The sequence below is a fragment of the Pseudonaja textilis genome, chromosome 1, assembly GCF_049901715.1.
Source record: "Pseudonaja textilis isolate UNSWEBS1 chromosome 1, rPseTex1.2, whole genome shotgun sequence".
Taxonomy (NCBI): Eukaryota; Metazoa; Chordata; class Lepidosauria; order Squamata; family Elapidae; genus Pseudonaja; species Pseudonaja textilis.
The window spans coordinates 21,803,229-21,947,407 of NC_141990.1; the positions used below are offsets into that span (position 1 = coordinate 21,803,229).

The 144,179-nt window shown below is 41.2% G+C and overlaps 2 protein-coding genes across 16 annotated transcripts; one reads left to right on the forward strand and one right to left on the reverse strand.

Annotated features, from left to right (window-relative positions):
* Nucleotides 1-5,050: 5,050 nt before the first annotated feature.
* Nucleotides 5,051-57,668, forward strand: LIMK1 (LIM domain kinase 1). 2 transcript variants are annotated; one of them, XM_087928089.1, is made up of 16 exons: nt 5,051-5,302; nt 7,254-7,350; nt 27,030-27,168; nt 31,985-32,094; nt 32,526-32,717; nt 34,163-34,268; nt 34,584-34,750; nt 37,309-37,492; nt 39,521-39,607; nt 40,050-40,181; nt 41,453-41,512; nt 42,396-42,461; nt 48,055-48,202; nt 48,752-48,807; nt 50,569-50,726; nt 53,392-57,668. In XM_087928089.1, exons 1-16 carry the CDS (start codon nt 5,245-5,247, stop codon nt 53,552-53,554), a joined length of 1,923 nt encoding a protein of 640 aa, XP_087784215.1. In that variant the 5' UTR covers nt 5,051-5,244; the 3' UTR covers nt 53,555-57,668. The 2 variants fall into 2 exon arrangements, with proteins under 2 accessions (XP_087784215.1, XP_026564222.1); XM_026708437.2 differs by lacking the exons at nt 5,051-5,302; nt 7,254-7,350 and adding an exon at nt 11,869-12,255.
* Nucleotides 57,669-59,490: 1,822 nt separating this feature from the next.
* Nucleotides 59,491-112,184, reverse strand: SEPTIN4 (septin 4). Of its 14 annotated transcripts, XM_087928114.1 has the most exons (14): nt 112,010-112,184; nt 94,067-94,204; nt 90,409-90,567; nt 89,481-89,804; nt 88,288-88,381; nt 87,717-87,803; nt 84,741-84,864; nt 77,520-77,654; nt 76,135-76,252; nt 74,084-74,191; nt 73,033-73,129; nt 70,333-70,495; nt 64,796-64,895; nt 59,491-63,179 (listed from the first exon to the last, which is right to left on the reverse strand). In XM_087928114.1, the coding sequence occupies exons 3-14, from the start codon at nt 90,517-90,519 to the stop codon at nt 63,120-63,122; spliced, it is 1,521 nt and encodes a 506-aa protein (XP_087784240.1). In that variant the 5' UTR covers nt 90,520-90,567; nt 94,067-94,204; nt 112,010-112,184; the 3' UTR covers nt 59,491-63,119. The 14 variants fall into 14 exon arrangements, with proteins under 14 accessions (XP_087784240.1, XP_087784256.1, XP_087784250.1 ...); XM_087928130.1 differs by lacking the exon at nt 94,067-94,204 and having other exon boundaries at nt 90,409-90,561; XM_087928124.1 differs by lacking the exon at nt 94,067-94,204.
* Between the last annotated feature and the right edge of the window lie 31,995 nt (nt 112,185-144,179).

Below are 144,179 nucleotides of genomic sequence, written 5' to 3' on the forward strand. Positions count from 1 at the left end.
CCAGCTGCCTACAATTTGGCAGTTCAAATCCCACCAGGCTCAAGGTTGACTCAGCCTTCCATCCTTCTGAAGTGGGTAAAATGAGGACCCGGGTTGTTGGGGGAAATAGGCTGACTCTGTAAACCGCTTAGAGAGGGCTGGAAAGCACTGGAAAGCAGTATATAAGCCTAAGTGCTATTGCTATTACACAAGTCACCCCAATCCACGTTGTACAACTGAGCAACCAGCATACTTTCAACTTACCACAATTTGATTAGCAACCATTCAAAGTGACGCAGGCACTGAAAAATGTGATTTGTACATGGTTCTTGCACTTATGACCACTGTAGTATCCCCACAGTCCCATGATCAAAATTTGGTAACCGGCATTTATTTTTGACAGCTGCAGAATTTACAACCTCCCCAGCCACGCTTCTGACGTGTAAAGTCAATGGGGGAAAGCCAGATTTACTTAATGACTACATAATACACCCGGCAACTGCAGAGGTTCACTTAACAACCATGGCCAAAAAAAAAAGGTCACAAAATTGGGTGCCACTCACATAACAAGAACCTTGCTTAACAACAGGTTCCAATTGTAGCCATAAGTTGAGTACTACCTGTACACAAGAAGGAAGAATCCATGCCACATCGGGTACAGAAAAGAATGTTTTTTTCTATTCCCAGATAAAGGAATTGTGAGTTGCTATATCGAGTATCGATTTCATTCTTCAGGGTTGTTTGACCTCAGAGGGCCGGGGGCATGGCCGGAAGAGGGGTGTGGCCATGGTGGGCATGACATGGGACTCATGTCGGGGGCACCTGTGGTGGCCAAGTGCTCAGGCAGGACCTCCCTGAGACCCTCACTCACTCTCATTTTCCTTCCTTCCTTCCTTCCCTTCCTTCCCACCACTTCCGAGGGCAAGCTGTTCCCTTGGTCGATTGTTCTCACTGTCAGAAAGTTTCTCCTTATTTCCAGGTTAAATCTCTCCTTGTTCAGTTTCCATCCATTATTCCTTGTGTTCTGTCTTTAATTACTGACTGAATATAAAGACAGGCCAAACTCTACAAAGGCTTCCATACAAAGTTTCTTTATTGGGTCACAAGGCCTTCTCAAGGTATAACTCACAGTTATGTTGAGATTCATCTTAATGTCCAAATCTTTGCATAGCTGACTTCATAGTGTAAAAGCATAGTGATGTTTCATCCCATAACAATGGAGCAAAGGGGTGAGACACCAGCACGCTGCTGGGGTCCAAGCAGGAGTAAAGGAAACTCCCCCAATCCAACCAAGGGTCAATTCAGTGACCAATCAGGATTACAGATGTGACCACATGACATGAACTACATTTCCCATGATGCATTAACTACATTTACCATGAGGCATTTCCTTAATGGGACAGCTCCCAATTCTAACTTAACTATCTCAATTCCCAATTACCTATATACTATCTGGACAGCATACCTTGTCTGGTCTACAGGCGCTTTAGAAAATAGCTTGACCCCCTTCCTCTCTGTGGCAGCCCCTCAAATATTGGAAGACCGCTATCATGTCTCCCCTGGTCCTTCTCTTCACTAGACTAGCCAAGCCCAGTTCCTGTAACCCTTCACCATGTTTTAGCCTCCATTCCCCTAATCAACCTTCCTTCCTTCCTTCCTTCCTTCCTTCCTTCCTTCCTTCCTTCCTTCCTTCCTTCCTTCCTTCCTTCTTTTTTCCTTCACTGCTCTCTTCCCATCTTCCCTTCTTTTTCTTTGTCTTTCCTCTTTCCCTTCCTCCTTTTCTGTCCCTTCTTGCATGCTCAAATGCAAAAGGGGAAACATTTGTTTTGTTTTTAGTTTGTTTTCCTAGCCTCCTGCCAGTGAAAATGGAGCCGGGGTGCACACGTCCCCTCCCTGAGCTCCGTTTTTGCTGGCAGAGGCACCGTGGGCCTGCTGTACGGCTTTCTGAATGTGTGTCATTTGAAAAGTGTTGGGTTCCCAGATGCAAGCATTTTACAACAGTAATACAGAGCACAAAAGATAAGATTCCTGAATTCAGACTTTTTCTGGATGTACATCAATTAACTGGAAGAACCAAACTGGCTGGGTTTGCACATGTTAAGCTGCAAAAAAAAAAAAAAACCTATCAAAAGTTTTCTTATTATGCAAGTAAAGTTGCTAAGCCTTTATTTGACACTAAACGAACTTTGTGAGCTCAGCCTATGTGTGGTTTAAATCTTTGAGGGTCCTGCTTCTTCGTAATTCTGGGATCATTTCCAGCTGGGTGTAGTTGGAACTTACTGTACTTACTTACTGTCCATAGCCACTCACTACACCACAAACTATGCAGGAAATTTAACTGCAGTTAATTCTAACAAATAAATAGGTAAAGGTTAAGGTTCCCCTCACTCATACGTGCTAGACGTTTCTGGCTCTAGGGGACAGTGCTCATCTCCGTTGCAAAACCGTAGAGCCAGCGCTGTCCGAAGACATCTCCATGGTCATGTGGCCGGCATGACTAAACGCCAAAGGCTCACAGAATGCTGTTACCTTCCCACCAAAGTGGTCCCTATTTTTCAACTTGCATTTTTACATGCTTTCGAACTGCTAGGTTGGCAGAAGCTGGGACACGTAACGGGAGCTCACTCCATTACGTGCAGCTAGGGATTCGAACTGCCGAGCTGCCAACCTTTCTGATCAACAAGCTCAGCGTCTTAGCCATGGAGCCACTGTGTCCCTGTAACAATACTGCCTAGCTAAGTCAAATCATATATAGGTAGTCCTTGACTTACAAGTGCAATTGAGCCCAAAATGTCCATTGTTCAGCAAGGCAGCTGTTAAGTGAGCTTTGTCCCAAATCACTGCAGTTATTAAATGAACCATGTGGTCATTAAGGAAATCTGGCTTCCCGCATTGAAATTTGCATGTCAGAAGCCAGCTGGGAAGGTTACAAATGGGGATCATGTGACCCCAGGTCAGTGCAGCTGTCATAATACACACCAGTTGCCAAGTATCCAAATTTAGATGATGTGACGGTGGGGATGCTACAATGTTCAAGTGTGAAAAATGGTCATAAGTCACTTTTGTCAATGTTGCAACTTCGGGCAGTTACTAAGCAAATGGTTGTAAGTCAAGGACTACCCGTGTTACAAATAAGCCTGCTGCGTGAATGGATGTCATGTATTTCCTTTAGTTTAACCCAGAGGTCTCCAACCTGGGCAACTTTAACCCTGGTGGACTTCAACTCCCAAAATTCCCCAGCCAGCAAAGCAAAGCAGGCTGGGGAATTCTGGGAGTTGAAGTCTGCCAGGCTTAAAGTTGCCAAGGTTAGGACAGAATAACAGAGTTGGAAGGGACCTTGGAGGTCTTCTAGTCCAACCCCCTGCCCAGGTTGGGGAACCCGGGTTTAACCTACGTGGAAGGATTGTTGGGGAGGCGCAAAGGGGAACACCGTGTTTTCCCACATTCCTTAGAGGGACACAGAAGCAATAAAATGGAATCCACTTACTATTAGTACAGATTACAGGTAATCCTCAATTCACGACCCTAATTGACCCCCCCAAAAAAAGATTCTGTTGCTGAGGGAAACATTTGTTAAGAGAATTTTGCTCCATTTCCCCACCTTTCTTGCCACAGTTGTTCAGTGGAACTGGCTTCCCCATTGATTTTGGCTTCTCAGAAGGTCACCAAAGAAGAATCACATGACCCCAAGGGACATAGTGACATCATCCATGTGAGTCGGTTGTCAAAGCATCCCAATTTTGATCTCGTCGTGACCATGGGGAAAGCCACAACGGTCACAAGTGCGCAAAAACAGCACAAGTCACTTTTTTTTTTCAGGGCCCTTGTAATGGTCACTAAATGAACTGTTGTTAAGTCGAGGACTATCTGTATTGGGGGGGAGGGAACAGAGTGGAAGTGATAACAGCTGGGGAAAAAAACATTTTCCCCCAAATTGCACACCTCCCCTACCCCAAGCCAGCACCAGAGTTGAAGAGTATGAAGAACAGTTACAGGAACTGGGCACACCCAGTCTAGTAAAGAGAAGGACCAGGGGAGACATGACAGCATTGTTCCAATATTTGAGGGGCTGCCACAGAGAGGAAGGGGTCAAGCTATTTTCTAAAGTGCCTGTAGGCCAGACAAGGAATAATGGATGGAAACTGAACAAGGAGAGATTTAACCTGGAAATAAGGAGAAACTTTCTGACAGTGAGAACAATCAACCAAGGGAACAGCTTGCTCTCGGAAGTTGTGGGAGCGCCATCACTTGAGACTTTCAAGAAGAGATTGGACTGCCATTTGTCAGAAATGGTGTAGGGTCTCCCGCTTGGGCAGGGGGTTGGACTAGATGACCTATAAGGTCCCTTCCAACTCTGATTATCTGTTATCTGGGTCTCCCCCCTTAAAGTACACTAACTTCAAACTTGGCAACTTGAAGACTTGTGGACTTCAATTCCCAGAATTCCTCCTCCAGTTATGCTACCTGGGGAATTCTGGGAGTTGAAGTCCACAAGTCTTCAAGTTGCCACGTTTGAGGACCGCTGGTCTATGGAGATTTTCAGTCATCCAGGTCGTGGTTGTCCCAAAAGTGCTTTTTCCCCGCCTTTTCTTCAAGAGGCAACTGGACTTTCTGGTTTTTCTTCGGAGACGTTTCGCTTTTCTTCCAAGAACTTGCCTTTTGTAGCTGGGATGAGCTCAATTTTCTCACCCCTTCGATCCCAACCCGTGTTTTTGTTTTAAATCTTCGAGAAGCGCTCCGCAGCCTCACTCGGCGGACTGATGCCCGGATCCATCCATCCTCCTCCTCCTCGTCACCCTCTTCCTCTTCCAAAGCCGAGCGCGGCACGTCGCCCCGAACGCCAATTGGCCGCAAGCCCGGGACATCGCTCCCCTGCCCTCCCACTCCCCCACGCTACGAGCTCCTGCAGCCGGCGAGCGGGGAGGGGCCAGGTCTCCAGGCATTGGCTCGCCTGGCGCTCTGCATTGGCTGGAAGAGAAGGGGAGGGGGGGAGGGACGGGGGGCTCGCTTGCTCGCTCGCTCGCTCTCCTCTTTAGACCCGCCTCCCTCTCCCTCCCTCCCCCCCCCGCCCCATTTTCCCAGCGCTGCCTCGTAGTCGGCCCGGGTGAGTCTGCAGCCGGCGTAGCCCGCACGGCCGCACGCCCTGCCCCCCTCCGTTGCGCCGCCGGACCGGAGGTGGAGACGCCGCCGCCGCTGCTGCCGCCGCCGCCGCCGCCGCCGTGCTGCTACTGCTACTGCCTAACCGGGCCAGGCGGGGGCGGTTGCATGAGGTTGATGCTGCTGTGCTGCACTTGGAGGGACGAGCCCATGGGAGAGGACGAAGGTGGGTCGGGAGATTCCCCTGCGCCCTCCCTTCCCCTCAACCACCGGCCTGCTTCCCCGGGGTGGGGAGGGGGAGCGATCTCCCGCACCGCTGCAATCCTCCGCAGCTGACCTTGAGTCCCGCCGGGAACTGAGCTGCTTTGACCCTCGCTGGGGTAGCCGCAAGACGCGCGCGCGCGAGCAGGCATTCGCACGTGAAACTACTAGCAAGCTCTCGATGCGTTTCCCCCTCCTCCTCCTCCTCCTCCCTCCGCCCCGCGCTGTGCCTTGCGGGTTGGGAGGGGGAGGGGAGAGGGGGGACTTGGCAGGCCCATGACGGAGAGATGCCCTTGGCACGTCGAAAGGGGACCTTGACGCAATTCCCCCCCGCTTTCTTTTCTTCGCGTATCGCCTCCCCGCACTCGTTCCCCAAACTAGTTTTAGCGGTAAAACTAAAAATAAAAATTGTAGGGGGTCCCTCTGCGAGCAGGTATACCGAATGCGTTTTCTTCTCCCGTTCAGCTACGGAATTCCTACTTCGGATACTTTCCAACTCAAAAAAAGAAAAAAAGAAAGAAAGAAAAAGACAATTTATGGGGACGGAGGTGATAAAATATTAATCTATCCATTTCAACTCCCTCATCATCCCGTGGGTGCTGTCCAGGGTGCTGCCTGATCTGAGTCTTCCCGATGCCATTTCCCTCCCAAGAAAAAAATGACCCCTACTTTGCTAAAGGGCAGGAGGGGCAAAATCTTGAACGAGCCGGATTAAGGGCTCAATTCTCACCCCTCTTCTTTTACTGCATGTTTTCAGCAGGGTGCTTTAAGTGGTATTATAACTTTGGAAATAATTCTCCCCTTTTAGACATTTTTTTTTCTTGTACTGTGTCCTGTAACTTGTAGTGTGACATAAGAGCTGGTTTGAAATGGTATTGTTAATAAGATGCAGATCTACAGCAGGGTTGTTGTTTTTTTGTCTCCCTTCAGTCCTCCTTCATTCTTCCCATCCTTGTGACCCCATGCTAAAATAGAGGGCTTGGGGCAGGAATCGATGCCATTTGTATGAAGCAATGAGAGGTAACTCTGTACATGCTTCAGGGCACTTTTGCTCTTGGGGTGGAGGATTGGATCCACCACCAAAACTGGTTTGGAGGTTTTACTTCCCAGTTATGTGACTGACAAAGACAAGTAGAGATAGAGATCCCCTTGTTTCTTCATAGCTGTCCTTAACCTTCTCATGCTAGAGGGTGAAGTGGGGGATAATGCTGCTGTTACAGAAATGGAAAATCAATCATTTTTCACCAGACATTGATCCAAAAGTCAGAAAAGCACCTTCCGCACAAGGTTGTGGCCGTGAAACCCTTTGGGACTGGCGAAATTGACTTTTTTCCCCTGCTGGGCAATTGCTCTCTATATCTATCTATCTATCTATCTATCTATCTATCTATCTATCTATCTATCTATCTATCTATCTATCTATGTATCTGTCTATCTATGTATCTGTCTATCTCTATATCCATCCATCCATCCAATATCGCATTTCACAGAACAAGCTATTAATGGATGGCTTACAACAAGTTACAACAAATTCTCCTCCTTTCTGTACTTTTCTTCTTAAAGGGAAGGCGGGGATAATGATGGCTCTGCTTTGGAGGAAAAAGACACCAAGAAGCTTGAAACTGCAGGCTCGGTTCACAGTTTTTGATGCATAAAACCCTTTGCATGTTCTCAGAGGCACTCTGCTTTACATTAGATTTCCATTCTATATTTTGGCAAGGACTGTCTCAAAAGAATTGAATGTTTAGGGACAACCCAAGAGTCTGGGAAGTTGAGAGAGAAAAAGGGCCAGCACTTGCATTTTTAAACTTTTAATAGCTAAGTCTGTTGCCAGAATCCAGAGTTTTACCGCTCCAGCTGAGTTGTCTCTCTAGGCTGCAGAAAATTACCTCTATTACCTCTTTTGTGTCCCCCAGGAAGTGACCTGCCAATATGTGCCAGTTGCAGCCACAGCATCTACGACGGTCAGTACTTGCAAGCCCTGAACGCCGATTGGCATGCCAGCTGTTTCAGGTAGGGGGGTTTTGGGGATGACTGCGGCCTGCAGGGTCTGGAGCAGGGGTGTTAAACTGGTGGCCCACGGGCTGGATGCGTCATGTACAGGCCATGACCACCCCAGATCCGCAAAGGCAAAAAACATTGTGATACGTTGTGATACATCACATGACACGATCGAGTTTGTCACCCGAGGTCTAGAGGGAAGGTTTTGCTGCAGAGGTTAACCTCTTTGGCTATGAGTCCAAAGCAAGGTGGGCACGTAGAGATCCACACTAATGTCAGAATTGCTCACCTGGATCATTCTATGACACCTAGAATGTGGTTGTGTAAAGAGAGAAAAAGCACCCTAATTGATAAGCGGCATGGGTCCTGGTCAGTTTTTTGAGTAATGGCAGTTCTTCTTTATTTGTCAGCTCTAAGAGTGCCAACTGATTTACAGGGAAGAGGGTGATCTCTCATTTTATTTTATTGGAAATAAGATTGAGCAGACAGATAACAGCTGGGCCAGATCCATCCAGTGAGGCAACCGATCAAAGACGAACCTGATTCCCCAGTAGTCAAGCAACTTAACTACTGTTATCACACCCTGAACCAAATAGGCTGGTTCACACAACATGCTAAACCACTAAGCAAGCAAGAAGCAGACGAGCAATTGTCCTGGTGTGCTCCCTATAAATTGGCCTAATATCTATTAAAGCCATTCTAAATCAATGATCACCATCATTTCTTATAGCAGCTTCTAGGTCTTACCATGGTGGGAACAGTGATCAGTTCTCTTGGGTTCATGATTGCTCAGTTATTTAGAATTACAGTCCCAACAATGTTTAATCCAACAGTTCTGACCCAACCCTGTTACCAGCAAGAAAATCTCAAACAAACGCAGCAACTCAAACCTTCTCAGTTTTAATCTACAGATAACTTCTTTGTAGATAAAAAATGACTTGCAGCCAATCAGTCCAACCAAAAAAGCCTTGACGGAATTCTTCAGATAAGCCGGAGTCTTCACACACAATGCTGAGTCCTTAGGACGTTTTTGCTTTCTGCAAAAGCAAAAACCTTTTGAAACCAGGCTTATATTCCCTGGAGGGAGGGGCCATTATGTTGCATCCTTACTCCCGAGTCGCCCGTGCTGCTCCAGCTGTTCTCTTCTATGAATCATCCTGCGCTCACGCACACTTGGCACAGGCTCCTCGGGAACCTCCTCATCACTGCTGTCAGCCCCCACAATCCCTGAAGGCAGCAGTCCACTCCCTGATGGTCCTGGCCCCTCATCAGTGTCATCGCTCTCCTCAGCCATCTGCACCTGCTGCCGGCTAACCACAACACCAACCTTTGATATATTTTAGCAGAAAAAGTGCAATTCTGCCTTTTTATGGGAAATAAGGGAAAGTATATTTATGACATTCTAGGTACCAGCCAATCAATGCTTTGCTGAAGCTGAACTGCATTTCAAACAAGCACAGCTGCTGCTCCAGGCCTTGTGCCTGGGAGAGAGATGCTTTCGTCATGTTAAACACTGGATTTTAAAGCCAGCATGTTAAAGGCTGTCCAGTTATATTCTATGTTCGAAACCTAACAAAATGATCCAGTACTTTTGGCCCTCGCTGGTATATCCTGGATGTTCCTTTGTTGGATGCAACTTACGCAAAAGGCACCTCAAATTATGGCATAAATATTAAACTTGCTAGGAAGAAGAGATGCCACAGACTAGAAATAACAAGCAGATAGTACTTGGGTTTGTGTTATGCAACTTTGCCAGCCATGCTGGCAGGCTTTTGCATTGCTCACCGCAATAACAGACATCCCATAGGGCCAGCTTGTGGAAGGGTGCCAATCAATTTGAATTAGAAAGTACCCTTGCTTTGAAAATCTCCTTAGTCTTGCAAGAAAATAACTTCCATGCACCATTGCTCCATCTGAACAAGGAGGTTAGAGTGCTTCCAGTTTTTGTAAGTGACTGGTGACATCTGCATGACATGTTTAACTGGTTATTTCAAAGTGTTGTGCAAATATTTCTGGATCAGAATCAAGCCCAGAATACCTTTGTATAACCTTGCCTTGTGTTGGGTTCACATTGTGCGAATGAAGAACAGAGAATTAATTAAGTAGAGCTATAAAATCTGGCTGACCACTAGATGACAGTAAAGGAAGTCTTTTTATTTGTTTGTTGCTTTCCAGTGCTTGTCTTCGTGCCAGCATCCCTGTTCTGATAGCCCTAAGCAGAATCTCCCTTTTGACCTTGGGACAGAGAAATGGAAGTTTAAAGCAGCCAGGGGAAAAAAAACAGGCTATTTTTTCAAGTTTCCTTACTTTTTCCTCCTAAGGGCAAAGGATTTCCCCCCACTCCCTTGTGCCATCCCCTATTAACTTCAGCCCTTATTTATCACTGTGGGAATTTTCTTTTTTGGTAGCTAAAAGAGATGTTGAGAGCTATAGCTGCACAGGAGCCTGGGATGCCAGCCAAGATGGCTGCTTCTTTATTGCATTGTGGAAGTTGCTGTTTCCATTCATCATCTGCCATTGGATCATCAGGTAGATCACTTTCCTGCAAGCAGAAGCAGATGCAGAAGCAGCAGGCTCAATCTGCTCTTTTCTGAATACGAAACCAGGTGGTTTTTGTTTTTTTTCCTGGTCGAGTATATTGTGCAAACCCGGCCTATTTGTTCACAGTCAATAACTCGTATGAATGCCCCCTCCAGAAAACTGACCAGGTTAAATGTGTTGGGTGAACATATAACTGAGTCACACAATAGAATCCCTTTTACTCAGAAGTATATCTTAGGTTTCGGTGGAATTGATTTTGCAGATATCCTCTATGAACTGAAATGTCTGTAGATCCTTTAGAGGAAGTGGCTAATTTGAAAGCAGGCGCTATGTTTTAAGTTGTGGAGATCTGAACCAGGAACACTTTTGCTTGCCTGTGGCATGTAAAATTAAATTAGGGAAAAGATATTCTCCATCGCAACCAAGGGGTAGTCCCTTTTAAATTCTGAACCCTTACATTACGTCTCCCTTTAACAAACCTTTCGAAATGGGCGTAAGATTTTGGATAATATCAAACAACAGAAGTTTTTTCCCCCAAAGGCTGGTGTGTGAAGTTCATTAGAATCAGTAGACTCCAAATGCAAGTAAACTGTATCACAGGTAGTGGAGATGGGTAGAAGAACCACCAATGAAGAAGGAGGCGTTTCTTCTCATCTTCTGCTCTCCTAGCAGAATGCAGTTCCATCTAGCAGTGCTGGCTGCTGTACGTAATTGGCAAACTCAAAGCTTTGGAGAAGAGCCTTCAGGCTTTAGGAATCCAATATTTAAGAAAGCACCTCTCCAGGAAAGACTAATCTCAACCCTGAAACTATAAGGGGGAGGGCTCCTCTCAGGGATCCAAGGTTGAGAGTGTTACGTTGGGATGCAGGGCATGGCCTTGATTGCTCTGGCTACCTTTGCAGGCCACACCAGGGCTGTCTCTCTCAACTTTTCAGCATGAAAGAAACCTCTGGCTTTTGGCTCTCATGTTCAAAATGTTCAGAACATCTACAGTTTAACTTTGTCTCTTGTCCCTTCAGTGCTCCATATGGCTTCATTGACACAATATCTTGACCTGCTTACTCAAGTCACTCATTTAGAGGGTGCACGTAGCCCAGTGAATCATAAAGTCTCATTGCTTGGGTTGCTAAAGCATATTAGCCCATCGTGGTAAAAACTAAACAAGGCGTTCGATCTCGAACAGATCCAATTAGCTAAGCATGTTTTCTGAACATAACTTAGTGATATCATTGGGATGGTTACCATGCGTTGCAAATGAAGTTCTCGTTTATTTTAGTCTTCTGTCTTGCCTTTTTATGTGGATTGTAACCTGCCATAAGATCTAGGCTATAAATATTTTTAAAAATTAGCTGTAGTTTCCTTGTTGGGGGGATGTGTGTGTGTGGCTGTAGACCCGAACTCTTCTACTGTTTCTTGATTCCTGCTTTCTGTTCTTGGTTTTGCATCCCCCACCCAATCACTCCTTCCTCTTTTCACATGGCTGGGGCTGAGCAACTACTAATAGCGATAGCAGCAGCTGGTTAGCACAAAGAGTTGGCTTGCCTGCTAGGCATTAGCTGGGGGACCTCCTGTGTCCTCTGGCTTGCCATTCTTTGCTTGTTCAGCACTAAGCTGAGTCCCAGAGTCCCAGGCTAATCTAGTTGAGGCCTGTCTCCTTTCTGTCATCTGGCTGGAAATAAAACAGCCACTCTCTCACACCCACACTCGGGAGAACGCAGCTCAAGGGAGGATGTGGGGGGGTGTATGGAGAAACTGAGCAAGTGCTGTGGATGGATAACATTATGTGTCAATGTGTTGTGGTGATATTCCCGTATCCCAGACCGCTGGTTTGGTGGTTGAAAAGGCACTGAGGAAGCCAACATGGTAGGGCTGTTGATTGATAGGCAAGCGTCCTGGGCTGGGTTGGGCAGTGTTCCATGGAGCTCGCATGGATTCAGCCGTGCATCTATCAGTGAGGTTCCAGCAGCCAGATTTTGACTGCTCCGCTGCATTGGAGGGTTGGCGCTCAGAGGAAAAGTTGTACAGAGAAGGCGTGCACACAAAGGAAGTTCTGTCCCACAGTGTGATTACAAGACAGCTTCCTCCTGGTAGTTAGATAGCAGAACGGACGCCTGAGTCACAGCAGTGGGTGCTAGATCAAGGGGACAACGCCACTGTATGTCACTCCCCTGCCTCTTTGAAGCAAGTGGACAATTGAAAGAGTTCAGGGGGTGCTGCAGAGTCTGGGCAGAGTCCAGAGCTCCTCTGGAGGCAAGGACCAAAATGCCCCTGGTCGCCCTTTAAGTGCCATCAGTGAGCAGGTGACAAGAAGGAAACTCGACCAACCATGCTGACCACCGTGCTAAAACGCAATCGCCTCCGGATGGCGAGAGCCAAGTAAGTTGCATTTGGCATTTGTACTTTCTGATAAATCTCTGAGTGGCTGAGTTCTATGAGCCAAAAAGTTTTAGCAGGTTCGGAAATCAGAGTGAATAAAGTAATTTCAGCAGGGTTTTTTTTTTCTTTCAAAGTAGGACAAAGCATGTCAGCAAAGAGCTGGGATGTGCAGCGGTTTTCAGTTCTGTTCTGATCATTTGTTATGACACTCCCAGTGCTCAATTAGATGCTTGGCAGATCAAAGAAGTTTTGCAGTTGATGATGAAGTTTTCAGCCCTCAACTGAAGGAAAGCAAAAGTTCACATCTGTGTGCAAGAGAAGGCCATATTTTATTACCCCCATAACGAAGGGAGGGCTGAATCTCTTGCGTCAACACTGCTTTGTATTATTTGCTTTGCGCTGTGAATAACTTTTTGCTCAAAAAGCACATTAATTAAATCTACAGTTCTCTGCCCCAAGGATTTTGCAAATTATGTTTGACAGTGAGCAAAATGGGAGGGTGGAAAAGATGAAAGGGTGGCAACAGCAAATGACTGCAATGCCCTGCACTTAATTTTAACTTCAGATACAGGCAAGGTTTAAAGAGCGAAGAAGAGAGCTTGATAGGAACCATGACTTTATTTGAAATAGGAGCCAGAAGACTCTTGCAAGCACAACATTCTCAGGTTGGCGATCATCTGTTCTCCATATCTTTCACAAAATGCATGAGTTGGTGCAGCCATGGTTTCTGGCATTGCTTATATATATATATATGGTATTCAGCTTTGTTCGGGTATTTTCCCATGTCTTTATAGTTGTGCTTTTAAAGTTGTAGCGACGTTTCGGCAGAATCTCATCTGCCATCATCAGGCTTGTGTATCGAGTTTGTCTTAGCCATGTGTGTTGATGAAGTGTGTGTGTTGTGTATGTAAGACAAACTCAATACCATACTTATAAATAGATCCTCTTGGTTAGATCCTTTTAACCTTAAGGTAAAGGCATCAGACTAGAAACAGGAGACCATGAGTTCTAGTTCTGCCTAAGGCATGAAAGTCTGCTGGATGACTTTAGGTCAGTCACTCTCTGTCAATCCAGTCTGCCTCACAGGGTTGTTGTGAGGAAAATAGGAGGAGAGAGGAGTATTAGCCAGGGTGGCATAGTGGTTAGAATGCAGTACTGCAGGCTACTTCTGCTGACTGCCAGCTGCCTGCAATTTGGCAGATTGAATCTCACCAGGCTCAAGATTGACTCAGCCTTGTATCCTTCCAAGGTGGGTAAAATGAGGACCCAAATTTTGGGGGGCAATAGGCTGACTCTGAAAACCACTTAGAGAGGGCTGTAAAAGCACTGTTGAGAGATATATAAGTCTAATTGCTATTGCTATTGCTATTGGGTATGTTCAACATCTTGAGTTATTACAGGATATAAAAAAAATCTAAATACTGTTCTCTGTCTTAATTCTAGTTAAGGCTGCAGTAATTATAGCAATAGCACTTAGACTTATATACCGCTTCATAGTGTTTTACAGCCCTCTCTAAGCGGTTTACAAAGTCTGCCTATTGCCCCAACAATCTGGGTCCTCATTTTTCTGACCTCAGAAGGATGGAAGGCCGAGTCAACCTTGAGCCGGCATATTATTCTTGATCTGACCTTGGATTTTCTTTCCCAAGAGCGGGAAGGGAGGCTGCCACCCAGAGAAGCAGAGCACATGGGTAGAGGAGAGGGCAGAGCCAGCAGCTGGCCTCCAGAGATAGTTGTGTGGCAGTATTTGTTGCTGAGGAGCAATGCAGGGAGAGTGTCTTGCCTTCCTTCCCTGTTTTTCAGATTTGGGACTCAGGATCAGGATCATTCTGTTGAACTGTTTGTTATATCCATGATAATTAGGAAAGCAAATGCAACTCCAAAAAGTACATACATTTTTACTGGGGGGAGCTGGGGAGGTGTTGTTGCATGAGTTGTACTTGTGGCCTTTTCTGGGGCTGTTGGGTAGAAAGAATGCCTTGGTTCAAGAGATAAACCTTCAGTTAGCACAATTTCCCGCAGACCTTTGGGGGGGTTTCCTTCATTAGAAATAGAATACTGGGCTCAAGCATTGAATGAAACAGTAAGGATGTGGTTCTGGTGTTGTTTCCTTGTGGTCTTGCAATTTCCTTCTGTGCTCATGCGAACTAGTCAGGATTGGGTAGTAGTTGTGCCTGCGCTTGACTACGGCTCTTAGGAAACCAAAGTTGGCTAACTGTGTCAGTAATCTATCCCATTGCTGTGTTTTCACACAGCACACTTAACCATTCAACAACTCAATGTTCAGAGGTTCTCACAATAAAGGACATGAACAATAAAAAACATAAGCAGATAAAGGAGGCTTATGCAGTACGCTAAGGCTCCTCCTCATAGTAATAAGTAAAATATACAATAAACCTGCAAAATAAACGTAAATATGCAGCTTTCTCCCTGAGAGCTCTTGAGGCCATTCCAACCTTTTTTTCCATCCAATGTCAATGGAAACATTTCAATGGGGAAAACATTCCATTGAAGCTCTTCCAATCCTGCCCCCATCCAGTCAGAATTAACCCCTCCATAGCCCCCACCCTCCCGCCAGAACTGATGAAGCTTCTTGGAGGAAAAGCAAAACTTCTTCTTCTTCTTCCTCAAGGGAAAAAACCCCCCAGTCCAGTTGCATTTTGAAAAAGCACCTTTGATACACTAAACCTCTTCGTGTGGTATGCAAATGTAAGTTTCTAGTCTTTGTTTGGCCGCTTAAGGGTGTTGTGGAAACACATCCAACATACAGGCTAGATCTTCTCTGTAAGGGAGTTCTCTCTCTTCAAATCCTCCCCCCTCCATTTTTTTTAAAATTACTCCACCAGGGTCTGTGCTGTCCTTACTGACAAAGACGGTAGTCCTGCCAAATACTAAGGAAGCAGCGTGCATGCTTGAGAGGATAGCAGACGTGCAAGGGTTAAACCAGCGAGCTTCTGGATTGGTTAGTCGTCTTCTCTCTAGAGTTTGGGAAGTTCTGCAAGGGTGATGTAATGGGGTGGCCCCCGAGTGATGTCATTGCCACTTGGCATTCCCCTCCTGCTTCCAGAAAGGTGGGTGGGCAGGAAAGGAGGAGGGGAGCGAGTAGCAGATGAAAGCACTCTGCGGATGAGTATCTTTGGATAGCTTTAGGCTGAGCTAAAATGTTTAGTGATTTAGGAGGAGGTCTTCCACATTTCAGTCTTGTGGTTTCCCTCCACCCCTACTGCTGACGCAGAGTTAGAGGAGGACATTTTGCTGCTGCTCAAGGAAGCCTCATAAAGAAAGTAGCATTATGGTTGTGAGAGGCTGACTGTGATCCGTCTAAAAGTGCGCACTTCCAGGATAGGTTTCTTGCACACCACCTTTTAGTCTGCATGTTACTTCAGACCCTCTCTAAGCCATCCTGTCTAGCCCAGATTTCCAGGCTACTGTAATGGCTATGCTGTAATCATTCCAGGTACAGCTACTTAAATCCTAAAACCTTTTGGTACTTTATCCAAGCCAGGATGCAAGCTGATCCATAGAGATCCTAGAACAGGGGTCTTGAGCCTTGGCAACTTTAAAACTTGTGGACTTCCACTCCCAGAATTCCTCAGCCAGCAAAGTGGGAGTTGAAGTCCACAAGTCTTAAGGTTGCTAAGGTTGGAGACCCCTGGCCTAGAGCGCTTCCCTTGTATGAAACATCCTAGGGTCCTTCTTAATGGAGCTGTGATCACAGGGAGCAACAATTACACGTACCAGCTAAGTTTCATATTCTTTTGCCCGCATCAATCAGTTCTACTCATCCTTTCATTGTCTCATCTCTCTCTCTCTCTCTCTCTCTGAAACCCAGCATCTTTGTTTATATTTATGCTACACTGTAAATGCAATGCTTCCGGCTTGAACTTGCCCCAAAATAATATTGTAAATTCATTTTGGATTGTACGAAAAGAATGGAATGATTGAGTTAATGTCTGAATAGCAAGATTTTTAGGTCTATATTCTTTGCAGGGTCCGAATATACATTTTCACACAATGCAGAATGCTTCTGAGACCAGCTTAGCTGGGAAAATGCACAGCGGTACCTGAGCAAGAGATCTAGGCAAATCACAACTCCCTGGGTGCCTGCTAGATTACCAGGTTCTGCATTTGGATTGCAGTTAAAAGCAGAGTCAGTCAGAAGAGAGCTGGAAGGGACCTTGGAGATCTTCTAGTCCAACCCTCTGCTCAAGCAGGAGTCCCTATACCATTTCAGACAAGTGACTGTCCAATCTCTTCTTAAAAACCTCCAGTGATGAAGCACCTACAACTACCGAAGGCAAGCTGTTCCACTGGTTCATTGTCCTCACTGTTACGAAGTTTCTCCTTAATTCCAGGTTGCTTCTCTCCTTGATTACTTTCCTTCCATTGTTTCTTGTTTTGCCTTCTGGTGCTTTGGAAAATAAGTTGATCCCAGGGGTAGGATTCAAATTTTTAACAACCAGTTCTGTGGGCATGGCTTAGGTGGTGGGCATGGCTTGGTGGGCATGCGATTGCGTGGACATGGCTTGGTGGTCATGATATTGGCTGGGCGTGGCCAACTCAATATCACTCACATCGAGGCATGCATCTCCTCGCCTTGCCTCTCATGACTGCAACAGTCGTAAGTGTGAAAAATGGTCATAAGTCACTTTTTTCAGTGCCATTGTAACTTTGAGTGGTCACTCCACACAAGCAAAGTACCAGCAAAGGAGGGGGGAAAAACTCCAGAGAAGTTCCTGAGACAGGAAGTCTAGTCCTGCCAAGAATGTTATAAGGGTTAACGGAGAGGCAGTTTCTGTAAGCAACACCAGAATGTTTCCTTCCTGCCTTCCTTACAGGATTAGGCCAGTAATTTCTTCTAATAACCGGTTCTCCGAACTGCTTAGAATATTTACAACCGGTTCTAGCGAATAGGTGTGAACTGGTAGAATCCCACCCCTGGTTGACACCCCTCCCTCTTTCTTTGTGACAGCCTCTTAAACACTGGAATATTGCTATCATGTCCGCCCCCCCATCCTTCTTTTCTCTAGACCGGCCATATCCAATTCCTCCAAGGTTTCGACACAACAAGCCTTGTGGCGTAAGGTAAACCTTGTCCCTTGAGACTGTCATTACAGCTGGCTACCTGGAGTGCACAGGAAGGAAGGGGAGGAGCAATTGGTTAGAAGCAATGCTTCTAATGTGGCAGCAGAAAAGATGGAGCAGGCCTTCAAATCAATGCAGAGCAGCGGGTACCCTTGCCCAGAAGCATGCAAGCTATTTTAATCGGCCAGCAGGCAAATGTGGGAAGCAGACTGAGACAAGGGGGATCCTGCCTGGTCCTGGAGATGTGCCTAGAAATGGGGAAACAAGGCAAGAGAGGGAGTCCGCAAACCCAGCCAGCTGCTCCTTCAGATGGGGCTAATGAGAAGGATTCCCTTCTTCCTCTAGAGATGTCTAGGAAACTCATTTTAAACCTTGGGATTTGCCAACCGTGGGTTGGAGGTACTTAAGTGTTTGTCTGGCAGATTTTCATTGAATCTTGAATTTAAGCTTATAAACGGACTTTCTTCCTATGTTCAGTAGATGATGGTCTAAGATTTTATAAGGAGGCATGCATTTATTGGGAAGGGAACCCCATTGAAAACCGGTGCTTGCTTACAAGCAAGGTTTTCGGGATTTACGTTTTTAGTTGTTACATTTTTTAATCAGATCATTGCAAGTGCCATTTTTGCAGAGCAGGTATGAGTTAAACCATTAGAGCACCCAGCTTGCTTGCTGGGGGATCTCTGGGACTTGACAGCCACATATAGTATACTAGTTCGATACTTGTGCTTCGCTACAAAACTATGTGGTTGGCTTAGTTTGGGGGGAGGAAAATAAGGGGGTGGGTGGGATTCTACCAGCATCCATCAGTATTCATCTGGCTAGCGTCCTGTCAGTGGGTAAGAGAGTTGAGGGTTGTTTGGAAACTGAAACAGTATTTGCTCTGTGAGCAAGAAGGAGACAGCGAGGAGCCTGCGTATGGCTTAGCTCAACTGTTCTGTACTAAAGCTGGTTGCTGCTGTGAAACTGAAACTGAAACTCTTCTCCTCTGCTTGTGTTTTGCATTTGGAACAGATTTCTTTTTAGGCGGGAAGGGGGAGTAGGATTCCTTAGCATCAGAGCGTGTTAATAATAATAATATAGGAAATACCGATGCTCTGATGGGCATTTCGAAAAATCCTTTCTTACTGAGTACCTAAGAAGCCAAGAGGAACATACGTGCCAAATTTCAAGTTTGTAGGCTTTACAGTTCTGGAGATTTTGTGTTGATGCGTGAGTGGTATTTCGCTTTTTTATATATATAGATTATAGTTGCTGAGGTTGAGTAACACTGCAAAGAAGTAGAAAAGCAAGGCATTATGCCTCAATATTGCCAAACAAAGCATGAAGGCAAACATTTGCTTCAAAAGAAATGCATGCACCAAAGATCTTTGGAAACAGCAGTGCATCATCTCTCTTGATGTGGCACAGTGCTGCCACATTCAGGGCAGCAGCACCAGAAACTATCTAAGTATCTAAAGCAGGGATCCCCAATACCCGGGCCATGACCCAGTACCAGGCTGTGGCCTGTTGATATGCATTTATGCATGTGTTCAGATACTGTGGAAGCAGCGGGTGAATGTCCACACAGCAGCTCCATTTGTGCGCAGAATCATACCCTCTCCCCACCTCCCACCAGGCCACAAAGCCGGAAAAGTTGGGGAACCACTCATCTAAAAAGGAAGATCTTTTTCAGGGAACAGGCCTAACTTTTGAGTCTGCCCAGAAAAAAATGTTACTTGAGCATATTATAGAAAAAGCAGGAAATGAACACATGAACATCCTAAATTCAAAAATGAAATCCAATGGCAATCAGTGCAAGAAAATAGAAATGATTATTCCAGTGAAAGCATTAAACTTCTTCAGAAAATTGAGAGGCGAAATCCTAAAATATTTGGTGGGATTCAATTTTTTTTACTACCGGTTCTGTGGAGGTGGCTTGGTGGGCGTGGCAGGGGAAAGATACTGTAAAATCCCCATTCCCTCCCCACCCCACTAACCTGCTTTCCAGCTCCATTCTCCTGTGCAGGGCAACAAAAGAAGACCCAGCCAATCAGCTGGGACTCGGGAGGCAGAGAATAGGTGGGGGTGGGGCTAGTCAGAGGTGGTATTTGCCGGTTCTCCAAACCACTCAAAATTTCTGTTACCGGTTCTCCAGAACTGGTCAGAACCTGCTGGATACCACCTTTGGAGAGGGAGTTAAAAAAGAAAAGCCAGAAGGATGGCCACGATTGTGCAACCGAACACATGCATAAATGCGTACAAAGGGCCAGAGCTTTAATTGCAGGTCACAATCGACACCTTGACTTTTTCGACAGCTCTCCTGTGGATGCCTTTGAGGAAGTTAATAACACCGGAAATTACTAAGGGTATCCTTGATTTACGACCATAATTCAGCCTGGAATTACAATCACTAGTCATGTCAGATCCTTAAGTGGGTCATCAAACGACCATGCTTGATTTTATGACTTTTCTTTTTGCAGTGGTGCTAAAGCAAAGATTGTGGTCGTTAAGCCAATACTGCAGTCATTAAGTGAAACCATTCCCTGCAACCAACATTCTTTGCTGGAATGCAAAACTGGAAGCAAATGTCAGCTATTGGTGAAAACATTATAAATCACGGTCACAAGACTACGGGACAGCCATAAATGCAGGCCAGCTGCTGAGCACCTGTGGAAGAGCTTGGTCCTCCTTTGAACTTCGAATCCAGGTCATGTCCCTTTTGGGGGTATATTGTAACTTTGAACGGTGACTAAGTGACCCGTCGTAAGTCAAGGACTACCAGTAAAATAAGAATTAAGCATTAAATTGAAACCCTTGGCAATTAAATACCACTTTAATTATTTAAAGTTCTTTACAAGAGATAACAAGGAAATCCATTCCTTAGTTCCGCATGCTGTATGTTGCATAGAAAGGGTGGACCTCGTATCACTGCTAGATGATCTTGAAGTATCTGTGAGACACTCACCTGTGACCCCTGTTAATGGGTGTGTGGATGTTGTTGTAAAAACTGTTAATCTTTCAAGTGATGGTGCATCACTTTGCTGCCTTACGTGGGAAATTGGTTAAAGGGAAGTGACATTATATAGATATATATATACTGTCAGAGGTCTGTTTGTGATGGGTGTATTTCTTGGAACCACGACACTTACCTCCTTTTTCTCATGAAATACCGATGGGGTTAGATAATGTATTTCTTTTCACTTCTCACCTCCTTTTTCTCATGACATACTGACAGGTTAGAAAGAGTCAGTGAGGTCAAGCCTGTGAAAGCCCTTGAAAGCTTACTGAATTTCTGGTTTAATCCTATGGAATTTGCATTCCAGAATGAGATAAGCCTGGTTGTTAGAAAACAGAAAGCCAAATGAATGGGCCCGTGGAAGAATTAAAAATTGAAACAAAGAGAAAGGAGCTTTATATATTTCCATTAGATATTTGAATGTAACTTTTTGTTTTTTGCTCTGGGTACAGAGGTGGTATTCAGCAAGTTCAGACCAGTTCTGGAGAACTGATAGCGGACATTTTGAGTAGTTTGGAAAACTGGCAAATACTACCTCTGACTGGCCCCACCCCCATCTATTGTCTGCCTCCCAAGTCTCGGGAGGGAGAAAAACGGGCCTCCCGGAGGCTCCAGAAAAGCTCCAGAGCCCAGGTAGGAGGGAAACAGGCCTTCTGGAGGCTCAATTTCCTTGGTCTGAAATGCTGGGTTGAAGAAATTACAATAGACGTGCGTACCCTATTATTCTGAATCAAAACCAAAGGCATCTTACCAGAATAACAGACTTGGAAGGGACCTTGGAGGTCTTCTAATCTAACCTCCAACTCAAGCAGGAGACTCTATACCATTTGTAACTAGCAGATAATCAGAGTTGGAAGGGACCTTATAGGTCATCTAGTCCAACCCCCCTCACAAGCGGGAGACCCTACACATTTCTGACAAATGACAAAATCTCAGACAAGTGGTTGTCCAATCTCTTCTTAAAAACCTCCAGTAATGGAGCACTTCACCACCAACTCCCCAACTGGCAACATCCATATAATACACTTAACCAATTCAAATATAATCCCAGCAGATGCATTCATACAAGATGGTTTGACTTGATTAATGTTAACCTTGGTGGCTTTTTTGTGGCTTAGTGTGTTGGGGACTCCCAGCCATTTGGTTCATTTAGGATTCAGTTTACTCTAAATGAGTCAATAAATAAGTTGTGTGAATCCAGCCATTAGAGACTCCTAGACACCGTCATCAAAATTCAGTGAGTAAATCGTAATGTACCAGCATACTTTTCAGGGGAGGCTAAATCAAATCAAAGGCATAATGTACCTATTTTATTCACCTCTCAAACTTGGAGGGGTGGAGGGGCGTGAAGGAAATACCATTGTGACACCATTGGTTCTTACTGTAACTTCTGTGTTGAAAACTATTTTTTAATAAAAGCCAGGCTTTTAAAGATAAAAATGATATGCACCTCTTTGCAAGCCACAGTCACTGGTTTCCTACATTATGCTGAGCCAAAATGAAGCAAACCACATTAAAGGGACCGATGAGGCCTCAGATCTACCCTCTTGGCTCTTTGGAAACTGCTGTTGGAAGCAGGAAATATTGGGGGGCGGGGGGGGGGGTGAGAGAGAAGAAAGAGGTTCTAGTCTGTCATTTGATTCCAGAGCTTAAACAGAGAATTGAAGGACAAAGGAGACGAAGCTGAGAGCAGCAGTACGAAAGATATTTGAGAACTTTCCTCTTATTTCCAGCTCCATTTCAAATTAAACATAAAGTTAAGGGTTGGGGGAAAAATACAGTCAAGGAGATGATGCCTTCAAATGGCCTAAAAGCAGAGGAATTTTTCACCTGGAAATTCAGAAGCAAGTGCAGTGGTACCTCGGTAATCGTCATTAATTAGTTCCGGGAGGCACGATGAGTACCAAAAACAGTGAGTGCCAAACAAATTTTGCCCATAAGGAACAATGCAAATAAATTTAATGCGTTCCCAAACCAAAGACAACACACATTTTAAGGCAATATGTAAAAAGATGGGGTTGTATATCATTACATGAGAAATAAACCCAAGAATTAATAAATACTTAGGTTAAATAAAATAAAAAAGCTTCGTTTTTTTACTGATGAGGGAGGGGAGCGCAAAAGTGCACAAAATGGTCACAGAAGCAAAGATATGCACATGGCAAGGGGACACGAAGGGGTCACAGAAGCAAAGATATACACATGGAAAGATCTACTGCATGACTAACGTGTCCCTCTTTGTTTCTGTGGAAAAAGTAGCGAGTCACGAGGCAAACCAAAACCGGCTAGTTCTAATTTGCTCATTGAGTACCAAACAAATGATGAGTACCAGGACAAAATTTTCTCAGCAAAATGAATTGAGTACTTAATTGGACGAGTCTCAAAACAGTTGAGTACCAAGGTACCGTTGTACACTTTTTCTCCCTGTCACTGTGCCAAAGGGCAAGTAATAATTGGTTGGGTTTTGTGGTTAAATTGCTACAGCTTGCTTATTTATTTATTTAGTCAACTGCTTACAAGATAATAGGTATAAGTAAAAACATACAGTAGTTACGCATACATGGATACATATAAGAAAAATAAAAGAAACAATAGGACAGGGACAATAGGCACCTTGGTGCGCTTTTGCACGCCCCCTACAGACCTCTTAGGAAAGGGGTGAGGTCAATAGTAGACAGTCTAAGGTTAAAGTTTTTGGGGTTTGAGGAAGAAACCACAGAGTCAGGTAGAGTATTCCAGACATTGACCACTCTGTTTAACTTTTTAATTATTTAATTTTTAATTAATTAATGTTTTTATACTGATGCTTTCCTATGTCATATATGTGGGGGTGGGTGGGTGTATAGGTGTAAATGGTTATCTTTTGAGAGCTGAATGCAGCAAAATTTCATTTTAATGTATGCTGATTAGTGTACATTTAAAATGACAATAAAGTATTATTCTATTGTATTCTTTAATTGGTGCACTGGTTTAGCGGAACCAGGAAACTAATGGGATTTCCAAAAAAATGTGAGAAGAGAGCTAAGTCCTTGCATATTTTCAGGAGCCACTTTGCATCTGGTCAGTCATTACAACAATTCTTTTTTAAAAAAATAATACATTTCATATTATCTGATGCTATTGGCATTGCCAGAAGGGTACTTACCTTGCAGTTTGAATGTAATTGATTAGCTGCAGATTCTAAAAGGCAGCTGATTCATCAGCCACAACATCTGTCAGTTCACTGAGAGTGTTTAGCGACCAGATAATATGCTTGCAGTTAATTATAAATCATGGTAATAGACAAAATCCATTTTGGAACAAAATGGTTGTGTCCGAACAACACACTTTGCCCAGCAAATAACATTTCCACACAATATCTTTAGCTGTAGCCTAATAGGGTAAATTCACGACCGGCATGAATGATCAGAGTTTCAAGGATCTAATTAAAATAATCAACACTTAGATGCATTTGTAATATTATTTGAAGAAATAATTATTGAGTATTTCTCAGTATCAGCAACTTTACAATGTGTGGGCTTCAAGTCCCAGAATTCCCCAGCTAGATGTTTGTAAATTAGCCAAAATTCAATGAAATATGCAACTATGCAAAGTGACCCATACATCGGAGGTGGGGACAACGGGACACAGAAACTAATAGTCTAAAGCCTAAAGTAGATTTCACCTAATGAATGAAGCCAAATATAAATGTCCCAGGAAAATGTTACAGGATCCTATCAGGATCGGTCACTGGGACCAGAGATTTTGTCTTCCGAGCTTTTGTGTTGAAGCCCATCTTTAGGGATTTTCTCTCCATCAGAGAGTGTGCTGTATCTGTGCCTGTTATTTATGTGGTACCTGTTGTATGTGACTTTTTAGATGTTCATTGGGGAGTGTTGATGGCTGGCTATTAAGTTATTGGCTGTCATTTGCTTGTGCTACCCAGTTCTTGCTTCTAAGTACTTGATAAGCTGGTGGCAAATCAGCATTCCTGTTGACTGATGTGGGGCCTATTTCTCAGACTTCAAACATTTCACTTCTCATTGAAGAAGCTTCTTCAGTCTGAACTGAAGAAGCTTCTTGGATGAGAAATGAAAGGTCTTCAAGGAAAAACAAAGGAAGTCCAGTTGCCTTTTGAAAAAGTATCTTGGGAATCCAGCTGGTTTAGAAAAAATAATGGAGTGGGAAGCTAAGGACCACAATATGTCCCAGGTTATCACAGGTAAAACAAAACAGAACAATATTTATTATGGTCCTAGACCAGCATATGTTCCCTAAGTAGTTTGGTGCCCGTGAACCACAGTGCCACTTTCTGGCCCAAAGATTCCTAGGAGTTATATGAATGGGTGCAATGGTTCAACGGAGTGGACAAGATGGCTTCTTTTGCTGTTTTGGAAGAGATTCTGGATGTGACCTTAATCCTACTTCATGATACAGAACTTGTTGCAGCAATGGAATTGCCCACAACTGCTTTGGTCTTATCAGGATTTTTACAGTGCATCATGTGGCATGAAAAGAAAAACAGAGATTTTGCAACAGGCCACATCTAAATAAGAAGTGAATCTCCTGTGTCATTTCTCTTCGGGAGAATCCACAGCAGCTATGCCTGTCTGGCCCCTCCCATGTAAAATACTCAGAAGAAGAATAAAACTAGAGATTACTTCTGCATGCTCCTAGCCTTTTTTTTTTCTTTCTAAAAATTGAGGTTCTTCTTGTCCACCAGAACTTATGTTGGGTTATCTCAATTAATTTCTCCAAATCCTGTATAAAGACATCTAGAGTCCCCCTCTGTAATTTATGGCCGTGAATTAGTTATAGGAATGAGTGAAGAAATATATTCTATTATTAGTCTCAAATCTGCTGTCATATCCTCTGCTTCATGGGGACATTAACAGGTCACTTTCGAAAAAGGATTCCAAGGAAATTAACGTTCCTTCTTTCTCTTATTGGCATGGATTCCTCTCATTGAGCTGAAAGGAACAGTCAACTAAGAAGATATTCTAGATAGATGTCTTCATTGAACCAGGACCGCATATATTTATAGTGTTACAATACTTCTTAATTTGATCAGGACTGTGCCAGTATGCAGTCCTCTCTATGTGTCCCAAATGGATTATTTAAAAAATCCAAAAAAAACAGAACTGTAGCAATCCACAAATGGAAAAATTGGGTTTAATACTCTCATAATGGCTAAATTCACAGTGCTTCTTGCCTGGGGAAGTATGGTCCAATGGTTTAGCCATTTAAATTTTCTCCCCCTTAGCCTGAAGAGCATTTCATAATAAGACATAAAATATTGCACTTGGGGCTACATTTACACAGTATAACTGGGGCATTTCAAGATCAGCTTGTTGGGTGAACCCCAAAACTGTTAACTCTAGATCTGGGGGATCATTCTACTTCCAAGGTATTCTGTAAAAATCCTTAGCCAAAGCAGCTTCCCCTAATCAGGATATACAGGTAGTGCTCAACTTATGACCACAATTGAGCCCAAAATTTATGTTGCTAAGCGAGAAATTTGTTAAGTGAGTTTTGCCCCATTTTACAACTTTTCCTGCTATGTTTGTTAAGTGAATCACTGCGGTTGTTAAATTAGTAACTTGGTTGTTAAGTGAATCTGGCCAGGGGTGGGATTCAAATTTTGTAACAACCGGTTCTGTGGGCGTGGTTAGGTGGGCGTGGCCATGTGACTAGGTGTACATGGCTTCTTTTTGAAGAGCGGCGGGGCCAGCCAGGGGAAAGATTTGCCAGTTCTCCGAACTGCGCAGAATCATAACAACTGGTGCTATAGAACTGGTTCAAACCAGTAGAATCTGGCTTCCCCATTGGTTTTCCTTGTCAGAAGATCACAAAAGGTGATCACATGCCCCACCCCCCGGACACTGTGACCATCATAAATGTGAGTCAGTTGTCAAGCATCTGAATGTAAATCATGTGATCATGGGAAAACATGTTACAATTTTTGAGCATCCCTAATGTTTGGAAATTGAAAGTTGAAAAATTTGATACACCCTAAAATTGGATCGGCCATAAGTGTGAAAAATGGTCATAAGTCACTTCTTTCAGTGCCATTGTAACTTCAAGCGGTCACTAAGTGAAGTGTTGTTAAGCCCAGGACTACCTGTACTATGGAACCCAGAAACAGATTTCATACAATATATCACACATTTCTAGGGTCACACTTCTAAATTAGCTTTCTTGCACTGCCCACTGGTCTTCCAAGGAAACACAATATTGTAGAAGTAGATAATGGTGGGGAAACAATGGTATTCCAGTTTTTTTTTTTAAAAAATAAATCTTAGTGCTAAGGCAGCCATATAACACCTGTCCTAATCACTAATTGGCTAAATAGTCCAAGATGCACTCATGGATCCTGGTATAAGCAAAAGAGAAATAGCCACTGGAGTAAGACAACACAAGGACACAAGATGCTGTGTTGCACAGGAACAAGGCAACAAGGAAGAACTGAACAAGGTTTCTCTTTTTCCCAAATCAGTGGCTCTTAACCTAACAAGCATGTGCTACTGAATCCAAGAGTAATTTGGTCTGACTAAATTAGTAGCAGTCTAAATTAAGCATGCTGGTCAAACACAACCCCTCTGAACCTGTGGGATTGTGCCTCCTTCAAGCTCTGCTTTTGGAAGCTTTGCGCGTGGTAAGTTTCCATTAAAAGTCCTGAGGCTGAAAACCTATTTTCTTATTGTCCCTGCAGGTGCTGCGAATGTGGAGCTTTGCTTTCCCATCAGTACTACGAGAAGGATGGTCGTCTCTACTGCAAAAAGGATTACTGGGCCCACTTTGGGGAACTGTGCCATGGCTGCTCAGAGCAGATCACCAAAGGGCTTGTCATGGTAAGAGAGGACATCCATGGAGAGCATCACTCAATGATATAACCTGGGGGGGTTTTGGGGTGGAGGGGGCAACAATGCAAGTGATCACAATCCAAAAAGCAAGTGGGACAGAAAAAAGAAGTAAGTAGGGCCATGGCAAAAACTCAGCATGATATTATTTAATTTAAATATAAAATGTAACACTGACTGCATGAAATACAATTCCGGTGATTATTGTTCCCTGCGTTTAATAATGTTGTCCTTTCGTCTGGCAATTCAGAGGTCAGCTTTAAAGGGATATGGATTGTTAAGATGCAGTGATGAAGGCCTGCTTGTACATCTCTGATCTCTAAGGCTGTCCAGCATATTTTTCCTCTGGCTGTGGCCATTGATGTGGAAATAGTGAGCAAGAAATACACCTTTGCACCGGATTCAGAACTGCATATAACCAAATCATGAACCTTTTTTTTTCTGGATGCTGCTACTTCAGAAATGCTATGGCTATTGCAAAGGGCATAAGGACAGGTCCAATCTAAAGGTCCTTCCATTGGTTTTCAGCTTTTCTTTTTGGAAATGGGAAAAAAGAGAGAGGGAGGGAGGGAGGGAGGGAGGGAGGGAGAGAGGGAGAGAAAGACCTAACAAAAGAGGAGGAGGAGGTGGAGGAGGAGGAATAGATGTGGAGCAACCAACCAGTGCATGCAGAGGGAGGAGACAAAAATTGAGAGGCAACTGCCGGAGCATAGATCTCCTTAAATCCTTTCATCTGATATTTGGTTACTTAAATACAGCAACAGAAAAAAGAGACATGTATTGGAGGGAAAATAGACTATCCATGGCACCAACGTCATAACCATCAAAGTCATGTAGGTAGAAGATGATAATGAACAGGATATGCCCTTTTTCCTCTCTCCAGAGCTTATAGCACATTTGCAGGTGAGAACCTGGGAAAATGGCACAGAGGGAGCCATTAAGCCCTATTCCTCAACAGCAGGTCCCAGCACTAGCTAGCACTGCTGCCTTTAATCAAGCTTTGTTCTCGTTGCTTTTAATAAGCTCAAGGCATTGTTTCCACATACTTTCAGTATGGTTTCCTGGTTGTCTTTCATTTCTTAGTCTTCATTCGTTAGTTAACTCTGTTCTTACTACAAAACAGTATTGTCAATTATACTCAAGTTTGATTGCCAAACCACCTCTCCTTCGCACAAAGCGTTATGTGTCATGGACAAATTAGCACGTCCAAAGGAAACAACAGTTGCTTTAGAAAATATTCGTTTTTATAAGAGCAATATAGGAAAGGAAGCATCAGAGTCCAAACCCAGCTATTATAAATGCAAAGTCCATTTGACTTCTCTCTTTCTGGGAAGAGCCAGTTTGTGTGGTGGTTAAGATGCTGGCTTAGAAACCAGGAGATGGTGAGTTTTAGTCCTGCCTTAGGCATGAAAAACTGGCTAAACAACTTTGGGCCAGTCACTCTCTCTAAGTCCAACTCATTTTATAGGATTGTCATTGTGAGTAAAATAAGAAGAGAAAGGAATCTTAGTTATGTTCACTGCCTTAACTTATTTATAATGTAATAAAAAATTATAATGTAATAAAAATAAATAAATAAACAAATATGTACTCCAGTAACCTAATTTTTCATCGAAATGCACAAAGGTGAATATAGTTGAGTTGTTTTCTTTTTATAGGTTAAAGCAACGCTCTACTTCATACTTGTAATACACAAAAGGCAGAAAATTGAGATCTTTAAATTGGTTTAAATTGGATCTTGGTAGCGCACCTAAGTGCTATAGCAACCCACTAATCTCTAAAATAATGATGGTGATAATGAGTAGGATGATATCCATAATACACATAGTAGTGGTGGTGGTAGTTACTATGATAACATAAATAATAAATAATAATGTATTATTTTAAAGTATATTATTATTTAAAATATTTTATAAATATTTTATTTATAAAATAAAAATATTTTATCTTAAATAATAATAATATACTTTAAAATAATATATTAAAATGGCAAAAAGCAGAAGGCCAAATTGGCAAGAATGGCCAAATTGGCATGAGAATTTGGCCGTTTTTAATTAGATGCCTATTTATTTTATACATACATGTATACACACACACACACACATTTATTTTTAGCATTTTTGACCATGCAAAAATCACATGATTGTGGCCACTGCTTGAAATAATTGTTGATTCATATTTTAAAGGAATACCCAAAAGGGAAGTAACTACTTGGCCAGAAAACAAACAAAAAGACCTCATATTAGCACCAGAGCATTTTTGTTCGATGTGAACATGCAGTCTACCCTTCAGAGGTCTGCCGGGGGTTTATGAGAATATAACAGAAATTTAAGAAATTTAGATAGAATCTAAAGAGGATTGTACAATAAAGAATCAAATTGTTTCTGTGGCAAAGTGAAGAAACACTTATCTTTAAATTTTTAAAGAGATTGTCTGTCATGAGACTTATGGGAAACCACCAACCAAAAAGGGAAACTGAATAGTTGGTCAATCCCAGGATGAGAGTATTATGTGGGTGTCCTCTAGTCAGAGGTGTCTGCAGAAATGAGGAAGAAATTGAATGTTTCTGAGTTAAGACAGAAAATAACAGCTGTGGGATGAACTAATGGAAAATATGGAGAAACTGACAGAAAGCCTTTTAGAGAAGGGAAGGAAATCCACAACGTGACGTTAATTGTGAACCCAACCGTGGCATTTAGCATTTGGAGCATATGGTTATAGATCTAAACATGCCAGAATAAATTATGAGGTAATAGTAATTTTGTCTGAGGATAATGAGGAAATGTGAAGCAAAAGAAATACATTATGGAAAGTACAATGGTGATTTTAAATGCAATATGGATCTTATTCCATGAAAGATCTGGAGAAATCTAACGATCCTGCTTAGGTTTCACCAGGCACAGCTGTTTGGATTGCCAAAAGCTCAGAAAGTTAAAAAATGCTGATCTACAGTGTTAAGAGTGTCTACTACAATCAGTTGGCCAGGGAGATTCAATATTTAGCAGCTACTCAACACTCTCTCCCACTCCTTCCCTCTCCCTCTCTCTCTCTGTTTCACACACACACTCCCTGTTTCAGTTCAGCAAGACTGAAATAGAACTACTTTCCCCAAATGCCTCACTATTGTATCTGAAGATCTATAAGTCAGGAAGCTGGAATCGGAGTAGCCCAAGTTGGAAAGGAAGAAGGCAATAACTCTAATGCAGTTTAAGAGCTTGATCTTAGGCATGCCTTGAGACTTCTATAGAGAAAAAATTAAGAAAGCATTAGAGAGAGAGAAAAGGGCAGTCTGAAGTCCAAGGCAGCAGAGCTGTTGCTCCATTGTAAAGTGCAAACTATTAACTAAGAAAGCTTGGAGATTCAGTTGCAAGCAGTATGTGGTGACCTACACAGAAGTGAAACAGCTGCCAATATCATGGGACAGTAAATGGACAATTATGAAAGTGCAAGGGACTCCTGCAGAGAAAGTGACTTCAGGTAGAATTCTAATCAAATAAAATCTCTGAGTATTGAGGAAGGAACCTGGAGTATGGATAATCGTGACTTAGAACTGGTACATCAGGAGTGATGGCTGACACCATCATCACATAATCACATTAATCTGGCTTATTGACTGCTTATGTGCCATCAAGTTGGTGTGGACTCTTAACAACCACATACATTTTCTCCATAACAATCGATCCCTAACCTTGTCCTTCAGATCTTCTAGTGGTGTACCATCAGTGCCATAACTGAGTTTAGCCACATTGCTGCTGCTTGCCCTCTTCTTCTCTTTCCTTCCATCTTTTCCAGCATCAGAGCTCTTGCCAGAGTCCAGTCGTGCTGCAAACTCTGCATTGGCTTCCAAGGACAATTCAAACTGCCGATTGTAACCTATAACATCTTCATGATTTGGTCCTGGAGTATCTAAAGGACCACATACACCAAACAGAACTGACTCATCTGATTCATTTAGTCTAAAGAGGGTTGTTAAAAATCCCACTCCCAAAAAGAAGCAAGAGGAAAGAGAGAAGGAGGAAGAACTCATTGCTGCTTAGCATAAGCTTCACAACACTTTTCCTCCTGAAGTTTGTTTGGTACTTTCCATTTTCCAGAAGACTGAACACTTTAAATAATTTGAAGAAGGAGGAGGAGGAGAATGCTTGGCTTTGGTGGCACAGGGCAGATTTTATTTGATTTTTTTAAATATTTTTTATTCTATAAAATACCAGGAATCTCTAGAAGACTATATTGCATTAAAATAGTTAATAGATAAATAAATCAATGTGCTATATGAACTCAAAATGGATGAATCAGTAGCCACTTAAATCTGTTCATAAAATCCTAGGGCTGGAAGGGACTTTAGAGATCTTCTAATCCAACCTCCTGTCCAAGTTTGGGCAAGTTTGTTTAATTTGTGCAAACCGAATGTTTTGCTAATTAGCGGATTACCCAAATATCATTTGATTTAGGAATGATTGTCAATCTGCCTCTTCTCTCTGGTCTTTTCTGTTTTTACATGGGTCTGGCGTCCCACCTGCATGTTTTGGGGTGTTTTTTTTGAGATGTGATCCTTTCATCATCCTCCCAATGATTTCCTTAAATCTCTTTCTCTGGCAATGTGAAGCATCTGGATCAGAACTTCATTGCCTGAGCCTGCTCAGGTTGGGTTTCAGGACTGAATCATCTTTGGCCTCTTGCCACTCTTCCTTTGTACAGGAGCTCTGTGATACTGCTGGATGGTGGGAAGGACCACCCGAAAAAGGGTGATTGAGAAGTGTGTACCAGAAGAGAGACAAGAGCTCATGTCTATCTGTTCCTGTTCCAGGTGGCTGGGGAGCAAAAATATCACCCTGAATGCTTCAGCTGCCTGAACTGCCAGGTGTTCATTGGCGATGGAGATACTTACGCGCTGGTGGAACGATCCAAGCTGTACTGGTGAGTGGGAATTTGGCTGAATGAGATCATTGGGATCGTCCCTAATTTTGAATTCACAACAAAGGCCCTGTAAATTTAGATTGGACACACATTGGAGGTAGGTGGTGGGGAGAGATTGGCCTCAATTTGCTCGGTTTGAAAATTCTAATAATAATTATAAACAAACTAAACTCTGGAGGGATAGTAAAATAGAGAATAAAAAGTATGCCGAAAAAGAGAAAAGAAAGAAAAAGAGAAGAATCCTTATTCATTTTCTTTCTTTCTTTTTCTTTTTTTGGAGGGTTACCTCTTTCAGAGGAGACCTATTGGTGTTTCTCAGCAAGCTTTTAAAACATTCTTCAGTCAGTTTCTGGTGGTAGCCTTGGGCTCTTTCATCCTGAGGTTTGGAAATGGATGTCCTAGCTTGTGGTACCTTTTCTTCCATGCTGCAGTGGGCACTGTTATTACCAGATGGTGGTGACACCCGTGATGGATCAGCTGCTTCCAGAATCTCCCGGCACCCGGATTCCACACACGGTTACCCTGGTGTCTATTCCAGCGTGTTCCGAAAGCAAGAGAGGGTTTTCCGTCTCCATTGACAAGCATGGAGGTTCTGAGCACCCACACACTGTGCGAGTTCGTGAGTGAGTACAGACTGCCAGACATTAGGAAATGTTGTTCTTCAGAAATTGTAGCTTTCCATATCAGACCTCTGGAGTGTTCTGAATGATAGAGGCTGTTTACAACAGTTTGGCATTACAAATGTAGATTTTTAACATTTTGACATCTGAAATTTAACAAGCATTTCTTTTTTTGTTTTTTTTTATCTACCTATTCTGAGTCTCGCTGGCATATTTTTGGTTGGGGTAGGCTTTAAATAAGAATTTCCCTAAACTGTCAGATATCAAATATTAGTTACCATTGTATGATACCAATCAGTCTATAATACAAGTCATACATTTGCAAGCTGTCTATCCAATCTCAAGGCTGTTACATGGAAGTAACTGTGAAATAAGGAACCACTCAATTATTTGTCAAACACAATTGTCTGGTACTCTTGGTGTCAGATAACTGTGTATTTTCAGAGAATATGAGGTGATATCTGATGTAATCAAACTATCTGCAGAATATCATGAGAATCTGAGTGTGGAGGTCAGAAAGAAGGGCAACTGACAAAATAAAAACCTGATTTTATTCGAGAGATGGAACTGTTTAATAAGTTCTGTTCTTTTCACAACTCCTTTTCCTTATGTGTTGATTGCAATGCCTAGAAGCCTTAAACTGAATGGCTTAGGAGTTGCAATCCCAACGCATCTGAAGGACATCTGGATGAAGAATGAGGGTCTACATCATGTTGATTGATTGTAAGAGGAGGGTGATGGAATCTAAGTGCTTTGATCCTTCTCTGGTTTTCAGAGAAAGTTCTAGCATGCTATGTCTTTCCTGAGGCTTAGTTTGGAAGATATATTGTCGGGCTTCACTAATCGTGCCTGACACATTGCCAGCCACCTAATAGGGAGAAGGAGATAAGTCTTCGAATCTGTGCCTCCTACTCGACTAGCTGTTCCCCTCGCTGAAACAACACGGGACTGTTGGCTGTTCCAGTTACAGAACGTAACGATGTGGATCCATTGCAAGTTCCTGTCGAACTATCTTTAATTGCAGGGCGTAAGGATTGTATTACGTTCCAGCGATGAGGAGGGGAACTCATCTTATTGTGGTTTCTTTTTCTTTGGCTTAGGAGTTAGCACTTCAGGGTTAGGTGTGTTCTGGGCATCGGATATAGATGTGATTAGGATTGCGGGGTGGTGGCGCATGGGGTTAAGTAGTTAGGCGGATGCTAGTTTGGGAATGGGAAGGGGATGGGGCATAAAAGGCGCCGGGAGGCATTCCCTCTCAGCGCTGGCTTTGCTCGGGATTGCCGTTGTTTGCCCACTGGAAGGAAACAATCTACAGTAAACTACTTTTCACCAAACCTGTGAGTAAATGTGTTTGTTGACTGAGTTTCCGGATTTCCGAAATAGGGCTTACATATATTCCAGAACAGAGTAACTTAAGTCTCCTTTGCTGCCCCCTTCTGTATTCTTAGATTAGACCCAGACTGCATAAGCCCCGATATGAAGAATTCCATCCATGTTGGCGACCGCATTCTGGAAATCAATGGCACACCAATTCGTCATGTCCCGCTGGATGAGGTGATTTTTTTTTTTTTTTGTCAGTACTGACCAGTGATGGGATTCAGTTTTTTTTTACTACCAGCGTGGGTGTGACCTGATGGACGTGGCAGGGAAAGTATACTGTAAAATCTCCAGTCAGAGGTGGTATTGGCCAGTTCTCCAAACTACTCCAAATTTCCACTACCGGTTCTCCAGAACTGGTCAGAACCTGCTGAATACCACCTCTAGTACTGACTCAATCATCTGCTTCTCGTTTTTGTTTCCACAATGAGGGCCCGTGCCTCTCAGGATGTATTGCCTCTCTCCTATAGCCTGCCTTCTCTGTCTCTACAGATCGATCTTCTAATCCAAGAGACCAGTCGCCTGTTGCAGCTGACCATTGAACACGACCCTCATGAGATCATTGAAAGCAGCCCTCTCTCAGAGCTGCGCAGTCCCCTGCATTCGCCCAGCCACACACCTTGCCCAGACCCTTCAGCCATTCGCCAGCGCTCTGTCATGTAAGGATTGAGTAGAAGATGGCTCTCTGAAGTAGATTCCTCCCTCCCTCCTACAGAGAAAAGTTTTTGCTCTCATGCTATAGCCATGATGGCGAATCTATGGCATGCATGCCACAGGTGGCACACAGAGCCATTTGTGTGGGCACACAAACCCCAGCCAAATTTACCTGCACTGCGTATGCACATGCTTCCCAGATGATTTTTGGCCCATTTGAGGCCATTTTCACCCTCCCAGAGGCTCAAGGGAAGGCACTGAAGCCTCGGGAATCTGGAAAATACCGGAAGTGCCTAAATGGGCCTGTTTTCAGCCTCCTGAGGCTGCCGAGGCTTCCCTCGAGCCTCTGGGAGGGCGAAACGGCCTCTCCTGGGCTCCAGAGGCACTCCGGAGGCTGAAAACAGGCATGGGTATTTCCGGAAGGCCCGTTTTTCAGCCTAAGGCTGCAGAGGCTTCCCTTGAGCCTCTGGGAGGGCGAATACAGCCTCAAACAGGCCAAAAATCAGCTGGGGGGGGCACATGCATGTGCAGTGCAGGTAAGGGGATGGGGCGGGAGTGTTGCATGTGTGTGCACAGAGGGGCAGGGCACATTGCATTGTGGGTGCTGGTACGCACACATGCAAGCTTTCGGCACACCACAACAAAAAGGTTTGCCATCACTGTGCTATAGAAATGCAACTAGAAAATAGTTAGCGCACTCTTCCCTAGCCTAGTGCCCTGAAGATTGTGTTGGGAAGGCACTTGGAGTTCACAAAATCCCCAGCCAGGTTGGCAGCCTAGAAGGTATCTGGTTTGAGGAAGGCTGCCTTGAAATTATAAATGTAGAAACAGGCAGAAACGGAGCCACTATGAGCAAAATCCCTGGCAAATCCAATGATGGTGCCTTCTTGGCCAACTTCCATTTCTATTTTCCAGTCTCATGTTGGTTTTATTCACACATTGCCCTTTATATATTTACTAAATTAACTTATTTCCTAGACTAATGCAAGACACCAGACTGAAACGAATTAAATGGACTGGGGGTGTATAACACTTTATGCCACAAACTCTCCCCCCACACACAAAGTTTAACTGAATTTAATGTGTTTCTGATACAACTGCTAAGGGAGCTGGCTAACTGTATTATTCATACACTGTCCCTCTCTGCTTAATAATTTACAATTCCATCTGTTTGTGAGCAACACACCCAAGGAAATGTGTTTTTCCAAAGTATATCAGATTCCTCCTTGTAGGCTCCTTTGCGTGCTTACATTTTCTAGGTTTCTTGAGTAAAGATGTTTTGAGAAAAAAGGAACTTTAGTAAGTTTGTGAATTAGTTATATCCTAGCAGCGGTCAGTAGATCTCAAGAATAGAAGAGAATATATAAGCTCAGGTTTGAATTGAGTCAATAAGTCAGTGTCACTAGACTTGTTTCCTAGTTGGGTAATGATATGGCTGCAACCAAACCACCAAGCTCAAAGAGCATCAAGGACTCCATTGATGTCAACAGTTCTGTCGCTTTATCAAATGTGGTCACTATGGTGTGCAGTTGTAACCAGTGTTCCCCTTAAGGCAAGGAGAGGGACATTTGTAACTATCAAAATGTTGGAGGTTTTTTTTCAAACTTGCAATTTATTTTTTACTTTTATTGCAACATATTCCATTAATACTGCCCCATGCCTGGCGTAGAAGCATTGCCATTCTGTCTCTGCCTCCCAACTGACTGTTGGATCCAGGAGAGTCCCTTAAGCCTCTGTTAAACATTTGTGATAGAAGTGTTTATCTTGAAATAATTCTAGCTAATAAATTGATCCAAATTTAATTCTGGTAATTGAAAAGAAGTCAACTGCCTTGTTTCTAGGACTTATTGCTGGTGGTAACCAGTTTGTCTTGTTCATAACCAGTTTATTATGCGAATGAAGGTGAATATACGTGTCCCAGGATAATGTTGCAGGATCCAATCTGGGTCAGTCAGCCAGACTAGAGGTTTAGTCTTCCGAGCTTTCGGATTCATGCTGGAGCCCATCCTCAGGGCTGTGAGAATGTGAGATACACATTCTCTCACACACATTCCAGGTGAGAGAGGAGTTCCCCGAGGATGGGCTCCAGCATGAATCCGAAAGCTCAGAAGACTAAACTTCTGGTCCTGGTGACCAACTCAGATGGGATCCTGCAATTTATTATGATTCAGACTATGCAGCAAACTGGTTTCTTTAGATAAGGTAAGTCTGATTCCGTGCTGGAGGAAATGGGGGAGCCTGCGAGCCCAAGAGGCCTTGTTGAAACTCATTGAGCAGCAGAACATCAGGAATAAGGTTCCTGAACAACAACAGCAAAACAACTGAACAGGGGCGCAGATTCAACTCCTGTGAAAATGGCCATTTTGTAATGTTTTACCAATCGAAAGAAGGTGAGGGTAAATTGCAAGTTGTCCTAATTAAGCTGGAAGTTGTTCAAGATGAAAGTCTTCCAGTTTCTCCCTGAACCAAGAAATATTGATCTGGGGCACCTGGAAATTGGTCTTTTGTGAGAAGAGCATGCCTGATGTACACCTGAGAAGAACATTTCTCTTCTTCTGCACAGGAGGAGCTGTAGCATTGATAAGTCACCTTGTTCCAGCTCTCTGGGCTCCCCATCCTCCCAAAGGAAAGATATTGGTCGCTCAGAATCACTACGTGTTGTCTCCCGTCTTCATCGCATCTTCCGCCCCTCGGATCTCATTCATGGCGAGGTGTTGGGCAAGGGCTGCTTCGGGCAAGCCATTAAGGTACAGGCATGGTATCAGGACAGCATTTCGCTGGGGATGTATTAAGGATACATTTTGTACAATGCCATTTACTTACAAAGTTTTTTGGGAAAAGTAGTAGACTGTATAAATACGATTGTGTAACAAAAGCTAAAATTTTTAGACAATGATATTTTTTTATATTACATACCAAGCGCTTGGAATGTGGCAACTGGACAGTGTAAATGCATTCTCTGTGTCCCTACTGTGCCCAAAAGACTGATATTCTGGCACTGGGAAGAGACACATATAACCCCATTTACTCAACGGATTGAGGACTGATTGCACTTGCCACCTATGAGCAGATTGATAGATATATGTAATGAAATATGGAACACATTTACACCAAATACAATAATTTTAAAAAGATAGTTATATATACTGTATGTATTGCACTTATTTGTTAAGTCATGCCCAACTCTTTGCAACCCCATGGACCACAGTTTGGCATGGTGGTATTCAGCCAGTTCACACTAGTTCAAGCAAACCAGTTGTTCAGTTGGATCCTAGGTGCTGCGCTGCATGGAGAAATGGGCAATAGAGCAGCCAGCGAGAGGGAAGGAGGAGGCAGCTTTCTCTCTTTCTTCTCCCTGCTCCTCCTCCTTCCCTTCTGCCGGCAACTTCGTTGCCCGTTTCTCCATTGCAGCGCAGTGCCCACGATCCACTTTGATAGCCTGGGGGGTGTAATTTAACAACTGATTCGCCTAGGGTCACGTTGGCCATCACGGGAGGCTCGTCCCACATATAGGGCCGAGCTGGAGGATGGGGATGGTCCACGCCTCCTATGACAGCCAACCTGACCCTGGGCAAACCGGTTGTTAAATTATCTGAACCCCCCAAACTGGTGCCAGGAATCGTCTCCCGGAATTTGCATAAATTGATGTTCATTGCATCAATGACACTATCTAACCATCTTATCCTCTGCTGTCCTTTTCTCCTTTGGCCCTTACCAAACATCAGGATCTTTTCCAATGAGTATTTTCCAATGAGTATTTCCAATGAGTATTTGAGTTCAGCTTCAGTATGTGTCCTTCCAAAGAGCAGTCAGGATTGATTTCCTTAATAGCTAGTTACATTAGATAACTATTTTATATACTGGTAGTCCATGATTTATGTGGGATGCTATCACAGTTGTAAGTATGAGGACAGGTCATAAATAACATTTTTCCATTGCTGTTGTAACTTTTAATGCTCACTAAATGAATGGTTGTAAGTTGAGTACCTCTATAGAATTATCACAGTTTACTGTTAAAATGGTATACATATTATTTTTGCTGTATTTTATCTCACTTTTTTTAAAAAAAATCCCCTTTATGTTTTTTTTAATTATGTTTGCATTTTTAATTTTGTGTTTTTCTTTTTTTTCTTTTTGTCACTATTTTAAAAACAATAAAACAATAACATTTGAGAAGATACAGGCATGGTATTTTGTGCCCTTTCTACCAGCTGGATCTAGATTATGGCTTGATCTCGCCAGCCTGTTGATGGAATTTCTATGTTGCACCGTCACTGTTCAGTGACTCAGTCTCTAAAAGTCTGACTCAGGAGGAGATTGGACTAGCAGATACATGAACATAATTGCATTATTTTAGCTTACCCTAGAAAATTGAAAATGAAAATTGATCTATGCATACATTAAAAACTAGTGTCTTCTAAGACAGGGGTCTCCAACCTTGGCAACTTTAAGACTTGTGGACTTGTGAATTCCTCAGCCAGCAAAGCTTAAAGTTGCCAAGGTTGGAGACCCCTGTACTAAGGTAATCCTTAGTGTGCCTCTCCTCCCTGCCTTTATCTTAGAGCACATTAGGGCGAGTCAATTCTGTGACACTTCAAATTATATTCTGTGTTGGACTTGTATTTCGTTTACCAGACGATTGCGGCTCTTCTTCCTGTCTCTCAAGATTATTTTTACAGTCCATTACAGTGACCCTTAAGATCCCTTGTAACTGTATGATTCTAAATGTTTCCTCCTGTAATAAAGTCCTAAATGCCATCTGCTTTCTTCATCAGGTGACCCATCGGGAAACTGGAGAAGTGATGGTCATGAAGGAACTTATCCGTTTTGATGAGGAGACCCAAAGAACATTTCTTAAAGAGGTTGGTTGCTCCAGCTTAGTCCACTGGCTAGAGAAGTTTCCTTTCTGTTGATTTCTTATTAGTATCATTTAAGTTTTTGGTTTTTTACTCCACACATCAAATGTTACCTAATTTAAATCTGTGTCCCTCTTCTTTAAATGTGTATGGTGATCTCTAGTATTTTGACACTGTAAGCAAGGATTTCTGATTTAAGTTTCATACGCAGCATATACTGTTCTATAGCATTCTTCGACAAGCTGTTCCTCCACAATATTTGCCAAAATCTTTCATTTTGTGATGTCCCCAAAGTTTAGGTAGTTGCTACAGGGCTTACAGACAAGCAGGTAATAGCCCAATGTTTTACAAAATTGACACATTTTTCCTGATGTTGTATGCCCCGTAGTTTCCTGTCAAGAGGTTTTGAGCAATGCAGGATTAACTTTCTGGTGGTTTTGTTCCTTAGGTGAAGGTAATGCGCTGCCTGGAACATCCTAATGTGCTGAGGTTTATTGGAGTCCTCTACAAAGACAAGAGGCTGAACTTCATCACAGAGTACATCAAGGGAGGCACCCTTCGTGGGCTCATTAAGAGCATGGTGAGCACATAGAACCTACATCAGATCTAATGTGAGAATATTGAGCATCTGAACAGGAGAAGGGAGAGCAGCAGAGACAGAGACAGTCTGGCTGGGTTCACACAACACAGTAACCCAGGGTTAATAAAACACAATAGCTGTGTTCATGTAACATGTTGTGGCCAAGCAAACTGACTTAGCGTCATGGCATAATTGATACTACATGTTAAAACACTGCTGGTTGAGCACAGACTATGAATTCCAGAGAGTATTAAGTTGCCCACCAAACCCAAAGAGAAATGCAATCCTATTCAGGATCAAAGATTGAAGCACTCCACAATCAGGAAATCCCACATGGTCTTGTCAGGCTTAGGCCTAAGCCTGTTCCTTCTCCACTGTCAAGACCAACTGGACCCATCCGTATAAAAAGGAAGAGAACTACTCTTCCACTGAGGGATCAGGTAGAATTGGGATGGTTGTACTATCTCTCTCCTAGTTCTCCCAGAAGTCATCATCAAGCATGACCAATATTATTCCCCTGTCTGAACCTGAACTGAATGTTCTTAGTTATCAATGAAGATCTCACAATTGCATGTGTACAATCTACTAAGCTTAGCTGATAATATTCTTGTGCTATCCAGACAGTTTAGAGTTAATGGGGTTTGGGATAGGTAGTTGGGATTTGAGAGCTGTCCCCTTAAGGGAATGCATCATGGTAAATGTAGTTAAGGTATCCTGGGAAATGTAGTCCATGTCATGTGGCCACATCTGTAACCCTGATTGGTCACTGAATTTACCCTTGGTAGGTTGGGGGAGGTTTCTTCCCTCTTGCCTGAACACAGCCTCATGGTAGCATCTCTACCCCCTGCATCTACTATTATGGGATGAAATATGGAATAGAAAGATTACTATCATTTTACATTACAATTTCAACTATGCAAAGAATTTGACATTAGATGCATCTCGACATAACTGTGAGTCACCTTGAGGATACCTAACATAATCCAATAAAAGAAACTTTGTATGGAAGAATTTGTAGAGTTATTCTGTCTTTATATTCAGCAGGTGAATCAAAAGACAGAATAACTCTGTTACGTTTTTGATTTAGAGTATTGTGCAAACATGATTAATTCAGTAACCAGCAAAGTGTGTTTTGTGAACATAGTCATGAAAAGGATGGAAAGTCTTTTTCCTGCTACTCTTTCCACACCCTGATAGAAGTGAGATGCTCCAGATGGGTTTCACCCCAACTTTTCCAAATATTTCACTCACTAGCAACATTTTTCTTCCAGGATAGTCAGTATCCTTGGAGCCAGCGGGTCAGTTTTGCAAAAGACATCGCTTCAGGGATGGTGAGTGTGAGCATGAATTTGCAGCAGAGTGTGGGGCATCAGGAAAGCACCTTGCAGGAATCGTTTTAAAATTTCCTTTCTGTCTTATTCACTAACTTGTAGAAGTATGTGAGCAATCCATGAGGTTTGCTCACCAAATGAAGCCTCCATAACTTGAGGCAACTTAGGCTTGGTAAAAATAACACAGCATGTTACTTGTGAGCTTTCCAGAATAACTTACTGACCAGTCTTGTGAGCACAATGCTAGATTGTGTGGACTTTTTGAATCTGATTTAGTTGGGTTCATTTTTACCTGCTTATGAATAAAGGTGGGTGAAATAGATTTGGTTAAAATAAAAAATACACTTACAATATAAATAGGTCGGTCATTGACCAATTTAATTTTACAAACTTTTTTGCATTGGTCATTAAATGAACCTGAAGTTGTTAAGCGAATGCCGCTTAACATCAGTAAGCAAACCAATGGTTGACTATGAGTGCAGTTTTGTCAAAAACTGGAAGTGCCAGTTTTCGGCAAAACTGTAGTAAAACTTAATCACATGTCAGTGGGATGCTGCAAATGGCCGTAAATATGGCCATGTTGCCAAGGTTCTGAAGTTTGGTCATGTGATTATTCGAATTTCAAATCTGAGTCATAAGTAGCCCTAAGGTACAGTAAATCTATTGTAACTTTGAACGGTTGCTAAGTGACCAGTCATAACTCAAGGACTACCTGTATGCTACATGATAGGTCAGGTTTCATTTCAAAAATAACAACTCAGCCTCCTGTAAAAGAGCATCTAGCAGTGTTGTATGAAGTGAAGTCAACCATATCCATTGAAAAAAGAAAGGAGTTATGGAAAAATAACATTTCTAACTCTTCTGTTCTCATTTCTTTCTACAGGCTTATCTCCATTCTATGAATATCATTCACAGGGACCTCAATACACACAACTGCCTTGTGCGAGAAGTAAGCTGACACTGGTCAAATTTTTAATTCATTCATTAATTTAAGTTTTATTTGCATTATTTGGTTTTCTAAGTTTGTTGATTTTTAAAAGCTGAAAACAATTTTAAAAGCAAGGAAAAAATGTTGCTGATCACATTTTGAGAAGGTAAGTTATCAAGAGTTTCCTTACTTTTTAAGAACATCTCCCTAAAAACAACAAATGAAGAAGAGGATTATTATAGGGCTTGAATGTAACAATCTCTGATTTGTGAAAATATATAAAATTTTAGGATGCAGGATCATAGAAACCTGCCTCTGTTTTCAGATTGTATTTTGTTCCAAATCTCTGCTTTGTTTCAGATTACTGTGTGAATAGAAAGTGAGAACTTGGAACTAGTAGCCAAGTTCAGGTTTGTTCCCTCTATTGTCTCCTACACTTTTAACAAATTAACAGGTAGATTTCTCAGGGGCAGGCAGAAGTTAATCCAAGACTGATTTGTTGTTTACCTTCCTGAAAGCTGAAAGAGGGAATTGTATATAAAATTACAGGATCATAGAGTTGGAAGAAACCATTTAAGCTATTGCTTTTGATAGCAGTGTTCCAATATCTCAGGGGCTGCCACAAAGAAGAGGGATTCAAACTATTCTCCAAAGCACCTGAGAGTAGAACAAGAAGCAATGAGTGGAAACTAATCAAGGAGAGAAGCAACTTAGATCTAAGGAGAAATTTCCTGACAATTAGAGCAATTAATCGGTGGAACAACTTGCCACCAGAAGTTGTAAATGCTCCAACACTGGAAGTTTGAAAGACAAGATTAGATAACCATTTGTCTGGTGTAGGGTTTCTTGCCTAAGCAGGAGGTTGGACTAAAAGACCTCCAAGGTCCCTTCCAACTCTGTTATTCTAATTCTAATTTTTCAACTTTGGCAACTTTAAGATGTATGAATTTCAACTACCAGAATTCCCCAGCTAGTGCCAAAGTTGAGAAGCCCCAATTTAGACTTGGGTTAAATTTGTTAGGCAATTCAACCCTATTCAGCCTAAATCCCTGTCCACTGCTGGAATCCAAATTAAAGTGTTTCAGATACTTGGCTGCCCAATTTTGCTTGAACACATTCAATAAAGAAGAATCCACTGCTAGTTCATTAATGTTTCCACTATCAAATTTGCTCTTAATAATTTAAAACAAAATTTGTAACTTTAAATGACAATTTGCCCTATCATTCCACTTTTTCCACTCTGGAATGATTAAGATCTCTATACTTTCAGTGTGATATCCATTCAATATTGTTGCATCACCCCTGATTCTGCTTTTCTCAAGGCTAAATAAAATGGTTAAATATGTATAGGATGTACACATACCACTAGATCATTTAAAATTTTAGTGACTTTATGTGTATCACATACTAAACTTAATGAGATCCAATTGTGGTTAGCTTTATTGTTATAGTCTGGAGGCTTAATACGTTCTGTAAATCCAGCTGGTTGGTTAGTTTATACTTCAATTGTATTCTACAGATTTAGAAAATGAATTACAGTAATTCAATGATCAGCTTTTGGGAGAATACCTATTTAGAATATTGCTTACCCTTGTTGTAGGAAATGACCAGGCTGAGCCCGAGGGGGCTGAGCCCAAGGGGGCTGAGCCCAAGGGAGGGGTCAAATGTATCACAAGTGATGAGTCCCTGCATGCCCGCAACAGATCTAAGTCCAGCCCACCTTGAATGCCTCCTTAATTCCTGCTCATTTCCCTTGACGATTGGTAGCTCAGATTTTTGTAGAGAGCTTAAAGTTGCAATAAAACTTTATGCTCATTTGAACTGTCTGAATCTCCTAATTTCCCCAGGATTTGACACTTGTATCGTCTCATTTCATATCAGGATTCTCAAATTTTACAATACTTTCAGCCTCCTAAAACAATAATTGTGCAACTCCTATCTCATAAGTAAAATTAAAAAAAAATTCCTTGGGGTAGGAATTAGGCAAAATACATGCCATGTATTTTAATAATTACATTATAATTACATTATCAAACAAAGTAAGAGTTAAAACTTACTGGGTTTTTCATGACATTTCTAGATGTCATTTTGCTTTGTTTGGCTTCAGATTCTCAGGGACTAATGTTACTGATAAATAATAACTTGATTTCAGTTTTTTCTGTTAACAAACAATGAATGGAGAAATTTTTAAATGTTCAATACTGATCTAAAGAAAGTGAACCACTACAAACTAGAAAGTAATGACAGAAACAGAAGCCTGTTTCAAGAAATGTTTGGGGGGGGAAAAAGAAGTGAAAATAACTTTCTCCTCATTTTGTTATGTGGAAATATGTAAGGAGAAAAGTTGAAAACAGTAAGAGTAGAGAACCAATAAAACAAAAATAAATGGGTTCTGAATGCATATGGATTGAATGCAACAGTTAATTTCAATGGCAAAGGAATTTATTGAGATGGTTTAATCATACAGGAAAAATGAACAATGACTGAATGGCAAAATGAAAACAGTAGAGGATGAGTGGAGGAGTCAAAAGGATCAGAAAGGCAGAGAGAGAGTTGTGGTTGCAGAAAGTGTAAATTAGACTTATTTCCCTCTCTTTTTCTCATCTCATTCTTGAAATATTTTTTGGCTACAAAATTTGGCTTGCACAATTTTGCTTACTCCAAAAGGAAATAGTGTGATTGGTATGTATGCAACAACAACAACAAAAACCCATGTAAAAATATTAGATATAGCAAGTGACAATACTTCCTTGATTTTTATGTACACGCAAAGGATATTTTTAGCGTTACAGCTATTATCCCACAAAACCATTTTCTTTTTTTAAATAAAGTTTTATTTGGGTTTTCACACATACAAAATACAAGTAAAACGTATTTTTTGAAAATAGCATGGTCCCGGGTTGAACTTCTTTATACAGACACAAAACTCAATTTCATGCTCCTTTTTGTGTTCTATTCCATATCTTATATTATTCTACATTTTCTACATAGTTTTTCCCCTCTTTTAATTTTCTCAATTTTATTTTGATTATCTCATCTCAATTCAAATAATTATATTTATACTTTTGTCTGTTCTGTTTCAATTTCATATTATCTTTTCTCATTAAATGAATTTTCTCCTGTAGTTACTAATTGGAATATGACACCTTTATATCTTTTAATTATATCCATTAAATTCTTATTTAAATTTCAATATATACCTTAAGGTTATGACCTTCAATATAATACATAATACATAACTTCCAATCGAATTTTGCTTGGTACATTCTTATAATACACACTATATTCTTTTAAAAAAGGATTATAAATATATATAATTATAAACCCTCATTCCATTCCAATTCAGTTCTATCATTAATAATCCTTAAAATCTTAACATCTTTAACATTTCTTTTCAATTAAATATCATACTTCCTTAAAGACACCTATAATCTCCATAATTAATTTTTCCCTTATTTCTCTTCACATATGTTTTATAAATCATTAAATATTCATTTTGTTACATTTATTTACTGACAAGCATTCCACTGAATTACGATAGCAATTTTATCAAACATTTTAATCATACATTGTTTCATATTTTCTAAAATTATTTCTGCTTCTAATATAACCATACTATCTTATGTACCTTTGCAGAATCCCTTTTTCCATTAAATTTTCACCCATTATCTCTAAATAGGCCCTGTTTCTCTATATTTTGTTTCTGTCCTTTATAACTTCTTTTCCTTTCTTTCTTCCCTCTCATTTTTTCCCTCCCCTTTTTACCCCCTTGTCTCTCTACTTCTAATTCTTTCTTCTGCATTTCCCTCTTCTGTTGCTTTCTGATTTTATACTTATTTTCACTCTATTCTTTTTTTGGGTTGTTTCTCCCAATCTTAAACTTTCCATTCTCTTTCCCCACTTTCCTTCCCCCCCCCCCCATCTAAGATTACTTGTTCATTAAAGATGGCTTCTTCTTTGTCACAATCTTCTTGTTCTGCAGGCATTTCTTGTTGTTTCTCATAGTTCCAAATCTCCATTTCTAAGAACTGAAATACAAAGCCAAAATAACCTCTCCTTTCTTGTGCATCTTCTTTGTACTTTTAAAGTACATTTTCAGTTCTTCTAAAAGTGGAGCCATTTTAAACAGTTTTAAACAACCACCAGATTGATTTTAGTCATTCAAATATAATAACCAAAAATCCAGAGATCACCAAGTAATCCAAATAGTCCCAGGCTGTTTCTTCTTATTTCTTTTTCCACTTTCTCTTCCTGGGGTTTTACTGTTTTGTTGTGATGTTTCAGTTAAACTGTATCTTTTGGAAGTCTTGTTGAGATTTTACTGTAAGTTCTTTTTAATTCCAGGCAGTCTCCTCCCTTCCAGATCCTGCCCTTTTATTCTTTTTCTGTCCTTTCCTGTTTTCAAAAGCTTTTGATTATCCAGAAATCTTTTATTATCCCTTTGACTTTTTATTTTCAGCATTAAATGCCTATTAATGTCAAAGTAGATTTTTTTCCAATTTCTTGCTTAAGTCTCTTAGCTGTCAGTATAGGAAAAGAAGAAAGAAAACCCAAATCTTTTCCCTTTTCTCTCTCCTTCACAGCTTAAAAATCTCCTTAGGGAACAATATTATTGGGTTTTTTTTAAAATAGTTTCAATTCCAAGGTACCTTATTTGTTGCTTTTGCTGTTTGACCCAGTCAGCCAAAACTTTCTCTTATCTTCCTCCTGCATATTTTTTTCTGGTTGAGTTCTTCTTTGTGGTGGCCATTTCTGACCACCGCTACAACTGCCTTCGGGAAAGAGAATAATGGCCAGCTGGGGAGGAGAGGTGCGGCTCTCCTCAACCCTGCAGGCAGTCTCCCCCTTCTTTACTACCTCTATGGGGTGGCTTAGCCCTGAAACCAGCCAGCTCGGGGCATTCCAGCGGTGAGCACAGATTGAAACCTCGCAGAGACGAGGTTTCGGTCTGTCACCAAAGAAGCTCAAACCGGAAGTTCCCCACAAAACCATTTTCTATTTTGACAGGATGAAAATTTAAAATAGATAAAATATACTGAAATCTACCAACATGGACACTTCTGTAGATATTCCAAAGCCTGTAGATATTCTACTACCTATTTCACCAGTGGAAATGCTGGAGATATATATTTATTAGAAATGCGAAGCCCAAACCTGGAACTCTCCAATATCTGATAATAGTTTATCACATAATCAGTAAACGTTAGTTGTTAACATTCTGTAACAAGGATAACAAGAACTTTGTCTTTTTCAGTTGAATTAAACCCCCTCAATCCATGAAAAAAATAAAGCTAATTTAAAAACTGTAGTAACACTTCAAATGTAATAATAATAGTAGATAAATTGAATATAAAATATGTTCATTTCAAAATAACATTCTATAACATAAATAATGTTTAAAATAATCAGGTTCAGCTGATATTCGTTTTGCTTAAAAAAAATACAAGCCACATCGTTGGAAGCTGACACTGAGAACAACAAAAATGGTATTTCCTCTTTTCTTAAACACTGTCTTGTCTGCCAACAACATTAAAGCATTGTAAACTGAAAGTGCTAAATCCACTGGATAATTAAAAGAAAGGGACAAAAAGATTTTTTCTTTTCCTTTACCCAGAACAAAAGTGTGGTAGTGGCCGATTTTGGCCTTGCTCGGCTGATGGTGGATGAGAAAAACCAGCTAGCAAACTTGAAGAAACCTGACCGAAGGAAACGGTACACTGTGGTGGGCAACCCTTACTGGATGGCTCCCGAGATGATCAATGGTGAGTTGAGCAGGAGAGTTCAGGGTTGGGATAGACCAGAGATGGGGAACGATGGCCCCTTTATGACTTGTGGACTTCAACTCCCAGAATTCCAGAATGCTGGCTCAGGAATTCTACGAGTTGAAGTCCACAAGTCATAAAAGGGCCATCATTCCTCACTCTTGGGATAGAGCCTCACCAGGTCTGGCTTAATTGTGATCAGCAAGAAGGGAAACAAGGATCATATTTGGGAAGCTGCCCAGGAAGCCACCTCTATATAATGCACAGAAGGAATAACCTTGAGGAAAAGGAGATATTTGTTTCTGGGCACACTGAAACTAAGGTAAAATGGGCAGCAAAAGAAAGGGGCAATTTCACTTACAACTATTTTGGGACGGATTATCATGAGAGCTCATGGATCTTTAAGGAAGCCATTTTGTAGGAGCACCCATGAGCTGTTTTACACATTCTAGATGAACTCACCAACTCCAAACAATAGTCAACCCTTGGCTAGGACATCTGGGCCTGATAGCTAAATATGTTTTTTCGTCTTTTGTCATCTTTTTGCAGGGAGAAGTTATGATGAGAAAGTGGACCTCTTCTCTTTTGGCATCATCCTTTGTGAGGCAAGTCCCAGCAACATAAAGGATTCAAGGAGGAAGGAAGGGTTGCTAGAGAAATCTAGAGGAACATTTCCAGAGAGCGGTTCTGGCAGACACCTGAAGCCAGCATTTGCTATCCTTGTTCTTACACCCTTTGAAGGAAGAGTTGTTGAACTCAAAACCTCATTTTGAGAAGCAAGAGCAAAAAAATGGAATGCCAAAAAAGAGGGGAAAGGGATGATTCTCTTGTTTTGAGTTTTGAATGCATCTGCATGCAACTCTGGTAGATTACACCAAAAGTGATGTGGTTCTCAATAGAGAAAAAAAAATAGGAGAGTCTTGCTTATGATCAAGACCTGGTGTGGTATATGGATCAGGGCTACCACATCTGAGCTGTAAGAATCCAGACCAGCGTTTCTCATCCTTAGGTACTTCATGATGTCTGTGGCCTTACAATTCCCAGAATTCCCCTGGGAGTTGAAAACCACACATTTTAAAGTGGCTAAGTTGGGGAAACGCTGATTTAGACAATCACTAGATGGCAGCAGAGAGATGCAGAACATTTAAGAACATTTTAGAACTGCCACCTAAGGGTCATCTGGATGTTTTACCTGCTTTAGTAGGGGCTAAAGTATTGGTCTAGGGCTGGGAAAATTCAGGTAGGTGGGTGGGTGGGTGGGTGGATGGATGGATAGATAGATAGATAGATAGATAGATAGATAGATAGATAGATAGATAGATAGATAGATGATAGATAGATAGATAGATAGATAGATAGATAGATAGATTCATCTGTTTGGGATTTCTCACCAAGTTATTTCAGGCATATACAAGTAGTCCTCAACTTACAACCATAATTGAGCCCAACATTTCTGTTGCTGAGTGAAACATTGGTTAAGTGAATTTGCCCCATTTTACGACTTTTCTTGCTACAGTTGTTAAGTGAATCACTGCAGTTATTAAGTCAATAACACCATTATTAAGTTATTTACACAGTTGCAAGGTGAATCTGGTTTCCTCTTCTAAGAAAGTCACAAAAGGTGACTACACAATCTTGGGACACTACAACTGTCATGAATCAGTGTCTGAATTTTTATCACATGACTAAGGAGATGCTGCAACAGTCGTAAGCGTGAAAATTGATCATAAGTCACTTTTTTCAGTCTCGTAACTTTGAACAGTCACTAAGTGAACTGTTGTAAGTTGAGGACCACCCTTAAGCTCGCCCCCCTTAGTTTCCTCCACGTAATGTGAGAATGATAATATTAACCTCATAAAGTTAGCATTATTGTAAGATTTACTCAGGCATATTTCTATCAGAGATATTGAAATATACAAATAGCAATATTACTTAGACTTATATATTGCTTTATAGTGCTTTCCAGCCCTCTCAAAGCGGTTTACAGAGTCAGCCTATTGCCCCCAACAATCTGGATCCTCATTTTATCCATCTCGGAAGGATGGAAGGCTGAGTCAACCTTGAGCCTGGTGGGATTCGATCTGCCAAACTGCAGGCAGCTGGCTGCAGCAGAAGTAGCTTGCAGTACTACACTCTAGCCACTGCGCCACCGAGGCTCATATATAAATATATAGATTAAATGCTATATATGGACTTTTGAAAAGCCCTTGAAGCATCTGGCATGGGCCAGCCAGTATTCTACTTAGCTCTTCTATGTGGCTCAGTTTATCTCCAAAGGACCATCTTTGAAGACATGTTCTAGATTGTTAACCAAGCCTCTAGATCAGTCCAGAGAAACTTCTAACAACTCCTTTTTTATTTTGCAGATTATTGGAAGAGTCAGCGCTGACCCTGATTACCTGCCTCGAACCTTGGATTTTGGCCTCAATGTGCGAGGCTTCCTGGACCGCTACTGTCCTCCCAGTTGTCCTCCTAGCTTCTTTCCTATCGCTGTTTGTTGCTGTGATTTGGATCCTGAGAAACGGTCAGCAAGTGGAAACAGATGTGTGACATGAGAGAGTTGGGAGCCCCTAGATATGGGGATGAGAGGATATGTGGCTTGGAGAAAGAGATGGTGGGGCAGCCCGGAAGGACGAATTAAGCCAGTGCTTCTCAATCTTGGCAGCTTTGAATGTGTGTGAACTTCAACTCCCAGAATTCCCAGCATGCTACCTGGGGAATTCTGGGAGCTAAAAGTCCACATATCTTCAAGTTGCCAAGACTGAGAAACATTAAGTTAAGGCTTTTCCAGCCTTCCAGTAAATTCAGACTGAGAAGTTCAACTGTTTTTTTCTGCTCCCACATCTAGTTTTGTATTTTTCTTTTGCAACTGACCATCAGTCTCACTAGATGAGAGTCAAGGTTGCTTCCAACCTTTACTGTCTGTGGGTCTACATAAGGATGGAGCAATGCTTTCAACCTTAGCAACATGAAAATGTGAGGACTTCAACTACCAGAATTCCCCAGCCAGCAAGTAGAAATCCTCTATTTTAAAGTTGTTGAGGCTGAGAAAGGATTAGTGTACAGAACTTGGAGGAAACTATTCTCCTTCTTATTAGATCCTGATCCCTATTCAGCATTTCCCCATGTTTAACATTATTCTTGTCCTCTTTAAATGAAGAAACACATACACACAAACACACACACGCTAGGAATTCTGGGAAGTCCATACATCTTCAACCTGCCAAGGCTGAAAAATGGTGTGGTGACTTCAGGCACTGTCTTGGGCCCTCTAGGCCAGGGATCCCCAACCCTCAGGCCGCAGACTAGCACCAATTCACAGCACAGTAAGAAGCAGGCTACACAAGTAAGTGAAGCCCCATCCACACAAGTGTGGGATCCAGACAACATGCGAAACCCCATCTCCCTTGGTCCATGGGGAAAAAAACCCTTCATGGCCAAGTATTCTTCAATATCTTCATTAATGACTTAGATGAGGGACTAGAAGGGGAACTTACCAAATTTGCAGATGATACTAAGCTGGCAGGAATAGCTAACATCCAAGAAGATAGGTTCAAGATCCAGAACACTGGGCCGTATCTAAGAAAATGAAATTCAATGTAGAAAAAAGTAAAGTCCTACACTTAGACAGAAAAACCAAAAGTACACATATAGACTGGGTGAAACCAGGCTTAATAGCAGTAACTGTGAGAGGGATCTTGGAGTCTTAGTGGACAACCAATTAAATATGATCTAGCAGTGTATGGTGGCAGCCAAAAAAGCCAACGTAATCACAAATTGCATTAACAGTGGGATACAATCAAGATCAAGGGAAGTACTAATACTGGTCAATAAAGCCTTAGTAAGAGCACACCTAGAGTATTGCATTCAGTGTTCATCACAGTATAAAAAAGATGTTGAGACTTTAGAAAGAGTGCAGAGAAGAACAACCAAAATGATTAGGGAACTGGAGACAAAAACATATGCAGAACGGTTACAGAAACTGGGCATGGCTAGTCTAGTGAAGAGACGGACTAGGGGAGACATGATAGCAGTCTTCCAATATTTGAGGGACTGCCCCAGAGAGGAAGGGGTCAAGCTATTTTCTAAAGAATCTGTAGGCCAGACAAGGAATAATGGATGGAAACTGAACAAGGAGAGATTCAACCTAGAAATAAGGAGAAATTTTCTGACAGTGAGAACAATCAACCAATGGAACTCTTGTCTTTGGAAGTTGTGGGAACTTCATCACCAGAGGCTTTCAAGAAGAGATTGGACTGCCATTTGTCAGAAATGGTGTAGAACCTCCTGCTTGGGAAGGGGGATAGACCAGGGGTCGCCAACCTTTTGGACCTCAGGGACCACCAAACTCATAACTTTAAATCCCGTGGACCAGAGACCCTGGGAAAATCCCCCAAAAAGTCTGCAGAAAAATTCCCCATCCCATTTTTCTACCTATTGATTATTCTTTATTTGGGATTGCAGGATAGCATCTCCAGCTCCGTTCTCAGGGGCAGGGGAGAGAGAAACTTTTGGCTTCAGGCAAGGAAAGCAGCAGAAGCAGCAGAAGTCTTTCTTTCTCTCCTCCAAACTCCGCCAAAAATGACTCTTTGTGAGACTTGTCGCGCTGGCGTAGCCTCTTGGAGCAGGATGCCTTGCAGGGTCCCAAAGACTCATTTCTGGAGGAGTTTGGGAGAGAGAAAGAAAGACTTTTGCTGCTTTCCTTGCGTGCAGCCAAAAGCAGCAGAAGAAGGAAGCGGAAAGAAGCAGCCTGGTAGCCAGGCCAGGTGCATGGGATGGAGTGGGGCTAGTTCCCCCCCCCCCATCCTTTCTCCCCTCCCCTCAGTACCTCATGTTGTTTGCAATGCAAGTGATGCAAGCCTTGTGTTCCCGTGGGCCATGTAGGTGGCACAGCCTTGTGTTCCTGTACAGCCTAGATTAATTGTTTTTGGGGGTGCTTTGGGGTGACATTTCTCTGCAGATCACCAAAATTTTCTTGCGGACTACCAGTGGTCCCCAGCCCACTGGTTGGCGACCACTGGACTAGACGACCTACAAGGTCCCTTCCAACTCTGTTAATCTAATCTAATCTAAAGTATTTTATCCCTGATGCCCAAAAGGTTGGGGGTGGGGCGTGCTGCTCTAGGCCATTTGGGGCTTTTAGCCTGATCAAGCAAAACCCCTCACGTTCTTCTTCTTTTTCTCCCCAGGCCTTCCTTCAGTCGATTGGAGCAGTGGCTAGAAGCTCTCCGCATGCACTTGGCTATGCAACTTCCCCTGAGTCCACAGCTGGAGCAATTGGACCGGGCCTTCTGGGAGACACACCGGCGAGCTGAGAGTGGACTGTGTGCACATGTTGAAGTGTCTGAATGAGTACAGCAGGGGCAGGCAAGCAGCCCCAAGCCTGCATGTCTCTGTATGAGCTGGGCTGAAGAAAAGCTTCTCTTGCTGAGTCCTGCCACCAGCCGCACGCAGCTCACCAGCGAGGAGCTGGTTTTTGAAAAAAAAAAAAAAAAACCCACTGGGAGCTGGTTCTCCCTGCTTCCTTCCTTGTGGGATGAGTTCTGTGCCTGGCTTGCACAGAGATGGTCTGGGGCAGCCTGGGTTCTTGTAAATACTCCTTGTGAATACGTCCTTCTCCTTGCGCATCCCACAAAGTGGAGGAGAAGTGAGGGATCCTTGACTTTCTCCTTTCGCGTTTTGTGGTTGCAAAAAGCTTTGCACGCCCCACTGAGCACATAAGCTTCTGTCATCAGCTGGCAGCTACTCACAAGCTGGCATTAAGGTGGGGGCTGCTACCCTGTCCCCCAAATACACCTCTACAGATCCTCTTTAAAAACCTTTGTCCTATCAAGTGGTGCCTTGGGTTTATGTGGACTTGCGTACTTGGATTCTCGAGCCCCACTTCGTTGTTCTGCGAATAGGCCACAGGGTTCTATGCGTGTGTTTAGCATGTGCTTAGCCTTTCCTTGGAAGTTGCAAGACTGAGAGATCTGTGCAGATGTTTGGTCTCTGTTCCCTGGAGCCAGTGTCTTGACTACATTCACACAACATGTTTTGCCCAGTCGGTTGAAGATTGCATTTGCACAATATATTGAGCTTATTGTTACTCTTAACCTTGGTTAGGATTTTATTTTATTTTTTGTATAGCTTAGCATGTTATGCAAACCCAGCCTATTTGATTCATTTGAAGTTGATATATCATGCAAATCCACACACACACACACAAATAGCTCAATCCGGTAACCAGGTGAAATGTGTTATGTGAATGTAGCTCTGTCAATACCCATGTGTGCTGTGTGCATGTTTCACTGTGTGCACACCTTAGCTTCTTCCTTCTGTTCCAACCATGTTTGGCAGAAGTACATAAAGTCCAAAGCTGCTTTTTTTTGGTGAAAAACTATTTCCTAAGTAGGCAGTTTGCCCCAGAGAGAAGCTATGTAAGATAGAGCTGAAACTGTCTCCACTTAGCTCTGCTCCAAATTACCACCGTTTTTAAACTGCTTGCCTACTCTGGAGATCCAAATGTGTGTTAAGATTTTGTTGCAAGATTTAATGTAGGTGTGCACATGCACACACCCATGTGCTGTTAAGCCCTTGAAAAAGCAGTCTGGATTTCTAGAAGGACAGGAAGAGAAGGAAACAACTAAGTCACCCTTCTAAAGGGAGATATTTGCACATCGCTTGAAAATCCAGCCAACTCTTTCCAGGTTCAGGATAGAACCAAGGGATGTACACTCATCCCAGCCTTCCTCAGACTAGTACCAGGCAGATTTATTTTTCACTACAACTCCCAGAACTCCTCAGGCAACATGGCTTTCAGAACTGTGCAACTCCCAGAATTCTTAGCCGGTGGTCTGGAGGCCAGACGAACAAAGGAATTCCGGGAGTTGCAGTTCCAACCCATCTGGAAAGTATTAGATTGGAGAAGAATGAGCCAATCTATGCAGCAGGATCAACAATAAGATAGCATTATTTGGACCCTCATCTGGAAATGGGCAGCAAGTATTTTCCATCTGGGTGATCAGCATAGCAGAAAGGAGCCTTCAGAGGAAGACCAGCTAAATTCATCTTATCCAAGGATCCTCACAACTTAAAGAGATATTTTTTGACTTACCCTTATGGGTTGTGGGGGTACATGACTAAATGACGTCTTGTGCCAAAAAAATTCCCCCTGCGTATTAAAACCCTATATGTCATAGGCAGGAGAACAGATCCTGCTTTTTCCTTATCTCTCAAGCTTTTTGTGGACATGAAGGAGCCACTCAAATCTGCTATTTGGAAAAAGGCACATTCCTGTATTATTTAGTGTAACACGAGGAGATTGACTTGATTGTCTTTAGAAGGCAAAAAATGGAGCTTTTTCAGTTCCTGAGAGTGCATTTGTAAGTACCTGAACCATGAAAGACTTCCTGGGTTTTCAATACTAACAGTGTGGGTGGCCATTGGGAAAAAAATAGACCATTTTCTCTCCTGGTATTCTAGCACCCAGGACAAACATGGGTTGTGCAACCCAAGTACAAGAAGGTCAGGCAGGAAGACTTGAAGGAGTTTAGCCATGCCAGCTGAGAAATCCCTAGGGACAACCTACCTCTGATTATTAGTGCTGGTAAGAAAAGGCAGGTCTAGATATCAGTTTCTGGGCTTCTGATTGTCTGGTTAGCTGCTGAGGGAGACAACGTGGATCCTCTTAAACTCTTCCCAGTGGGCTCCTGTTCTTTTCAAGGGAACACCAGCATCTTTTTCATTTTAATTGAAGGCCACGTTACAGTTACAGTTGGGTTTTTTTTAGGAGGAGGGAAAGAAAACATTCTTTGCAATCTCAAAATGAATTCCCTCCATAGACTTGTGATCCAGCTTTGTTAAGTCACTATGTGCCAAACTTGCATACAGACATCTTGGCTTTTTTTTAAAAAAAAAGGTAAATTTCCTGGATCTTCTCGCTTAGAAATGGGGAAAGTTAACAATGGTGGTCTGAAATTCTGCAAATGCAGAAGTAGGAAGCAGTTCTCCTCAATCCATGGTGCATGTGTAACTGTGCCGCTTCTATGTCCTGAACTACATGGAATTGGAAGCAGTTGTTACAGTATGTGGAGTGCCCCTAGATTATTAAATGAACCACAAGGAACCATAAGGACTAAATCTAACATGAATTTGAAACACAGGTTCTTGTAGTTACCTATTTCTTCTCTTCTCACTTTCCTGTCGCAAACTGAAAGTTATGTATAACATTCACTGTATGATTTGAAGGATTTGAGGAAATAGCACAAAACTCTGACCTGAGGAGAAATTTCAAGTATATCTGATTTTTTTTTAACAAAACCTGCCCAGTATCTAAGTTCATTCTTCAAAGAGTCAAGATGAAATGAAGACTCCCTATTTAAGAATAGCATACCTCAACTCTGTGTATTAGATTTGGAGAAAAACTTTGTTAAATTTTGATTTTGCATATTTTTGAAGCTTCCAGACTGATACATCATTTTATAAACATCTGTTAGAAAAGGCGAATGCTCATATTTTTTGTGAAAGTGCATTTCATGTTTGATGCAAAAGATGACAGACCTTGCGTATTTTATGAATGATCTTCAGAGGTATAGTATAAGCAAGTATCTCTGCTCCATTGGCACCTCTATGTACATCTATAGAAATTAAGTGTTTTTCTCGAATTTTGACAGCCACTTAAAACTGTGCCCCAGAGTGTGGATGTTGCATTTATATTTGTGTGGGGACCATGACACTGAGCCTGATGTGGTCTCTCCCAACTATGGCTGTGCGTAAGAGACACTCTTCTCATGCAGAAGATCTGGTGGTTCTATCAAGAAAGAAGAGACGCTGGAGGTCTGCAGTAAAGGGTAAAAGAGGAATCTGTTTCCCCCAGACTCAATGTATCTCTTGGATAAGAGAGTCCCTTTGTTATCTGATGGCCTAAAAGCCATTTAGAAGTTCTGACTTCTAAATTAATGCCTGCAATCTTGGTTTTGGACCATATTTGACTGTCATAGACATTATCTTGTCATAGACAGTGACAAGGAGTTTGGTTTCCATCTTCCATGTGTTTTCCATGCTGTTCCCCTAATTGTTTTACACTCTTCAGGTGCTGCTGATTGCAGCCAGCAGGTGGGCAGTTTTCCTGAGTCAGGCAGCTCTTCCACATGACTCTGGCACACTTGGGGTTGTGTAGTCCCTGTCGTTCCTGCCACTCAGGGTCATTGCTCTGTAACATAACTGAAGAGAAGAGCTTGTATTATTTGTTCACCAGTCAACCTTGGTGAATTGGGGAATTTATCATATCAGTCTGCCTCAGTTGTCTTTAGAAGTGTTAAGGGAAGGAAAAGGAACATGAATTAGACAAAGACTGTGAAATATTTATTCGCACTTTGAAAATGAAATGTGATGCCCTCTGATGACAATGATCAGAATTCACAAAACTGTGATGTAAAATTAATTTACATGGAAATAATAAAAGTCCTTCCACTCCCTTGTTCAAGCCACCTATTATTTTCTTCATGACATTTTTATGGAGGATATTTGAAAGTTTTTCAGATCCCTTTGCTGGCATTCAGGACAGCCACACAGAGTTGTGCTCATTGATCTGGATCCATTCCTTCATCCCTCCACTCTTAAGAAGTGGGCAAATCTTAAACATAATCTCCATGCTGCCTTTCTCCAGGAGGCCAAAGTCAACATCGTAGATATGTGGTGAAAGACTTGCCAAGCTTGTCAACTCTCGCCTCATTCCTAATATTCTAGATAACAATTATCAAGCCACTTCCTGATTTAAATCAACACCGAGCTCCCTTACAAGGGTGTTAGTTGGTGTGCAAGGCAATAATTCTGGGTGAAAAAATTGGAATTGCTTCAAATGACCTGGAAATATATATATTTTACCTCAACTTTATTCTGGGCCTCTATTTTGAGTTTTTTTCCCTTCACATCTGAATTTTTAACATCTTAGAGCCCCACTGTATTTTGTTATATACTGCAGGACATCAAGGAAGCTTTATATAAAATCTATTAATTGAAATCCTAATGTGTTCTTGCTTTTTTCAGGAAACTAAAGAGTGCACATCCTCTTCCCAGCATTCTTAGAAAGTAGGTTACATTAGAGGTCAAGCCAAAATTAAACCCAAGTTTCCCATTCTGGCTGGTTACAAGGTTATTGGTTTCTTCAAGCCTATTCATAAAGTTCTGGTTAATCTGTAATCAGTGATAGGAGCAGGCAAAATACAACCTGTGATTATTAGTTTATTGCCAGAGAGTAACATTAGCTGTCAATTTAGGATTGGGAGTTCAGTGTCAAGAAATATTTTCCTTAATTTTTTGGACATCCCTTTGGATATCCCTTGGAAGGCCCCTTGCTGTTCCTTGCTTATTCTTAGAAGTCTTTCTCAATCTTGGCAACTTTAAAATGTATGGACTTCAACTCCTTGCTGGCTGGGAAATTCTGGGTGTTGAAGCCCGCACATCTTAAAAGTTGCTAAACTGGAAGAAACATTGCTTTGGAAGCTGCACCTATCTTCCTTCAACCAGGCAGCAGGGGCACATCCTTCTGTCCTTGAGCTGGGAAAGAAGTCCATCAAAATAATTTGGACTCTCCACCATGTTTTACTTCTCTTCAACAAGACTGGGAAGTGAAGTGGTCCTTGCATACTTAATTTTTGCTGCAGAGTAGCAATCTTTGGATTCCTCGGCTTCCTTTTCCTTACCACATACATTCACATATCAGTGGGAATAGCAACTCCCAATCATTCTGTGTAGCATGCCAGGACATGTTCAAAGGGGCATGTTCTCATGATGCCACCTCCAGCCCAGCCTAGTCCAGCCCAGCCTTCAGCAGACAGGCAACCAGAAGTCTGTAGTGGTACCACTGGTAAGGTAGAGTTTTCAAAACCTACCTTAAATCTAGGAATAAACATATTTGTATTGGAATGTCCTTTTTGCACATTGACCTGAGCAATGGAACCTGAATTTCCCTGGCAACAGGAGCCCTGGATGGTGAATATGTTGCTTCACTGCCTTGGTTGGTGACTGTCCAAAAGTATCTTCTGTACCAAATACTGTAGAAGGCCAGTTCCACTTTTCAAAGAGTATCATTTCCCCACTGTAGGAAAAGTAGGTACTTTCCAACCCAATGACATACCTTCTGTGGTAGATGTGGCTCTCTTGCATGAATTAGAGATCTCACTGTTTTGATGCAATGCAATCACAGACCAATCCCCACCATTAAATCAAAGAAGACTTTCATACATCACACCTGGAAAAGACTTTGGTTCAATATTAAAAAAAAAAAACTCAAGTCTCAAACAGGCTCATTGAAATTAGCTACTTTTATTGGTGGGATTAAAAAATAAACTACTAGAATGTATAAACCTATATATATATATATATATATATATATTACAACCTTTCAATAAATATTTCTCAGCCCCAGACAACAGATATATATTTTCTCTTTTTTATAGGAAAATATTAAGATTTGAAACATGAATGAATAAAGCAGAAATGCTGTTTGGGGGTTCCTAAACATCCTACAACTCTCATACACACTCATATTTTGTTACTCCTGGGACTAACCCAGCAATTAAGGCAGTGAGAATAAAGGAATACAATGTTTTGGAAGCATTGTTGAGAACACACAGTACTATGCATTCAGAAGCATCCACGGGACCGGAAGGAAGAGGGAGGAGTTAAAAAAGCAAACTTCACAATTGTGTGTTCAAAGCCCTGTCCCTTTTTTTTTACACACTGTGATGCAATACACTTGAAAGGGGGCAGGATTTCCAACACATAGTTGCAAACACTCTCCTGAATGTATTAAAATCTCCCTCCCCCCCATATCACTGTATGCATTTCAGAATCCCAGCACTACATCTAATAGCCATCATGTTTTATGCTTAGCATCTAACCACAGCAGCATATCTTCACAACACGAAGGTTAAAAACTTTTTTTAAAAAATGATTGAAAAGAAAAGATAATTTTGGGGCTATTTCCTTTAGTTTTCTGCACTTTCAGTTATGGCACAAGAACAGTCCTCCTTGTATGCAACGCGGAAGGTGGACTGAAGCGAAGGGGGAAAATCACTTGTCTGAATGTGCTAATGGCCATCCTTATGGACAACTGCTTCAGCTTTCACTATGCCTCAATAGGAAATAATAAAATGTTTAAATAAGGTTATAAATAGTGATACTTTAGAGTAGGCGTTTGCCTTCATCTATGTAAACAATTCAGAAGTGCAAATGCCACCTATGTGTCCTGGAGGATAAATTAATAATAAAAAGTAATCAATAATTCATAATAAGAACATCAAATGATAGCATCACAATATCACAATGGGAAGATAACAATGTTAGTTTCAGATAGAGGACTGTTTAACAGTACCAATCAAAAGATTCCCCATTCCCAGTTTTTCTTCACGTTATAGGGGGGAAATGGAAGAGAAATATAGGGTGTTTACTAGTAAAAATTACATTCTCATCCCCCCCAAAACAAACAAACCAGGTTAATTGCACAAGAAAAGCCTTAACTGGAAGCACCTCTATAAATATTGAAGCCAAGAGTATGGGGTCAGCTTCTGTAATAGCAGTTTGCTCTACCAATACTACCAAGTAGTAATATTTCCTCCATGCAATGAAAAACATGTTTATGTATATCAAGATATCTTTAAAGCACGGAAGCAAGCCAGGTTATGTTAGACTAAGGCTAGACTTTTCCCCCACCCTGGTCAGTTGGCAATCCTATTGCATTTGGAGCTGGGTGGAAAGGACTGGTTAAAATATAAGGATTTCTTATTTCCAAACCTTGGGGGCCTTTCTTTAATCAGAAGTTCCTGCAGGTGAAATTATAATTGTTACTATAGAGATGGTTCTATGATGCCCAGTGAGTTCTGAACTTTCTAGATAAAATAACCAGTATTCGGCTATTCTTGGCCCAGCTTACAAGTCTGTTTGGATCTGGATTCATTGACATTGTGACAGCTATTATGACAGGCAGGTGACTGTTATGACATTCAAAGAGAATGAGACATAAGGGTACTAACAGGTATCTATCAACAATTGACTCCTACAGAGCCTCCATGGCTAGAGGAAAGACACCACTAACTACCATTGCTACTAACATGAGAGCTTTGGTCTGATCCAGCGTGTTCTCATGCTGTGCTGGCCTACAACTGAAAGATTGTTAGCTTTATTCAGAAGCATCATCTTTTTGCTTCAACAGGTGCGTGTCCTATGCTACTCGCCTGCATTTTGAATTCTTCTCCATCCTCTGCCAATCCTTTTTGCGTCCCTTTCACCGTGGAGCCTACAGGGAGAAAAGGCCCATTCCATGAAAGGCCGTCTCATACTTCAGCTCCAAACTGGAACAGCAGGTGGCTTTCTTGGGGTTGCACCCATATCTCCAGTGAGATCACCTTGGTTTTTCTCAGGGCACTTTCCATCGGCACTGCTCCTTGAAAGAGGAAAAGGCCTTGCTGCCATAGTTGACCATCAGGGTTTCTGATGGTCCTTTGAAACAACCTTGAAGTGAGGAAGACCTAGAGGATGGGTTGGCTGTTTCTCTTCTTTTGAAAGTATCTCACCCACATTTTCTGTGAGCCACCAATCAGCTGGTTTGAGAAAGATGTGTAGCTTTGTTCTCTGGGATCTTCTTTCAAAAGTGTAACGGCAACATGCATGGTCGGCAGCGACGGATTTTTTTTTTTTTTTTTTAGCAGATTCAGAAGGCTGATCCCCACAAGAGCAGCAGCATGCAGTTTCTAAGGACTGACCCTCCAGAAAGGGGGGAGTGCCAGGCAATTTTTTTCCCAGACTTTTAGGAAAATTTCCATTTGGAATAAGCCACGCATTACAAGATCCACTTGCTGAACAGTCCTAATTTAGGTAGCCTTGATTGAGGGAATGAGCTGATACACACAAGAGACACAGTCACTTAAGACACATGGGAAGGAACGATTTCGAATGAAACTGAATACTCCTTGCAAGAAGCTTGGTTACTTTGCACATCAGCAGCAGCTGGGTATGCATGGCTGTGCGTGGGACAGTAAATTCCTGTTTATCTTACTTTGATAAATAGCTCGAAAAACTTAAATAAAATTAATAGTATTAGCTTGCAAAAACTATATTACGTCCATGTTTTGACTCTCACTTACGAGGAGATAAATATAAAATAGAACAAAACAAGAGTTTTTGCAAAGGGAGTGCTCATGTATTTAATTCAGTCAAAAGTTTCTCAGTGCAAGATTTTGGCAGCTCCCATTCATTTCAATTGGACTAATAATGAGAAACTTAATTGCTGGCTTCTGCCTTCAGATTTTCCAGAAGGATTTTTTTTTTTAAATAATCCCAACATCTGATGTGAGGCTGAAAGTTCTCCATTTTACCATCTTATACATCAGAATTTTGTCATTTCATCTCACGTGTGCATATATTTTTGCCAATAATTTCAAGATGGACTTGGAGAAAATATCTTGTGTTTTGTGTATGCCTGCTTTTTTTCACACTTGCATCTTTTTGACAACTGGGTTAGAAAGGAACCCGAGCAGAATCTTGTCAACCACAGTTGCTGGTACAAATTATCATAGTCTGCTGTCAGATGAGAGTTAAGTTTCCTTTCAGTGCTGTGATTGCAGAATAGTTTGTCTCTGCACTCCACAGAAAAATCACCACAATGATAATCAGCAGCCAGACTGGATGGAGAAAGGAAAAGTTTCCTTGTGTTAGAAGGTTGTGGTAGCATCTTGAAGCCTTTTTGGGTTTCTTGTTTCTTAGTGGGGTAGGTAATTGTAGAACTTTGGTTTTAAGGCGATTTTGCAGCAATTTATGTTTGTCAAGGACCAAGTACTAGAGATGGGGTGAAATTCAGAAGGATGTAAACATTTTCTGCTTTGGAAAGATGCCAGCCAGCAGGGAGAAAAAAATATACTGGGGGGTGGATTTCTGATTACGATGAATCTTCCATCTGCTGTTGGATTTTCTGCAACCTTTCCTGCAGCCTTCGTAACTGAAAGGAGAAAAATAAACTAGGAATTTATCTGCTTAATTTTTCTGTGGAAACTGAATGCCCAGAGCAGTTTACAAAAAAATAACTCCTCCCACCAGCCAAAAGTACAAAATTGAAAATACCAGAACACATACTTTACAGAAAATACCAGAACACATACTTTACAACAGGGGTCGCCAACCTTTTAGACCTCAGGGACCACCAAACTCATAATTTTAAATCCTGTGGACCAGAGACCCTGGGAAAATCCCAATAAAAGTCTGCAGAAAAATTCCCCATCCCATTTTCCTACCGATTGTTCATTCTTTATTTGGGTTCTCAGGATACCGTCTCCGGCTCCGTTCTCAGGGGGAGAGAGAGAGAGAGAGACTTTTGGGTTCATGCAAGGAAAGCAGCAGAAGTTTTTCTTTCTCTCCCCCAAACTCCTCCAGAAATGAGTCTTTGTGAGATTTGTTGTGCTGGCACTGGGGGGTGCTCTGTCTGGGGCGACATGTCTTTGCAGACCACCAAAATTTTCTCAAGGACCACCAGTGGTTCCTGGCCCACTGGTTGGCGGCCACTGCTTTACAAGACAAATTAAACTGATCTATAAAGCTATGTCTAAAACACACTTAAACATGTGTTCTAAAGCTGATAAGAATAGAAGTCAAATGTAGCTTAAAAGGAGTATGTTCCAGATCCACAGGTTTCTCTGCTCAGAGTCAAACAATGGGCTCTGTACTCTTTGCCATAAAACTGTGTTTCTCAAGCTACTTTAAGAGGTGCCAGTTCTGCTCTCAGAATTCTGGGAATTGAGGTCCGCACCTTGTAAAGTTGCCAAGGTTGACAATCACTGCTACAGATTCATATTATACAATGCCTATAGCTAGTCCCTGACCAACCCTGGGTTAGCATGTAGGAAGAACCCATATCATTCAGTTACTTTACAGAACAATATATTACGCGAACTTGAAATACGGATTAAATCAGTACCCAGATGAAGTGCACTGTACCTTTAATGTGTTAAGCCATCAAGTTTAATAGGCCTAGGAAACATTTCCCCACATTTAAAAGAAGAAAAAAGTGGGAGGCAGAATTTTTGTTCGTTTATTTATTTCTATCTGGTTGGTCATTCTGCTGTTTACCCTTTTAAAAAATGTTTTCAAGAATTAAAGGCATAAAACAGCTTCCCTAGTCAGGCTATACAGGTAGTCCTCAATATATGACCACAACTGAACCCCAAATTTAAGGTTGCTAAGTGAAACACTTGTTAGGCGAGTTTGCCCCATTCTATGACTTTTCTTGCCACCATTGTTACACTTAAGTTAGTGACATGGTTGCTTCCCCATTGACTTTGCTCATCAGGAGATTGCAAAAGCTGATCACGTGACCCCCAGGACAGTCCATCCGTCATAAATATGAACCATTTTCCAAGTGGCTGAATTTTGATCCTGTGACCACGGGGAATGCTGCAACAGTTGTAAGTGTGACAAATGGGCATTAAGTCATTTTTTTCAGTGCTGTTGTAACTTGTGTTAACAGTCACTAAATGAACTGTTGTAAGTCAAGGACTACCTGTATGTTTGCAAACTTTCAAGCACCAGCAATCTTCCCCCAAACAGTACCCCATTATTCACCTCCTCATCCTTCTCCCGGATCAGTTTCTCTGTCTCCAAGTCTGGCATCGTGGGCGTGGATGGGATGGGGAAATCAGTCCCACTTTCTCGGGTTAGCTTGCTGTTTTTTGTTTTCAAAAAAACAAAACCAGAAAAGAAATAAAAGAGGAGGAAATATATTAAAGTGTTCCCAGAGAAAAAGTGGCAAAAAAAATACTTGGGCATGCAATCCCACAAGATATCCCATTTGCTTCCCCAATCAAACTGCTGTATTTGGTTTCCACCAAACCTTTTCTGTTACTTATTCCATGATATAATTCTAGTCTGGCTTCCCCCAGATCTTGCAAAGGCAATTAATAGTTCCACATTCATTTTTGGAAAAACTTCCTGATGGGAGGAAGGGTTTGATGGTAGAACAAATTATCAAGAGAGGAAGCAGAAGGGAGGCTGGATGGTTCTAAGCCTGGAGTCTTTTGTCGGGATCTACATAGAAAACCGGTTGAAGATAGGACTTTGAGGCTATTAGCCCTTTCCAAATCATTTTGAACAATCAATCAGAATGGAGCTGGAAGGGAATTAGAGGTCTTCTAGTCCAACCCCCCGCTCAAGCAGGAGACCCTATACCATTTCAGACAGGTGGCTATCCAGTTTTTCCCTTGAAAGCCTCCAATGATGAAGCCCCTATAACTTCTGAAGGCAAGGTTAATTATCCTCACTGTTAGGAAGTTTCTCCTTAAGGCCAGGTTGCTTCTCTCATTTATTTATTTATTTATTTACTTACTTACTTACTTACTTATTTATTTGTCAGTCAAGTGGTTAGAAAATAACAGGTATAAGTATAAACATAGTTATGAATACATGAAATGGATACATATAAGAAAAATAAAAAGAAACAATAGGACAGAGATGGTAGGCACAATTGGTGCGCTTATGCACGCCCCCTACAGGCCTCTAAGGAAAGGGGTGAGGTTAACAGTAGACAGTCAAAGGTTAAGGTTTTTGGGGTTTGGGGAAGAAACCAGAGTCAGAGTATTCCACACATTGACCACTCTGTTGCTGAAGTAGTATTTCCTGCAATCAAGTTTGGTGCCTTAACCTTGAGTTTGTATCTATTGTGTTGTTATGGTTGAACCTGAAGTTTTCATTGACAAGTAGGACATTGCAATGTATTATTTTATATACTATACATAGATCGGACCAAAGGCAGCGTAGTTCTAGGTTTTCTAGGTCTAGAATTTCAAGTCTGGTGGCATAAGGTATTCTGCAACGAGTAGAGGAGTGGAGAACTCTTCTTGTGAAATATTTCTGGACTTTCTCAACTGTGCTAATATCAGATATGTAATGCGGGTTCCAGACTGATGAACTGTATTCAAGTATTGGTCTAGCAAATGTTTTGTATGATTAGTTTCCATCCATTGTTTCTTGGCGTGCTCTCTGGTGCTTTGGAGGGTAGGTTGACTCCCTCTTCTTTGTGGCAGCCCCTCAAATACTGGAATATCATGTCACCCCTAGACCTTCTTTTCTCTAGACTGGCCATACCCAATTCCTGCAACTTTTCTTCTTATGTTTTTGTCTCCATTTCTTTAATCATCTTAGTTGTTCTTCTTTGCACTTTTCCCAATGTATCAACATCTTTTTTGCAATGTTGTGACCAACATACTAAGCTATATAGGCTATAGTACTATCAACTGGAAGAGCAGTACAAAGCCAACAAAATGCATGATAAATTTAGTTTATTGCCCAAACCAAGCTAAGATGGCTTGTTCAATAAATCACAATTAAAATAAACATATCTTAGTGTCATGTGAACTCTGTCTAAAACCCAGAACTTGAAGAACCAATGATCTGTTTCAATTAACTTTGAAGGAATTCCTGAAATTGCAATAGGGATTTTGCTTAAGAAGAAGGGATCAGCTTAAGAGATGGAAGGGGTGAGCTTCATTTTCAATGTTGCCTCTTCAAAGGATTTCTCTTTTTAACAGCAACAACTTTGGATGCTCATATATGTTCATCAGAAGTACACTAATCCAGATAAAGTATAGAGAAAGAAACTCTCTGCATTGCCTTTGGAGAGACAATGTTGCTTCTTCATTTTTTTATGACTAATCTCTCATCCCACCTTACCTTACCCCATGTCCAACAGAATTATTGAGCACAACAATGAAAACCAGTGTATATGTACTGTCATAATAGCCTTTAAGTGGTGAAAATTCCTAATACGTGCATTGTGCAGCATCCATGTTAACACCATTTGAGGTCTATGTGTTCTCACCCTTGAATCGTAACTCAATGCAGAGTACATACATCGTCTACAGAAAGACTTGGATTCTGTTCTGGAATCTCTGCTAGAAAGTGATGGAAAAAAACCTACTCTCTGTCAAAGATCCTGGAGAACTGCTGCCAAAGGAGACAAAACTGGACTTCATCTGGAATGGAGGAATGGAGTGACTTCATCCAGAAGTTCACTTTGTGAACTAACCTTCCAATGGTCTTGGGACCAAAAAAGGCTAAGCAGCTACCTGGAGCCTGAGACTTTTTTTTTTTTTTGAAGGACTTGGTTTGGTAAGTCATGAATCAAGATGCTTCCTAACGCTTCTTCTCTGTTATCATTTCACGGATCAGGAGATCATTATGGAAAGTACATTAGACTGCAAATTCCCCAACACTCACCCCCCCACACACACACTTCCAGATTTTCCCTTGGCTTTGTGGATTGTTCAGTGCCCTAATTTTGTGCACGCGCAGAGGGTGATACTGATCTTCTCCTGCCATCCTGCTCTCTCCCTATGTGTTCGACAGCTGACACGTGGCAATCTGCTGTTACGTGCGAAGCAACTGAGCTTCAAAACCAGGAAATAAAGATCAGTATAAAGCCGGGGTGGTGGGTGGGCCCAGCAGCTGATCATCGGAGTGAATCGGTTCCCTCACACATGATCCTCAGAGCTACCAGTTCGGCTGAACTGGGCTGAACCAGTAGAATACCACCCCTGGCTGTCCCTAGATAGTTTGAGAAGTCTAACAGCTGCCAATACTTGCCACACAGAGAATGTTCTGCTCTGCAGTTTAACACACACAAACCAGTGCAAAATAGCAGCAGCACATAATAATAATTTCTTGAATGTGCTACCTCCTCAGTATCCTTACTAAGGTTTCTTTTTTCTTCTTTTTCTACACCTGCATTCCTTTCCACCCAAAGCTTATTTCCCTTTGCTTTCACACTAAGTTCCTTCCAGCATTCAGATTGCAAACTGGAGCAGTAGTACAGAGTTACAAAGGATCATCAGGTTCATGCATTCAACTGGTTAAGCTCCCAGATACTTAGTATTAACTCAAGGACCACCCAAGCAGATTTGCACATTTCATTAAAAAGCATAAAATGTGGGATTTAAAGGTACTTGTAATCTGTCTCACATGTAATCTGCTTAATCAACCTGTCTTACCCTCCTTCCTCGACTTTAATCCCAATTTAAATCCTCCATCTTTCAAGCCACTCGATGCATCCAATGAAATCAGATGCAAGTCACAAAAGCTTATACCATCTAATAACATGTATTAGTCAGAAAAGGGACTAACAGATTTTCCTCTGATGTTCTGCCAATTGAGACTAAACCAGTTTTTCATTTTAGAGTTACCAAGGTTGAAAACACTGGACTAATCCACCTCTCCTCCAACAGCTACAGCAGAATATCCAGGGATTATTATTACACAATTATTTTGTAAGCTAAAACAATACCCCATTGCTTATTTCTTAATTGTGCACCTAGCACATTGAGAAACATTCTGGCTGCTCAGACTTCAACATGGCTGCTATGAATAAAGTGAAGCATCTTTTCCAGTTAACCACAGCTGGACAGAGTGAAATAGTGGCAAAAAGAGGAAGAGACGCAGTAAGACCTAACAAGTCAAGCTTTGGGAAGAACAGAGCCAATGAGTTAGCAGGATAGATTTCAAGGAAGTGTGAGAAAACAAGCAAGATCTGGGGGAAATCGAATATGAGTTAATTTCATTGTTTCACTGCTAATCATATTATTTAGGCATGTTAATAATACCATCATTCATTCGTAATTAGTAATTAGATAATGAAAGAATCTGTTTTAATATAAGCATGTGTATTAATAGTAGAAGTACATGGATTGGATGAATGGAATATGAATAGATCTACCATATATGTTTAAATGATATTGTGATTGATATTAGAATTGTATAGTGAAACACTGAACAATGAAAGAATGAAGGATGAAACTTTATTATATATAGATGTGAAGTGTTAAATAAGGGAAATATGAATAATAAAGCAAGTGAAAGATGGAAGACAGAAAAGAAATGTCTTTGAATAATACGATGACATGAATAAAAGTTAGAATAGAAATAGAAATAAGAGGGGAACAACAATTTTAATATAACAACATATATGTAATAAAAACGAGGTTTAGAAATTGAGTGGTGGTAGTATTAGATATGTTTAAACAATATGAAGCAATGAAAATGAAATGTAATAACTATGAGTAATAATATTATGTTTATTTGTACTAAAATGTATGATACCCAGGTATCACACTGTTCACACATTGATATGTATAAGCACTATAAAATAAAAAAACTTGACAAAAAGAAAAGAAAGAAAGAAAAAACAGAATCTCAGGAAAGGTTTATCCAAGACCATCCTTGATAAGTCAGCAGGATGGTGAGCTGAAGAAGGCCTCTAAGGAAATCAACGAGCTACTAAGTGTTCTATTTTGTCTCATGATTTTGATTTTCCCAGCCGTACTGTAGAACACCTCCCATTTTTTATATTCAGCGTATCCATGGCTACGTCAACTGGAAAACTGGGAGAAGTGCGAACCACATTTTTGAAAGTTACTGGGTTTGGGGGGAAATGGGGAAAGTTAAGCAACCAGACTCAAGTATGTTTCTCTAACAGGACAATTCACTGAAAACCTCAATGCCCAATAAAAGCTGTTTTTTCCTGCATTCACTTTGGTGACCTTTCTGAGTTTAAAAGATGATAGATAGATAGATGATAGATAGATAGATAGATAGATAGATAGATAGATAGATAGATAGATAGATAGATAGATAGACATACATACATATATATATATATATATATTTGCTTGCACTTGTATTTATATTACATCGCCTATCTACAGATATATCTATTAGCACAAAATTGTACAAACCAGGAAAATGGATTTCAATGTACATAATTTATTCTGTTTGCAATAGAGTGCCTATCCATCTGTTGTTATAATAAATACCTGCCTAAATCATCATTTTTTAAAAAAAATCTGTGAATTTAAGCCAGCATTAATTTTCCTTGATGAACTGCCTCCGTCAGACTCTGATTCCACCTGAGAATTTTTAAGGTCGCTTTGCCTGTCTTTCCTCCTCATACCTGTTGGAGAGGCGGTTACAACAAGGTTATTGAACATGGAGAGGAGGGGTGTTTCCCACCGTTCACATCTCCTTCATCCTTCTCAGCTGCTCCGTCTGCCCAGATCCCCTCCCCTCCAGTTCCTCCTCCTCCTCCTCATTCTTCCCAGGACCCTCTAACTTACTTGCGATTCCGCTCTTTCACCACCATGCGAGTCATGCTCTGAATGCACTGAGCCCGGTAGTTTTCATAGTGAGTCTCCCGAGTCACGTCCTTCAGGTCCTGCATATGAGTCCTTACCAGCATGGTGCGCAGCTTCACAAAATCACAATGCATAGGGTTCTCCACTGGCAAAAAGAATGCAGAGTGAAGTGAGTGCCATTCAAGACCACATATGCAGGGATTACAATACTTACAAGATAAGACAACACAGTATCAACAGCAGAGACCTTCACATTTCTAGGTTCTATCATATCACAAGACCTAAAAGGGACACCTGACATCAAAAATGTCATCAAAAAAGCACAGCAAAGAATGTTCTTTCTGTGCCAACTCAGAAAGCTCAAACTGCCCAAGGAGCCACTGATACAGTTCTATAGAGGAATTACTGAATCTATCACCTGCACCTCTATAAGTGTCAGGTTTGGTTCTGCAACCCAACAAGACAGACAGACCCCAGAGCAATTAGGACTGCAGAAAAAATCAATTACTACCAACCTGCCTTCCATCAAGGACCTGTATAATGCTCCAGTCAAAAAGAGGGCTGTGAAAATATTTACAGACCCCTCACACCCTGGACATAAATTGTTTCAACTCCTACCCTCAAAACAGCGCTGTAGAGCACTGCACACCAGAACAACCAGACACAAGGACAGTTTTTTCCCGAACACCATAATTAAACAAATAATTCCCTCAACACTGTCAAACTATTTACTAAGTCTGCATTGCTATTACTATTAATCCTCCCATCCTTCCTTTCACCCATCTCCTCCCACTTATGACTATATGACTGTAACCTTGTTGCTTGTATCCTTACAGTTTTTATTGACTGTTTCCTAGTATGATTGATTGCTTATTGTACCCTGTGACTATCATTAAGTGTTGTACCTTATGATTCTTGACGAATGTATCTTTTCTTTTAAGTACACCGAAAGCATTTGCACCAAGACAAATTCCTTGTGTGTCCAATCACACTTGGTCAATAAAGAACTGTATTCAGATGGTCTCTTAACTCAACGATCTCAAAACTGGAAACAAATCCATGGGAGATGAAAAGCCGATTGAGGGCTTTTAGCAACTAGAGTGAAATGGAGCCTGTCTGGGGAATTGCTGAATGTCAAGACTGGCAGGCAAAACATAAAGGCAAAGCTTATTGTTTCCTATTTTGCTTGTAACCTTTTAGTTCCTCTTACATTCTTAGGAGTCTGCACTCCAGAGAGACCTGGCCAGTCCAAGATAAGACTCAACCCTTTGCCACTCCCACTCACACATTTGGAGGAAATACTTTCATATGCACAATGATCAGCTTTAAGTGATTTTGCTGGAGATCTGTTGATGCCATCTCTTCCCTTTTTCCTTATTACAAAAATGCAAAAGTAAGTACCCCCTTATAACAAACATTGCAATTATTGTTTTAGTTTTCCTAAGGGTGATATGCCAAAGGTCCCTCTCTCTAAGCTGCCAGTAGGGGTTGTGGACAGGGCCTCCTCTGTAATAAACTGAAGAACATTTTAAACCAGCTGTTAGATTCAGCACCTTAATTCACCACCGTTTTAGGTAGTTTCGCTTTTTTGAGTGGTCTCGTCTATAATATTATTTATCAAGAAAGATTATATATTTTCTCAATCTCTCTTAGAATCTTAGAAAAACAGAGTTGGAAGGGGCCTTGGAGGTCTTCTAGTCCAATCCCACTTAGGCAGGAAACCCTATACCATTTCAGACAAATGCTTGTCCAATCTTTCTCTCTCTCACTCCCCATCTACCTACCTATTGGCTTTCCCAAGCTATGTTTGAGTCCGATTCATTTTTAGGCATACAACAAATCTTGAAATTCAGCATACTTCAAATCCAACCTTTTAAAACTGGATTTTCAAGTCCAACAGGGACAAAAGGATAGGATGGGACCAGGGTTGGCTCTACCCTTGAACAGACTGAAGCAGCCACCTTAGACAGCAGGTGCCAGGACACAGTGAAGGTTGTTTGCTACATGGCTTGTGTTGCTTCTAAACTAGTCTTTGGCCTTCAATGCACTGAAGAAGGCAGTCTCAACTGTAACACACAAGAACGATTCAACAACCAGTCCATTTGGTTTTTGGATGGGATAGGAGAGATGCCATCTTGTTCTTTGCCTCCCACATCTGCACTGGGGACATCTGCAGGGTGATTTAAGAAGGCCAAGGACGACACAACTGCATAACTGAAGCCCCACTATGTTGTCAAGTGGATGCAAAAAAAGGCATCTGGCTTTGACTGGGTAGTTGTGCCCACCATCTTGACTTTTTTGACAGTCCATGGGAACGTCCCTGTAATAAAACATTGGGATTGCCGAGAGGTGGCATCTAGTCAATATTCTCCCTCATCCCTACCTCCTGATTTTTCCAACAAGATAAGGGACAAAACTACCGCACTGAGCCCATGCTTCCCACAAAACGGCTAATTTAATGCTTGGGGACAGGAAGCTTTTATTGATTTCTCCAGCCAAAGCTAAGACATTAGACTGCCAAAGTCGATATTTTGTATTTCCATCCCACAAGAGCATTTGGTAATTGGATGTTAATTCATACTAAGGGAGCATGGAACATTTTTGCTGAATTCCGTATTGAATCAATGTCGACCCATTAGCTGCAGTCCCCAGTTTATTGAGCCACACGGAACTATAGGTTACCTTCAACGATTCCCCAAGGGTACAGCCTCCCCCGGATCCGCTTGCCTTTCATCTCCACAATGGTGTTACTGCCAATCACAGCAAAGGGGATGCTGTCCTGCAGGAGAACAGTGGCAATTAGGAGTCAAATAGGATGGCAGGGGTCTTCCCCAATCTTTGCTACTTCACATATATTTAGTGACCAAAGAGAGAGCATTCCTCAAAAAGGTTCAAGGAACTGCATCAACGACTTCCATCATCCACACTTCCGAATTTGGCAGTGAAGTAAGAGGTGGTGGGGTTCAGAAAAGAAAAAGGCTCGGAAAAGAGATGATCCCTGTTGCATAGTAAATAAACACGATGCACAAGTGCTTTGCATTCCATCAATTTCCTTTCGTTTATTTGTTAAGGGGATTCTTCTTTTTAAGGTATTCAGGCCAGGCATCAAAAAAAGTATAATTTATTATTTATTAAATTTTATTTGTTAAATTTATTTGCTGCCCATGTCACTGTGGGGCTACTCTGGGTGGCATCCAACAATAAAACAGGAAAAAAGTGATTAAAAAATGGCCTGTGGATTCCAAATTGAGGATCCATGTTTATAAGGCCGGCAGCAGATTTAAAGAAGGTTGTCTTCCAGCCTGCTCTCGGTCTCCAGATGGTAAGACTGCAATGTCCTAGGTTCCTGGCTGACATTCTGCAGTCCAAACACATCTTGAAGATACCAGGCTGGGGAAAGCTGTATTAAATCAAGAGCATAACTGCCTGGGATGGGAGAAGGCTGAATTATTATTTTTTTCTTAGGCTAAGAGTTTAATCCAAGCCTAGCTGCCTCTCTTTAGTATGGTTTAACTGGAATTAGAGATACATGCCTGGTTTGGAACACGTGCCTTAGTTAAAAAAAAGGCAAGCAAATATGAAACATATTGTTTTCAAATATTAGGAAAAGCTCCTTTACAGTCAAAGCATCAGCATATGTGGAATGTGACTGGGGAAAACTAGGCTTTCTTCTCAATTTGTTCTCACACAATCAGGAATATCTAGCCGAACCAGTGGATTCCGTTGTCCACACCCTCACTTTGAGTGCTTCATCCTGCTGCTTGAATTCCTCATCTTCATCTGAATCACAATCAGGAAACTGGTAGATCCGGATCCCAAAACGATCAATTTCATCACGAATCTAGAACAGAGGAACATGCCAGCAGCCAATGAAATTCAATCATAGCTTTGATTTCTATGCATGAACACGCCACCCTGAGAATTCTTCTGGAAAGCTAACAGGGGAGTGAAGAACTCGGCATTCGATCAACACCATACCCCCCAATTCCTCACACTCTCTGCAGTGGTGGTATTCTACCAATTCGGCCTGGTTCGGCCAAATCGGTAGCTCCGACGATCATCTGTGAGGGAACTGATTCACTCCGACGACCAGCTGCTGGGCCCTCCCACCGGCCCAGCTCTCTACTGATCTTTGTTTTGACCTCAGCTGCTTTTCAACCTTGGCTGCTTCGCGCGGCACACACGATTGCCGCGTGTCAGCTGTTGAACACACAGGGATAGCGCAGGATTGAAGGAGAAGGTTAGTAGCAAATCCTCTGCGCATGTGCATGTGAAGCGTGCGTGCAAAGCATGCCCACCAAGCCATGCCCACAGAACAGGTGATAAAAAAAATTGAAACCCACCACTGCCTCACTGACTCTCTCATAAAATGCACGTGGCCACTTTGAGGGAGAGACTGAAAACCATCTGTATGCTCACTTTAAAAAGAATACAGATTTCACAATGTCACAGAGTCTGGATATTGGGGAGGGAGGGAGAGTTGAGCTGGAATACAGGACAAAGTCAATGTGGGGAAGAGGGGATGTAACAGAAGAATATCGAATTAGATATTCAAGATTGTATGATCCTTATGGCCTACATTTAGCTCAGCATTTAAAACGTGAATTACAATGGGTTGTACACAGGTAGCTCAATTCAAGTTATGATGGCACTGAAAAAAGTGACCTGCAACTGGCACTCACACGGCCTGTGTCCCCACAGTCATCACAATTCAGGTACTTGGCAACCATCGTGCATGTATGACTGTCTGATAATATATTCTCTGGTAATACCACACTACAAACTAGAGCATACAAAACATTTGCTAGACCAATACTCAAATGCAGCTCATCAGTCTGGAACCCGCATTACGTATCTGATATTAGCACAGTTGAGAAAGTCCAGAAATATTTCACAAGAAGAGTTCTCCACTCCTCTAATCGTTGCAGAATACCTTACGCCACCAGACTTGAAATTCTAGACCTAGAAAACCTAGAACTACGCCACCTTCGGTCCAATCTAAGTATAGTATATAAAGTTATATATTGCAATGTCCTACCTGTCAATGAATACTTCAGCTTCAACCATAACAATACAAGAGCACACAACCAATACAAACTCAAGGTAAACCACACCAAACTTGATTGCAGGAAATGCTACTTCAGCAACAGAGTGGTCAATGTCTGGAATACTCTACCTGACCCTGTGGTTTCTTCCCCAAACCCCAAAAACTTTAACCTTCGACTGTCTACTATTGACCTCACCCCTTTCCTAAGAGGTCTGTAGGGGGCGTGCAAAAGCGCACCAACATGCCTACTGTCCCTGTCCTATTGCTTCTTTTTATTTTTCTTATATGTATCCACTTCATGTACTCATAACTATGTTTATACTTATACCTGTTATCTTATAATTGCTTGACAAAATAAATAAAAATAAAAAATAAAAAAAATAAATGTCCTACAAACACAGTGTCCTACAATCATGTAATCTTCCCAGCCAGCTTCTGATAAAGAAAGTCAATGGGGAAACCAGAAGGGATGACTGCAAGTTGCGGTCACATGTCTCACTTAACAACTGTACTGCTTAGCAACAAGCTGCATTGTGATTGTAAATTGAGGACTACCTGTATTTAATACTTTTATACTTCAGAAACAATTTCAAACTATTGGGCATTTATTTTTATTTTTTTCCCCTTTTTCAATTAGTTTTGCTTAGGTTACTCTATTTAGCTCAATGTTGCATTTTTTACATTTTTGATGGAAGTGAGAAGAGTGTCCCCGAGTTTGTTCCGATCTCCTCTTTTACCTTGCACTTCATTCGTTCCACCTCGGAGGGCATGAGAGTGTCAGCCTTGGCTAAGACAGGAACTATGTTCACACGCTGATGGAGCGCTTTCATGAATTCAACATCCAGAGGTCGCAAACTGCCAAGAGCAGACAAGAGTTCACTATATAGGTAATAAGTATATACATAATTTTGTATTTATTTATTTTGTCATATTCATGTTGTGTATATTGGAGGTGATGACTCTCTGAGAGCTGTATGCAATAAAATTTAATTTTAATGTATGCCGATTAGTGTACATTCAAAGTGACAATAAAGTTATTATTATATTCTGTTCTGTTGATTTTTATTCCTGGGAGCTGTGGAAAGAGGTTGTTTCTTTTTTGGCCAATAAACACAAAAAGTGGGGTGCCTGACGTGCTAGAATCTGTACCAATTATTTGGTGGCAATCAATGATACTCCACAAAAATAACTACAGTACTTCAATTAATTATATAAGGAAACATTAAAGAGAAAGGCAGAACTGGCAGATGTAGCCTATACTGGCTGAAAAAAATCTATATTTTTGACAAAGATGCAATATCCTTATTTCATGTAGCAACATCTGCAGAACAAGTGGTACCCCAACTTCCAGTAGGAGGCAACATTAAAAGAAGTATGGCCTTCCATTCAAATTGTTTAAGCATTATACCATTTGAATCACATGTTAGAGTTACTTATATTGAAGGCTTTGTTGTTTTCCAAGTACTTTAACCTTTCATAGATAGATAACTTTATCCTAGATCCTGATTGAATTTATCAATCTGAAGAACTTCCAAGAATTTGAATTCTATGGAGCAAGAACCCCATTAGAGAATTCTTCTCCTTTAACCCCAATGTCCATCATCCTGTGAGGAAAGACATACCATGAGGTAAAATCAATATACTATTTTGTCCCAGATAAGAATTTTAGGTGCTAAAATCAGTTTACCCATGGATGGAGTTATCTTCAAGTATATACAATAATGCTGTATTTTTAAAAAAATACCCGTATTTCCCATATATCTATTTGTAGATAAGCCCATCCGCAGACAAGTAGACTCTCAGATTGTAACCAAAATAGTATGAAAAATACAGGCCAGCTTATCCACAGGTGGTGTGATTTTCATGTTATTTTGGTTAAAAATTCAAGGATTAGCTTATCTGTGGATTGGCTTCTATGTGAATAGATATATTAATTGCACATAGCCTTTACAGGTGGTGTAGCATTCTAACTATATATAACTTCCAGGCTGGAAAACCAGGGATTTGCATATTGGAGAGCATGAGGTTAACAGGACCGGGCAAAAAAACCAAACGAACTGATAAGAGTCTTTTTAAGGAAAAGCATGTTCCGGGATCATGAATAGGTTGGTTTAGTTCATACCCGTGACCAAAAGGAGAGATGAAGTAGAGGCAGCAATGGACACGGTTGTCTTGAATATTTTTCCGGTTAAGGCCACTTTCATCCCGGAAATACTGCTCAAACTGCTGATCTATATAGTCAGACACAGGCTTCCAACTGGGAAAGAAAGAGAACATAATTTAGAATTGCTGGGTTGAAAGGGAGGCAGCCATCATGTTTGCACAATCAAAACTAAATCTTACTGTATATATCACACAATTTTAAAAAATGCTGAGTTAAGGAATTTGGAATTCCAGAACTGGTTACCCTAAACGTTTTTTTTCATACCAGCAATATAGTACAGGGCTGAGACAGGTATTATTGCTGACAATTAGGAAATCCCTGACATTTTTTTTTTTTGCAAATCATCCAAGGATCTATATCCAGATCTATTTTCTGCCAATTAAATAAGAGTTTACATTCTTTTTTTAGATAGACGAGGAGAAAGAGCAGGAAGAGGAGAAAAGTTGCATAAATGCTTGTGATATAATTATGGCGAGCTCCTCTTGGAAGCCTCAGGTTTGAATCCCACCTCTGCCAGTCTCAATATAACCTCTTGAGTTAGTCACACACTTCTCCAATGATCATCCCTAAGTAGGACATTCATGCCAGCATGACAGGATGGAAGCAAGGGAGAAATTCTGAACATCTCTTTTTGTAGAGGGGAAGGAGGGGCTTTTTAGAGTAATTCAGTAGGACTTCTAATGTGTTCATGCCTGATAAGCCATTGTGGTGATAAGACTAAATATCTCCCTTCCCTTCAGAAGTCTCCCTGCTGGTTCACAATTGCTGTAGTTCAGAAATCAGTAGAACAAGTTGAACAATTGTTGATACAGCCAAAATTAGGGAAAATATTCACTTCCTTGACACAATGTAAGAAACGAGTGGTTTTATATATTAAAGAGACCATCTCAGCGAAATTGATTTATACTGATGACGAAGGAAGAATATTAATGGTGGAAATAATGGACAATAATACGAAAACACTCCTGATTGCAATTTATGCCCCAAACGACAAACAAGAGGAATTCTATAAAAATTACATATGAAAATAGTTGAACTGGATTATGTTAATATAGTTATGATGGGAGATTTTAATGGAATTGTAGACAATAAACTGGACTACACATCACAGAAAACAATAAAGCAAAATAGAAAGACTCTCCCTAAATCTTTTTTTAAAATGGTAGATGAAATAAACTTGAAAGATACATGGAGAGAAAGAAATGCTAAAACTAAACAATACACTTTCTACTCAAATAGACACTTATCATGGTCCAGAATAGATATGACATGGATGTCAACAGAATTGTTAACTAATATTCAAGAAATAAATATTGAAACAAGTACTTGGGCAGATCACAATCCAATCACAATTAAATGGAAAGGACAAAGAAGAAGATCTATATGGACGTTAAATAATACTATTTTAAAGGGAAAAGACTTCACACAGTGGATGGAGAAAGAATTGGCCTTTTTCTTTGGAGAAAACAAAAAAGAAGATACATCAATCCAGAATGTATGGGATACAATGAAGGCATATGCCAGAGGCTTGATAATAGACTATACAAGGAAAAGAAATACCATGAAAAGGCATTAGAAGATGAGTATAAAGGACTCGAAAAAGAGCTACAGAAAATGCCACAGAGAAAGGACATTAACTTAAAAATGGATATAACCAAACATAAAATGGGTCTAATAGAAAAAGAAGAATTAGCACAAAAAATTAGAGGTGCCAAACAGAACTATTTTGAAGATGCAAATAAACCAGGTAGATGGTTAGCATATAAATTGAGAAAGGAGAAAGAATCAAGGAAAATATCACAATTAATAGATGACCAAGGCCAAGTTTGTTAGGGTAGTAAAGAGAAGAAGGAAACTATTCGAGATTATTATGGGAAACTATACACACAAGAGAATATTGATGAGGAAAGAGTTAAACAGTATTTACAGAATGCTAATTTACCCCAGATACCTAAAGAGATTGAAACAATGTTAGAAAGCAATATAACTATGATGGAGTTAATTGAAGCACTTAAACAAAATAATGGAAAGGCACCAGGCCCAGATGGACTTCCAGCAGAATTTTACAAAACATTACAAGAATCATTGAATTTTTCACTGCTAGAAGTTATGAATGAAGTTATGTTAAAGAAGAGGATACCTAAATCATGGTCAGAAGCTTATATCACACTTCCAAAAGAGGAGACCGATACATTACAGATCAAGAATTATAGACCTATCTCCCTACTAAACGCAAATTATAAAATCTTTTCTTCAATATTGGCAGAAAGACTTAAAAAATATTTAAATAATTTTATCCATCCTGACCAAAATGGATTTCTGCCAAAGAGACAAATCAAAGACAATATGAGAGTAATCTTGGACACTTTGGAATACTACGAGGCACATCCTGAAAAACAAATGGCTTTGATATTTCTAGATGCACAGAAGGCATTTGATAATGTATATTGGTGATTCATGTTATTACTGCTGGAACAGATAGGCTTTGCTAGAAAATTTATTCAAGCAATAGAAGCTATATATCATAAGCAGACGGCAAAGGTAATGATAGAGGGAGAACTGACAAAATCTATCGATATAAGAAAAGGAACAAGACAAGGGTGCCCACTATCACCTTTGTTGTTTGTGTTAACTTTGGAAGTACTAAACAGAAATATTAGAGATGAAAAGAATATAAAAGGGATGAAAATTAAAAAGGGAGAATTTAAGTTGCAAGCATTTGCAGATGATCTGGTTTTTATCTTAGAAGACCCACTAGAAACAGCATCAAAACTGATAGAAAAGATAGAGACATATGAAAAGGTGGCTGGTTTGAAAATAAATAAAGATAACACAAAGATCTTGACAAAGAATGTGCTATCAAGACAGAAGGAAGAATTGGCAGACCTATTGAAAATTCAGGTCACGAATAAGATCAAGTACTTGGGGATATACTTGACAGCAAGATGCAGTACACTAAAAGAGAATAATTATATCAAACTTAAACAGCAGATAGCGCTAGATTTGGCGAAATGGGAAAATTTACAACTGTCATTAATAGGGAGAATATCAACAATCAAGATGAATATATTAGCCAGAATTTTATATTTGTTCCAAACAATTCCAATTAGGCTTGGGAAAGATTACTTTGAAGATTTAAATAAAATTGTGTTGAAATATATATGGCAAGGTAAGAAAACGGGAATAAAGTTAAAACTTTTGCAAGATGCTAGAATAAGAGGAGGATTTGGTTTGCTTAATTGGGAGTTGTATTACCAAGCTACAAATTTGATGTGGGTTAAGGAATGGATAACATTAAGAAATACTAGATTGTTGACCTTAGAAGGACATGACCTGTTGTTGGGGTGGCATGCTTTTTTTATGGTATAAAGGAACTAAAACACAAGGGTACTTTAGAAGACATTATATACGGGAGTCTCTGTGGTTAAATTGGGAGAAGATTAAAAGACAATGTTATTTGAAAATTCCAGTCTGGCTATCGACTATTGAAGCATTTTCTTATCCTATAATATACAAAAAGGAACAAACAGTTAGATATGGTGAAATACTGAATGAAAAGGGTGAACTTAAATCTATACAAAAACTAGAGGAACAAGGTATAAAGATGAATTGGTTTTCATATGCGCAAATACATTCAAAGTATGATAAAGATTCTAAAACAGAAGGTTTCTATGATAAATTGACTGACTTAGATAAGATTTTGACAGGTACTGATGAAAAGGTGATTAAAAAATTGTATGGATATTTATTAGAAATTAAACTAGAAGAAGAACAAGTTAAAGAAACTATGATTGCTTGGGGGAAGAATTTCGGATATGGGATTGATCTAGAGAAATGGCAAAAATTGTGGTCTCAAAATTATAAAATGACAATGTCAACAGCATATAAAGAAAATTTGTATAAGATGTTTTACAGGTGGCACTTTCCCCCGACAAGAATAGCAAGAATGTTCAAAAATAAATCCAAAAAATGTTGGAAATGTCATCAGATACCTGGCTCATATTACCATATGTGGTGGACTTGTGCGGATGCTAAAAAATACTGGACTAAAATCCACACATTGTTGGAAAAAATGACAAAAAAGCATATAGATTTGAAACCAGAAATATTTTTATTGGGAATTTTACCTGAAATATATAGTAAAGACTTGAAATACCTGATTGTAAATATATTAACAGCGGCTAGGATTGTATTTGCCAAAAACTGGAAAAATGAGAAAATACCATCAGAGGAGGAAATCATTAAGAAAATATTGGAATGTGCTGAAATGAGTAGATTGACATTTGAAATTAGAGAACAAGATGATAAACAATTTTATAAAATTTGGGATCTATTCTATCAATGGTTAGACAATAAAATATAGTAATGAAATATGTAGACTTTTAGAAAATAATAAAGATATAAAGATATATTCTTTTCTTATTATATCTACAAAATGATTCTAGGATAGATCTGGGATGATAATCTGAATTGTCATAAAACAAATTAAGTAAAATATGATCATTTTGGAAAACATGAATGAATAAAAGTATAGTCAAATGATTGATTAATAATGATATTAATGTATTTAATATATTGATTGAAAATACAAGATTATATACAATGTAATTATAATTGAAGATTATGAAATGGAAGCACAAAACAATTTGTAAACCAACCGGCACACTGTATGTACATGTATGGAAGATGATTTGATGTTTTTATGTTTTGTTTGTCTATGTTTGTTTTAAAAACCAATACAAATTTATTAAAAAAAAATAATAAGAAAAATGAAAAAAAAAGAAAAGAAATCAGTAGAACTACTCCAGAAATGCAGCAGTCTCTCTTACACGTCAACACAGCTCACTCAATCTACCAGGAATAAAATTGTCCACTGACATGGTATCAAATGACCTCAGGAATGAAAAAAAACCCTGCTCCAGTTATTTTGAAAGAAATTGTATCTGACAGGACCTCAGCCATCTTTTCAAAAACATTTAAATTGATTACGTGCCATCAAGTTGGTATTGACTCTTAGCAACCATGTAGATAGATTTTCTCCAGAAAGATGTATCCCTGACTTGGCCCTCCAAGTCTTTCAACAGTGCATTTATTGTCACTCACTATAAATGAGTTCATCCACCTTGCTGTTCTTCGTCCTCTTCCCTTCCTCCTTTCCCAGCATCAGAGCCTTCTCCCGAGAGCTAGGACTTCGCATAATGGGCCCAAAATAGGATAACCGAGCCAGGTCATTTGTGCCTTAAGTTAAGAACCCTGGTTGGTTTGTTCAATGATCCATTTGTTTATTTCTTGGCTCTCCACAGTATTCTCAAAAATCTTCTCCAACACCAAAGTCAAAAAGTGTCAATACAGGTAATGCTTGAATTACGATTAGCAATTGTGGCCAGAATTTCCATTGCTAAATGATGCAATTGCAAAACATGATGTCATGCGATCACGTCGGTTTAGAGATGGCAATGCTGGCAATCCCAGTTGCTGTAATTAACTGAATCCCAAAGATTCAAAGGATCAACCCCGATCTAAGTCATTCCTGACCTGGACCCTCCTTTGTAAGGGGCTGCCGCCTCTTCAACTCCTCCCCCACCCAATCTCCCTCCACATCTCTGCGTTTTTGGCCACTTTGCATTATGCTACCTCTGTTACCCTGCTCTCTGCCTGCCCAGCCACCTTATCGCCCCACTGCCCCACACTCAATGCTCCTGCCATTTCTGCCAGCCTTGCTTCACTCAATTGACTTTCCTACTGCTACAGAAGTCCCTGGCCTAGGCCTTCATGAAGTAGTTGCTGGCCGCACTGGGTCTTTTTCCCAAACTGTGCCATTCCCCCCCCTTTCCAAATTATATGTGGTCTTCTTGTGAGATTGTACTTCTGCCTTGTGTACTGCAGTGTTCACTCTGCTTGTCACAAGCAAAAATGTGTGCCAGTTGCAAAGCACACAATCAGCAATCACGTGACTGATGAATGTTGCAACAATCATAAATCGATCGCAAAGTTATTTTTTTTAATACTGTCGTAACTTTGAACGGTCATTGTATCAGACAGTCAGTAAGCAAGGACTACCCGTAGGTTAGTCACAAGAACAATGAGTTGTTCTGGGATTCCTATTTTTCTAAGCATGTTCCACAGTTCGATGTGATCTACACAAAGGTCTTTCTATAACTAATGAAGAACATAACACTTCTTGTTGGTATTTGGCTTTCTCAATCATCCAGTGTGCATCAGCAATAATGATCTCATGTTCCTCAGCCTTTTCCAAAGCCAGCTTGAACATCTGGCATCTCTTTTTCCACAGAGGGCTCTAATCTGCATTGGATGATCCTACACATTATTGTGCTAACATGCGATTTTTTAAAAAAATTAGCAATGACTTAAGCAAAGCAAGTGCCTGAGGTCAGGGTGCCCCCTTCCTCTTTCTGCCCATACCACCCTCCCTTATCTATATCCCTGGGGAGCTGAAAAGGAAAAAAACAAACAGAGACAAAGGGCCTAGAAAGGCCTTGTTTTTCTGGGCCACTCTAGCTTCTTACCTTTGTGTAAGGCAGCAAGATGGTTGATGTGAGTGTTGAGGTCAATCTTGATCCAGAACTACTGGATTTCTGAGACAATGCCATATGCTGGATTTTTAAGCACATACTATAAACTTGGCGACTCAGTTTACAAATATCCTTTGTTTCTTTTTAATTATTATTCAGGTTTATAGAAGAGTTACAGGAACAAAGAAATCCCTTCCTCCTCCTTTTATGGCACCTAGCACACAATTGTACTTGGACACCACCAGAAAGGACCACAATGCCATTTGGAAATATAATTTTCCTCAAGGTCTGATGCATTACCAGTAAGACAGGAATTCCCTTCTAATTCAGATTTTAATTTATTTTAATGAATACTACCAGACTTCAAAATTCATATCTGAGCCCCGGATGAACAATGCATGTAAAAAAAGACTCCCTCTCGGGCAAGACTCAGTTCTTCCTAGTGCCTGCAGTAGGATTTACCTGTCCTCCAGCCAGCTGGCCTTTGTCTCTTGCAGCTTATTTTTACCATAGTCTTGGCCTCCATCCAAGGGTTAGCTCATCCCTGCAAGAAACGCCTAATGGGATTCCCTCCCTACAATTTCCCATGATTCTGCAATCAGGCTTCCCTCAAGCAAATTCCTTTCCACTTTCCAGGGAGACATACCATTCTGTGTTGTTTACAGCGTCTCCAAAGCCTGGTGTGTCCACGATGGTCAAGCGAAGTTTGACCCCTTTCTCCTCTATGTCCACCACATGCTTGGTAATCTCCACAGTCTGGACAATCCGTTCTAGACCCCAAGACAGAAAAAGGAGAATCGGAGAGGGTGTATTTGCAAAGTTCAACAAAATCAACTGAAATCTCCACTATGCAAGAATGAGATCTCTAATGGAATGCCTTTTTCCACCAGAAATAAGATCTCCTTCCTCCTTGCTGATTTTTAGAAATCTTTGGCTGCTTAAAAGAGCATCGCTCCTGCATCTTTGATTAAAAGCTGGAATTTAACAGAATCTGAAAAATCCAGAGAATGCATGCAGGAGCTAGAAATACCGGAGAATATTTGTTGCAGAATAGTGCAGAATTGGCCACAGACGTATATCGTTTCACTGACTGCTTTGTAGTTTTCCTATTGGAGATTCTTTTGAGATGTCTGTGATTTCACAGCTCTCTGTTTAACTCTGTTTTGTGCATGGCTGCTTAAAATTTAAAAGGGAACTTTTAAAATTTTCTTTTTTGTTTAAAAATAAATAAAATTAAACTTTTTGTAACTTATAAAATTGATCTGTCTTTCAAAGGAGAAGGAAACTGACTTCCTTAGTCATATCCCCTCATACTACATTGCCAGGACTAGCAACAGAGAAACTACACTGCTCAAAAAAAATAAAGGGAACACAAAAATAAGACATCCTAGATCTGAATGAATGAAATATTCTTATTAAATACTTTGTTCATTACATAGTTGAATGTGCTGACAACAAACTCACACAAAAATTATCAATGGAAATCAAATTTAGCAACCCATGAAGGTCTGGATTTGGACTTACACTCAAAATTAAAGTGGAAAAAAACATTACAGGCTGATCCAACTTTGATGTAATGTCCTTAAAACAAGTCAAAATGAGACTCAGTAGTGTGTGTGGCCTCCACGTGCCTGTATGACCTCCCTACAACGCCTGGGCATGCTCCTGATGAGGTGGCGGATGGTCTCCTGAGGGATCTCCTCCCACACCTGGACTAAAGCATCCCCCAACTCCTGGACAGTCTGTGGTGCAACATGGCATTGGTGGATGGAGCGAGACATGATGTCCCAGAGGTGCTCAATTGGATTCAGGTCTGGGGAATGGGCAGGCCAGTCCATAGCATTAGTGCCTTCATCTTGCAGGAATTGCTGACATACTCCAGCCACATGAGGTCTGGCATTGTCGTGCATTAGGAGGAACCCAGGGCCAACCATACCAGCATATGGTCTCACAAGGGGTCTAAGGATCTCATCTCGGTACCTAATGGCAGTCAGGCTACCTCTGGCGAGCACATGGAGGGCTGTGCAGCCCACTAAAGAAATGCCACCCCACACCATTACTGACCCACTGCCAAACTGGTCATGCAGAGGACGTTGCAGGCAGCAGAACGTTCTCCACGGCATCTCCAGACCCTGTCACGTCTGTCACATGTGCTCAGTGTGAACCTGCTTTCATCTGTGAAGAGCACAGGGCGCCAGTGGCGAATTTGCCAATCTTGGTGTTCTCCGGCAAATGCCAAACGTCCTGCAGTGTTGGGCTGTAAGCACAACCCCCACCTGTGGACGTCGGGCCCTCATACCACCCTCATGGAGTCTGTTTCTGACCGTTTGAGCAGCCACATGCACATTTGTGGCCCGCTGGAGGTCATTATGCAGGGCTCTGGCAGTACTCCTCCTGTCCCTCCTTGCACAGAGGCGGAGGAAGTGGTGCTGATGCTGGGTTGTTGCCCTTCTACGGCCTCCTCCACGTCTCCTGATGTACTGGCATGTCTCCTGGTAGAGCCTCCATGCTCTGGATACTACGCTGACACAGAAAACCTTCTTGCCACAGCTCGCATTGATGTGCCATCCTGGATGAGCTGCACTACCTGAGCCACTTGTGTGGGTTGTAGACTCCGTCTCATGCTACCACTAGAGTGAAAGCACCGCCAGCATTCAAAAGTGACCAAACCATCAGCCAGAAAGCATAGGAACTGAGAAGTGGTTTGTGGTCACCACCTGCAGAACCACTCTTTTATTGGGGATGTCTTGCTAACTGCCTATGCTTTCCACCTGTTGCCTATTCCATTTGCACAACAGCATGTGAAATTGATTGTCAATCAGTGTTGCTACCTAAGTGGACAGTTTGATTTCACAGAAGTGTGACTGACTTGGAGTTACATTGTGTTGTTTAAGTGTTCCCTTTATTTTTTTGAGCAGGGTATATATCATTTTATTAATTTATTTTTATTTGCTGGCGCAGAGGCTGTGGGAGCCCTGCCTACCTCACCAAGAAAAGATTTCCTCCTGGAAGACAGGTGATTGCAGGTGTAACTAACCAACAGAAAGGAAGTAAAGCCAAGGAGCAATGATCCAAAGGACTTCTGGGAGCTGAGGCATGAGAATCTTTCAGGCTTAGTATCACTGTTACATAGTTTGGCTTTATGATTATTAGATTTGGCTTATTGTCCGCTATTTGTTTTACAGTTATTGTATTTTTCCCTTTTTGTATTATATCAGTGACACAGTGGTTAGAGTGTAGTACTGCAGGCAAGTTCTGCTGACTGCCAGCTGCCTGCAATTTGGCAGTTCAAATCTTACCAGGCTCAAGGTTGACTCAGCCTTTCATCATTCCAAGGTGGGTAAAATGAGGACCCAGATTGTTGGGGGCAATATGCTGACTCTGTAGAACTGTTTAGAGAGGTCTGTAAAGCACTGTGAAGCGGTATATAAGTATAAGTGCTATTGCTAAGTACTATATTATTATGCTTTTTGTTTGTGAGGTGCTAAGACAATGTTTCTCAAACTTGTCAACTTTAAGATGGGTGAGCATCTCCCAGAATTCCCCAGCCAGCATATGCATTATGTATTAAGAGTTGGAAAATAAGAAGCATAAAGGAACATATAAACAAATAAATAAATACCTTCTGCATTTAAGAGTTTGCGATCTTTGTATAGATCTGTAAGAAAAAGGCTGTTCACCAGAGTGGACTTCCCCAGCCCAGACTCTCCTAAGAAAGAAGAGGAAGAACAGTGAATATTACAAAAAGGAAAATGAGTTCTTAAGAAAGAGTTTTTCTGAAGGAAAAAGCAGTAAATGTGAGGAATACTTTAAATAAAGAGAAATTCTTTAAATAAAGAAAACAATCAGTGGCAATTTGCATAGCAAGTTTGCATAGTTAAAGCCAATCTTCCTGCTTCTAGCTCTTTGGCGTCTGCAATTTATACTGTCCATCAGTTCACAAAAATGCTAAGAAATCCAACTGTACAATCCAATCCAATAAAAATACTGTGGAATTATTTCCAAGATCTCGTAGATTAAATGCAACAGAATATATTTTCCTCTCTCTTTAGACTTTTATACACACAATACTTAAACATAAAGCAAATGAAATTTAGCTTTAATTATAGTACTCTGCCATGAATAATGTGCTTTTAATCTGCAGCAATTATGTACTGTTTCCTGAACAGCCCTTGTAACTTCAGCATTGATACCTGCAACCATTAGTGTGAAATCAAATCCTTTTTTCACAGATTTTCGATGGACCTGATTAGGGAGTGTTGCAAATCCCACATACTCTTTATTATCCTAAGAGGGAAGAAAAAGAAGAGGGAGAAAAAAGCAGCATTACAAATTGCCAGGCCTTTTTTTGCAAGCATCATTTGTCTGAAACAGGTTTTTAAAAGTTATTCACACAATAAATTTAACTTGGTTATAGAATTAATCTATTTCTGAGTTCACGTAATGCACCAATAACATTAATTAAATAAGCTTCTATACCACAAATAAACTTTTGAAAAGTACTAAACTTCACATGCTGTGCAAATTCACCCACTCAGTCTTTAACTTGATTTGATTAAACACACTGGGTAAATACAATAATTTTATTACTGGCAAGAAACATTCTTTATTAAAGTATTTTTATGAATGACATAAATCTTATATACAAGGCTCAGGAAATGGACCTCTGTGCCTTTATACACCCACTGTTCATGTCAGTGAGTCATCAACTGATCAATAAAATAGCCCTTGTTTTATTTCTCTGCTTTCTCCAACATGGGAAATAATATGTCCAGCTTGAAAAGCATCATTTGGGGGCACTAATTTCATTACTACAGCATTTGAAGCACAGAAAACATTATTTCTAGAAGAAGCATACTCCACTTCATAAACAAAATACTCCCATCAATAGAGATGGGGAATCCAGGTTGAGTAGTTAGTTCTGTACATTCAAACCATCCATGACCACAATCATGGCCTACAACCAGTTCTACAAAAGGGAGATTTTGAAGGGGCTGAAAGCAGTGGTGGGATTCAAAAATTTTTACTACTGATTCTGTGGGCGTGGCTTGGTGGGAGTGGCATAGGAAGGATACCGTACAATCTCCATTCCCTCCCCACTCCTGGGGGAAGGTTACTGCAAATCCCCATTCTCTCCCCCCCCCCACATCTGCTTTCCAGCTCCGTTCTCCTGTGCAGGGCATCAAAAGAAGACCCAGCCAATCAGATGGGACTTAGGAGGCAGAGAATAGATGGAGGCGGGGCCAGTCAGAGGTGGTATTTGCCGGTTCTCCAAACTACTCAAAATTTCTGCTACTAGTTCTCCAGAACTGGTCAGAACCTGCTGAATACCACCTATGGCTGAAAGATGGAAGATTCTGACAGAAATGCTGCAGAGATGCTTTACCTCATCTGATTCATATGGATCAAGCCTGCCCCAGGGGCTTCTGGGACGGGATGGACTTGGCGGTGCTGGAGCAGCCATATGTTGCTGTTTCAAGTCTAGAGGATGAGGGCGGTAGAAAGCCTTCTGCTCCTTTTCCTCCAAGGCATCTTTGGGAATGGCCTGGACTGCTGCACTAGGGAACATTTCAGTCACACCTGGACAGGATTTTTTCTCCTGATGGATGGCTTCCGGCTTCACCCGACGGGAGGTCTTTTCAGTTTGGGAATCGTTAAGGAACTGGACCAGCTCAGCTTCTTCGGAGTCTTCCTTCAGAAAGTGCTTTATCTGGGCAGGAGAGCGTGGGAGAGAACAAAAACAGAAAATGATACTCATGTGAAGAGATGGACCTTGAGATGGACCTCCTGCTGTATTTGCAGGTCTTCATTCATGGTGTAGTACTGATTTCTAATACTGTGCTTCAAGATCCTTCCCTTTCCAGTGACTGACTCAAAAGCAGCAAGGAGTTCTTCTTTGTTTTTATTCACACATATGGGCAACTCTAATTTGCTTAATTTCTCGTTACAGAAATATCCTCTAACCCTTTTCTCTGATCAGTATTTCCTGACAAGAGCATTCTGGGATCGCTCCGAATCAAAAAGGTTCCTTTTTAACAACTTTTTAACTACTATGCAGTCATGTCACTTGAATATCCTTGATGCTTAATTCACCACCCACAAATTCCAGACAGGAAAGGTAAGAATCATGGAGCCTCTTTTGATCCGTAAATAATACATGCACATTATCGTTTGCAGTACTGGGAAGATAAAGGATAGTTCAAGAGGAGTTATACCCTAGGGACAAGAACCCAGACTGGGGAAAGGAGGAGATTAAATTGGGATCTGCAGAGGAAAACCGAGAATAAATTCCATCGTGTATACAAAATTCTTACTGTGTGCTCCTGGGGGATGTTGGCAGGCTCTTCAGCCTGCCCAAAGTAGCTGGGATTGGCACCCTCTTTCAGGGTACCAGCAAAAGGCATCTCTGCTTCACTGGGCTGCATCTCCTTGGAGTCTTCCAGGACAGCTATGGTTCCTTCTACCTCCTCTCCCTGAGTCGAGAGGATTGGGCAGGGCAGATGTTAGAATGAAGGGTGAAAGGAGCAAAAGACAGATAAAGCAAAGAGAAAAGCGCACAAGAAGCCCATAAAGGCTCTGGCCTCAAACCTACACGCTCAGAAGTCAAGGCCTCAAACCTACATGCTCAGAAGTCAAAACATATTTGCCTGTGGTGTTTACGCGACTCCCTGCAACAAAGATGTCCATAGTCATAGGTGTGAGGGGTGATATGTGATGTGTGTGCATCAGGGCAATCATTTAAATAATTAGGCAAATAGCTTCCTTGCTATTTTGTTACCTAAAATGAAAAGTGTGATATATCAATTTCTCAACATACAGGTAGTCCTTGACTTACAACCATACATTTAGTGACTGTTTGAAGTTACAACAGCACTGGAAAAAGTGACTTGTGACCATTTTTCAACACTTGTCAAAATGTTGCAAAAGGTGACCCCAGGATTTAGTGCCAATGTAATAAACAAATGGTTGCAAATTAAGGACGAGCTCTACTTTTAACTCAGTTCTGAACACCACCACATTTTCAGGAGGGCTCAGAGTAACTGGACGAATGAACGACGAAGGGATAAGCCCTATGAAAAGACTGAAGGAGCTGAGAACGTTTCCACTCAGGAAAAGACTAATGAGGAGACAGATGCTAGTATTTTTTCAAATATCTGAAAGGAGATATTGAAGGTCAATACTTGTGCACTCTCATTTTAGAGCTGTGTTTCTCAATCTTGGCAACTAAGATGTCTGGACTTCAACTACCAGAATTCCCCAGCCAGGTTGAGAAACGTTGTTCTAGAGTAGAGGTCTCCAACCTTAGCAACTTTAAGATTTGTGGACTAACTCCCAGAATTCTGGGAGTTGAAGTCCACAAGTCTTAAAGCTGCCAAGGTTGGAGGCCCCTGTTCTAGAGAGTAAGCTATAAGACACTGATTTAAAGTTCCAATTGAACATTAGAAAAAACTTCCTAACATTAAAAGCAATTCAATAGTGGAATCAATTCTTCCCCAAACCCCAAAAACTTTAACCTTAGACTTTCTACTATTGACCTCACTCCTTTCCTAAGAGGTCTTTAGGGGGCGTGCATAAGCGCCCCGACGTGCCTACTCTCCCTGTCCTATTGTTTCTTTAATTTTTCTTATATGTATCCATGTATTCATAACTATGTTTTTACTTATACCTATTATCTTGTAAGCAATTGACAAACCAAATAAAATAAAAATAAAATAAATAAAGTGCCTAGAGAGTTGATGGGTTATGTAGAAGGGGAGACTAAACAGGTCTCTCTCTCTCTCTCTCGAATGCTTTAACTTGGTGGCTAAATGGCTCCTTCCAATTCTATGATTCTACCTCATATCATAGGATAGAAGCACACAATTTTTGTCTCAAAGGCAGCACTTGCCCTTGAGGTGACATGCCAGGGGCCCTGCTCCAAAAAGAGGAAAAGCCAGGGGAACGCTAAATTTGATTTAAATTAATTGTCCTTGCTTCAAAACTGCCTTTTTTAGTGACCACTGCAGTTATCACAGTGATGAAAAAGAAACTTTCCAATCAATCCTCACATTTACAACTTTCACGGGTCTGTAAAGGAAAGGAAAAGAAGATCATAAGCACAGTTGCAGTTTTACTTAGTGACTGCTTTGCTTAATGACCAGGTTGCTGCTCCTAAATGAGGTTTCTAAATGAAGACCATCTGTAAATGGTGTTACCTCAAGAAAGTATATGTGGGGATTTCATGTCTGTTAAAGAACAATTTTCACTTTTTCTTACTTATGCTCATATTGCAGTAGTATTATGGTGAGGATAGCTAAGATACAACTCTGAGAAATCCTTTTGAAGAGCCATTGCAAGTAACTATCCCCCATTCATTACACTTAACCACAGAATGTACAAACACTTACTTTTGTTTAAAATACACGATAAAAGTTAAGATTAGAAATACTGTATTGTGCAGAAATGGAGGCTAAGTTAATATCAGCAACATTATATTGTACAGGAGAACTTAGCATTAGTGTTTCTGTAGTATGTTGAAGTGGGGATAAATATTAGCAATGGTTGTCTTGAGACAAGAGATTGAGCGCTGGAATTTTCGCAGTCTCCATCTATTATGTAACTTACTTTTCACTTCCTTCACTTTTGCAGTTTGCCATTTATTGCTACTATAAGTTGCTTTTGGTTAGGTGCTGGAAGAAGTGAGTGGTTGTATTAAGGATGTTCTTTTTACTGTATTAAAGTAATACAAAGTTAAACATGTCAGCATAAATCACTCCTCTAATGGTAAAGGATGTTTGCTTTCATATAGCAACATTTTTAATCAGAGCAGGTAAAAACTCAGCATTTGAACAAGTTGCTTAATAGACTTAGCCTTGAGTATTTATTAACTTCATTAGTTTTGTGGCTGAGCACTGTGGTGAATGTAATTTCCTCGCCACTCAGAATAACTCAGACATCTGTTTAAGCAAACTTGGAATCATCTTCAGAAGGGCGGCACATCTATCCTGGACAGACTGAGAAATTCCCTTAGATCAGGGCTGCCAAACTCGCGGCCCACGGGCTGGATGCATCACGCACAGCCCACGCCCATGCACGGTTCATTGAAAGGGGAGGAAAGACATATACGTCATGTGATGATGCCTTGACGACGTGAGTTTAACATCCATGCTGTAGGTCAAGAGTTGGGAACAATGGCCCTTTTATGACTTGTGGATTTCAACGCCCAGAATTCCTGAGCTAGTCTTGCTGGATCAGGAATTCTGGGAGTTGAAGCCAACACCTGCCATTGTTCCCCACACCTGCCCTAGGTCCTCCTCCTCCAGGAGACACAAACAATACTGGGTTTGTGTGCGTGTGTGTTTTCAATGAAGCACAGTTGTTGGGTGATGGTTCAGCATCCATCACCACATGGTAATTCTGGGGACCCAACCCATATGGATAGTTTCTGAATCAGTGTAATGTCCAGTAGAGAAGATGGGACAATCCTATAATCAATCCAGTTAAGGTTGCCACCAATAACTAAAAAAGCAATTAAATCTTTGAAGTGACAACAACTTCAAATATTAATCATAAACTGAAACACTGCAACAATATCCAAAAATTCAGCATACAAGCCTAGATAACCTCACAAGATCACGGAGGTTACAACCATGCTTGTGTTGGGGGGGGAAAATATATCTAAATGTGTTGTCTCTGTTTCCAATCTCTATTGTGTACCTATTTCCTCTGTTCCCAGTTGCTCCAGTCTTCTGATGTTACTCAAAGGTGGTAACATCTTAGAGATTTTACTTACCCTGAAGCTGCCTTTCAACAGCATCAGGAAAGGGGCAAATACTTCTTTTACACACTACTGCTAAGGACAAATTAAGCCTTATTTGCTCATGGGCTGGGAATGAGAACAGTGCCACATGGAGACACAACAGAAAAAGAATCATCAGGGTTATGTTTATGCCATGATTAGGTAGAAATGCAAAGAGGTCTTTAGTGACACACCTGCACAAAATTTCAGGAAAACTGAATCAGGTTTCCACAGTGTCCCATGCCCACTTCAGCTTGGATCCCAAGAACTCTGGAGCTATTCTGCTGTAGCTGGTGATAGTTGTATTTTTTAAATCTTTCCTTCTGTTTTGCCTGGTTTGAGACAACAATTACATTAGGTGCATACCATTGGAGGCCCAAAGTGTGCAACCATTCCACTCCCACCCCACAAAGCTGCAGCAGAAATAGAATTTTTATTGTGGCAGAAAGAAAGTAACCCTAAAGCTGTATTTATTTTTAGTGTATCTATGTTAGGTATAATTTAAAAGATATTGTTTGCAAACCATCCAGTGTCACCTAGGTATGGAAATTTGATATGTTAAAAATATATATTATGCTATTGTTTGTCTTGTCCCACCTACTTTTTTCTTATGATCCCATTTGTTTTTTATCTATAAATCCCAATATGCTACTCAAGGTAGAATACAGTTTAAGAAAAACTGCTGCCTGATATACTGTACATATATTTTATATATCAACTAGCTCGACACCCATGCTTCGCTACAAAACTATGTGGTCTGGCTTAGTTTTGGGGGAGGAAAATAAGGGGAAAAAAGTCTGCCTACACCATCGGTATTTGGCTAGCATCCTGTCAGTGTGTGAGAATTGAGGGCTGCATGGAAACTGAAACAATATTTGCTGTATGAGCAAGGAGACAGCAAGGAGCCTGGGTGTGGCTTAGCTCAACTGCTCTGTACTTAAGCTGCTTGGTTTCCATGAAACTAAAACTGAAACTGAAACTCCTCTCCTCTACTTGTGTTTTGCATTTAGAGCAGATTTCTTTTCAGGTGGGGAGGGGGAGTAGAACTGCTTAGCATCAGAGCGTGTTAATAATAATATATGAAATACTAATGCTCTGATGGTCATTTTGAAAAATCCTTTCTTACTGAGTACCTAAGAAGCCAAGAGGAACATATGTGCTAAATTTAAAGTTTGTAGGTTTTACAAACTCTGGAGATTTTGTGATGATGCATGAGTGGTATTATTTCACTTTTATATAGATAGAAGATTTTCTACAATGCCCGTATTGGAGTTCCCTGAAAGGGGTCTAAAAGAATGAAAACACATCAAATGCAAAGCTAAGCCAAAAAAAAAAAAAATCACAAGCTTTCTTCACAAATTGGTTCAAATCAACTTGATGGTTTGCTGCTAAAATGAACAGTTTGGAACTTTGGCTTGGAGACATCTACACCTCTCCAGTTCCCCTGGGGAATTCCAGATGTTCCCCAGTCCAAAATGATAAGACACTTCAAAGTGATCACATCAAATTACTGAACCACCCACACTAGTACTACAAGCCTCAGGCACAAATTGTTCACAGCTCTGCTTTTGGAATGCATCTTCATTGGAAAGGCCATCGGAGCCAGGTTGGTTCTGCCCCCTCTCCTCTGGGCGATTGTCCAATACATGCTCTGCCAATTAACCACCCATCGTCCATCAACTGGAAATTGCTTTTTTTTGTTTTGTTTTGACAATGACCTAGGAATAAAGGCAGCATCCTCTGCTGCAGGGTGGAGCAAGGCCACTCTGCAGTGGGTCACAGTGACTCCCCAGCCATCCTGCATCATCTGAGTAGAGCTTGGCTTATCCATCCTAATCAATATCACCCATTATGCCTGTGTAATTGCTATATCCATCCATTCAACCATGACCTTAGAAAGGCTGTGGCACGGGTTTAGTTTGCATGGAGCCTTCCCAGGCATTGTTGCAGCAACTCAAGCAACCTCCTACAAATGTTCAGCTCTGGTTTCCAGCCTAAGAAGACTCTCTGGTCACCTGGGCCTTGTAGAAATATTGCTTTCCAAAAGATCAATAAGCAATTCTAAAATCATCAGACTGCGCCATTCAGTAATGGGCTTCCAGAAGCCTGGGAAGGCTAAATATTTTGGGGATGTAATTGTTTGCCACAATTATTATGCATTTCATCTTTTATTTTTATAATGTGGGTGTTTAAGGAGGAGCCGTGGTGATGCAGTGGTTAGAATGCAGTATTGCAGGCTAATTCTGCTTTCCACTGCCAGGAGTTTGATCCTGACTGACTCAAGGTTGACTCAGCCTTCCATCCTTCCCAGGTTTGTTTGTTTGTTTGTTTGTTTGTTTTATTTATTTAGTCAAGTGATTATTAGATAACAGGTATAAGTATAAACATGGTTATGAATACATGAAATGGATACATATAAGAAAAATAAAATGAAACAATAGGACAGGGTCAGTAGACACGTTGGTGTACTTATGCACGCCCCCTACAGACCTCTTAGGAAGGGTGTGAGGTCAATAGTAGACAGTCTAAGGTTAAAGTTTTGGGGGTTTGGGGAAGAAACCACAAAATCAGGTAGAGTATTCCAGACATTGACCACTCTGTTGCTGAAGTCATATTTCCTGCAATCAAGTTTGGTGCGGTTTACCTTGAGTTTGTATCTATTGTGTGCTCTTGTATTGTCATGGTTGAAGCTGAAGTATTTATTGACAGGTAAGACATTGCAATATATAATTTTAGGTACTATACTTAGATCGGACTCAGATCGCTGAGGGCAATATGCTGGCTCTGTAAACTACTTACAGAGAGTGCTGTAAAGCACTATGAAGTGGTATATAAGTCTTAAGTGCTATTGCTATTTTAATATAATTGTTTTCTTATCATGGTCATTTTATTGTATATTATTCTGATGTAAGTTACCAGGACTTAGAATGATTTTTGTTAGCATATAAATTTAATGGATAAATAAATATCATTAAGATTAAGCTAAGTAGGACAGCTTGATGCTTTTAGTCATCAATGTCACTAAGACAATGATGGATCCAAGAGTACCTCACAACACATAGCTTGTTATTTCAGGAGGAGTTCAACCCTATGTAATCCAAATAGTTCTATAAGTATCAGAGCCATACATTCAAAGTACCTCTGCCTTATCTGAGTTCAGATTGATTTTCTGGAGCTCAATTATTAATTACATTTAAAAATCAAATTTCTAAGCCGCTGAATTTGAAATGACTCTGGGCAATGTAACATACACACACAGAGAGAGAAAACCAATCAATAATAAAACTCCATAAATAGCTTCACTCAGAGGGAACAACTTCTCTCCTCCAACAGCAGAAATACAAAGAGCTTCACCCAACCACACTAACCCAAAAGCCTCGGGAAAAGTAGAGCCCAGATTTTAATGTCCACATTGGGATCAAGTACCAATTATGTCTATGCATGGTCTGATTTGTGTCCCAGGACAAATTAAGTTGAGTATCATCAGCAATGTTTTAAAAAAATTGCATACCACATGAACTCCCGAAGGTTATTGTCAACAAAACCTAAAAAAACAAGCACAGGAACAATTTACACACAGTAATACTAAAATCCACTATGGGGCCAGGCTCCCTCCTTCCAAACACTCTGGAAGAGTTGAGTTATCATCTGCTTCCTAGAAGTCATCAAGCTTGCAGACATTAAACTGGTCTCCAAAGAGAAACATGGGTCACGGTCAAAAAGACCTGTCTGATGAGCTCCTGCCACCTGAAAACGAGCATTCCTTAATAGTTTTTGCACAAATCATGGATAAGTTGATTTCATTCAAAAAAGTAATCCTGAAGATACCTAGGAGCCAACCATATACAGTTTTATTATATTGATAGGCGTCCACCAAGTGTCTACATAAAGCACCCAGCAGTTCAATGGTCTTGAGAGATTCTCAGTCATCCATGTCATGGTTGTCCCCAAAGGTGCTTTTTCAGGAGGCAACTGGACTTTTAAATTTTTCTTTGAAAACGTTTCGCTTCTCCTCCATCTTTTTGGATGGATGAGCCGTGGTGGCACAGTGGTTAGAATGTAGTACTACAAGCTTCTTCTGCTGACTGCTGGCTGCCTACAGTTTGGCAGTTTGAATCTCACTGGCTCAAGATTGACTCAGCCTTCCATCCTTCCGAAGTGGGTAAAATGAGGACCCAGATTGTTGGGGGCAATAGGCTGACTGTGTAAAACCCCTTAGAGATAGTGCTTAGGCTGTAAAGCATTATGAAGCGGTATATAAGTCGAAGTGCTATTGCCCATTCTTGGATGACAAGCGAAACGTCTTCAAAGAAAAACCAGAAAGTCCAGTTGCCTCCTGAAAAAGCACCTTTGGGACCAGCAGTTCAATATAAATGAAGCATCCCATAAACAGGACATGCCCCAAAGCTCACCTGCTCCACAGCAAGGACGGAGCATCTTCCAGGCCTGGGCTACACCTTCTCAGTCTTACTAAAACCTTAAACACTAGAGATCAATATTTGCAAGCCGACCAGTTGACAACTATGACAGGTAAGCTGTAAAGATTATGAACAAATGAAATGAAGGAAATTGATATATTTTATAAATAGATGTGCTTATCCAAGAAAATAAGTATTTTAAATTAAGCTATCATAAAAGTATAATAAGGTACTTCAGGGAGAGTACAAAATGGTTGATTTTCTCTAATTTCTCTTAATAAATGTTCACCTTTTACCCAGAACCCTTAAGAAAACAGGTGCAATCCTCCATCGTGCCAAATCTAGATCCAGAATTTAATCTTTCATCTCTCCCATCCTGACCAATGAGTTTTGTAAGCAATTTCTTGCTTGTTCCCTGGCTCAAAGATGGAGAAAATAATTTTCCATTCTGATGTGAGATCTAGACTGAAGAAAGAATGTTTTGCAACACAGCCCATGAATGAGAGAAAAGGGGGGTGGGGAAGATGGATACTTGTATTTGCATGGCTGCATCCCAGCAATGCCTGTATGTCTTAAAAGCTGCATCGAAGCAGCTATTTTGAAAGGGAGCATGTTGTTTGCCCAGAAAGAAAGCCATTCATTCAGCTCTTACACCAAATATATGATACAGCAAAATGGAAATATCTCAAAGTGTATGCAGGATTCCCTGCCCTTTCCTATGAATCAAAGAGTCATCTGGCCTCTCCTAATAGGTCTGCTCCATTACTTCGCTCATTTATCTTTATGTATTATAGTATCAGTTTTGAGGGCTTTTGGTGATTTAGCAACCTATATGCTTTATGGATTTCAATATATATTTGTCTTATCACTCTTTTAAATTATATAAATGGTGTTTCAATGTACATTTTCCTAGAAATGTGAGACATCATTTAATATTTTAAATGTTAAAAATACACTTTGAAATCCACGAACAATTCCTCTGATGATCTGATTATCCAATCCCTTACAAGGGACTCAGTTATAACAATGATAACCTTTTCCAGGTATTCAAATGAGCCTACGTGTGGCTAAAATGGTGGAATAAGAAAAACTGAGAGCTACAATCCAACACAACTAGAAGAAAGTTGACTTAGCAACTATGAAACCATGTTATAAATTCAATAAAACATCAAGTAATTGCATACATCCACAGGCAGAGTTGTTAATTGTAGGTTTACTGAGGCAATTTAAATGTTATTCACATCTGGAAATTGTAATCCCAGAACTACTCAGTTTAGCATGTAGCAAATGGACATATCCAGAAGTTAATGAAATTAAATAACTAGTTAAACCAGAACTTCCAGATAAAACTGTCAACCAATCCTTCTTGTCTCTTTTTCTACAGGACTTTGATGAGTAAGAAAGATAATGTGGGAGAAAACCCTATTTATTTCAGCAGCTGATTTCCAATAATGGTCTATTTTGAGTGTTGCCCACAGTATCAGCCAGACATTGCCTCTGACCACAAAGGACTCACTTATTCAGAAATAACATTTTATCTAGATCAGTGTTTCTCAATCTTAGAGACTTTTAATTGTGTGGACTTCAACTTCCAGAATTCCTCGGACAGTATGCTGGCTGGAAAAATCTGAGAGTTGAAATCCACACATCTTAAAGTTGCTAAATTGAGAAGCACTGCTCTAGAATTTAAGAATCAAGTTGTTAAGAGGGACCAGATGCTAGGCGCATGATTGAAAAGAGGTTCCTATTTCCAAGCATATTCAATGTAAAATCTGATTACTTCTTCCCCCTGGTTACTAAAAAGGTCTTGGGGGACCTATGAAGTGTCCTAAAAGGCAGCTTGAGACCATAGGAGTAGGCTTTTCCAATGACTACATCTCAATGTCTCTTCCAATAGAATCCCACTCTACCAGTGGCCAAAACCAAAACACCTCAGTTCACTTTATTATAGTCTAGGTCAGAGGTCTCCAAACTTGGCAACTTTAAGACTTGTGGACTCCAACTCCCAGAATTCTCGTTTGGGAATCCCTGGTCTAGGTTTCCTAAAGGAAATCAACTTTCTAAAGGAAATCAATTCTTGATTGTTCTTTGGAAGGACAGATACCAAAGCTGAAGCTCAAATAGTTTGGCCACCTAATGAGAAGAGAGGGCTCACTGGAAAAAGACCATGATGATGGGAAAGATTTGATGCCAAAAGCTGGAGTGAGAATAGTGACACGATGAGCATGAATTGGGACAAACTCCAGGGGGCAGTAGAGGACCCGGGTGCTATGATCCATGGCAGAGATCTTAAAGTTGCCAAGTTTGGGGACCCCTGGTCCATGGGATTGCGAAGAGTCAGACATGACTTAGCGAGTGAATAAAAAGATGCACTTCAGTGCTAGCCACTGTTAATTGGAATTTATTGTGTCTGAACTCAACCAGGCAAATGGGGCCAGATGGATCTCAGATGGAAAAGAATCCAGAAATTGGAAAGACCGCTTCCATAAAAACTGACCTCAGCTTCTTTAGAAAGGCAGTGGTCGTTTTGGAGATGTGATTGGGGTCGTTACCATGTTGGAATACTGCCCTGTGGCCCGGTCTCCGAAGGAAGGGGATCATGCTCTGCTTCACTGTGTCACAGTACATGTTGGCATTCATGGTTCCCACAATGAACTGTAGCTCCCCAGTGCCAGCAGCACTCATGCAGCCCCAGACCATGACATTCCTATCACCATGCTGGACCCTTAGGCAAGACACACTTGTCTTTGTACTTCTCATCTGGTTGCCACCACACACGCTCTACACCGTCTGAACCGAGTAAGTTTATCTTGGTCTCATCAGACCACATGACATGGTTCCAGAAATCCATGTCCTAAGTCTGCTTGTCTGCAACAAACCGTTTGCAGATCTTTCTTGTGCATCATCTTTAGAAGAGGCTTCCTTCTGGGATGATAGCCCTGCAGACCAATTTGATGCAGCATGTGGTGTATGGTCTGAGCACTGATAGGCTGACCCTCCCACCCCTTCAACCTCTGCAGCAATGCTGACAGCGCTCATACGTCTATTTCCCAAAGCCAACCTCTGGATATGACGCTGAGCACGGGCGCTCAACTTCTTTGGCCAACCATGGTGAGGCCTATTCTGTGGGGAACCTGTCCTGTTAAACCACTGTATGGTCTTGGCCACCATGCTGCAGCTCAGTTTCAGGGTCTTGGCAAACTTCTTATAGCCTAGGCCATATTTATGTAGAGCAACAATTTGTTTTTTCAGATCCTCAGAGAATTCATTGCCATGAGGTGCCATGTTGAACTTCCAATGACCAGTATGAGAGAGAGAGAGTGATAACACCAAATTTAACATACCTGGTCCTCCTTCACACCTGAAACTTTGTAACACTAATGAGTCACATGACACGAGGGTGGGGAAATGGCTACTTGGGCCCCACTTGGGCATTATCACTTAGGGGTGTACTCACTTTTGTTGCCAGCAGTTTAGACATTTTAATGGCTGTGTGTTGTATTATTTTGAGGGGACAGCTGTTATACGAGCTGTGTACTCACTACCTTACATTGTAGCCGAGTGTCATTTCTTCAGTGTTGTCACATGAAAAGATATACTTAAATATTTACAAAAAGTGAGGGGGTGTACTCACTTCTATAATATACTGTATGTGAGGGGGGGACATACATGTCAAAACTTTGAATCTAGATCCCCAGGTAAGTCCATTGGAACTTTGACCGATCACTATCTGGTTGTAAATCGAGGACTATCTGTATAGCAATTTAACTGAGGAGGGAAAGGGCTTTACTCAATTTGGCAAGAAAGTTCAGGAAACCACAGAAAAGTGCCTATATCCTTTAAAGCTAAAGAATGCTCTGCATGTGCTGCAAGCAAGTAACTACCTTGGAACAAAGAGCCCCACTAAGCTGTATATACATTCCTTCAGAAGCAATACAAGTCAGGATTACCTTTCACTCTATTACCTGGATTAATTCTCCTAATCATCATCGAATAACATAAAATTACAGAGTCAGAAGGAGCCTTGGAGTTCTTCTGCTCCAACCCCCTGCTCAAGCAGGAAAAACCTTATAACATTTCAGACAAATGGTTGTCCAAAAACCTCCAGTTTTGGAGCACCCACAAAAGTTTTTCCACTGATTAATTGTTCTGTCAGGAAAAAATTTCCTTAGTTCTAGGTTGGTTGTCTCCTGGATTAATTTCCACCCATTGCTTCTTGTCCTGCCTTCAAGTGCTTTGTAGAATAGCCTGGCTCCCTCTTCTTTGCGGCAGCCCCTGAGATATTGGAACACTGCTATCATGTCACCGCTAGCCCTTCTTTTCATTAAACTAGCCATGCCCAGTTCCTGCAACTGTTCTTCATATATTTTAGTCTCCAGTGCCCCAGTGTATCTTTGTTGCACTTCTCTGCAGTCTTTCTCGAATCCCAACATCTTTTTTAATATCGTGGCAAACAAAACTGGATGCCATATCATTTCTGGTCACTGCTAACCCACCTCTGTAAAAAGGAATGTGAACGTTTTAAACAACCTCTGCATTCTTTGTGAAATCATGGGGAAAGGCCATACAATAGTGTCAGAGGATTGGAGAAAGGGACGTGTTGTTCCTATCCTCAAACAAATAGAATAAAAAGAAGATCCAGCTAATTACCAACTAGTCAGCCTGATGAAGATACCAGGCAAAACTCTGTAATGCATTATTAAGCAGCTGTCCTGGGAGCATTTAGAAAAGAATGCACTGCTTGGCAAGAGCCAATGTGGGTTTATCAAGAATAAATCATGCCAAACCAGTATGTTTTCCTTTTCTGGTAGTATGACCAATTTAGTTGACCACGGGAATGTGGTGGACATAGTGTACCTTGACTTCAGCAAAGCCTTTGACAATCTCCCACAAGATTCTAGTAGGGAAGATGACCAAAAATAGTCTGCACTAATGTTAAAATTAGCTCTATATAGAGCTGATCGAAGAATTGTACCAACTAGTATACATCACTAGTTCCATGTCAAGCAACAGGCAAGTGCAAGTGGCATACCACGGGTTCTGCTGAGGCTTTCTGTTGTTCAACATATAAAGGACCTGAATCAGGCATTTGAAAACAATTATTAAATTTGCAGAAGATACAAAGATGTAGCAAACACTTTAGAGCAGGGGTCTCAAACACAATTTACCTGGGGGCCGCTGGAGGCAGAGTCTGGGTGAGGCTGGGCCGCATAATATTATACTTTATATTATACTTTATATTTATATTATACACTAATATTATACTTTCATATCATGGTGGGGGCCACAGGATATCGTCCTGTGGGCCGCAATTGGCCCGCGGACCGCGAGAATGAGACCTCTGCTTTAGAGCAAGGGTATCCAACCTTGGCAGCTTTAAAACTTGTGGACCATGCTGGTTAGGGAATTCTGGGAGTCCATAAGTCTTAAAGTTGCCAAAGTTGGGCACTCCTGCCTTACAGGAAACTATCAAGATTCAGAAACACAATGAACTTCAACAGCCAAATGTAAAATCCCACATCTGGTCAGGAACATATCTACAGTGGGTGAGACTATAAGAAGAAGAATACATGTGAAAAGGATCTAGCTGTCTTGGTGGGTCACAAGCTGACAATGTGATCCAAATACAAACAACAAAACAAAAAACAAAATAAAAAAACAAGTGCAATCCAAGGATGTATCCAAGAAAATGTGATGTCAAGATCAAGAGTTGTGGATTTGGGCAAGGAGTTAGACAAGATGGTTCCAAGATCTTTCCATTCCTTACATTTTACAAACCAGCAAATATCATACTCATTAAGTGAGGTCAGACCTATCCTCTATTAGCTCAGCAAAATATTGCTATGTGAAAAAGCATATTTTTAACAACACATGATGACTGACAGCAAGAATAACAAAACTTATTCACTGACATTCAGACAGAAGACCCATCATCAGTATGTTCCATTTTATTGAGTGGGTGTGTGCCAGAAATTCCTAAAATTCTGCCATCATACCTTTAGTATACTCTTACTGTAAATACCTGCCATAAAAATCCCAACACAAAAATTAACACAAATGAACAATGAAAACAATACAATGAAACAATGTTATTGTATCAATGTAACTAAAAGGTATTTTGCATTTCCCCTGGACTCTCTGAAGTTCCACAAGGGAGATACACTTCCCAGTTTGGGAATCTCTGGTATATATCTATACACATACACATATAATATACATGTAATCCTCAACTTTACAACTATTCATTTAATAATGACTGAATGAATCATTATTGATTCATTCAATAATTCATTCATTAATTCATTCAATCATTGATTCAATGATTGAATGAAATTGAAAGTTACGATAGTCTCAGAAAAAGTGACATACAACCTATCCTCAAAGTTATGATCATCCTACCACCCAGGTAGTTAATAGGATCACAATTTGGACATTTGGCAAGAGGCGCACATTTACATCGTTTGCAGTGTGTTGTGGTTTTGTCATTGCAATTAGCAACCTTCCCGGATGGCAAAGTCAATTGGAGAAGCCAAATTCACTTAATGACCAAAGTAAAAATGATCATAAATTCAGGTCCAGTGATGACTCATTTAATGACTGCATTGCTTAATGACCAAAATTCTGGTCCCAACTGTGATTATAAATCAAGGATTATCTGTACATATACTGGTAATTTGCATGCACGTTTACTTACTTTCTTTAAGCAATAAGATAATTTTTCAACCCCAGAGATACATATCTTGATAATATTATGTTAAGCCGCCACAGAGTAAACAAACAGGCATTATTTGATTAACATACCAATTAAACACTAAATACTTATTGCTAGACAAGTTCAGCTGTAGTCCAGCACAAATATCAGGGAAGAGAGAAGCCAGATCAGAAGCCTATATACAGGTGTACTGACCTCATGGGCATGTATTTTTGGAATTGGTGGTTGTGCTCTTTGGGACTGTCCAATTAAAGAGAGAGTTATGCCTTGGATTTGGAAAGCCTTAATTCCTGATGCCTCATTTACTCTCAACTATGGTTCCTTACAGCTGTATGCAGCATAATACCCCCGTCTCTGTGCTCCTCCAAGCCAAAAGTCTTGACTTTTTAAAAATTATGTAAAACAATTTGCCCAAACCTAACATCCTCTAAGTTTTGGGACTGAAACTCCTAGAATTTCCAATAAAATTCAGGAAGTCTATTGGAAAACTTTTAAGTACCTTGTTCCCTGCACACCTTTAAGTATGGCCTCTTTATATTGTCCCATTACAGTTTCAAAAGAGACTTCTTAAGCACGTTATGCTGACCCAGATTTGAACCATGAGGGTCCTAAGACAGAAAAAGCTTTCTTAGCTGATGGCTCCCTAGAGCTAGAAAACATCTCCTCTGGGAATGTTCATAATCATTAATTCCAACTTACTGTGGCATTGCAAAAGGATTGGTTGCCTGCAAACATTTGACCTTCTGCCCTATATTCTTACAGTTAAGAGCTACTCTGAATGAAGGTCAATTAACCTGTATTCTGATCCGAAAAATAAGAATTACTAATGCGTCGCCAAATCACATTTTAAACTCCATTCTCAAAACCAAGTAGTTTGGAACCAGTGGTGGGATTCCAATTTTTTTTTTTTACTACCGCTTCTGTGGGCATGTCTTGGTGACCGTGGCATAGCTTGTTGGGTGTGGCTTGGTGGGTGTAGCAGGAGAAGGATACTGCAAAATCTCCATTCCCTCCCAACTCCTGAGGGAAGATTACTGCAAAATCCCATTCCCTCCCCACCCCACTAACCTGCTTTCCAGCTCCATTCTCCTGTGCAAGGCAACAAAAGAAGACCCAGCCAATCAGCTGAGACTCAGGAGGCAGGGCCAGTAGGAGGTGGTACTTGCCAGTTCTCCAAACTACTCAAAATTTCCTCTACCGGTTCTCCAGAACTGATCAGAACCTGCTGAATACCCACCTCTGTTTGAAACCCACTTTAATTCTTTAATTCTATAATCCTCATCTCCCTAGGCCACACCATCCAGAAAGATATAACTAACAGCTTTTTAGACAATTATTCTAGCATAGGTAGTCCTCGTTCAGTGACCATTCGAACTTACAACAGCATTGAAGAGTGACTTATGACTGTTTTTCACATTTATGACCACTGCAGTCACGTGATCAAAATTTAGTCAGTTGGCAACTGGCACGTATTTATGACGTTTGCCGTGTCCCAGGGTTACATGATCCCCTTTTGCAACTTTCTGCCAAGCAAAGTCAATGGGGAAGCCAGATTCACTAAACAGTCATGTAACTAATATAACAACTGCAGTGATTCACTTAATAACTGTGCTTGAAAAGTTGCAAAATGGGGCAAAACTCCCTTTTAACAATTGTCCTGCTTATCAATTGATATTTTAGTCACAATTGTGGTTATACACAAGGACTACCTGTAATAGGAAGTCTTCGGTTAACAACACTTGTTCTGTGATTATTCAAAGTTACAGTGAGTGTATGATCAATCTGTGATGACCCGGGGCATGACACAAAAGGCAATACAGTCAGATAAGCAATAAGAGTCCCTTTATTATCTCCAATTTTGCCTCCAATGAACAGGTTACCTTCTGGCTGGAGAACAACTCTCCCAGGAACAGCCTTTGACTGCAGAAAATTAAGTCCAAAACATGATCAACACAAACTGTAACTTAAAGTCCAAACAAACCAAACTGAACTAATTAGTTTGGCAGGGCAGAAGCAAGAATTTCCGGCTTGAAGGCACAGCAAAACCCACACAGTTGGAAAGACGCCAGGAACACAGATAAACCATGACAACACAGGATAAAGTCACTTTTGCACCCAGCAGCCTGCTGCACGCAGCCTGTCTTTCTTATCAACTGTCTTCCCAGCTGTGGCTAATGAAGGGAATCAAGGCCCACTCCTCCCTCGTAAGCCATGCAACCCACATTGCTCTCTTCTCCGTTCCTCCCTGCATGCCCTAGGATGAAGAAGGGGTGGGACTGGTTCTTCCTCTGAACTCCCTCTCCCTTGTTCTCTTTCTCTCCCCTGCTCTGCCCAGCCAGACTTTGCCCTTCCCCAGCCTCCTCCACAGCCAATGGAGCCACACTCCCACTCCGTCAGCTGTCTGGCTTCCTCCTCGGATTCAGACTCCTACAGGGGCATGACACAATCCTCAAAAGTTACAACTATTGAAGCAGCTCCATGATCACATTGTTGCATTAAAGGAGGGGTGGCGGCAATTGACTCACAGTTGCATGCAGCATCCCGTATCATGTGATCGCCATTTGCGGCCTTCCCTGCCAGCTTCCCACAAGCAAAGTCAATGTGGAAGCTAGTAACAGGTAAAGTCTCAAGTCATTCCTGGATTTTTTTTTCTCCTGAGGAGCCCTACCCACTCTCACACTGCAGCAACCTCCAACCACTGTGCTGGAGCTGGGGGCACCCACCTGCACTCATTTTACCTGTCCACTGGAGTGCATACAAGCCGTCGAAAGCAGGAGTTTCCAACCTTGGCCACTTTAAGCCTTGTGGACTTCAACTCCCAGAATTCTGGGAGTTGAAGTCCACAAGTCTTAAAGTGACCAAGGTTGGAGACCTCTGGTCTAAAGGAAGTCTTGCTCTGATTGGAAGTCTGTTGAGATTCTCAGTCATCCAAGTCATGGTTGTCCCTAAGGTGCTTTTCAGGAGGCAACTGGACTTTTTTCTTCTTTTTCTTCGTTTGAAGGATGTTTCACTTCTCATCCAAGAAGCTTCTTTAGCTCTGACAGGATAGTGGGGAATGGAAGGATTTACATTCCTTGCAGACAGCTGATTGGAACTTATCTGTACTTCTTGCCAGTTTTCCCCCTGACTTTGCTTGTTGGAGACCAGCAGGAAATTGCAAGTTGTGATCGTGTGAGGTTCTTTCTCAATAACCTGCGATCCTCACTTAACAACAGCAATCGAGACCGCCTGGATTGCCATTGCTAAATGAGGTAGTCACAATGCTTTACAACCACTAACATTTAGCAATGGAAATTCTGGCCCCAATTACCATAAAAGCCCAAAAGACTGCCTCTCCATAGGAATCTATTGTGGTATCTTTTTTCCCCCCAGTGTGTCTTAATGTATTTCATTTTCTGTAATAAGCCCAATCACATTATTCAATAATTCTCAGTTCATAGAGATAGAAACGTCATGCCACATCAGAAGAAAATACTGCCTGCATGATGTGCTTGTTTGTTCTCTGACCAGCATCTTCTCTAGATTTTTTTTTACCTGCTGTCATAGATGTTCTGTTTGGAAGAGGATAACGAAACAACAGGCAGATTCCTCTGATATATTTAGCTTCCCTGACTGGTTTTGAATAAAACCTCCCTCCAATTTCCCAAGAATCAGGACATTTGACAAACATTGGACCAATCTAAATATTTCAACACTTCCTCGCATATGCCCTCCAAAAATGGAACAGGATTATATAATCTTTTTGCCTTAAGCACATTCCCAAAACGTGAACCCACTAAACCAGTGATGAAACAGGCCGAACCGCACTTTGATTGTTTTCCATTTCATATGCACACAATAAACCCTCTTGCAGATTTCTAACATCACGATTCCTTTGAACAACAAAGACACTAAGTGGGGACTATAAATAGCTAAAACAGGACCATGGAGCAAATAGAAGAAATTCTTAACATTTTTTTAACAAATAAAAGGTAGCCAAACAAACAAACAAACAAACAAAATCCAACAAGGATTGGGTATGTTTAGCAGACTGGCTGTCACTGAAAAATAAAAGGAAAGGAAATTTAAAAAATGGGCAAGTATAGTAAACATTCCTTGAGGAAGGGTTTGGCTTTTCTAGTTGGTTGGAATCCTCGACAGGTGCATTTCAATATACTCCACCATATCGCTGCAGGTGATACTTGTATCTTTTTAATCTAAAATTGTTAAAGCTCATTTTTTAAAGCTCATGCTTTGAAATTAATTTTGAATCACATCCCACACCTTAATTGTGGGATGAAGTTTGAAAGCAGTAATGTTAAAAGATAATAATGGGTGGGTAGGTTGTTGGCCATTTTCTCTAAAACGGACAACATGTCAAATGATTGTGGAAAACCCTTCGCTGATTACAACTATGCATCTGTGTTATTTTTGCTAGCAAAACTGAAGCGGTGGGGGGGAAAAGGGATAGAAAACCCTGAGAAGCTGTTTCCTGTTCCCACAGAACTGCCGGCTGGCTCCTAGGAGGAGAATTGAAAATATGCAGGGATTTGGCATACTCACTGGCATGTTCTCCCGCCTGACGTAAAAAAAGTAGCCATAAAAGCTATAAGGGAGAGAGTTGGTTAATCCCAGAGTGAGAGAATAAGAATTTGCTGGCAAAAAAAAGTAAACCAAGTTAGAAAGAAGGAAAAATATGTTCTGATTCTCAGAAATTAACTCAGCTTTGGGAGAAGGAAGTTCCATTTACTCAAAGATCTCATTTCAAGGGCAGATCAACCACATAGCATCCCAAGGCAAGAGAGGGAACATGGTGAAGCCAAGTTCCAGTCCACCCTCAGCCAAAAAAGCTGACTGGTTAACTTCCAGTTGCTTACTTCTCAGCCCTTCCTACTGTTTGCATTGCTGTTATTATGGGGATAAATTAGAAGAGGGAATACCATGTATGAGGGCAAAGGTTCATTCTCTGAGCTTGTGGGTTGGTCTCCAAATGTTTTGTTACCAGGCTAGGTGTCATCTTCAGCTGAATTTAGGGTTCCTAAACTCTGCTGATGTTACCTGGCCTGGTAACGAAATGTTTGGAAACCAGCCCACAAGCTCGGGAAACAAATCTTCACTCTCATCCTACACCTGAGCTACAGATATTCGCCACTAATGTAATATTATGTATGTTGCACTGTACTCCTAAAAGAAAAGCAGGATATAAACCACACTAAATTCATAAATAAGACAACAGACCACCTCTTCTCTTCCTTCCCAATCCAGTCTGTGTTCGTCTAGGCCAGAGTTTCTCAACTTTAACCACATTAAGGTATATGATGCTGACTGAGGAAGTCCATGCATCTTAAAGTGGCTGAGGTTGTGAAATGCTAATGTAAACTATTTGGAAAACTTGAAAGACTTTAACCTATTGTTATGAACAGTAGTCGCTCCTACTAATCCTTTCCCAGACAATATCTGCCATATATTTGTCTAATTCCTTCCCAAAACAATGTAATCTGGAGAACCTCAGTATCTGTCCTTAACTCAGATTCCAGACTGAGATTCTTATGCTGTAAGAAAAAAATATCCATCCTGTCAACCTAATTGCATCTATCAAAATCAAATTTTGAATTGCAGAGGATGGATGGGTGGTCTCTTGGTTTGGAATGAGTGGTGGTCTCAAGATTTCACTCAACTGGCCCAATGGCAGCAGGTTGGAAAAACCATCAGGAATATCTGATCAGGAACAACACCCCGTGATAATATTCTGCGTCAGCGGCACCCTGAGAAGTATTTTTCCCATAGGTAATGTCTGTAAATATGTCCCAAATATCCATCCACTACATGGAGGAGGGGCTAAATGCAGGCCAACCTGTGGGGGGGGGGATCTTTTTTATTGGGAGAGAAGAGACATCCTATGGCAGGGGACACCCCACCCACCCCAAAAGAGCAAGACCACAGGCCTATAAATCCTGTGCTTCACTCTGTCTGTACTAACACAACCCATCTATTTCTAAATTCACCCAGGATCTGAATCCACATGGAGTCATCATTTAACTAAGCAATCTGGGTTGCACACCACACAAGCTGCAAAAAAAAAAAAAATAAGGTTAGCATTAACCACATGTTGGGGTGTAATGCATCTGCTAGTCCTTCACTGATCCACTGATCCAATTAAGGGAATTGGGTGAAACAGCTACTGTGAGTATCATCAAAAGCTTTGCATACATCACACCTTAGCTCAATGGTCAAAAGGCCTATTGAGATGGACCGGTATTCTCAACCCATTTCCTGCAAGCTATAAAGCTGGGCCAGCGAGGGTGGGATGAGATCAGATTTCCTGCCACGGTCTCTAGATTCCCACCCACCCCCCGCCGCCCAAATTTCATCAAATTCGAACAAGGCTCGTTTTGGATGCTCGCGCGGAAAAAGTGAAGCCGCCCCCCAAACCTGCGAAGCGTGCGGTCCAGGCTTACAAGGAAGGAACGAAGAAACGCGACTTCCGACCTATGCGCCGCTGCCTCCTTCGCTTACGTAATGGCCCGATTATTATTTTTTAAGGAAAAAAACAAAACAAAACTCGGTACACGCTCAGACGACCGCTATCCTCCTGCGGGATCAAAACTTCCACGCCTTCCAAAAAAGATGATGATGATCGCTTCCAAACGAAATCTCAGGAGAAACTTCTGGGCTGAAAAAGCAGCAGCAGCGCCTGACTTTCTCCCGCATCGCCTGTCCGCCGATTCTCCCAATCGCCGGTGGTGACACCCGGAACCGGGGTGAAAGAAGTGCGGGCCACTCCCGGCCCTGCTTAGACCCAAAAGCATCCTTTCCCGGTTGGACCCCCGGGGGTGGGGGGAGAGAAAGCACGAAGCAACCGGCCCCCGCCAACGACGCGCAAAACCATGCGCGCAATCCGCCTTTGGATCTCGGGGGGCGGAGGGAAAGGACGGCGGCGCATTTTGCTGCGAACCGTAACTGCAGCTTGACTTCCCTGCCCGGCCTCCCCCACGGAAGACGCCCCCACCCATCCCCACCTGGCTTACCCGCTGCAAGGGCAGCAAAGCGGCGGCTCCAGTCCTGCCGCGCAGCCAGGTGAAGCTGTTCGCCTCGCTCCGTCCCTCTCAGGCCGGGCGCAGGATTAACGGAGCCTTTGCAAGGCAGGCATGTGACTGGGACCGGACGGGAGGGGGAGCCGCGAAGCAGCACCGCAGCGGCAGCAGTCTGGAGGGAAGAGCTGCAGTTCTCCCTGAGCTCCAAGGAGACACACCAGCAGGATCCTGCTAACTTCTGAGCCTTTCCCACCTCCCACCCCATACACACATACACACCTCCGGCGTCAGAGAAGTTGTAAAGGGCAGCGCCTCTGAGCATGTGCAGCGTGCCTATGGCACCCTCCGAGCCAGAAGCCTGTACAGGAGGAGCGTGATTCCGGAATTGTGCAAGGCAAGCTTCGGGGTGTTTCCATGCATCATTGGAAAACTGCACTGTAAAGGTGCCGTGTTCTCACAATAGGCCAGGGGTCTTCATACTTGACAGCTTGAAGACTTGTGGACTTCAACTCCCAGAATTCCTCCTCCAGTCATGTTAGCTCAGGAATTCTGGGAGTTGAAGTCCACAAGCCTTCAAGCTGTCAAGTTTGAAGACCTTTGCAATAGGCTCTTAACCCCCATCACTTTAAAGCAGGGGTCCCCAAACTTAGTAACTTTAAAATTTATGGACTTCAACCCCAGAATTCTATGCTGGCTGGAAAATTCTGGGAGTTGAAGTCCACAAATCTTAAAGTTTCCAAGTTTGGGGACCCCTGCTTTAAAGGAACAAGTTTGCCTAATCAAAATAAAGATGCAAGAATACAAAGGTGTGTTTTTTTTTAAGGTTGGTTTTGTTTCGCCAGTGTTTCCCTGAGTATAAGCAAAAAGTATATTAAAACTGGAACATTCTGTTTTTAAAATTGTCAAAAACCTCAGAGGCTTAAAAAAAGCTGTGTAAGATTGTGGCTCTGAACAAGGGCAGACTATGGCCTGAGTTTCCAGCAGTAGATCTGCTTTCTATGCCGGCATTCATCTCGAGTGGCTTGATGGATGAATAATGAGGGCTTCTCTAGACGTGTGAGGAATGCAGAATTTTCTGATTCTCAGGACTTGCTCTAGGGAACTGAATCTGACTCTGAATGTCACCTTCAGAAGTGTGTTAAGTTAGATCTAAAAAATAGGAATCTTAGAACCATCATTCAGCCTGGAAAGGTTGTTAAAGAGAAACAATTCCCAAATGTACCCTGTTTCTCCAACAATACGGCCTCCCCCAATAGGAAGTCCCAGCATGTTTTATAGGCATGAAATGAAATTAAGCCCCTCCCCCCAAATTAAGGCCTATATTAAAACATGCGAAATGGGGGGGAAATGGCGGGGGGGGGGGCTTGCTGTTAGGAAGTACTTTTGTTGCACACCCAGATATGGTGCTGCCTGCATTGACCCTGATACAAAGTGCCCCACCAACACCGATATCAACCTCCAAGCCATCGCCCCCCACCTGCCCGAAGATGCAAAGGGGGGGGAATTAAGTCACCCCCGAAAAGACAGCCTAGCCATTTTTTCGGGGCTCAAAAAAAATAAGACCCGGCCTTATTATATGAGAAACACAGTAGAAATGCACTCATTTAGAAGTACAACTTTGGTTTCGCTATCAGAAAAGAAAATACATATATACTGCTTCAGCCACTGGACACATTTTAGATGCATGACTGGGAATCCAGGGCACACCCAAATTCTCAGTACAGATAGTCCTTAACTTAGGACTGATCATTTAGCAATTGTTCACAGATATGATAGAACCAGCTACTTACTCCCCAGTTTCGAAGTTACAATGGGCTCAACTCTTCCCCCACCCTTTGCCCAAATCCAGTTACATGATTGTATTTTGGGTGCTTGGCATCTGGCTCACTTAACGGCCATTTGTAGCATCCTGTGATCATGTGGTTGATTTTCGTTATTTTTTTTTTAGTTTCCAGCATTTAATTCTGATTTTCTGCAAAAAAAAATGCCCACTGAGTACAATTTGTTGCTTATGCCCATTGAGTACAACTTATTTGCTTATTGACTGTGCCGTTCACTAACAATCATGGCATTTGCTTAATGATTGCCACAAAAAATGTTGTACAAAATTTGTTTTTGTGGACATTCATTTAAATAACAGCCAGTAGTGTGCTGCAGCTACCAAAAATCCAATACAGTTCCAGGCTGCATAAACAGAGGGATAGAATCAAGATCACGTGAAGTGTTAATACCACTTTATAATGCCTTGGTAAGGTCACACCTGGAATACTGTATCCAGTTTTGAGCAGCACAATGTAAAGAAGAGGTTGAGACTCTAGAAAGAGTGCAGAGAAGAGCAACAAAGATGATTAGGGAACTGGGGGCTAAAACATATAAAGAACAGTTGCTGACGACAAGAAGGACTAGGGGTGACATGATAGCAGTGTTCCAATATCTCAGGGGCTGCCACAAAGAAGAGGGAGTCCAGCTACTCTCCAAAGCACCTGAAGGCAGGACAGAAACTAATCAAGGAGAGAAGCAACCTAGAACTAAGGAGAAATTTCCGGAGAGTTAGAACAATTAATCAGTGGAACAACTTGCCTCCAGAAGCTGTGAATGCTCCAACACTGGAAGTTTTTAAGAGGAGATTGGATAACCATTTATCTGAAATAGGATTGGGTTTCGTGCCTAAGCAGGGGGTTGGACTGGAAGACCTCCAAGGTCCCTTCCAACTCTGTTATTCTATCTCGGTACATTGTATCTGGTTCTGTTCACATTGTGACCCACTTAACAAACACAACGACTTACAACTCTAATTCTGGGTTCAGTTATGATCATAAGTCAAGGACTATTTGTATAACAAAGCGAACAGGAAAGACAGGAAAAAAATTCTGAGCATGCAAACAACAAGCACTCCATGTGTACTGCAACCTAGAATCAGGAGATTGGAAAATAAAAATAAAAAGGAATATAAAATGGGGAGAGGAGAAGCTTCCACCCCAGATTTCAGAAGTTTGAAAGAAAGAGTCTTCAATCTTGTTCAGAATTCTAAGATTAATTTCAACCATGTACAATATATGCACATGAAAGAAACTATTAGCAATGCTTTCAACTGTTTGGAACAAAGGTTTTGGTAAACTGTCTTACAAATCAGGGACTTGGGCAATTGTGGCCATATTGTACTTGCAAGAACTGAGTTATAAAATTAAATCAAGGATCAAGGTAAACTTAACTGGGACTTTTTCTATGCAGGCACATAAAATTCCACAAAATTCCTATTTCATTTGAAGGTTATGTACCCTATAAATCTTAATGTAATCATCTTTTAGCTTCCTGGTAAATAGCCTCAGTATCTGCTCAGAATGTGAAGAGAAGACTAAAACAAAATTAGTGAAGAAAAATATTAAATATGATTGGCTAGTAAGACTGACTCCAAGTTTTAATACACAGAAAAGATATCAAATTGAGCAAGGTCACCTTAACTTGTAAATAGATTCATAAAACTTTTGTTTTTCTTTTTTAGATCTGGCCTATCAAAGCAGCCTGAACTTAATAAAGCTATCTCATTAATTACATCATTATTGCACTGTTTGCTTTATGTATGTGAGCCTATCTGAATAGGAAAATGTCAAAACATTAAAACAAAAATATTTTCATAAAATGAAAACAAATCTTGCAGAGATTTGATTTTGGATGTGAGCAATCTAACAATGTAGGTTTAGCACAATTGTTTTGAAAATGGAGTTGCTTTTCTTTGAATTTACTGTGGATTTAAAAAAAGGGGGTATACCTTGACCTAGTTTGGTGGTTCTCATGGAGGGGGGGGGATGCAGTGTTGTCACAGGGGGCCAGCAAAGGCTTGAAGAAATGCAATGATTTAAATTTTGAGTTAAATCTTGGGGTGGGTGGGGCCATGGCCACAAAAAGCGGCTTGTGGTGAAGAAAAGAAGAGTCTGTCTATGGAGATTCTCAGTCACCCAGGTCATTGTTATGCCCAAAGGTGCTTTTTTCAAGAGGCAACTGGACTTACTGGTTTTGCTCAGAGCTGAAGAAGCATTCTTGGATGAGAAGCGAAACCACTTCAAAGAAAAAAAAAGCAGAAAGTCAAGTTGCCTCTTGTAGAAAAGCACCTTTGGGATCAAAGAGCAATATTCTGCATCGGATGAAGATGGTGTCCTGAGCGTAATCTCAACACCATGAAAGTAGTGACGGGGATAACACACTGTAAATATCAGAGCAAGCTCTGATGCGGATTGCTTGCAAGAGAGGCATCCCTTTACAAGTGCTTGGAACAGGGAAGACCATGTAGTCTACAAGGGCAGCCTCCACCACCAAGGAAATCAATGTAGAAGAGTGAAAGGGAAGTTGTGTGCTTGATGTTGAACCTAGCCAAAGACCTTCAGCTCCATAATTCTCCTGCAGCAGATTGAGACGAACAGGCTGGATTCACACATCATGGCAAGCTACGGATTCTTTGAATTGCAACTTACAGGAATCTTGGCCCACATGGAGTTTTATTTTTATTTTTAAAAAGCATGCCCACCCCCTCCATCACAAAGGTGTGCATTGGGGCAGGATGATACCGGTTCTACAGAGCTGGTAGCTCTGAAGAGCAGCAGACACCAAACCGGTTCTGTGTTTGCTGCTGTTTGGCCCACCCGCCCGCCTGGGCTCTTACCTGTCCTTTATTTCCTGTTTTTTCAACCTCAGCTGCTTTGCACGGCACAGCTGAGGTTGAAAAAGCAGGAAAGAGGACTTTGCGCAGCGCTTTTCAGCTGTCTGGGCGGCACAGCTTAAGGGTGTTTTACACGCACAAAACATAGTCACCGAACCAGTAGTAACACCGGTTGAATCCCACCTCTGGTGTACATCCCCAACTGCAGGTGTAAGAGGCTTAAACCAGCAAAGATTTTGACAAAGAGTTTGGCCAGTGTTATTTTCCACTACAGGCAACCCTCAACTTATGACCACAATTGAGCCCTTACGTTGCTATTTGCTAAGTGAGTTTTGCCCCATTTTACGACCTTTCTTGCCCACAGTTGTTAAGTGAATCACTGCAGTAGATCAGTTAGAAACCCGGTTGTTAAGTGAATCTGGCTTCCCTGTTGATTTTGCTCATCGGGAGGTCTCAAAAAAGGGATCGCATGATCTCAGGTCCCAGCAACAGTGATAAATATGAATCAATTGCCAAGCTTCTGAATTTTGACCGTGTGATCTCGGGGATGCTGGAAATGTCGTAACTGTGAAAAAGGTCTTAAGTCACTTTTTTGGTACTGTTGTAACTTTGAATGGTCACTAAACACAAACAGTTGCAAGTCAAGGACTGCCTACCGTTGCTTCACCTTTTTCCCCAGCTAGACTGATACTGGAAACAATCCCAGTTTGGAGTGGGCAGAGCAATCGATTCCTCCAAATCTTTACATTTGGGTCTTATATAAAAAAAACACAAGAGAAGATGTTTTTAAGACAAGCACATACATCAATCACTGTCTGCCAATCATCCTGGGATGCTGGCCTGACCAAAGTTTGCTCGGTCACTCCGTTGCCACCCTGTTCTTTTCTAGCACCCTCTCCAGGGTTCCTTTGGGTTTCCAGCTGGGCTCCTTGACTCCAGTGTCAGAGCAGAAAAGTTGGGATAGGATGGAGGGGGACAGACCACTCTCAAGCCACAGGGTACAGAGATGTAGAGTCTGCACCTCCGAGTGGCATGGGAGAGCTATAATTATCCACGGAGGCCCAATTATTTTGGGAAGCCTCTGGCTGGCTGCCCAGGCGTTTCTTTCAACCCGAAAGGGCCAGAGACCTCTTGGCGAGTGGGATGCCCAGCCAGATGGCGCTTCCCTCTCCTCTCCCACCATAGCTTCTCTCTTTTTTTTCCTCTCTACTCTTGTTCCTGGGCCTGTGATAGTTACATGATGTGTAGGTGAAGTTTCTCCCGGCATGCAGAGAAAGCGACTCCGGGGTTATTGTTCCCATGCTGGGTTTTTTTTTTAAATCCAGCCTAGCCTAATCTGTGCTGCAATTAGGTGAATTACAGATTGATGAAGATAAATTAAAGATTGAAATTCCACACCTGCCCTTATCCTAGCATGGCATTACTCATTAATGTCCTGCTCATTACCCCAGCCCTATAATGTTTACATATAGGATTGTTCTATTCAGCAAAGATTTCCAGTAACAATTCCACGTTCTCACCACCTTCTCACTGGTAGTTTCAGTAAAATCTATGATGGACATTAATTGAGACCTTATTTATGAAGCTGTTGTACATTTTGACATTGCAGAACACCTTGTAAACAATCCAGAATGATCCAAGAGTACAGGTAGTCCTTGACTTATGACCACAATTCTAATGTTGTAGGCCCTCCGGAGTCACCTGTGCGTAAATGGAGCAGCCATACAAATATGTTTAATTCATAAATAAATAGGGGCCAGAACTTCTGTCATTAAGCGAGGTGGTTTTTAAGTGCAACCTGTTATTGCTGTCATCGTTAAGCAAATCCCTGTGTCTTTAAGTGGATCACTTGGTTGTTAATCAAATCTGACCTCCCCCATTGACTTTGCCGGCCAGAAGCCTTCTAGGAAAGTTGCAGGTGAACTTGTGATTCTGGGACTATCATAAATATATGCCAGTTGCCAAGTCCCCAAATTTTGATCATGTGACTGTGCTGCAACGATCATTAAGATAGTTAAAAGTTACTTTTTTTTAGCACCATTGCAACTTCAAACCATCACTAAACAAATGATTGAGGACTACCCATATCCAAAAATGTAGGGATCCACGTCTATAGATATGCGCATATGTGACTGTGTTAACACACTCACCAAACACCCAATGCTTTCTTATTTATTTATTTATCGAACTTATCTAGCTGCCCATCTCACCAAAGGTGACTCTTATCAAAGGTAGTGCTCAACCTACGACCTCAACTGAGACCAACATTTATGTTGCTAAGTCAAAAATCTGTTAAGTGAGTTTTGCCCCATTTTACTTTTTTTGGCCCCTTTGTTAAAGTGAATCCCTGCAGTTGTTAAATTAGTAAGACGATTGTTAAGTGAATCAGTCTTCCCCACTGATTTGCTTGTCAGAAGGTCGCAAAAGGGGATCAAACATGACCCCAGGACCCTGCAACCGTCATAAATCTGATTCAGTTGTCAAGCATCCGCATGTAAATCACGTGATCAAGGGGATGTTGCAATGGTCGTAAGTGTGAAAAATGACCATAAGTCACTTTTCTCAGTGCCGTTGCAACTTCAAACAGTCACTAAGTGAACTGTTATAAATCCAGGACTACCTGTATTAGCATTAACTGTGGTTTGATTTTGGGGTGTGTGTGAATCTACCTATATTATTAATTTCTGGCTACATTCACAGAACACATTTAAACAGGTTACTAAAGTAACTCATATATATACATTTACACATATAAACGGAGAAGAACAATTGCACATGAATTACAATGAACTGACTGCCACTGAATAGTAAGCCTGCAAAAGGCACTATAGAGATCAGCATTTCAGATTTTGGCTGGAGACAGTTTAATGTAGAACCTCATTATTAAGTGCCCCTTGGGCCAGTCGCAGACTGAGTCTAGCCTATTTTACATCTTATTGTGGGAATATAGCATTCACACAGGAGAAGAGATAAATTTGCAATTCTTTCTACAAGCCTTAGCTAAGGAAAGAGAGAGAGCTGGGAATCAAACAGAAAGCTATTAAATCTGCAACCTGTCACTTACAATGGTGGTAGGATCTTTTCTGACCTCTTTATAACAGGACTATTCTATGGTTTTCTAACACACCTTTAATTTTTTTAAAAATATGTATTTTTTCATTTTGAAATAAATAGAAAGCACAGGAAACTGTCTTCTCAAATGAATGAGTACAGTTGCAGTACTGTACACCACAAATCTGTGGAATTAAACTTTGAAGGACGCCAATGCTTAGCCATACTGTAATATGTAATACAAATGCTTAGACATTTTAATAAGAACAGTGCCTGCCATTTAGTTAAAAGCGTTATCAAAACAGTGACTGAATAATTCATCACTTTTGGATAACCTCCCTCGTGACGCAAAGTCACTGTCTCTTCCCAATCAAGGGTGGGGGGAGGAGATTTTATTAACTGGCTTGTTTTCAATAGGAAATTCTCATTTAACAAGCACTATCGAGGCAACAATTTTGGTCATAAGTCATTGTGGTTGCTAAGCAGATCACCAATTTTATGACCATTTTTATGTTGTTTGTAAAGTGAATCAACAGAGTTGTGAAATGAAACACATGGTCATTAAGCAAATCCATTCTCCCAAATGCCAAAAACCAGCAAAAATGTTGCAAATCAAAATTGTGTGACTGTGGGACACTGTAGTCGGTCATAGGTGTGAGCTAGTTGCCAGCACCCTAAGTGTGTTCATATCAGTGTGTTCATAATGACAAGCTGAATCCAAGAAAACAAAATGGAATGCAGTAAATTGTGTATTAATTTGTTGGCAATATATCACCTGGGATAAGACAGAATCTGCTGATTACGACTAGTAGACCCACATTGATGGGCAGTGTTTTCCCTTTGTTTTGGCTGAATTCCTTCTTTAGCCCAACTTCAGGGAGAATTAGAAAATATAGATGTCCTTTTTGCCAGCCAACTAACGAACATATGCGGGAAACACACAACAATAGTAATGGGAGACTTCAATTATCCTGATATCAACTGGAAAACTAATTCTGCACCAAGTGAGAAATCAAATAAGTTCCTAACCAACCTAGCTGACAACTTTGTTGTCCAAAAGGTAGAGGGTGAAACTAGAGAGACAGCCATACTGGACTTAATTCTTACAAACAGAGAAGAAGTGAGAGAGGGAGTTGAAACTGCAGGAACCTTAGGTGAGAGTGACCATGTCATACTAGAATTCAACATAGCACAAACACAAGCAACAGAACATAATGACACCAGAGTCTTGGATTTTAAAAGAGCTGATTTCAATAAACTCAGAGGGAACTTGGGAAAGATTCCATGGATGAAAATCCTAAAGGGGAAAACAACTCAAGAATCTTGGGAAACTCTAAAAAGTATGATCATAGAAGCCAGACCAGCACAATACCACTGAGAAAGAAAAACAATCCAAGAAGAAACCAGCATGGCTGCACAAAGATCTCTCTGGCAAATTGAAAGAAAAAAAGGACAAGTACAAAAAATTGAAAGAAGGACATATAACTAAGGCAGAATATCAGCAGATAGCCAGAATCTGCAAAGACAAAGTCGGGATAGCAAAGGCTCAGAACAAACAAAGACTTGCTACAAAAGTCAAAGATAAAAAAAAAACTTTCCTCCAACATATAAATAACAAGAAAAAAATCAAGGAAACAGTTGATCCACTAAAGAGAGATGGCAAGGAAGTAACAGGCAACAGAGAGAAAGCAGAACTGCTTAACTCAGTCTTTGCCTCTGTCTTCACGCAAAAAGAAACTATAGCTCAACCCACCAAAAACATAACTGTAAAAAACAGACCAGAAATAAAAGTTAAAATAAGCAAAAAAATAGTAAGAGAACACCTGTCTGATCTTAATGAAAACAAATCACCAGGCCTGATGGATTACATCCCAGAATTTTAAAGGAGCTGGCAGAGGTCATTTCAGAACCACTGCACCATATCTTTCAAAAATCCTGGAGCACCGGGGAACTACCAGAGGACTGGAAAAGAGCTGATGTGGTTCCCATCTTCAAAAAAGGGGGAAAAAAAAACAGACCCAGGAAACTATAGACCAATCAGCCTAACAGTAATACCTGGGAAGATACTGGAAAAGATAATAAAAAAACAGATCTGCCAACATCTAGAAACAAGTAAAATAATAACTAGCAGTCAGCACGGGTTTATTCAAAACAGATCATGCCAAACCAATCTTATTTCATTATTCAACACAGTGACTAAACCGGTAGACCAGCACAATACTGTGGACATAATGTATTTAGATTTCAGCAAGGCATTCGACAAAGTAGACCACAACCTACTTCTTAGTAAGCTAGAAAAAAGTGGAATAGATAGCACCACCACTAGATGGACTCGCAACCGGATGGCAAACCGTACTCAACGAGTACTCAACGAGTAGTCCTTAATGGGTCTAAGTCTACATGGAGGGAAGTAAGCAGTGGGTGCCACAAGGTTCTGTCTTAGGCCCAGTACTCTTCAATATCTTCATTAACGACATAGATGAGGGAATAGAAGGGGAACTTACCAAATTTGCAAATGATACTAAGCTGGCAGGAATAGCTAACACCCAAGAAGACAGGCTCAAGATCCAGATGGATCTTGACAGACTAGAACACTGGGCCATATCTAACAAAATGAAATTCAATGTAGAGAAAAGTAAAGTCCTACACTTAGACAAGAAAAACCAGAGGTACACATATAGACTGGGTGAAACCAGGCTCAATAGCAGTAACTGTGAAAAGGATCTTGGAGTCTTAGTGGACAACCAGCTAAATATGAGCCAGCAGTGTGTAGCAGCAGCCAAAAAAGCTAATGCAATCCTAAATTGTATTAACAGAGGGATACAATCAAGATCAAGGGAAGTACCAATACCACTCTATAAAGCCTTAGTAAGACCACACCTAGAGTACTGCATCCAGTTTTGGTCACCACATTATAAAAAAGATGTTGAGACTCTAGAAAAAGTACAGAGAAGAGCAACCAGGATGATTAGGGGACTGGAGACTAAAACATACAATGAATGGTTGCAGGAACTGGGCTTGGCGAGTCTAGTAAAGAGAAGGACCAGGGGAGACATGATAGCGGTCTTCCAATATTTGAGGGGCTGCCACAGAGAGGAAGGGGTCAAGCTATTTTTTTTAAAGCATCTGTAGGCCAGACAAGGAATAATGGATGGAAACTGAACAAGGAGAGATTTAACCTGGAAACAAGGAAAAACTTTCTGACAGTGAGAATAATCAACCAATGAAACAGCTTGTCTTTGGAAGTTGTGGGAGCTTCATCACTGGAAGCTGTCAAGAAGAGATTGGACTGCCATTTGTCAGAAATGGTGTAGGGTCTCCCGCTTGGGCGGGGGGGTAGACTAGATGACCTACAAGGTCCCTTCCAACTCTGATTATCTGTTATCTGTTAAATAATTTACTGCAGCTAGAACTACCAGATCTAAGTTACAAAAAACTTGAGCAACCAACAGCTAGCAGCAAAGAGACCATATATCTCTTTTTTTGTCATGTAGTGATAATGTGTAGTTTTGCATGTGACAGCCCAAGCATTGTCCCATAGACTGCATACAATCCCCAGTTCGTTCCCTCGTTCATCATTCATTTGTTCAAAGTATAATCCATATTTAGAGAAACATACTCAACTGGTGTTCCATTTCTTCCTGCATAAAAGCTGAACACATATAGGGGCCCCGGTAATACACGGACTTATAAACTAACCAAATTGGCTGCGGTTGCAAATTAAATTAAGCAATTAAAAAAGTTAACAGAACCAAGCCTCACAAATTGTGTACATGAAACCACCTAACTTGGTTAAAGCATTTCCATGAGCATAGCCGTACAAAAATGGACAGATCTAGAATCTAAGTGCAGGTAGCCAATGTAAAGGTGCACGGCACTGCTGCTGATAATTTATTTCATTTTTATCTTCTTCTTTTTTTTCTCTCCTTTTATTTGCCAGAAGGCACCTAGACTGTGGGAACTTTTTTTTTTTCTCATAGGCTAAAATTAAAGGCATCCCTCTGAAGACAGACAGAAGCTATGAGAACTACTAAGGTGCTATACTCTAAAGCAGGAGGCAAAGTTCTGCAAAAGGACCTTTGAAACTGTTCGTGTGGGCCTTTGAGTCAGTATTCACTCCTGCCAATTTTCTGAGCTAGTCCTGGCAATTTTCTTGGCAACGTTATGTTTGCCCTTGCCTTCTTCCAAAGATTGAGAGATGGCCCAAGGTCACCCAGCTGGCTTCGTGCCCAAAGCAGAACTAAAACTATGGGTCTCCCTGTTTCTAAATTGGTGCCTTAACAACTACACCAAACCGGTTCTCAAAGCAGACTTAGATGTACACAAATACGATGCACAAGTAGTCCTCAACTTACAACAGTTCATTTAGTGACCGAAGTTATAACGGCACTGAAAAAAGTGACTTATGACCAACCGTTGCAGCATACCTGTAGTCACATGATTAAAATTCAGACACTTGGCAACTGACTCATATTTATGACGGTGGCAGTGTCCTAAGGTCATGTGATCGCCTTTTGCAACCTTCTGACAAGCAAAGTCAATGGGAAAGAAGGATTCAATCAAAACCGTGTTACTAACTTCACTGCAGTGATTAACAACTTAACAACTATGGCAAGAAAGGTCATAAAATGGGGCAACACTTGTTTAAGCAATGTTTTGCTTAGCAACCTAAATTTTGGGCTGAACTGTGGTCGTAGGTTGAGGACTTCCTGTATATCCCAATGTTGATATCTGGCTAAAATCATTTCTTGACCTGCTCCTAGGAGACAAATAGAGTTCCTGAAAATAGCTTGCCCTCGGAAGTTGTGGGAGCGCCATCACTGGAGGGCAGGTAGGCCCAACAGCAGAGCATAGGAGAGAAACGGTTCAGTCTCCACTGTTCATTGCCGCTACCGGCTTGGCAGAACTGAGCAGAATCAGTAGAATACCACCACTGCTGCTGAAGAATTGCTTGGGGTTCCCCCCCTCACCCCCCAAAAAGCCTTTGCCCTGAATAGAGAGGTCTCATGGGGAATGCTGCAGTCAAGAGGAGCCTCTCTGAGGCAAAGGGACGTACAGTGGCTCCTCTGTCAGAGCAGCAGCTGCCAATCTCATTATCATCTGGAGGCAGCCCAAGTCCATTGGGACTTTTGATACGTGCACAGGCTTGCAAAATGGCACGTTCTGGGACACTTCCAAACAAAACGCTGGGCTTTACACATCTCTAAGAGAGCTTATGCAATTCATTTAGGGCAAAGAGGCAAAACCAGGCTCAACAGCAGTAACTGTGAAAAGGATCTTGGAGTCTTAGTGGACAACCAGCTAAATATGAGCCAGCAGTGTGCAGCAGCAGCCCAAAAAAGCTAATGCAATCCTAAATTGTATTAACAGAGGGATACAATCAAGATCAAGAGAAGTACTAATACCATTCTATAAGCCTTAGTAAGACCACACCTAGAGTGCTGCATCCAGTTTTGGTCACCACATTATAAAGAAGATGTTGAGACTCTAGAAAAAGTGCAGAGAAGAGCAACCAGGATGATTAGGGGACTGGAGACTAAAACATACAACGAATGGTTGCAGGAACTGGGCTTGGCTAGTCTAGTAAAGAGAAGGACCAAGAGAGACATGATAGTGGTCTTCCAATATTTGAGGGGCTGCCACAGAGAGGAAGGGGGTCAAGCTATTTTCTAAAGCATCTGTAGGCCAGACAAGGAATAATGGATGGAAACTGAACAAGGAGAGATTTAACCTGGAAATAAAGAGAAACTTTCTGACAGTGAGAACAATTAAACAATGGAACAGAAATTGCCCTCGGAAGTTGTGGGAGTGCCATCACTTGAGACCTTCAAGAGGAGATTGGACTACCATTTGTTAGAAATGGTGTATGGTCTCCCTCTCAGGCAGGGGTGTTGGATTAGATGACCTATGAGGTCCCTTCCAACTCTGATTATTTGTTAAAAGGACTCTTAGAAATAAAGACAGTGCCAGTGGCCATCGATACTGATACATGAAGTCTTCCCATATTTTAAAATTATCCTTTTAAAATGTGATACATCAGTTATGGCAGAAAACATGATGCATGCTAAGAAAAAGCTCCACAGACCTTCTGGACTCTTTGGGCTCCATGCTGGAGACCCCAGAATTAAGGTTTATAGGAATTGTAAACCAAATCTGAAAGGCAATAAATTTAATTCCTTTGTATAAACGTAATACATTGTTGATAGACTAGTAATATGTGCAACCTCCCAGTGGTGGAATTCAAAAAGTTTTTATTACCGGTTCTGTGGACGTGGCTTGGTAGGCGTGGCTGGGGAAGGATACTATAAAATCTCCATTCCCTCCCCACCCCACTAACCTGCTTTCCAGCTCCATTCTCCTGTGCAGGGCAACAAAAGAAGACCCAGCTGATCAGCTGGGACTCAATGGGAGGCAGAAAATAGATGAGGGCGGGGCCAGTCAGAGGTGGGATTTGCCAGTTCTATGAACTACTCAAAATTTCTGCTACCGTTTCTCCAGAACTGGTCTGAACCTGCTGAATACCACCTCTGAACCCTCCCAAACTTCAACAAAAAAGGATGATCGCACTCATTTTGTATCAATGTTCTAGCTATGTGGTCCTTACCTTTCCTGTCTATTGATATAGGCCTTATATAGACTTTCTCCAGACAGCAAGACAAAAAGACATCCAGATGCTTCTTGAAACTTAGATGACCAAACACTCTGGTTCACAACAAACTTTTAAATTATACATGGAGAATTATTACCTCAGGTCAGGAGTGCGGGACCGTGGTCTTTTCCTGAGCCAAGCAGGAATTCTGGGAGTTGAAGTCCACAAGTCATAAAAGGGCCACGGTTTCCGTATAAAGATGAATTGGTTTTCATATGCGCAAATACATTCAAGGTATAATAAAGATTCTAAAACAGAAGTTTTCTATGATAAATTGACTGATTTAGATAAGATTTTGACAGGTACTGATGAAAAGATGATTAAACTAGAAGAACAAGAAGTTAAAGAAACAATGATTGCTTGGGGGAAGAATTTCAGATATGGGATTGATCTAGAGAAATGGCAAAAATTGTGGTCTCAAAATTATAAAATGACATTGTCAACAGCATAAAAAGAAAATTCGTATACGATGTTTTACTGGTGGCGTTGTCCCCCAGTAAGAATAGCAAGAATGTTCAAGAACAAATCTGAAAAATGTCATCAAGTACCTGGCTCATATTACCATATGTGGTGGACTTGTGCAGATGCCAAAAATATTGTACTAAAATCCACACGTTTGAAAAAAAGACAAAAAAGCATATAGACTTGAAACCAGAGACGTTTTTATTGGGAATTTTATCTGAAATATATAGTAAAGCATTGAAATACCTGATTGTAAATGTATTAACAGCGGCTAGGATTGTATTTGCCAAAAACTGGAAAAATGAGAAAGTACCATCACAGGAGGAAATTATTAAGAAAATATTGGAATGTGCTGAAATGAGTAGATTGACATTTGAAATCAGAGAACAAGATGATAAACAATTTTATAAAATTTGGGATCTATTCTATCAATGGTTAGACAATAAAACATGGTAATGAAATATGTAGATTTTTAGACATAATGAATATATAAAAATGTATTTTTTTTATTAAATCTACAAAATGATTGTAGGATAGATCTGAGATGATAATATGAACTGTCACAAAACAAATTAACTAAAATATGGATTATCTTGTAAAACATGAATAACAGTATAGTCAAATGATTAATAATGACATTAATGCATTTAGGAATATTTGATTGACAATATGAGAATATATACAATGTAATTGTAATTGAAGACTACGAAGTGGAAGCACAAAACAATTTGTAAACCAACCAACACACTGTATGTATATATATATATATGATAGATGGCTTGATGTTTTTATGTTTTGTTTGTCTATGTTTGTCTTAAAAAACAATATATATATAATATGTGTGTGTGTGTGTGTGTGTTTTCTGAAGTTTTCTCGGGTACTTACATGTATGTTATTCAGCTTTGTTCGGGTATTTTCCCACATCATTATAGTTGTGCTTTTAAAGTTGTAGCAACGTTTTGGCAGAATCTCATCTGCCATCATCAGGCTTCTGTATTGAAGACTGATGATGGCAGATGAGATTATGCCAAAACGTTGCTACAACTTTAAAAGCACAACTATAATGATGTGGGAAAATACCCGAACAAAGCTGAATAACATATATATATGTGTGTGTGTGTGTGTGTGTGTGTGTGTGTGTGTGTGTGTATAGAAAGGGCTGGTTTCCTACCCCGCCTGAGGTGAATATTTGAGGAAGTGCCTTTCAAGTGTTTCAAAATGTGAGGAATAACAAACTTGCATCCTACAAAAACTAGCAGGTGCTTTTATTAATCCCTTCCAGCATTTTACCTCTTGAAACTACTTGTTCCACCTAACTTTAGGACAGAGGCTGTACTGACTTCTGGCTGAAAAATAGTTTCTCTCTCGTAAGACTGCAGGATGGCTGGCTGATTGCTAATTTAAGGTTGCCACCTACAGGAAGAACACTGTTATCTTATGAGATTATTCCATTATTTTGGAAATGTACAACTTTTCAATAAACTGCAGGTGGATGCTGGGGTCACACCCTAAGAAGTAGGCAAAAATCACAACCTGAAGTCAAAATTACAACTTTTAGCTAATGTATTTTTAAAAACTTGCTTTTTACTCACAATAAACTACTTGGTGTCAATATCTGGATAGCTTTGGGAGCACACTTGCACTTTGCACATAAATCAGATCCAGGGAGGTAGAAAAGCATAGTGAAGAAGACCATGTAGGATACTCAAATGCGGGTTTGACTTAGCAGTCTATTGTGATTATTTGAAATTATCAACCCACCTGTATGTTTAAAATAAATGTGTACATTTTTCAGATGTCAATATTTGCTTGAACAATGTTTTTCTCTTGTAAATATTATCTAGCTAAAAATTCCCTGTGGATACATGAGCATCTCTGAGTTTGAAAGTCTACAAACCATCATCATAAGAGTGTGCAAACACCAGATTTAAAGATCCTTTCGGCTACCTTTTGGCTGGTTGCATTCGTGAATACAAGTATACCCATATATAGAGATACATACTATTCACATTATAATTGGAAACAAAGGGCATTAACCTCATATTTCTTCCCAAAACTTAAGACACACTTTATCTACTCCAGAAACTTGAGGTAAGAACAGACCTTACCAAATAGCAGTGGGGATAGAATAGGGGTGAAACCAAATCCAGATGGGTTTGTAAATCTCTCAAATGTTACAACAGTGAAGAGATCATTACATGGATTTCTCTCTCTCTCTCTCTCTCTTACCTCTTCATCTGGAGGGAGGAGATTCCAAGGAGTCCATCATTTCCAAAATTGAAAGGAAAAGCGATCAGAAGATAAAAAAGGATTAGACAGAAAGAGAAAGGTCTGTATTAGATGCTTATAGTTACAGCATGACATTACTAACTAGTTCACAATACTAACTAGAGCGTACAAAACATTTGCTAGACCTATACTTGAATACAGCTCATCAGTCTGGAACCCATATCATGTATCTGATATTAACACAATTGAAAAAGTCCAGAAATATTTCATAAGAAGAGTTCTCTGCTCATTGCAGAATACCTTATGCCACCAGACTTGAAACTCTAGACCTAGAAAACCTAGAACTACGCCGCCTTCGGTCCGATCTAAGTATAGTATATAAAATCATACATTGCAATGTCCTACCTGTCAATGAATACTTCAGCTTCAACCATAACAACACAAGAGCACACAATAGATACAAACTCAAGGTTAACTACACCAAACTTGATTGCAGGAAATACGACTTCAGCAACAGAGTGGTCAATGTCTGGAATACTCTACCTGACTCTGTGGTTTTTTTCCTCCTTTGCAATGAACAGAGAAGGTTACGTCTGGAAGGTTCAACAAATACAGACTGAGCCCATGTCAGCTTTTTTTTTGTTGTTGCTGCTGCTGTTGCCCTGAATGAGTGCAAAAGAGAGTAGATCTGCCTATTTCATTTGGTTATCAGCTTTCTGGGTTGCAGCTTTCATCCTCAGTTTGTAGGAAAGGGATTAAAATCTCAGGATGGGCATCACCTAACCCAAACTACAAAAACAAAGTTTAAAGTTTCAGAAGTGAGACAGTTGACTTATTCCTGATTAGTAATACCAGCTGAACTTGCCATCTGAAGGCAAAAGTTGCACAACTCCCTTAGGGCTGGAGACATCCTCTGAATCTCTTTTTGGCAATTCCCAGAAATCTCTTTCACCAAAACTACCAAAAGTGATCAGTATAATTTCTCTCAGTTTTGAGATGGCACTCACAGAAAAAAACCCACTAAACCAGCTTAGGGTAATTCTAAAGAAGTAAACAAAAAGCCCCTATCTTCTTTAAAATCCAGGAGAGAAACAGAAAACCCTGACTTCCTTCATGTTCCATCCATTTTCATGTTCATCCTATCTATTTCCACCTTCTAAAACTTATTAACTGGGCCCACCTTAAGACTTCCTTCTCTTGCCCAAACGCTATCAGTATTCCAGTAAAACTAGCATTATTCACCTGAAGGCAACTTCTTTTAAAGCTGGAGTTTCCACAATAATGGATTATTGTACTTGCTACCTGTTGAAGCTACACTACAACTGGTAGAGAAAAATCCACTCAGATTTAAGTATTATTGTACACTACTTTGCTATACACTTATTTGTCTAACTGCTTTCTGTTACAATGCTTAAAGACCTTCTTTAAAGTTTTGCTGTAAATAAATTTATTTAAATAGAGTGAATTAGCACTAATTTAGACAATGAATCACACGTTTTCTTATCTTCCTAGATTTGATTTAAGGCAGTCAAAGCTGTTGTTCATAGCTGTTATACATACACTTCAAGGTACATTTGCCACAGCTCATATGAAATAGAAATGGCAAATGACCTTTGCAATGTTAATTAAAAAAAGATGAAATGTCTGCTGTTGAGTTGCATTCATATGAATCAAATGTAATTAACAGTGAATTCCTCTACATGTCTCCTTGGAAGCGCTACTGGGTTCAATGGAAGTGACTCTCTCTTAATTATAAACAGAACTGAGCCCAAATATTTTTGCCCAAATATTTTGAAACTCTTTAGAACCCCTTTCACTGTAAATAAATGAAGTTGTCTTAGGAGACATATCAGGTTAACCATTTTCCTTTGAAATAGACTCACTGTGCAGTGAGTTCAATGTTTACTCAAGAGTCAAATCTGCTGAAATCATTGGAGCTTATTCTCCATTAAGTGTGCATAAGATTATGTCCTAAACAGTAAAATATAAATGCAAAATGTCCTAAACAAATAGCTACAAGTGGAATAATAATTCAACATCATTTTCCATGTATAACTCTGAAAAGCAGAAGCAAAACCAAGTATTGCTTAATATCTGAAATCAAATATTTCCTTAAGAAGTGTGAAGGGCCTACTTAATCATCCTGTTCTTGTTTGTAAAGTACATAAAAAGAATACAGAGAAGATGCATCTTTCAAGAAAAGCTGTGCGCCAAGGACAAGTGAAATAAAACAGGAGGCATGTTTTTGTCTTTTCAGAGTTGAGGTCATGAGCTCTAAATACCCACCTTTCAGCCACCAGAGAATGTCAGCATACATTTTGTCCGAGACATCTGGAACAGAGATAAAGAAAATGGTTAGGAACTGCAGTGCAGCTGTGGCTGAAAGTGGGGGAGTGGACTCAGCTACTCACCCTTTCATTTATGCTCCTCATCCTGGTCAGATTTCTGAGCTTAAGAAAAGGCGAACTGGTTCAAAACCTGCTAGATCCACACCTCCCACCAAAACCTTGTGCTGACGATGAACCTTTCTCATCCCCTAGTAAACCTTTTCTACTTCAAAGTTATTGGTTTAGCATTAAGAGCCTTGCCTTGGAACTAATCTGACCCCCAGCAAACAAAGGCTGTGTATTATTGAATGTATTCCTATATATTTAAATAGAATATGTCCCCATCATTCAGCGGTCAAGGACATTTTCTGCACAGAGACGGACCCAAGCAAAAATTGTATTTTTCATTTTGCAATCAATGGGCTGAACCCACATTCATGGCCCCGAGCCAATCCTGTTCATTTTAATAGGCTTCTGCTTGCAAGCTAGATTTCTAAACGTCCCGTTCTACATTCAGTGTTTATGGTTTCCAGTGTTTATCACCCAAACTCAGTAATAGTCATCATAAAGATTAATAAAATATAATATAGTGAAAGCCTTTGAGATCTAGGGTCAAAACAAGCCTTTGAATAAGTGGAGGGGGTAGGTGGGGGTCACAGTAAAGAAGAGGAGAAGAAGACAGTATAAATTAAGTTGGACTTTATTCAAATTTACTTGATAATTGATATTAAATGACTAATGACTACATTTAATATGGAGAGCCAGTTTGGTGTAGTGTTTTAAGATTCTGGCCTAAAAACCAGGGGGTTTGTGAGTTCTAGTTCCACCTTGAGCATAAACCTAGCTGGGTAACCTTAGGTCAATCACTCTTTTTCAACCCTGGCAATGGCAAACAACTTCTGAAAAATCTTGCCAAAACAAAACAAAAACCCCTCTAGGAAGTCCACCAGATGTCATCACTGACTCAAAGGCACACACACAGGAAAAAAAAATAATATGAAGAGCCAGGTTGGCATAGTAGTTAAGGAACCAGGTTAAAAAATACGCCACCATGAGTTATAATTCTGCCTTAGGCATAAAGACAGTTTAGCAATGGCAAAACTTTCCAAAAATATTACTAAATATTACTAAAAACAAAAACCCTGCAGGAACTAATCCAGTGTTTCTCCAACTTGGCTACGGAATTATGGGAGTTGAGGTCCACATATCTTATAATTGTCAACACTAACTTGAAGACAATAATAATATCCGCAAGAAAGAACTGGTGGGACCACAGACAGACAAAGTAATTGAAAATGATGTACCTAAAGTACTCTGGGACTTCAGAGATAAGCATTTGCCGCACACAACACTCTAGGTGCTATTTTTGATCAGAAAAACAAAAAAAGTCTGGATAGTGGACACTGCAAGACTTGGAGATAACAGAACAGATGACAAAAAAACTGGAGAAAATCACAAAGTATCAAGACCTGCAAATAGAAGTAACAACTGTGGCAAAAGAAAGCAAAGTTAGTACCAATGGTAATAGGTGTGTTGAATGCAATCCCAAAACATCTGGAATACTACTTGAACACCATCAACACTGACAAAATCACAAAATTGGCTGCAAAAGGCAGTCTTACTTGGAAGAGATTACATCCTGCAATGATACTTTTAACTCCATCAATCAACATATCTGCCTGTCTCAGGTCCTAGGAAGGACTCAATAAGTGGTCAAAAATGCGAAATCCAGGCTAAACATCTGGCTGACCGAATGACTAACCATAATATCAAAGTATTTTCACATTAAAATTAAAAATTAGGTTTTAAGAAACCAAGGTTTTCAGGGTCTCCCTGCAACATTCAGTTTCAGTTTCCATCACCTTGAATTAAAATCACCTTATAATCCTTAAAATTCAACAAATTCAACAGTTAAAATGCCAATAGCAAGGAATAACAAACTGACTAAAAGTAGAGTTCCTTAATTAATTCCAGTGGTGGATTCCGTAAATATGGGGCCACTCCTGAAATAGTTTTTTCCTGGTACTTTCAGTCCACTATAATTTATTTATAGAGTAAAAGTGCTACAGTTTTAAAGCACTTCCCTGGCTGGTTGTAAGCCTGGGCAGACGTGTATTGGTTCAGGCAGTCCTTTAGGTAAAAAGGATCCCTAAATTTTGCCAATCCTGATGCATCCTCTACTCCACCCATCTAGATCTCACTGCAAGCCTCCTTTTGAAGGAAGAGCTCCAATTATATAATATTGAAAACCATCTGTTTTGGAGCCAAAATATTGAAGAAGATCCATTTTGGAGCAATTAACTGTATATATGGATCTGCTCAGAGTCTACACCAAGGAAATGTGTGCAGCTTAGCTCAAAAGATTATGCATTTAATTGTTCACAAGAAGTGCATTTTTGTGATTGCCTCTATTTGCCTTTGACAGAGAGTAGAAGCTTTTCACTTGAAAGATTGGCTGCTTTCACAAAATTTACTCTCTCGAGCAGCTGAATTAACTCAGCCAACCAAATGCACTGGGTTTGCACGACACACCAAGTTTAAAAAAATGGATCAAAGTGATACTAAACAAGCTGAGCATGTTGAACAAATGAATCTGCCGAGGCTTTGCCTAATCTGATGAAACGGTGCTCAACTGTACAATTTGCACACTTACAGCCTTAAATTTGTAAATCAGGGACCTGCAATTTCCATTGACTCAAAGGACCATGCTGGACTTTGCACAATTTGTTGATAGCCGTTTAGTCCAAAATGGCCTAGCCAGGACCTATAGTTCTCTTGATCTGGGGGGCGTGGGTCCCTTATTATCTTCTCCCCAAATTCAACTGTTTGCTATGGGTGACAAAAAAAAAGGTCAGGTTTTGAAGACGTTTTAATCATTAATGAGTAATAGGACCTTTCCTCTTTGCTAAAGTGCTCTCAAGTCATCTTTGAACCAGAAATGATGCCAGCATGAAATGTGGCACAGCCCCATTGCTGATCCCTGTCCTGCCTCCATTGCCTCTGTTTTAGCAGCCACCAGTCTCCTGTTATTCTGCCAAGGTGGACAAAAGTAAAGGGTGACAGATTTTACATACCTTGAGGTTGTCCTTGAATACTTAAAATTATAAGGAAAACAATACTTTAATACCAGTACTTAAAAGATGATTTAAATCTGTCTTATTCATGGACAGGGAATGAGAGGAACATAATGTAATAAGAACATGTTAAAAGAGAAAGAGAGAGAGAGAAAAAGAAAGAGAGAGTCAAAGTATGTTTGTGCTATGGTTAGATACTAGTGGAGGCATAGAAAGAGTCCTAGATGAATCAGAGTGTAGGAAGAACATCCCAAAAGGTTAGTGCCAGGAACCACTAAAGCAGTGACAAAAAACTAAAAGCAGCCCTTCCCCTTTAAGAAAATCAAAACCCCAAAGCGAAGGCCTCAGCTGAAAAGAAAACTCAGAACAGGCCCTCAGGCTAATTGAAAGTCTGGGCATGCTGCCAAAAAACCATTAACAAAGTAAAGCCTGGCTATGGAAATACTAAACAGAGCAATAAAGATAAGCAGGATTAAACTAAAAATAACCAGAAAAAGGCACACTGAGGCACACTAGAACACCTCCGTCCTGCCTCTGTGATAGGATTGACCTTTAGGATAGAAAAGTCAGAAGACCTAGGATTAATCCATTAAACCAGGAAAAGAAAAACCCCAGCCAATCATTCAGCTAGAGGCAAATCAAAGCCAATCAAACCGTAGGAGCTTCAAAGGAAAACCAAGTATAAAAAGGCACGGGCTTGTCTCCCCAATCTCCTAGTTAGCCAGGAACGCTTGTCATCCTCTTGTCTTCCTGAATTAAAGGATTCTTCTTTCTGGAAGCTTGCTTTGGTATCAATTTCTTCTCAGTGCCGTTGACTACATCCCAGCTAAGGAAAGAACCTAGGAGATTCCTTCCAACAATTTGGTGACCACAGAAGGGACTCCCAGCCAACTCAGTTACCAGACAGGACCCAGAGGGCCACTATCCAGCCGGCATAGATCTCCTTCATCTGAGGATAGAGCCCACGGACCCTGCCCAGAACTATCAGGTAATAAAGGGAGTTTTTGAGTCTTGCGCTCAACAGTTGCCTGAAAGTGGGTAAATAGCACTCTAAATTTGGTTCCTGGAATTTTGGAGTACGTGGAAGAGATTGTGTGTATATGTGTAAGGAGCTTCATCCTTGAACGACAGCTGGAACCCACTCCCACCATGTAATCCTAGCTGCACCTCAACCTATTGCTAGCTCCTCCAAGCCATGACTAACAGGACCAAGAAAGCAAGGGTTTTTTTGCCAGAGTGTGGGACCTTCTGTAAGGACAGAGGAAAAAGCCAAGCAGGCAGTGATTGAAGGCCAAAAAAGGAAGGAAACCTCAGTTAAATCACAAAAAGCAAAGCTCTGTGTTAGGAGGTGCCCATACTCATCTTCTTGGGAAAAGCCATAGGTCCTCCCAGACCCGAAGGTCTGAAAACTGACGGCGGTGTGTGTTAGGAGTACGGTGCCGTGCTCATCTGTGTAGGGGGCAGAAGGTCCTCCCAGACCCCTTTTTGGTCTGAAAACGGACAGCTCGAGAGTTGTGACAAGAACCCCCCTAGGAGATTTGCTCGAGGCATGGGATGAATGGCAGATGCCTGTCCTGGCTGGTATGAACAAAAGAAGAGCAAAAGAAATGTGTAAGAAATAGGCTTGGACCTTATCTAAGAGCAGTACTTTTGATTTCAAAACCCTGAAAGCACTTATATCTAAGATTAAACCCAGCCAGATATCTTACTGGTACTGCTGGGCTGAGTTGTCCAGATCTAGAGACCCAACTATAGGGAAGGGACAAGCCAAAACAGAAAACCCTTCCCCAGAAGATAAATGTGAGGCAAGAATTAAGCAAACCCACACCAGAAAGGGGAAAAGACCAACTCAAATTTGTTTTCACACACACACACACCTCAGCATCTGATCTTGTTATCTGCAAAAGAAATACCCCAACCTTCAGATCAGACCCACTCCAAATGGTGATCCGGACCTTAAATCTATAGTGGACAGCCACAATCCATCTTGGGGAGACATGACTCAATTGCTGCATGTCTTTTAAAGTAAAGATGAGCTATTAAAACTATTTGAAAAGACAGAGGAAATTGCCAAGCGGCCAATCATAAGACCTTCCATTCATTTGAGCCAAAGAATTGGGGTTGCATCCAGCCATCTAGAATAGTAGTCTCCAACTGGTGAGCCGGGACCACTGGTGGGCCGAGGACCACCGGTGGGCCGGGGACCACTGGTGGGCCACGAGAAAATTTTGGTGGTCCAGAGAAATGTCCCCCCCAAAGCAATTAATCCAGGCTGCGTGAGAACACAAGGCTGCACTGCCCACATGGCCCACCCACCCGCTGGCCCCCACCCTTCAGCCGAGCACAAACCTTACCTTGAGTAGAGCCACATGAGCTAGAACTAGAAGGTAAGACCAATGGCAGGGGAGAGAAATCCGCCCCAGATGGCTTGCTGACATTGGTGGGAAAGTTGGTCCCATATTCCAGAGCTTCAGTAGTCACAAAACTGGCCCTTTGGACAACCCGGGTGGAGGAGCAGCTGCTCCGGGATGACCAAAGGGAAGTCCTGTGACTACCGCAGCTCTGGAATATGGGACCAACTTTCCCACCAACATCAGCAAGCCACCGTCAGTCAAAATTCCTATTAGTGGTCCGCAGGATTTAAAATTATGAGCTTGGTGGTCCCTGAGGTCCAAAAGGTTGGTGACCTCTGCTCTAGAACACCTCCTTCCTGCCTACCTGACAGGATTAACCTTTAGGATAGAAAAGACAAAGACCTAGGACCAGCATTAATCCATTAAACCAGAAAAACAAAAACCCCAACCAATCACTTCAGGTAGAGGCACGTCTATGGAATGGAATCCGCACTGTATATTGGACATTAATACAATTGAACGAGTCTAGAAGTATTTCACGAGAAGAGCACTACACTCCTCTGCTCGCAACAGAATACCCTATATCATCAGGCTTGAGATTTTGGGCTTGGACAACCTTGAACTACGCCGCCTACCATTGGACTTAAGCGTAGTACACAAAATTATCTGCTACAATGTCCTACCAGTCAATGACAGCTTCAACTGCAACAATACAAAAGCATACAACAGATACATATTCAATGTAAACCGCTCCAAACTTGACTGCAGAAAGTACAACTTCAGCAACAGAGTGGTCAATGCCTGGAATGCACTACCTGACTCTGTTGTTACATCCTCTAACCCCCACTCCTTTAACCTCAAACTATCCACTATTGACCTCACCCCATTCCTAAGAGGTCTATAAGGGGCATGCATAAGTGCACAATCATGCCTACCGTACCATCCCTGTCCTATTGTCCCCATTTATTTGTACCTATTTCCTGTATTTTTACTCATACTTATATGTTTATACTTATAACTAGTATCTTGTAAGCGATTAACAAATCAAATAAATAAATAAAAAAACCCCATCGAACTGTAGGAGCTTCGAAGGAAAACCAAGTATAAAAAAGGCTTGCCTCTCCAATCTGCTAGCTAGCCAGGGACACTTGAGCTGAGTCACTACATCCTCTTGTCTTCCTGAATTAAATTATTCTGTTTTCTGGCAGCTTGCTTCATTGTCAATTTCTTCTCAGTGCTGGTAACTTGTGTCCCAGCTGGGGAACGAACCAAGGAGATTTCTTCCAACAAGAAAAAGGATTCGTCTGATCTGGTAGCCAACTGAGGCATCAAGACCTAAATAAACCACATATATACAAATAGCCAACTGCCAACTACCAAAAGTTCATTTAGTGACCATTCAAAGTTACACTGGCACTGAAAAAAGGGACTTTTTTTTACACTTACGACTATTACAGCATCCCCATAGTCATGTGATCAACATTGAGGCTCTTGGCAACTGACTCACATTACGACAGTTGCAGGATCACGGGATCACGGGATCCCCTTCTGCGACCTTCCGACAAGCAAAGTCAATGGGGAATCCAGATTCACTTAACAACTGTGCTACTAACTCAACAACTGCGGTGATTCACTTAACAACTGTGGCAAGAAATGAGGCAAAACTCACTTAACGAATGTCTTACTTAGCAACAGAACTTTTTGGGCTCAATTGTGGTTGTAAGTCAAGGACTACCTGTAGTACTCTGTCCAAATACTAATAAGGTCCAGACTTAACTTTTTCGATATCAGACAAGATGAGCTAGATGGCTGCCTCTAAACTAGGACTATCATTTAATTATCATAGCTAAAAATGCAATTTGTGACTAACCATCCACCCAACCCTTTGGTGGTCCATCCCCAAAGTCTTCAGTAGAACATATTCTTTTAATTGTCTTTTAAGATGTCATTCGGGCAGGCAAGCAAGCGTGTTTTTGACCTATTTTCCTCCACCCTTTGTGTCCATGAAATAGCAGCATTGTGAGTTAGGAAACCAAAAATACTGAAATAACTTTGGGTTGTTCTTTTTTAAAAAAAAAAAAAAATTTACTGCCTGAATAAAAAGCATCAATCACTTCAGTGCCAAAAAGGCCTGCATGAGGTTCTTCTTTATGTGGGCTCTGCCACTTCCTGCTGCCCCTCCCTCACAAAGTGCCCAGCTCCTTAATTATCCCCTTTGAAGCAGCCAGGATCTGGTGGAGGAAATGGGAGCGCCTGCCTGCCTGCCTGCCTTCTGCTGAACCACTGGCCTTGTGAAAGATGCCGTTGGGGTGCCACCTCTTGTCCACAAGCAGAACTGCAAGGAGAAACAATCAGAAAACCAGTTTCGCTTTTTTCTTCAAAAAACCTGAAGGGCCTCAGGAAAGATCGGCTGGATTCTGGCCTGGTCCTGAGCCAAATAGAGTGCCGCTGAACAGGGCTCCATAGCTAAGTTGAGGACAAATCCATGGAGCCTCCTTTTTCTGCCATGAGGACAACCTGTTAATCATTTCCAGAGAGAAACAGTTCACATACAACTTCCGTAACTGTCTCTCAATACCCACCCACAAGTAGGCAGCCCAGTGTGGTAGAATCAGGGGTGTCTTTCCCAAGGGGGGTCTTTCAGGGGAGTCTTTCCCAAGGAGCAAAGAGGCAGCTCAGAGTGGAATCTTTGACATAAGAGACCCACAATGAATCCTCCCTAACTTTTCACAGGGTATATATATTACTGTAATAGTTACGGTAATAACTATAACAAAGTGGTGCTCAATGATACGAAAAGCAGACCCTGCACCTGCAGGAATACACTAGGAAGAAGAATTACCGCAATAGTTATACAGATTTATGCTTTAGTCTGGTCTGATTCCTGTCTATTGGCATGAAACAATAAAAAACTGCTTTAGAGTAACTTCTTTGTGTCGTTTTTGTGTGAGAAAGAAAATCTCCATGCCACTCTTGCCATCCGAGCCACTGTAACCCTGAACATCCCTGACCTGACAGTGAATCTCAGACAGAATAACAGAATAACGCAGTTGGAAGAAACCTTGGAGGTCTTCTAGTACAATCTTCTACTCAGGCAAGAAACTCTATATCACTTCAGACCAATCTCTTAAAACAATCTCTTCTTAAAAGCCTCCAGTGTTGGAGCACCCACAACTTCTGGAGGCAAGTTGTTCCACTGTTTAATTGTTCTGTCAGGAAATTTCTCCTTAGTTCTAAGTTGGTTCAATAGTCCTAGGTTGGATAATAAAACAAAAGTTTGCTTAAGCCTTTCTGCTGATTTTGACATCTAGGCTGGAACACGACTAAGTGCCTCTTTTGCTAAGAAATTGGCAAATACTGACAATTCAATTAAAACTAAGGAAAATCCCCTCAAGATGTTAAAATCTTTTATACACACAATAGATTTCCCCCAATTTTAAACCCATCACTCAAAGTCAACAGCTGGACTCACAAAGGGCAAGGATTTCAGAACTCCACAGAATGAGAAACCACATTTCCTCCCTAATGGACACAGGACACTCTCTGGGGTAAACTGTGGTCATGCATATCCAAAAAAAAAAAAAAAAAAGACGGACTCTTCTATATATGTAGCTGTCTTTTTCTTTTAACTCATGGCTACCTTTGATTGCTAAGCTGTTTTGCTGTTAAATAAATTCTGCTTCTGCTTCAAGTAGTTGTCCTGTGCCCAGCTCAGAACAAACCAGAATTTCTTCTAACACGTGGTTCCTTGCTCCTCACACCCAGGGATCCTTTAGTAGTGCTTTCCCTCTTATTCCATCTCCAGATCCTGCACACAGGGAATTTAGAATATATTCATACGCACAGGGAAGGTAGCCTGAAATAATATGCTTCATATCCTCAAATGCGTAGCCCTAATTAACCAATTGATGCTGCCTTGTTTATTTGGTCTTTGACTTGTTATCCCACCTTTCAGCTATGAGCATCACCTAAATCCCAGGTGTTTTTGTCTTTTTTAAATGGGCCCACTAGCCTATATAGTATTCCTGTCTTGATGTATGTGACTGAATTATAACAGAAAGGATATATCTTTTGTCCTTCTGTAATCTTGCCAGGCAGGCAATTTTCTTCCCAATGACAGCTCTTCCTTTCCACTACCCTCACTTTTTGTCCTTAGGGGACTTTATTGCTCTCACACTGCTCCCCATAGCCAAGCCCCTTTCTCAAACTCCAGGTCTTTGACAGCATTATCTGGCAGCTACACAAATATGACCACTAGATGGAAGACATGAGTCATAAAAACTTTCTTTGCTACCACCTAGTGGTCAATAATCACATGGCAGACAAGTCAACCCACAGTTTCAAAGAACTATGAAAAAGTTCAACTGACTGATGATACAATGAGAATGAAAAAAGAAATTAACATTCCAACACAAAGATAGCCAAAGAGTTGTGCATGATGCCAACTGGAGAGAATTTCCACATGGTGGTTAAGGTGGACAGAGCAGGAACGGTAACCAAGGAAATTACCAATGATGGCTCTTACAATATAACGTTGCACATTAACGCTACAGGAGTGGAAGTGCAGCATAGACTCATTACAAGTGGATCCTGCTCTGGGGAGCAGCAGCACTTTCTGCTGCCTCTGGGACAGGAAGGTAAGCATAGTTTAAACTTGGATAACATACCCACAAAGAAAGCACTAAACCTGGCAACTGACTTCCCTCTCTGTAACTTGAGGAGGTCATCAGCCTCACTTTTGTAGATTGCACGTTCTGGTCCTTGGCCTCCAAACTGTGAAGCCAAAGAAGTATGTGGTTTTTCTGAGCACGCTGTCGCCATTGCCTGCTTTTTCCTTGGGACTGTAACACGATCAGTTGGGAAATCCAAAACTGCCTCTGACTCCATAGTTGGCTCATCCAACAAATGTTCTTGAGGTGGCACACTGAAGTCTATCTCTTGCCAGTCTGGAGCTAGGTGGACAGTGCAATGCTCCCTTGGTTCTGGAACTGAGAAACTTCTGTATGTCTCCATCCAGTCTGGGGCTGGTAGATTGGGGCGCTTCTTCGACTCTGGAAACAGGTGGCTAGCATCTGCTTGAAGTAAAGACCACCAAGGTGACTGGGGTCCAAACTTCTCTAGACACCGCGGAGGTAAGATTCCACAGGTCCTGGCAACTTCTGTGCGTGGCAAGACTCTGAGGTTTGTTTCTGCATCGGGCTGAAGAGAGCACTTCAATTCCTTGTCAATATTCACTGCAGTTAGCCAAGTGGTGTCAAGATTCCCTGGGTGAAATGCAGGTATGACTTTGGGTGTGGTTTCAAGCCTACTGGTGAGCAAGTTCCTCTGAGGCAGGAGCTCAGTTCCTTTTGCAAAGGACTGCTTCTGGGCCGCTTCCAGTTGTTGATGCAGCATACACGTATACTCTGATTCACTTTCTGGATGGAAAGCAGGTTTACTGAGGAGCGAGTTTTGGTCGCTTGGTAGGGATTCAGACCACAAGGGCTCCTGGTGGATTGAGTTAGGCACTGCTTTCTTCTCTTTGTATCTTCTTACTTCTTTGTTCTGCCGTAGGGAGCCTTTGGGAATAGGGTAATGTTCTTGGATGCTCGTATTTGAGGTAGAAAGTGGGATCCAGGAAAGTGACTCATCTCCAAGAGAAAGAGCAGGTTTGAAGGCCATTGCCTCCATCTCTTGGTGGAGCTGACAACGATACTCAGACTCGGTCTCTGGATGGCTGACAGGCCTTTTGGTTTCCTGGGTCAATTCATGTTTTGTTTGGAGGTTCCTCCTCACATCAAGCTCCCGACACACTGGTTCAGTCCATGTTAGGAGAGAGTTCTTTCTCTTCTCAGCCTCTGAGGAGAGAGGAGTTTGATGAAGTAACTCAGACCGCGGCGAGAGAGAACCTTTGTGGACTGTGTCCATCTCTTGATAAAATGGTCCCATATAATCTGATCCACGTTCTGAATGGAAAGCATAATTTGGTTTAATTTCTGAATGATAAGAAGATACAACGACAGTCGGCACTGGGGATGCTTTGGACCTAGCTTCTGCTCCAGGAGGTGGTGTCTGAGTTGTTCTAGTCCACATCTCTAATTGAGGACTCTCTTTCTTTGAAAATAAGTCCTGGTAAATAGTTTCTGTTTGAATACATTTATCTTTTGGATTGGGAATTTGTTTACGGATTAATTTCTTCGGGGTTCGGGATGTATATTGCTGTCCCTGTTCAGTCATTAACTGAGAAGTCATCTTGGATGTTTGAGTCCATGCATCCTTTAAGTATCGGGGGATTGGTGGGACGGAGTCGTTCCACACTGGGATGAAAGGCATATATTTATTCTCCATTTCAGATTTCTCTGCAGTTGATCCAGATCGGAGTCTCTGGAATATCTCATCTCTTTGTGAATTCAGGTTCTGCTTCATTGCGATAAGCATACGACTAGCTGTCATTCTAACCTGGCCAGGTTGGATAGAGTATTTTCTATGAGAGTCCATAACAGTTTGAGGAGATATGGTTCGGCCTGCTGGCTTTCCTTGTTGTGGAGGGTTGGTTTCTCTTTGGGGTGAAGCATTTTGGCTTAACAGGGTCCCTCGTCTTGAGGAAGTACCCTGAGAGAACTCACTTCCTCGTCGGGGTGAGGCAGTTGGTGGGACCTCCATCCCTTTGTATGGTGAGGCACTCCTGGTGGTATTGTTTCCTTTCTGAGGAGGAATCTTCTGTGGTGGGTCATATGGTTGCTGAAATGAAGAAATCTGGGAGACCTCACTCTCTCTCCGTGAAGAAGGGCTTAAAGAAGTGGGGATCGATCCTCTTGGAGAAGACAGCCTTTGGGCAGCCTCACTACCCTTCTGAATATTAGCAGTACCCTGTGAGGCTTCACTCCCTCTCCGTGAGGAGGAACCTGTGGGATAAGATCTTCGGGGAGCTTCATTTACCCTTCCTCTTTGAGGATAAACGTTCTGGGGAAGTATGCCCTGGGAAGCTTCACTTCCTCTGTGGGGAGAGGTGCTCCGGTTGATGTCATTTCCTCTCTGGGGTGAAGCAGCTTTAGCCATCTCGCTTCTTGGCGGAGAGAGAGATGCCACTGGAGGACTGCTTCTTCGATGGGACTGTGGACTAAGGATCCATTCCCGCTGAGGTGAAACTGTCCTTGGAAGTTCATTATTATGGTGGGAATATGGGCTTTGATATGGATCATAAGCTACTTTGACTGGAATAACACGAGACATCTCACTTGCCAGCTAGCCCAGTCTGATTGGTGATCTTTTGTCATTTGATACTATACGTTGATCAATTTTCCTTGGATTCTCCTTCAATTTTACATTAACTTCCATCCAACAGTGGGCCATTTCTGCCTTTCATAAACCACTTGGCTCTTCTA

What these genes read in the sequence shown, in the direction of transcription:
- SEPTIN4 (XM_087928130.1), bottom strand. Translation starts at nt 90,519, where the DNA reads ATGCAGCCCAGTGAAGCAGAGATGCCTTTTGCTGGTACCCTGAAAGAG. An exon ending in ATCTCTCCTTTTGGTCACGG is followed by an intron (nt 76,253 to 77,519) that starts GTATGAACTAAA and finishes TGCTCTTGGCAG; the next exon opens with TTTGCGACCTCTGGATGTTG. An exon ending in TCCGGGAGAAGGATGAGGAG is followed by an intron (nt 63,180 to 64,795) that starts GTGAATAATGGG and finishes TTCTCCTTTCAG; the next exon opens with TTACGAAGGCTGCAGGAAAG.
- LIMK1 (XM_087928089.1), top strand. Translation starts at nt 5,245, where the DNA reads ATGAGGTTGATGCTGCTGTGCTGCACTTGGAGGGACGAGCCCATGGGA. An exon ending in CACACTGTGCGAGTTCGTGA is followed by an intron (nt 32,718 to 34,162) that starts GTGAGTACAGAC and finishes CTGTATTCTTAG; the next exon opens with ATTAGACCCAGACTGCATAA. An exon ending in GTCATGTCCCGCTGGATGAG is followed by an intron (nt 34,269 to 34,583) that starts GTGATTTTTTTT and finishes CTGTCTCTACAG; the next exon opens with ATCGATCTTCTAATCCAAGA.